The sequence below is a fragment of the Glycine soja genome, chromosome 3, assembly GCF_004193775.1.
Source record: "Glycine soja cultivar W05 chromosome 3, ASM419377v2, whole genome shotgun sequence".
Classification (NCBI taxonomy): Eukaryota; Viridiplantae; Streptophyta; class Magnoliopsida; order Fabales; family Fabaceae; genus Glycine; species Glycine soja.
In genome coordinates this window covers 30,347,002-30,491,180 of record NC_041004.1, presented here as the reverse complement: position 1 = coordinate 30,491,180, position 144,179 = coordinate 30,347,002, and the positions used below count along the sequence as shown (strand labels likewise).

The following is a 144,179-nucleotide window of genomic DNA, read 5'->3' as shown; positions in this document are numbered from 1 at the left end:
AGTCACTCAGTCTATTATGTCAGCCACCAAGGGAATCAAGGAGCTGAAAAGAAATTTATGAAGAAGCATGATAAAGGCAAAGGATCATTAAAGATCAATGATGACTCTTTGCAAATCCAGAAGAAGGTATAAAATGACAATAATTGCCAATTTTGTGGGAAATTTGGACACTTCCAAAAGGATTTCCTAAAGCGTAAGTCTTGGTTCGAGAAGAAATGTGAGCTTAATGCTTATGTATATTTTGAATCAAACTTAACTGAAGCTCCCCATAATACATGGTGGATTGATTATGGATGTGCAACTCATGTTTCTAATACTATGCAGGGATTCCTTACAATCCAAACCATAAGCCCAAATGAGAAGTTCATCTTCATGCGGAATAGAGTGAAAGCTCTAGTGGAAGTAGTCAGGACTTGTCATTTAAAACTCGACACTGGACATCATTTAGATTTACTGGAAACTCCTTATGTACCTAGTTTATCTAGGAATTTAGTTTCATTATCTAAACTTGATGTTATTGGATACTATTTTAATTTTGGTAATGGATGTTTCAATTTATTTAAGCATAATCATCTCATTGGTACTAGTGTTCTTTGTGATGGTTTATATAAATTGAAATTAGATGGTTTGTATGCTGAAACCATTTTAACTTTGCATCATAATGTTGGCACTAAAAGTAGTTTAGTGAATGAACGATTTTCTTTTTGGTGGCATAAATGCTTAGGTCATATTTCTAGAGAAATGATGGAAAGATTAATAAAGAATGAAATTCTTCTTGATCTAGATTTTATGGATCTAAATATTTGTGTTGATTGTATTAAGGGAAAACAAACAAAACATACAAAGAAATGAGCTACAAGAAGCACTTAGCTTATTGAAATTGTGCATACTGATATTTGTGGACCTTTTGATGTTAATTCTTTCGGAAAGGAAATATATTTCATCACCTTTATTAATGATTATTCACGTTACGGTTATGTTTACTTACTGCATGAGAAATCTCAAGCAGTGGATGCCTTAGAAATTTACTTGAATGAAGTAGAAAGACAATTAGACAGAAAAGTTAAAGTAGTTAGGTTTGATAGAGGTGGTGAGTATTGCGAAAGATATGATGAAATTGGACAACACCCGGGTCCATTTTCTATACTCCTTTAGAAATGTGACATTTGTGCGCAATACACAATGCCCGGTACACCACAACAAAATGGTGTATCAGAAAGGCGTAATAGAACTTTAATGGATATGATTAGGAGTATGTTAAGAAATTCAACATTACCTGTATTTTGTAGATGTATGCATTGAAAACTGCTATGTATTTTATGAATAGGGTTCCTAGTAAGGTAGTTTCAAAGACACCTTTTGAACTATGGACGAATAGGACACCTAGTATAAGGCACCTGCATGTTTGGGGTTGCCGAGCAAAAATAAGGATTTATAATCTACAAGAAAGAAAATTAGATGCAAGAACAATTAGTGGATATTTCATTGGTTATCCAAAAAAGTCAAAGGGATATATGTTTTATTGTCCTAATCACGGTATGATAATTGTCGAAACTGAAAATGTAAGGTTTATTGAAAATAGTGAAATTAGTGGGAGTACAGTTCCACGAGATGTGGAAATTAAAAAAGTTAGAGTGCAAGTCCCTTTAGCTTGTGCCTCTAGCAGTAAGGTGATTTCTACTTTAGTTGTTATTCCAAACAATAATGAATAAGATCAACACAATAATGAACTCATGATACATAATAAACCTATTATGGAAGAATCACAAGAAGTAGTATTAAAAAGATCTCAGAGAAAGAAGACCAACTATTTTGAATGATTATGTGGTATACCTACATGAAACAGAAACAGACTTAAGCATTAATGATAATGATCTAGTTTCATTTTCACAAGTTGTAAGTTGTGATAATTCTGAGAAGTGGTTAAATGATATGAAAGAAAAGATAAATTCCATGAAACATAATGGTGTTTAAGACCTTGTAGAATTACCAAAGGGTTGTAAGAGAGTTGGTTGTAAGTGGGTTTTCAAGACTAAACGTGACTCTTATGGCAACCTTAAATGTTACAAGGCTAGACATGTTTCTAAGGGATTTACTCAGAAAGATGGCATTGATTATAAAGAGACATTTTCACCAGTCTCAAGAAAGGATTCTATCAGGATTACCATGACATTAGTAGCTCATTATGACTTGGAGCTACATCAGATGGATGAGAAAACTGTCTTTCTTAATGGAAATTTAGAGGAGAATGTTTATATGGACCAACCAATGGGATTTTCAGTTGAAGGAAAGGAAAACATGGTATGCAAATTAAGGAAATCAATATATAGTCTTAAGCAAGCTTCCCTCCAATAGTATTTGAAGTTTAATGATACCATTGTTTCCTTTGGATTTAAGGAAAATACTGTTGATCAGTGTATATATCTGAAGGTCAATGAGAGTAAGGTTATTTTTCTAATCCTATACGTTGATGATATCTTGATTGCAATTAATGATCTTGGTCTTCTTCATGAAACTAAGAAGTTTCTCTCTAGCAACTTTGAAGTGAAAGATATGGGTGAGGTAAGCTATGTGATAGGGATAGAAATATTCTATAATAGATCATAAGGATTGTTAAGCTTATCTCAGAAAGCATATATCAATAAAGTACTAGAAAGATTCAGGATGGAAAGATGTTCAACATCACTTATTCCAATTTAGAAAGGAGAAAAATTTAGTCTCGCACAATGTCCTGTAAATGATATGGAACGAAAACAAATGGAAGCAATTTTGTATGCATCAATTGTTGTTGCATCTATCATGAAAGCTGAATTTCTAGCATGTTTTGAGGCTACAATTTAGGCTAATTGGCTATGGAACTTCATTTCAGGGCTTGTAATTGTCAATAGTATTGTTAGACCGCTGAAAATGTATCCGCAATAGTATTTTTTCTAAGAATGACAAGTATTCTAAGGGTGTTAAGCATATGGAATTGAAGTACTTTGTCGTGAAGGAAGAAGTTCAGAAACAAAGAGTGTCAATAGAACATATTAGCACAAACTTTATGATAGTTGACCTTAAGACAAAGGCGTTAACGCCCAAGACATTTATAAAACATGTTGAAAGTATGTACATTATTGTTATTGATAATCATTAAGTGTAATTTACCTTATGCATTTTAGTGACACTCTGAGTTCATTTATGATATGTTTTTTTATTACATGTTCGTTATGTTTGCATGCGTATTTGTATTAGAGTAATGTTAACAGGTTTTGTCTTGAATAAAGACATTATGTTGGACCAATTATGTACTCCTAACTAATAGTCATATTAAGGAGAAAACTAATTTGTAGTACATGGAAGGGACTATGTCGATTAAGTGATGTACTACCGCCATACTCGAATTGGTTTTTATTCTTAATCATGAAATTATGATGTACCCAATGTATAAAATGGTTTAGTCATTTTAATGCGTATTATGTTAGTTTAATCTATTTATTTATTTAGTCCATAATTTTTAGTAATGTCACATGAGCCAAGTGAGAGAATGTTAGAATTAATGTCTCATGTGAGAGGCATGTGACTTATATAGGGACTAATAAATAAATAATTAATAATTAGGGACTAAATTGTAATTATGTTAAATAGGAGAAGTTTCTAAAGATAACTGCCACTTGATGGGAGTAGTGGTTATAAAAGGGATTAATACCCACTAATGTGAAATAAGGTCCCCTTGCTGACAAAAAAATGTTCTCTCTAATTTCTAGTCATCAAATCGTAAAGAGACAAAATGAATAGTTAAGAGAGTGAAATCTTATTTTTCTCATCTTCCAAGAAATCAAAGTACACTCACTACTAAAAAAAAGGCTTTCTACATCGCTCAATTAACATCGGTTATTGCAAAAACTGATGCTAACGAAAGCGCGGTGACATTTTTGTAAATAAATGGAGTTACTTAACATCGGTTTTATAAAAACCGATGTTAACATGATGTTAAGATGAATATGTTAACATCGGTTTTGTCAAAACCGATGTTAACTTCATAGTGTTAACATCGGTTTTGACAAAACCGATGTTAAGGAGTTGAACTAAACATCGGTTTTTTGAGAAACCGATGTTACCTTGTTGATGTTAACAGATTCATCTTAACATCGGTTATCCTTAAAAAACCGATGTTGTTATGTTAATAAGTTAAAACGTGTTGAAATTTCATAACTTGCGCGCTCGAAAACCCTGCTGCACTCTCTCTTCTCTTTCTCCTCCCACCTGAAATATGCCGGAAACCGCTCGGTCGACACCCATATTGCCCCACATTGATTTCAATATTGTCGGAAACCGCTCGTTGGAACCCACAGAACCTCCTATCAAAGAAAAGTCGAAGAAAACCCTACACTGCTGTTGGAACTGTGGGTCGAAGAAAACCCTACACTGCTCTTGGAACAGTCGTGGGTGCTCAAAGCTTTCTACGCTGCCAGTTAACAAGGTATGAGCTCTACCTTAGTTTATTGTTCTTCTTAGTAAGTTCTTAATCAGTGCGGTGGCATTGTCCGAAGGTTCTTATCAAATTATTGGGTCATTTTATCCACTTGGCTAACCATATAAAAGTATCAATAAGAATTGTAATGTGGGGTTTCATTTTGTTGTGGCAGTTGATTGTGCTTTATGTGGTTTTCAAGCTTGACGAGAGTTACACGCCAAGCAAAGTTTCCATCCGTGCCGGTGATGGTTTTCATAACTTGAAGGTAAATTTTTATTTTATTGGTTTTGGTTTGATTGGGATGATTATGGTTAATTATTTGGTGTTGACTTTGGGAATATTTTTAGGAGATTAAGACCGTGGAACTCGTGAAGCCAACTGGGTGGGTTTATCTATCCTTGTCTGGAGCTGATCCTAGGTAAGTACAGTGTTCTTTCTGTATCCAGTTTTTGTTGGTTTAAGTTTGTATCCAGTTTTTGTTGTTTGGAGGCCTGGATTTTTGTTTTCAACCAAATTTTGTCTGCATGTTTTGGTAGATTTCTAGCATAGATTGAAAATGAATTAGTATACTTTTCTTCATTTTTTCTATAAAAATTTAGTGATGTTCATATTAATTGAATGATTTGCTTTCATTGGAAAAGATTGTGATATCTTTTTCTTCCAGTTTCTAAAATTAAGTGGTTACAGGTATTATAGAATACCCCTGTCATCCCTAATACTTTATTTGTAATTTGCAACAACACAATGCTTGAAAAAACTTTTTGGTTTTCTATTGGTATGAAACTATTACTAGACTTTAGAGTGGAAGGTGTGATTGCTCTTATTTGTCCCTTCTTTAGGGTCACTTATTCTAGCAAAGTGTGGAATGTCTGCCTACAACCCATTGTTCTTAAAGGCCTGCAATGTCATCATTGTTCTTCTCTATAAGCTTGTTTTCAATGTCTTCAAGATTCTTTCCAAACCTCTTAAAGGCCTCTAATGGCCCGACATCAGAAGTCCAGTAGTGACCACTGTAGCATAATCTATTAGAGAGAGAGAGAGAAGTCAGTCTTGTACAAATGGGAAGACAAACACGTTCTCCAAGTATACCTGGAATAGCATTGTAGGTTCTCCTGAAATTTATGAGTTTGTGAAAATAAGCAGTGTTGCAGTCCCCTTCCTTCAACCAGCTATGGCCCTAGATTTCTGCTTCAATAGAGATTCAAAGGCATTTGAAGCATCCCATAACTTCTGCTGAAGGGAATTCTTAGCCTTAACCTCTTGTTTAGACAAAATTCTATGGGAGGCTAAATTCTCCACCTCATTTAACTTCTGCTGAATGCTATGAATCTTCTTAGCATTAATATTCCCTTCTACTTTGCTCCACTGCTTTATAACAGTTTTTAAATTTCTCAGCTTATTTTTTTAGCACAATACCCCCCCAGCCCCCCTGTTGGTCATTACTCCAAGCCTCCCTCACCATTTTTTGATACCCTTTTTTATGAAGCCACCCGAAAGGGCATAGGGCCCCAATCCACCATGTTAGTTTGCAAGATAGTTGGGCAATGATCTGAAAAATCCCTTTGAAGGACATGTTGACAACTCTCAGGCCAAAGAGATAACAATTGCTCCGAGACCAGGAATCTATCAAGCTTGCTTTTCACACAACCATTGGGCCTAATCCAAGTAGAACTGCTGCCAACACACTTAATTTCTTGAAGCTCCATGTCAGAAATCCATTGACTGAAAGCTGAGATGTCTTATGAATCTGTACTTCTTTGAGATAAGCTGATTTTTTCCTCTGGACTTCTAATGCTGTTAAAGTCCCCAAGAAAACACCATAAGCCATTAGGATTAGAGGCCTTCAGCTGATTCAGATCATCCCATAAGACTCTCTTCCCAGCAAGGTCACAAGGAGCATAGACATTAACAATCATCAGCCTCTGATTATTACTGATACATCTCCCTTCAAGCAATAAAAAGCTTCTTCCTTTCTCCCTCCTATCCACCTCAAAAATGGAGTTATTCCACATACATAACAGACCACCAGCAGCCTGTAAAGAAGGAACACTATCCCAATAAGCAGCCGAGTCCCCCCAAATGGCCTGACAAATACTCTTATTAAAATTCTCTCTTTTGGTATACAGACAAGGTCCACTTTGTGCTTTAAAATGAGCCTTCTAATGGCAGCCCACTTAATCCCCCTCCCCAAACCTCTGGAATTATAAGATAGGATGATCATGATTGATGTTTTTTAATTCCCCTCTCAGTTGCCATCATATCATCTCTATTTTCCATATCCAATATAAGCCCCTTAACCTTATTGGCATCTTCCCCATAAGTCAAGCCCATTTCCTTTAAAAGAGCGCATTGCATCTCTATTGGGTCCTGTTGTATTGAAGGCATGGAATCAGTTTTAGAAACTGAGTTTGAGTCCACAGCTGGTTCCTTAAATTGTTGGGCCTTTCCATTACTTCTCAACACCTCATTTCTTCTCACATAAACCTTTGTGGTAGAATGAGTTGGGCCACTTATCGGCTGGCCCACTTCCTCACTTGCTACCTTTAAGTCATATTGACCAAAGGGAACATTGACCCTATTTTTCTTCTTTATATTCGAATTGTTGTTGTGAGGCAGAATTACCTCAAGAGGCAAATCCTTCTCCTTATCCCCCTCTATGGCTATTTCTGATATGCAACCAATTTTAGATCTGTTGATAAGGTAGTTCTATCAATGCAATTGACATATTTACATAACCAAAACAACTCATAGATTGCCCTTGCGGCTATGAGAAGTGACAACTAATGATGCATCTTTCTAAGTAGAAGAATGGAAAAAGCTTTCCCTTCTCAACCTGGTTTCTCTTGCCCTTAAACTTCTTAAGTCCGGTGTCACTGAAGATTAGTTTATTGCTGAAGATTGATTCATGCTTGCTGAAATCAATTTCTTACACTGAGAATGCTTTAAGAAATGGTTTCCTCAATCCTGTGCCAATTGCCAATAGCTTTGAGCTCCTCATAATTAGATTTGGTGTTGTTCACTGTAGCTCCTTTGATGTAATTAGAATTTAGAACACACAAAGAGCTATAATTAGCTCCTGCCCTCTGAAATAATCTTTAAACTTAGACATGTTTGTTTTGACTAATGCACTTGATAAGAAAAATCAGGAATAGATAAAAATACTACTCAAGTAGATCAGTTGCTGAATTTTGTTGTTATTGACATCCCCATTCTCTATACTCCATTGTTTTAAGCTGGATTTTAGGTTCCTCGATTTGTTTTTAAGCACAATACTCCCCCATCCAAGTTGCTGGTGACTACACCACACTTCTTTAACCAGTCTTTGATACTCTTTATTTTTAACCCAACAGTCCATCACCCTAAATGGCTTAGGGCCCCAATCCACCAGCTTTGTTTTCAAAATAATTGGACAGTGATCAGAATAATCCCTGTGGAGTACTTGTTCTGAAGAATCAGGCCATTTAAGTAGCCACTATTCTGAAACCAAGCATCTATCGAGCCTACTCCTCACATATCAATTTGGCCTACAGCAAGTAAATCTTCTACCAAAGCTTTTAATTTCCTGAATTTCCATGTCTGATATCCAATCATTGAAACCAGAACTATCATATGTGCCCACACTCCTTTGAGATGAGCCTGTTCTTTCATCCTGGCTTCTAATGCTATTGAAATCCCCAAGGACATTAAGATCAATGGAACGATTCACTGGGCATAGTTTGGGCAGTTGATCCAGCAGCCAGGAAAAGGCAAACCATATCTCACAAACAACAAACATGCCCCATAGCCAGACTGCATCAGTATTTTGGTGTTTGATCCTCCACGCCAAGAACAGTGCCAAGACAACCAAACGAATAAAAATGATAAGACTGTACAAAATGACATAAAAGGAAGAAGGAAATTGTCAGATGATGTAGATTATTGATGTGGTGCACATTACTTTTTAAGTGCAGGACTAGTATACATGATATAATTGTAGGATAAACAAACAAGCAAGAACTAAAAAATGTGAAGAGAAAATTAGTTTTAAAAGTCTAACTGCGAAGACTAAAAATACATACACAATATAAAGAAAAAGGATTGGGCTAGTAAATAATTGATAAGCCTCACTTGTATTCTAAGTTGGTGTTGGAATGCTTGAAGAAAGGAATAGGACCAAGTCAATATTGATAAATTGCCATACTCATATGTAAGCTTATTAATCTATCAAATCTTAAATCGCAAACATATTAATATAAACTATTATCTATTTTGGGCATGAACATGGGAATACATGCTAATGCCAAATTGCCATTCAGAATAATGGGGAACAACATTGTTTAAGTTGGTATAATTAGAAAAGAAACAAAACAAAAATGATATTTTAGAAAAGAAAAAAAAAAACAGCATTTAAGACTAAAGCTTTATACCGATATGGGCTCAAAACGGCAGCAGGTATCTTTAGTTTCCGAGTAAGTGGACTCTAGGGTTTGTTCATCAATTCATTTGGCTGAACAAAATCATCCTCTTTTTCATTTCCAAAACTACCTTCCTTTGGCCATATAGCATTGTTGTAGCCATAGGTTCCCTTTGTTTCAAAGAGCCACCTATTATGATTAAAATCTCCAGTTTGGCTCCTCACCAGTGCTAACTTCGTTGACTTCATCATGGACAATCTCCTCTCCATTTTAGACATTCCACTTGGTGGAGGAAGTGGAAGGGGACGCCCATTATCTACAGCCACTTCATCTAGTTTTGTGTTCTTATATGGCTCCTTGCATCCTGGGCATATCCCACCTCCTATTTTTACTGCATTTATATAACAATCTCTGCATATCTTAAAATCACACTCACATGGAAGAATATCAACACCACGTTCATCGCTCATCACCTTAGAATCACAACCAAGAATTGCACATGAAGATCCTTTTGCACCAGCCATCTGTGGATGAATCGTTCCTCTGATCTTAATGTTCTGAGAGAAATTCTTCTTTCTGTAGATGTTCAATTTGACTGAAGCATTTTGTTCTTCAAATGGGAAAATTTTATCCCTCAAATCTTGCATACAAGGATCTGACCTGTTCATTTCCAAAACAATATAGAAGTCAGGCAAAATTCAGGAAAACTCCAGCGATAGGGGGAAAAATAAAGAAATGAAAAATTTCAACCATCACAAAGAAATAAGAACAGGAAAAAAGCAGAACTGATCACATCAATTTTTCCCGGTGGTGCATGCACAGAAGCATATAATAGTATGATAAAGTCATATGAGACCAGTTAACTGCAGTAAAGAGAATTATAGACTAATCTGTCGATCATTTCTGAAAGTAGAGTCATGTTCATTGAGACTACCTTAATTTATCAAGTGGAGAACAACCCAAGTCTCTATTGCATATTGGACAATGCTTTAATTTCTCATCTATTAACTTCTTGTCTATGCATTCACTGCAAAGTGTTGTTAAACTTAAGATTTAGACTTGCAACTTGCATACATATTCAGAAACATAAAGGTGGATGGAAAAGAAAAAACAATGAACAATATTCATTACATGAAAAATAAAAAAACTGAAAGCAAGGGAATAATGGAGACTGAGGCCTAGTTTCTAGCACAATCATACACAAGTCTTAGTCACTGAAATTAACATGACTAAGCATAATCACAAGCTCCCAGAAATGCAAGAGTGAATATAGAAGAAAGTCAGCAAGTAATTTGAGTATAAGAGTCCAAACTAGATAGAGGGAAGGAAATGGATGCAGGACAGAATCAAATATATTATTTATAATGTCATTTAGCCTTTTTGATTTAATTTGCTAAACACTAAATTATGCTGCCATACTATTTTCAGATTCCATTAGGAGCGATTTTAGCCATTGTTGATCCTGTGGTCATTGCTGTTTCAAAATTCAAACTAATCCAGCGGTCATTGCTAGAAAGTCAATTGTGCTAAAGCCTCGAACTCAGGTACTTATATCTTTGATTCAAAAACTAATTTTGAAATTGTTGTTGTATGCATTATTGGTATATTTGTAACTTATGCTATGCCTCTCTACATGACCTTTCTTTCATTGGACTGATATGTTCATGCCTCTCTACATGACCTTTCTTTCATTGGACTGATATCTTTGAAGTATTTACTGTGATTTTAACTCTCAGAACTTGTTAATTGTTAGTGTTGAATGTTTTTGTAATTTTATCTACTGCCCTTCTCTATATATATATATGTTGTGATTGCCACTGCCCTTCTCTCTCTCTTGTATTATCTATATATATGTTTTTTTATTGAACTTTTGGTAGAGAAGATCCCATTACATGCAGCTCCCCACACCCAAGTATCCTTAAACCTATAAAACAGGGAAATCAGTGTTAGGGACTTATCAGCAGAAACTGAACTCTTGTTCTTCTTTACCGATTCAACAACAGCTCAACAGTGGTAGTACCCATGAGCCTGCAGAATCTGCACATAGCTACTGCAGAATCCTTTCCATTTAAGGCAGCAAGCAGAAGTTTCAATGAAAGTCTCCTCTCCCACATAGCTACTACCTTCTCAACACTATTGGAATCACCATCATCTGAATAATTCCCTTTTTTCTTTCTCTCTGTCACACACCCCCATGATGTCAAAAGTTGTTATTTTCTCTTTATTCCTATCATCAGTCCTGACCATGTGTTAATATTTCTTTCTATCTTTCTTCTTTTTTTAACCTTTTGGAAGATTTCGGTTTAACCTTCCTCTTCACGATTCTCTCTTTTCATTCCCTATTTTTCTTCGCGGCACAGTCATTAGAATAAGGAACACAATGGAAGACAGTATCCTATGCAAACACACAGTGCATCGCAGCGTCACCAAGAAGCTCATCACACACACACACACACACACACACACACACACACACACACACACACACACACACACACACACACACACACACACACACACACACACACACACACACACACACACACACATATACACCCACCCACACACACACACACACACAACCACACACATAAAATACTAGTACTACAGAAACGTTAAGGCAGTTTGCCCTTAGCACAAGTTTAATAAACAAGATATCTAAGCAGCAACTTTTCCCTTTCCTCCTTCCCTTCCCTACTTAATCTCCACTGCCTAATTCTCCTAATTAACTCAATAAACGGCTAAGGGCCAAGGAAACTTTTACCATTCTCCCTGGCTAGTTCAGTTTCCATCACCAGCAGCTTTCAGGTAATTAAGTGTCTCACCACCATCACCAGATTGACGACTGAGGCCACAAAGGAAATCGCTGAGAAGATTGTAAGTCATTTTCAACTAACCATTACAATTATATTTCAATATTTTGTGAATGTCATGTACCACTGTGTGTTTTCTGTGCTGGATTCCTTTGAGGAGCAGGCCACACAGGGATCCTTCGTCCCCCATGGACGTCAGGATGTTCTCGCCGCTGCTATTGGACGTCCAGAGCACCCTGGACGTGTCCGTGCTGCTGGAGCCGGTGTCACCATCAAGAAATACTTTGGATCGGCTCCACGGACATCCCGCAACTCTTCCTCCCTACCTCCTGAAGAATTGCAGCAGTTGACCCAACAAATTAGGCACCAGCTAGAGGAGTCCATCATAGAGAGAGTGACGCGGCAGGTCATGGCATCCTTCAGCCAGATGTAGTCTCAGCTTCAGTCGCAGATGCAATCTCAGGGACTTGCAGTGCCTCCTGACCCTTTGGTTGGTCCCTTCGGTCCTCGAGTGAGCACAAAGGGGAGTTGTGTTGATCCCTCAGGAAACGATCCCGAGACGGGTGACTCTGACAGGTGCGGCTTGTACATAGAAGCAGATCCTGCCCGCCTGGTTGCCATGGGGAGAGTTTATGAGGGATCCACTGTTGTTCATAACACTTATTTGTTGTCTGGCCAAGTAAAGGTGAGTGTGGAGGAGGTTACAAATGCAGATGCTCTAGTTCCTGTACCCACTGATGAGGTTTCCTTAGTAGGGCAGACACTTCACACCTTCCTTGCTTGGCCGACACATCTGGTCAAGTCTTTATCACAGTAGGTACTTATTGTCCTTACTATATGTTTCTTCTTTTTAAATTAATTCATTAAGCGTGCCTCAAATTAGGCTATTTAACTTTGTTTCATGAACAGGTAGCTGTGTCTCTGGCAAAACCACCTCCAAAGCCCGATCCGGAGGTTGATGATCCGCTTTATCTAATGACATTGACCATCCCAGGGCTTTTCTTGAGGCCTTATCAGGTTAGATGGGATGCCACCGTGTTCGGGGTCTTTAATCCAGATTTTCGCCTCTACATAAAGCACGAAGACCTCTCCGAAATTGCACACGGTGGTTAATGTCTCAGCATATCAGTGTTACAGTTGTGGATTCTGTAAGTCATTTTATATTACTTTTAATTACCTAAGTTGTTGCTTTCAATTCATAAATATTTAACTTTGACTTAACATAAACAGGCATCTCACTGAAACATGTATGCGAGCGGGGAATTCTGATATTTATGGATTCCTCGAGCCACAGTCCATTCAGAGGTCTGGGCAATCGCAGTTTGAGTCTGAAAGTTACATAAATAGTTGGATGCAGAGTTCACAACGTGATGTCTATCTTGGAGCCTACCTAAATGGGTAAGTCACAAAATAACTGAATTTAATCAATGTTTACTAATGTACTAACCCATTTTAGGTTCCACTGCAGCAGACACTGGCAGATGGTGGTCATCTTGCCCAAGGAACACCTAGTTGTCTGGTTTTGTTCATTGCATAACAGGCCAGACAACTACCTTAAGGGGATTAATAATAGGTTAGTGTTCTTTTCAATACATTTGCATTGAAATACCTCAACGTACAACACCAATTTTTAATCGTTACTCATCTGGAACAGTGCTTTAAAAGGTCTTGATGATGCTCCACAGCCTAAATCAAAGGCTCCTGCTAGGTGGATTGTCGTCAAGGTACGTCATTTACATAAAACTTCCACTTATATATATTTCTTTATGTGTCTGTACACTAGTTGTTTAATTAATATCCAAATTTCATTATGTATTTAGTGTAATAGACAAAAAGGAAGTACTGAGTGCGGCTACTATGTGATGCACTGGATGTCCACCATCATTTTAGGAACTTTTAGGAATAATTGGAAAGTGGTAAGTTTATTTCAAACAAAATCGATTTATTTATAATTTGTATTACATTATTAACTTATTATGATTTATTACATCATGCAGTATTTTAACGATCCTAGACCATTGGAGCCAAAGAGATTAAAGGCATTGCGGATCCAGTGGACAGTTTTATCTCCGAGTTAGAGATCAGGCCTAGGATTTAGGGACATTATCTTTAGCTTTAGTTTACTTTGGTTTAACATTTTTGACATTTTCTATGTAATATGAACATTGAATTCATTTGATGATTGTTCTTTATGATAAATCAATTGTTTGATGTTTATTATCATTAAAACTACTTCAAAGCAGAATAAAATGTTTATTTGCTGTGAATTGGGCTTGAAATTGCATTTGACAGGTACAATTTTGGGTTTACTGTAAAAACAGAAAGTATATATATAAAAAAATACTTGAAAACAACATCGATTATTAACAAAAACCGATGTTAATATGGTAAACAACATTGATTATTTACAAAAACTGATGTCGGCATGAACCTTAACATCGGTCATACACAAAACCGATGTTAACTTTTGTACATTAACATCGGTTATTCGTACATAACCGATGTTAACGTTTATATATTAGCATCGGTTATTTATAAATAACCAATGTTAATGTACATAAGTTAACATCGATTATCTATACATAACTGATGTTAATGTACAAATGTTAACATCGGTTATCTATAAATAATCGATGTTAAAGTGGTACATTAACATCGGTTTTCTATGAATAGCCAATGTTATATACAAAGACGTACAACAAATAAGTATATGCATCATCAACGTTGACATCGGTTTTCTACTGAAACCGATGTTAATGTCATATATTAACATCGGTTTTCGTAGAAAACCAATGTTAATATATTAAATTAACATCGGGTCTTCTAGAGAATCGATGTTAATATATAACATTAACATCGGTTTTACTACAAAACCGATGTCAACTTTCATCATGCATACACTTTTTTTGTTGTAGTTCTTTGTGTTTAACATCAGTTATTTAGAAAACCGATGTTATCATATTTATGTTAACATCGGTTTTTGAAAACCGATGTTAACGATGATACATTCAACATCGTCACTTTCAACATCGATTTTAGAGTCGATGTAGAATGCCCTAAATAACCGATGTTGAAAGTGTAATTAGTGACTGGAGATAAGTCTCACTATGGAGAAAGATATGCATTGTTCATTTATTATTTGTGAGAATCATATGTTTCAAAATCCTATTGATTTCCTATAATTGTTAATCTAGAAAATCCTTAAAATTTTACAAATGGAACTAGATTATTTGGATAAGTTTTCCTTCATCAAATGCTAACAAAGTGAAAGTCATTAATTCATATAAACATTATACTAAAAGATTATATATTAATGTATAATTACTATTAAGAAAATTATTAGCATAATTTTAACAATAAATTTGCTTCATATACAATATACAATACTTGTATTATTTTTTTTTCCCAATCAAATCCTTTTATCATTACTATTGTTATACATAAATATAACAATAATCTTAATGGTGATTGATAGTGTTCTATAATGATTTTGTTTTCATTTGTATATATTATGGATTAAATAATTTGTAATATAAGGTATTGTGGATTACTTAATCCATAAAGCATTTGTATGCATTATAGATATTACATTTGTATTATAGATTACTTAATCTGTGATACATATCACTTCTTGTTGTTTCCAACCTCAACCACTATCTCACCAAGCTCTTCGGACTCAAGTCAAAGGTCAACCACCTCATGCTCTTCCGTCACAGCTACCAGTCTGGCAGCATCATTCTATGTGAAGCCAATAACATTGTCGAGAACAATCTCGGGTGGTGTGTGATGGTCATGGACATGCTCCTTTTGGTGATGGTGTTGCCCATAATTATAAGAAAGATGGAGAGAAGAAGAAAGTGAGTGAGGTGAGAAGGATAAGATGAGGACTTTATAAATTTAGGAGGTGCACCAAGCAAAAAATAGGGTGCCTTAAAGGAAATTTCTCTATGCATCTCATATTTTACTTGGTGCATCCCAAAAATTTTAAAGTCCTTATTTTATCCTTCTCCCCTTACTTACTCTCATCTTCTCTCTATCTCCCTCTTCACCGTATAGTAGCTTCTTATTGCCACCACTAGTCCTTTCCTTTGCGCCTCTACATTGCCCATACAACCTCCTCACCTTCAAATTTAGGAATTGGAGTTATGGTTTCATAATTATGGATTACATATTCGAAATGTATTTGTATTATGAATTATTCAATTAGTAATTATGTATTATGAATAATTAAATATGTAATAATAAAAATGTGTTTGTGATTGAGTACTCTAAAATCATTTGTTTTTTTAATTACTCAAAATTACTTAATTCGAAATATAATTGTATGTATTATGGATTGCTCAATCTATAATACATACAAATATACTTTAAATTGAATAACCCAAAATATAAATGTATTTCCGATTCTTTAATTTAGAATTATGAAACTGTTATTCAGAATCTCTAATTTGAAGGATGATGAGACTATGTCATGTTGGAAGTCCACGTTGCATTCACGTTCCACGTTCTTTTTATATTTTATTATTTTGGAAAATTTAGTTATTTATGAATCTGGTCCATTTTCCATCCACATTCAACCCATATCTTTGCAAATATATTTGCAACCACCTTCAGTAACAAATAACGTACCCATCCTTTATCTCACGTACAGATAACTTCTTATCTCACGTACTGATAACTTCCTATCTCACGTTCTGATAACAAGTTGAGAGCTCTGTGATAGACAGACTCTATAAATAGGATGGGGTGCTCTCAGTTTTGTATCACCAAACCCACTTCTCTATTCAGAAAAATACATCATCTATTCAAAGTGAGTAAGGGTCTGGAAGAACAAAACTGCCTTCCAGGTTCGTGTGTGTGCCACTTCGCGTTCGATTTGCAATGGCTGGAGGTACGCTCGTAATATTTTTAATTTCCGCTGTTTGATCTGAATATACTATTTAAATTGATTTGCATGTTTAGATCAGTATATGTATATTTTTACATTTGGTATCAGAGCCTATTTGTACCTCTGTCTTGATTATTGGGTCGTTCCTATTATGCGGAGTTTATTTTTAGAGTATATGGGGGTTATGTTTTAAGCCTCCTTAATTCAAAATAACATTAAAATTAGGAATGATATAAGTTTTCTAATTTTTCTATGATTTAAAATGTATTTTTGGGTGTCTAAAATACATATAATGATGTGGGCTTTTCTAAATCGAGGTAATAATAACTTTTTTTTTACCCCCGCTGGAGGTTGAAGACGAAGTCTTGCGGGTTTTGTTTACTATCTTGGAATTGTTAATGTACATTTTAAATTAACGATATTAAACAAAGCACGAGTTGGTCCAGTGGTAGATGCGATGTATATTACCTCTCTGTTCTGGGTTCAAATCTCAGTGGAAGTTTTTCCTTCCTTGTTTTCGTTTTTAATTAATTAAAAGGAACGCGAAAATGTTTTGTGCTGTTTTGAACCCTTGCCCTGCAAGCATGAAATGACTCCCTTTGCCACTAGGCTACTGCAATTTAATAGTTTATCAAGTGCAGTTCACGTATATTTATAACTTCTGAAGGATAAATCATTTATGCACAAACTGTTTAAAATTGTGTGTCTCTATGTTATGCTGAACATACAATATTATGTTAAATACTGGTATTAATTGGATTTAATCCTTTAAAGTTTATTACATGTTGAATGAATATACGTGCAATGTTATTTTGAATTGGTATACATGTAATTTTTATGATTCAATATTGAGCACATTTGCATTATTAAGTATGTTTATGCAAAGATTATTTTTTAATGTTAAGTGATTAATATAATTTTATTAAATTAGAGAATAGCCACAACATCTTTAATTGAGTAAAATTATATGCTAAATTTATAATCACATTAGAAATATTAATTGTGATTAATCATATGTAATGTGATGAAATCTACCCACAGGAATTTTGTTATATTTGTATGATTAATTAGGATAAAATATTAAATTATATTTCTTAATTTACCCACAGGAATTAAGGAAAAGAACATGATTTAATAGTTTTATCATAAAGTTGCATGATGAATCTAATTGAGTATGACTTTAGCCCACAGGCAAGTTTTGTGTCACTAGATTCATATATTGAGACATGATTTGCATTGGCAAAACATGGCATTTGTTTAGTCTCAAATTTTCTTAATGAGCATGTGTGTTTGTTTGCAGTTTCACAATCTATGAATATTTCTTGTGACCTTCCCATTTTGAAAGGTGATAATTATAAGGTTTGGCAGGAAAGAGTTCTCCTTCATTTGGGCTGGATGGATATCGACTATGCTATAAGGAAGGATGAGCCACCGGCTATTACTGAAACTAGCGAACCTGATGTTGTTAATCTTTATGAAAAGTGGGAAAGATCTAATCGTCTCTCCGTTATGTTCATAAAAACCAACATATCATCTAGTATCCGGGGTTCAGTTGACTAGCATGATAAGGTCAGAGATCTGTTGAAAGCCATTGATGAACAGTTTACAACCTCTGAGAAGTCGCTTACTAGCACACTCATTATGCAATTCTCTTTAATTAAGCTTACTGGAACGAGGGGTGTGCGTGAACATATCATGCGCTTAAGGGACATAGTGGCACAGTTGAAAACCCTGGAAGTTACCATGTCTGAATCCTTCCTGGTACATTTCATTTTGTGCACCCTACCTCAACAGTATACACCCTTCAAAATCTCATACAACACACATAAGGATAAATGGTCTATTAATGAATTGATGACCATGTGTGTTCAAGAAGAGGAGAGATTGATAATGAAAGAGGGTGAGAAGGTAAATTTGACTACTTCTACTTCTGGAAAGGATAGGAAGAAGTCTGTAGGCACCAATAAAGGAAGGATTCCGACTCAACCAACAATTAAAAAGGAGTCAAAGTGTTTCTTCTGTAAAAAGAAAGGACACATGAAGAAGGACTGCCCCAAATTTAAAAGTTGGTTTGAGAAGAAAGGTACACCATTGACTTTCGTTTGTTATGGATCTAATATGATTAATGTGAATCATAATACATGGTGGATTGACTTTGGTTCTACAATCCATGTTTCTAATACCTTGCAGGGTATGGAAAGCCTAAGGAAGCCAGTGGGAAGTGAGCAGTGCATCTACTCAGGGAGTAGGATGAGCTCGCATGTAGAGGCCATTGGAATGTGCGTCTTAGTTTTAAGTAGTGGCTTTAAATTATATTTGGAGAAAGTTTTTTATGTTCCTAGTTTCTATAAAAACTTAATTTTTGTTTCTAAACTTGCACCTTTGGGATTTTATTTTAATTTTACAGACTTTGGTTTTAATTTACTAAATAAATTTGAAATTATTGGTTGTGGTCAATTGGTTGATGGTCTTTATTCGATTGAATTGAAAAACGACGCTACTTCTATGCATGTTTCTGTTGGGTTAAAACGATGTATTGTGAATGAAGAATCCTCTATGTTGTGGCACCGGAGATTAGAACATATCTCTATTGAGAGAATCATGCGATTAGTAAATGAAGGAGTACTTAGTACTTTGGATTTCGCTGATTTTGAGACTTGTGTAGATTGCATTAAGGGTAAGCAAACTAACAAGTCTAAAAAGGGTGCAAAGAGGAGTTCTAATTTATTAGAAATCATACATACAGACATATGTTGTCCAGACATGGATGCAAATAGTCCGAAATACTTCATAACCTTTATAGATGATTATTCACGATATATGTATCTCTACTTACTTCATTCTAAGAATGAAGCTTTAGGTGCCTTTAAAGTTTTTAAGGCTGAAGTTGAGAAACAATGTGGAAAACAAATTAAGATCGTGAGATTAGATAGAGGTGGGGAGTACTATGGTAGATACACAGAGGATGGACAAGCACCAGGTTCATTTGCGAAATTTCTTCAAGAACATGGGATTGTTGCCCAATACACTATGCCTGGTTCTCCGGATCAGAATGGTGTGGCAGAACGAAGAAATCGAACCTTATTAGACATGGTGAGAAGCATGAGGAGTAATGTAAAGCTTCCTCAATTTTTGTGGATTGATGCTCTTAAGACGGCTGCGTATATATTAAATCGAGTTCCAACCAAGGCTATCTCAAAGACACCTTTTGAGTTATTCAAGGGTTGGAAACCAAGTTTGCGACATATACGCGTTTGGGGATGCCCGTCTGAAGTAAGAATTTATAATCCACAAGAGAAGAAACTAGACCCTAAGACTATTACTGGGTATTTCATTGGATATGCTGAAAGGTCTAAAGGGTATAGGTTCTATTGTCCATCCCACAACACTAGGATTGTGGAATCAAGGAATGCAAAGTTTCTTGAAAATGACTTGATCAGTGGGAGTGATCAATTTCGGAACATTTCTTCTGAAATGGATCACTATGAAGCTGAACCTTCTAGGACAAGTAATAGGTTGGTAGTCATTCCCACCACTCAAGTTAAAATGGGTGTTAGGCAACCAGTGATTGAAGTTCCACAAGCTGTTGAAAGTGATCATGTAGATCGAGTTGTTTGTGAGGAACAACATGATGATATTGAACAAACTGGTGAAGAACCAGTTGAACAAGTTCCTCAGCAAGATGACCAAACAACATTAAGAAGATCTACTAGAGTAAAAAAGACAGCAATTCCTAGTGATTATGTAGTGTACCTACAAGAATTAGACTACAACATTGGAGTCGAAAATGATCCTGAGACATTTTCACAAGCCATGAGTTCTAAGGAATCAAATTTATGGTATAATGCTATGAGGGATGAGATGGATTCTATGGCATCTAACCAAGTTTGGGATCTCGTTGAGTTGCCTGTTGGTGTAAAAGCCATCAGATGTAGATGGGTCTTCAAAACAAAGAAAGACTCAGAAGGCAACATTGAGAGACATAAGGCAAGACTTGTTGCTAAAGGATTCACTCAAAGAGAAGGAATCGATTACAGAGAGACCTTTTCCCCTGTATCTAAGACAGACTCTCTTCGAGTAATTTTGGCATTAGTAGCTCATTTTGATCTTGAGCTGCATCAAATGGATGTGAAAACGGCGTTCCTGAATGGTGATCTAGAAGAAGAGGTTTACATGAAACAACCTGAGGGATTCTTATCTAGTGTTGGTGAGCACTTAGTCTGCAAGCTTAATAAGTCCATCTATGGATTGAAACAAGCCTCCCGCGAGTGGTATTTAAAATTTCATGAGGTCATTTCTTCATTCAGCTTTGAAGAGAATGTCATGGATCACTGTATATACCAGAAGGTCAGTGGGAGTAAGATTTGTTTCCTTGTATTATACGTAGATGATATTCTGCTTGCGACTAATGATAAGGGTATGCTATATGAGGTGAAACAATTTCTCTCAAAGAACTTTGATATGAAGGATATGGGAGAGACATCTTATGTCATAGGCATAAAGATCCATAGAGAAAGATCTCGAGGCATTTTAGGCTTGTCTCAAGAAACCTATATCAACAAAGTTTTAGAGAGATTTAATATGAAAGATTGTTCACCAAGTGTAGCTCCCATTGTGAAGGGTGACAAACTTGCTTTGAGTCAATGCCCCAAAAATGATTTTGAGCGGGAACACATGAAAAATATTCCATATGCTTCAGCAGTTGGAAGCCTTATGTATGCCCAGGTTTGCACTAGACCTGATATTGCATTCGCTGTTGGAGTCTTGGGAAGATATCAAAGTAATCCAGGTATTGACCACTGGAAAGCTGCAAAGAAAGTGATGAGATATCTTCAAGGAACAAAGGATTACATGCTCATGTACAGACAAACTGATTGTTTGGAAGTGATTGGCTACTCCGACTCAGACTTTGCTGGTTGCGTTGATTCACGAAGATCAACATCTGGTTATATTTTTATGTTAGCCAGTGGAGCTGTATCTTGGAGAAGTGCCAAACAAACCTTGACTGCTACTTCCACTATGGAGGCTGAGTTCGTTTCTTGTTTTGAGGCTACCTCGCATGGTGTATGGTTGAAGAGTTTCATATCTGGCCTTAGAGTTGTGGACTCTATTTCTAGGCCGTTAAAGTTGTATTGTGACAACTTTGTTGCGGTGTTTATGGCTAAAAATAACAAAAGTGAAAGTTGAAGTAAGCACATCGACATTAAGTACTTAGCCATAAGAGAACGTGTTAAAGAAAAGAAAGTGATCATTGAACACGTCGACACTGAGTTGATGATTGCTGATCCTTACTAAAGGCATGCCACCAAAGAATTTTAAGGATCATGTAGTACGAATGGGACTTGGTTCCATGATGTAATTTCATTGTACGTACATTTGTTATTTTCAATGAAACTCTTATTCAGTTAAATATTTTCTCATATGGTTTTGTGCACATATTTATTTATTTCGAGAAAAATCATTCAGTTTAGATATAGAATAAACATATGGTTTATTCATTAAGTTGAGAGCTAGTGTTGAGAGACTTGATATATTGTGGTACATGGAAGATACTACTCATCATCAGAGGACCTATCGCCATGACTCATATATTATGTTTCTTGTTATGGTTGATGTTGAGTTAAATGGACCAAGTGGGAGAATGTTGGAAGCCCACATTGCATTCACGTTCCACGTTCTTTTTATATTTTATTATTTTGGAAAATTTAGTTATTTCTGAATCTGGTCCATTTTTCATCCACATTCAACCCATATCTTTGCAAATATATTTGCAACCACCTTCAGTAACAAATCACGTACCCATCCTTTATCTCACGCACTAATAACTTCTTATCTCACGTACTGATAACTTCCTATCTCACGTTCTGATAACAAGTTGAGAGCTCTGTGATGGACAGACTCTATAAATAGGATGAGGTGCTCTCAGTTTTGTATCACCAAACTCACTTCTCTATTCAGAAAAATACATCATCTATTCAGAGTGAGTAAATGTCTGGAAGAACAAAACTGCCTTTCAGATTTGTGTGTGTGCCGTTTCGCGTTCGATTTGCAATGGCCGGAGGTACGCTTGTAATATTTTTAATTTCCGTTGTTTGATCCGAATATGCTATTTAAATTGATTTGCATGTTTAGATTAATATATGTATATTTTTACATGTTAGTGATATAAAGACAAATGAAAAGGGATAGTGACAACGACGAGAAGGTACAATGCAACATGAGAAAAACAAAGAGAAGAGAGAGATGGGATTATATTAAATTTTGGAATTGTACCAAACAAAAATACAAATTTACTGATAATAAAATTGTCGGGCATAAAAACCAAAAGTTTTAGCAAGCTAAAGTGATAACAAAATACAAATTTGCCGACTTAATTGAATCTTTATCATTCTCTGTATGCAAATAGAATTTATTATAAATTGCATTTAGTTTTTTTCGTTTCTTTCTTTTTATTGTCTTCAACCTCATTGCCTTCTATGTTTTAATTGATTTGAAGAAGAAAGAAAATGTAAGGAATGATTTCTCAGTCAAAATTTCTTTTCCAATGTGTTTGGAAGAGGCAGTGATGTAACACATGGCGTGGACTCCACATGAAATTCGAAGAATACCTATGTAAAAACACTAAAAACATGTGGCTCACGATGATTACACCGACAGCATCGTAATCACATACACAAGCACATGACGGCAACTTTTTTTTCTTTTTTTATAACTGACCTGAGATTTTTTATATTTATCACCCTAACAAAATTAATCGATACAATTTAATTAATGGAATAAAATGGATAAATTATTATAAATATTTTAACATTTAATTTCGACTTTCACTGATAAAAAAAATATAAATCATCTTTGACACCGTCTCGGATCCAAAATTATTTTTCAGTGGGAATAAAAAATAGTTTAATATTTTCTCAAACAAAAAATTATATAAATTTTATTAAAAATGATAATAAAAATTAAAAATAATAACATTTAAAAGGATAAAATGAATAAAATTAGTATCAATTTATTCTCTCTTTTATATTTTATAATTATTTACATTTATTTTATTAAAAAATTATCTTATGAAGCAAGGTTTATTTTTTATGGGTAAAAGAAATATTTATTCAATATATTCAAGTAAAATAATTTTCTTTGTGAGAGTAATTGTTTTCATTATCCACCATGTAGATCCGCGGGTGGACACGATTCACGATTGTTCACATTGAAATAATATATTATAAGGAAATAACAAAGGTATACTATATATACTTCGGAATATATAGTATGAAATAAATAATGAAATAAAAATCACGTTAGGAGTTATAAGATGGTCTAAATAATTGAAGAAAGAAGAAGAAAAAAAATCATGAATTTTAATATCTCGGTTAACATTTTTTTTTTTAAAATAACAATCAATATTTGTTAATATAAAAAAACAAAATCATGGTGGGGACAGTAACGGAGGCCCGAGGAAAAGAAGACTCGTGGACGTTATTATTGCTATTGTCATTTGCAGTTTGGGATTACTTTGACGATTTAGTTGATTCTCGTGTCTATAAATTGAAATTGAGACTCAACAACCCAGTTGAGTAACTAAATAGAAGAAAATGCATCATTCTTTTTCTCTTTATTTTTTTTTTTCTTTTCATTTAAGCATACCATTAGTTATTCAAACAGTGTGAAATAACCACCCACTAATTAATGCCCTACCCTTTATTAAATTAAATTAAGCCTAGTGGTGATGGTTGGAATAGTACATAAAGTTATAGATTGTAATCTCAGTATAATTATTGTAAGACAAAATAAGAAGCAAAAAAACATGTTAGCAAGAGCAGATATAGGAAGAAAAGAAGACTCGGGGACAACTTATTTTTATTTTTTGTGGACAACGTTTTTGTTATTATTATTTTCCTATAAATGGGCAAAGTTATTATTGCTATTGTCATTTTCAGTTTGGGACCACTTTTACCGTTTAGATTTTATTCCACAGGAGAATTCAGTTAATTTTTAAATTTTTTTATTAGTTAAAAAATTTATTTAATTAATTATTGGATGAATATATTTTTTTAGTAGTCATTTTTTAAACACTACTTGCAATAATATTTTTTAAAATACTAGTTTTTACTTTCTAGTTTTTTTTTCTTACATTTTTATCTTTAATATATTTAACAAATTTCATAATTATCTTTTTTAAATAAATTATGAATTTATTTTTTGTCATGTTATACTTTTTAATTATTTTAACATTAATTTTACTGAACATTTAATAAGTTAATGTTTTAACTTCTAACTACTTATTATCAACTTTCCTCTAGATAACTTTTTAAGTTTTAATTAATTTTTCTGTTAATTTTATGGTACATGAAGTTGGCTTATCCTTTTGTCTATAAATTGAACTGAATTAAGACTCAACAACCCAGTTGAGTAACTAGGATGACACAAGTGAGGAACAAGCAAGGGCTTCTAAGGGACTATGCCACTGGTTTTCCCAAAGAATCAGACATGAACGTTGTTGAAAGTGTCATAACTTTAAAGCTTCCTAAAGATTCTAACGAGGTTCTGCTAAAAAATCTCTATCTATTTGTCTTGTGATCCATACATGCGACCTATCATGACCAAGGACACTACTGACGCAAAATTAGGAGCCTGCACCCCTGGCTTTGTAAGTCATGAAAATTATTATTATTATTATTATTTTCAAATTTGTAATTTTAGCTCCTAAACTAAATTTTGACTAAGTATTTGAACTTTTCCGTTATCACTTTTATTTTTTTTTGTTAAGTAACAATGATGATGTTAAAATTTGTTAACAACCAAGTAAATTGTTATGTTATTGAAAAGTTTGATAATATAATTATGTGTAATTTTTGTTAAAAAAAATTAAATTTTTAATCCCTTATAAAAAAATAGTTTACCTTGGTTGTCCATCATGGAATTATCAATGTCACTATTAAATCATTACTCATTAATTAACATTCTAACCTGATTAATGATTAACTCTCTTACTTAATAATAAGGACTAAAATGAGAGAAAAAGTTCAAGTACTTTGATGCAGTCAAATTTAGATTAGGAACTAAAATAAAAAAATTTAAAAAGAATTAGGAACCAAAAAATTAATAAACCCTATTATTATTTTACTTAAATATATTTTTTATTCTTAATATATTAGTTTTTTATGTTTTGACATTTATAAAATTATTATTTTAAATAGTTATGAAAAATTTCTTTTACAAGAACAGAAGCCAAAAAAACAATATTAGAAAGACTAAAAAATAAAAAGACAAAAATAAAAAAAATAAAAATGTATAATAGCCATAGTAATTTCTTTTTATTTTGGTTATTCTTATTTTGTTTAGTTCTTGCAACATATCTATTTTTTGTTTTATTTAATGTAAACAAAATTTACATTCTCAACTAATAAAAAATATTAGATATAACTTTGAAAATAATAATTATAAAAGTCAATAAAATAATTATAATAAAATAATTATATAATATATATGACGATTAAGGATCGAATAACATTCACATATTCACATTTTATACACAATTTATTCATGACATTTTATTATATATTTAGCGACTTCTGATATGTTGATTTATATATTATCAAAATATTAAATGATTGGCTTAATGATATTTAATGTATAAAAAATATTAAAAAGAGTAACTTTACTTTCTAGAGTAACTCAATACCCCGATTTCGTTCTCTGCATACTAGGATTCGTTCTTTTGAGGGAAAAGAGAGCGGAAAAAAATATAAATAAACAGTAAAATAATGTTAGATTTACACTTTCATCTTCTACTTTAATTCAAAACTTTTATTTTAATGTGCGTTATCTTCATTTCTTTTCACTATACCTAACAGACCTAAGTGTCTCACATGAAAATGCATCAAGACAAGTGTTTGCCAACTACTATTTTATAGTTTCTGTGCTGTCTTGATTATACGGGTTTATTTGGTTCAAGAAGGTTTTTTATGTGTTTTTTTTCCTTTCTGTTTTCACTAAAAATTTCAAAAATATTTTATTATTTTAACTTTATTCCTAATTATTTCTAAAGAATTGCATAAAGAAATATTTTCACTAATTAAATTCTTTAATATTTTCGTGTTGTTGTACTGTGCGGATGGTGTATTGAAAAATATGATTTTAACATTTCAATTTTTCATAGGCCCAAACAGGTGAAAAATAAATAAACTTTTGTATTTTTTTAAAACAATTCAGTATCAGAAAGACAGAAATGAGAACGCCGAGGTTTAAAGGGTTTTGCTGTTTTGTGAAACTACAATGGTTTGTATAACACAGTTTGATCAAAATTGCAATCAATCAAGGAATTTGCATTATTGAAAATACATTTTTTTCCTTCCAAAAGTACATTTTAACCATAAATAAATGTAGCCACTAAGTGTTGAATAATCGCAGCCATTAACAGGATATGGTGTGTCTAAAGTCCTAGAATCTGGACACCCAGATTACAAGAATGATTTAGAGTGGGGGATTACTAAATGGGAAGAGTACAGCTTAGTCTCCTCAACTCAAATACTTTTTAAAATTGAGCACACTGATGTCTCACTTTCCTACTATACTGAAATTCTTGGTATGTATTCAACAATTTCAACTTATATTGATTCTTAGCTAAGCCTGATCTTGATGTGATAAATGGCTCCTTTCTTTGTCTATATCATTAAGATATAGTGGAATTCTTGGTATGTCTTCATAGTAGAGACTTACTTTTTTGGTGCATGGAAGTATAGATTAGTGAAAGGCACACCCTTTTACAAGCCTAGACCACTAACCTCAGCGAAGGTTTATAGTGGAATTTACATATCGCCTGATTTGAGATTCGAACTAAAGTCACAGCTAGTGTGAGGGGAGAACTCGACCATATGTGTAAATCCCTAAACTTTTTTTTCGAAAATAGGTAAAAATATGAAACTATCCACATAAAAGGTGTAGTTTAAAAACTATTTAGGAAACATGGGTGATATTGATGTTTTACATGAATTATATTACAACGAATGTAAAAAGTCAAAATAAATCTGCTATGTCCTGCCAATAGTTTTCAAACTACACCTTTTATGTAAATAGTTTTTTATTTTTACCTTTTTTCGTAAAAAAGTCCAATCCCTGTTGGCACCGAGGAGACTTATTTTATACCTTATTCATTAAAATATCTGCTTAACCATCTTTGGATTGGAAATCAAAATTAAATGACCTTTGTATTCATTTGGACAGATAGCATACTAGTCCTTTAATATCTTTTACCGTCTTGTCTATGATAAAGTGATAAACTCCTCTAGTTATGACATTTATATTGTACTATATTATATTTGTTGTTTTAGCATACATTCTATTTATTCACAAAAAATCTTAGCAAACTTATGGATGTTAGGCTCATAGTTTTGTCTTTTTGGTGTGGCTTATGATCCATGTTATTTTCTTCTTTGAACACATGTATGGCTTGGATGACTGCTTATGTCGATTTCTTTGAAGTAGGTTCTCCCAAGAAAGGAAAGTGTTTTCATTTCAGCTACCTCTGGAGCAGTTGGTCAATGATAAGCATAAGCATAAGCCACACATCACCAAGGTGTACACCTGCAAACACCCAAGGGGTGCAAATCACCCAACAGTTACAACCCACCCAAAGGGTGCAAGGTCAGAAGATGTGAATCAAGGGGACATGACCCTTGGGAACAGTCACAATCAACCGAAAGGGGACATGACCCTTGAGAACAGTCACAACCAATCGAAAAAATGTGAATCAAGGGGACATGACCCTTAGGAATAGTCACAACCAACCATTATGATCCACCCAAGGGGTGCAAGGTCAGGAGATGCAAATCAAGGGGGCATGACCCTTGGGATCAGTCACAACCATTCAGAATAGTTGTGTCAATTAGATGTAGTATAATAGAAGTAAACCAGAATGGGCAAGGCACTCGGGGAATTAGGAAGAATCTGAATTGTGGAGAGACGAGCTCTCGAAAACCAGTGTAATAAAATATCTCAAATTATCTATAAATTTATGTTTCATCTTTTCAAATCTGTTCCATTTTTATCTGTTCTTATCAAGTTGGTATCAGAGCATTGATCCGGTGCTTGTTTCCAACAATGGTGACAGCTCGATTTAATTTTGAAAATCCAGACACAATGGAGAGAATTTTGGAGATGTTAATGGCGGACCGACAAAATCGAGTTGCAAAACGACAACAACTCAAAACATGATTTGCGGGCCTAGAAGCCATGATGGAAAATTTGTCCAAGCATTCAGATGATGGCACACCCAAAGGTTCCATCAATAGAGAAGAGACATCCAAAAACCATGCCGGTGAAGGAAAAATAGAACGATGGAGAAAATTGGAAATCCCTATATATGATGGGACATATGATGCTTATAGTTGGATAAATAAATTGGAACACTTCTTTCAAATGAGAGATATACTGGAAGAAGAGAAAATTCAAGCAATAATGGTGGCGCTAGATGGAAAGGCACTATCTTGGTTCCAATGGTGGGAGACTTGCAATTCTGATATTGGATGGGGCGATTTCAAAGTTTCCATTCTTGAAAGATTCCAAACTTCAGCCACTCTCAACCCTTTTTCCGCCCTCCTTGCACTTAAACAAGAAGAAATGGTGGAAGAGTACATTGAGCAATTCGAAAAGTTTGCAGGAATGCTGAAAAATGTTGGTGAAGAACATTTAAAGAACATTTTTGTGAACAGATTGAAGGAAGACATTGGGGCAGAAATCAAACTCTATGAACCCCCCACTTTATCAATCATGGTCAAGAAGGCATTACTGATCGAGTAGAAGAATAGAGCAATTTGGAAGGTGGGACCAAATGTTGCTTCAAACTCAATTTCAAAAGTCAATAAATACCTCTTACCGAAATCCATCCTATACGAAGACTGATACTTATGGTATGAGTCAGAAAGGTGGAGGAAAAAGTAATGGCCCTTCTAATTCTTTCACTAGCAGTACATCCGTGAACACACCAGAAAACAGCAACCGACCCAAAGGATTTCAACAATTAATCGAAGCAGAGCTTCAAGAGAAGAGGAAGAAAGGGGGATGTTTCCGCTGTAACGAAAAATGGAGCACCTCTCATGTATGCAGAAATAAACAACTTCGAATAATGTTAGTAACAGATAAAGATGATGCTGAAGACTCCGAAAAGGAACCCAAACCAGAAATTGGAGAAACACCCCAATTATCCATGAATAGTATTGTGGGATTTACTTCTCGACAATCCTTAAAGGTTTGGGGAAATATTGATGATCACAAAGTTAAAGTATTGATAGATTGCGGTGCCACCCATAACTTCATTTCCAAGGAACTGGTGGAAAAATTACAATTAAAGGTGGATGACACTCCGTCATACGTGGTAGAAGTTGGAGATGGACACAAAATTAAATGCAAGGGAGTATGTAGAGAAGTTCGCCTGAAAGTGCAAGAAGTACCGGTACAGCAGCAATTCTTCTTGTTTGGCCTCGAAGGCATAGATATGGTTTTAGGTACGGATTGGTTAGCAAGGTTAGGAGAGATTAGAGCCAACTTTGAAGAACTAACGTTGGTCCTCAAGATTGATGGCAGAAAGGTGATTATAAAGGGAGAACCTGAACTTTTAAAGAAAGACATCTCACTTAAATCTATGTTGAAAGCTTTGCATCAGGGAAAAGGGTTCCTTATCGACTATCACCACATTCAAACAAAGATAGATTAGAAGGATACAATTCCACCAAAATTAAAAAAAAGTGCTACATGATTTCCCCTCTATCTTTGAACCTACAAAAGGACTTCCTCCGCAACGTCGTCAGGACCATGTCATTCACCTTAAAGAAGGAGCCCAAATAGCAACTATCAGACCATACAGGTATCCTCACTATCAGAAAACAGAAATTGAAAAATTGGTTGCTGAAAAGTTAGAAGCAGGAATCTTCGACTGTCCACGAGTCCTTATTCCAGTCCTGTCATATTAGTCAGAAAAAAAAAAGACAACAATTGGCAGTTTTGTGTAGATTACAGAGCTTTGAACAAAATCACCATTCTCGACAAATTTCCCATCCCAGTAATTTAAGAGTTGTTGGACGAGATAGGAGGGGCTAGCATATTTTCAAAGCTGGATTTAAGATCTGGATACCACCAAATCAGAATGAAGGAAGATACATTGCAAAAACCGCTTTCCGCACACATGAAGGCCACTATGAATTTATGGTACTTCCCTTTGGACTTACTAACGCACCATCTTCTTTTCAATCATTAACGAATGAAGTTTTAAGGCCAGTACTTCGAAAATACGTTTTAGTATTCTTTGATGATATCCTAATATATAGCCCTTCCATGGAAGAACATAAGCAACACCTACGAAATGTATTGACATTGTTGCAACAAAGTGAATTAAAGATCAACGACAAGAAATGCTCCTTCGGCCAAGCAAACTTGGAATATCTAGGACATGTTATTTCCGCTGGAGGTGTATCCGTAGATCCTCTGAAGTTGGAAGCAATGACATTATGGCCTACGCCCAAGAATGTCACCAGCTTAAGGGGATTCTTAGGCCTTACTGGCTATTATAGGAGGTTTGTTCATAATTATGGAAAAATAGCAAGGCCATTGACCAACCTGTTGAAGAAAAATGCCTTCCAATGGAGTCTAGAGGCACAAATTGCCTTCGAACAACTTAAGCAAGCCATGACCAGTTCGCCTACATTAGCAGTACCTGACTTTTCAAAGCCTTTTATGGTTGAAACTGATGCTTGTGGAACTGGATTAAGAGTGGTTCTAATGCAAGAAGAAAGGCCCTTAGCCTTTTGGAGCACTACCATATCCAAAAGAAACCAAAGGAAATCGGTGTATGATCGCGAACTAATGGCAATAGTGAAAGCGGTCCAAAAATGGCAACACTACTTACTCGGAAACCATTTTATTATCAAAACTGACCAAAAAAGTTTGAAATTTTTGATAGAACAGAGAATGCTCAGTGAGGAACAATACAAATGGATTTCCAAATTGGCAGGATATGATTTTGAAATACAGTACAAGCCAGGGAAGGAAAATTCTACCACCGATGCCCTTTCCAGGAGAAGTTCCTATTGTGCCATGACAGTCTTACAAATTCCAGATTTCAAGGAATGGACAGAAGAGATCAAACCAGATGGCAAGTTACAAAAAATCATGCAAGACCTGATTATTGATCCCGCGTCTCATATAGGCTATACTTTGAGGGATCAAAAGTTATTTTACAAGGAGAAATTGGTGCTATCCAAATCTTCCTCCCGGATTCCAATCATTTTGAAATAATTTCATTCATCATTGGTAGGAGGACATTCAGGTATCTTCAGAACTTACAAAAGAATAGCAAGTATAGTGTATTGGGAAGGCATGAAAACCGATATCAAGAATTTCGTTGCTGCTTGCAAAGTCTGTCAAAGAAACAAAAGTGACAACTTGTCTCTAGCAGGATTGCTACAGCCATTACCCATTCCTACTCAAGTATGGACAAATATTTCTATGAATTTTATTGGAGGACTGCCCAAATCCAAGGGGAAGGATACAATCCTGGTGGTGGTTGACCGACTCACTAAGTATGCCCACTTCATATCATTAGGACATCCTTTCACCGCTACCGAAGTAGCTGGAGTTTTTCTACAGGAAATTGTAAGATTGCATGGATTTTCGTCTTCCATTGTTTCAGATCGTGACCCTTTATTTTTAAGCAACTTCTGGAATGCCCTTTTTAAAGCAGCTGGTACATAACTTAAGTTCAGTTCAGCATATCATCCCCAAACTGACGGGCAGGCAGAAGTTGTCAACCAATGCTTGGAAGTTTATTTATGGTGCTTAACTGGAACAAAGCCTAATAAATGGGCTTCTTGTCTTCCATGAGCAGAATTTTTGTTTAACACTAATTATAACGCTTCAAGCAAGATATCTCCTTTCAAAGCTTTGTATGGACATGATCCCCCTCACATTCTCAAGGGATCCACCATTCCTTCCTGCCTTGAAGAAGTCAATAAACTAACAATTGCTCGAGATGAATTATTGGCTACTCTAAGAGAAAATTTGTTGAAGTCTCAAGATATCATGCGAGCAAATACCAACAAACGCCGTCGGGACATAGAATATGCAGTCGGTGATTGGGTGTTCTTGAAGATACAACCTTACAGGAAAAGATCCTCGGCTAAAAGGATTAATGAAAAACTCTCCCCTCGGTTTTATGGTCCTTTCCAGGTGTTAAATAAGGTGGTTGTGGTTGCTTATAAGTTGGATCTTCCATCTCACAGTAAAATTCATTCGGTCTTTCATGTCTCTCTCCTCAAGAAAGCCATTGGTGACTCGTTCCAGTCCCAACCTTTACCACCTATGTTATCTGAGGATCAGGAATTACAAGCTTATCCATATTCTATTTTAGATATTCGTGAATTACAACCTGACAACGTGAAAGTTTTAATTCAATGGCAAAATCTCCCTCCTAGTGAAAATAGTTGGGACTCTGTGGCTAAATTACAAGAGGTTTTTCCAACTTATCACCTTGAGGACAAGGTGAGTCTTTTAGGCGGGGCTATTGATAAGCATAAGTATAAGCCACACATCACCAAGGTGTACACCCGCAAACACCCAAGGGGTGCAAACCACCCAATAATTACAACCCACCCAAAAGGTGTAAACCACCCAATAGTTACGATTCACCCAAGGGGTGCAAGGTTAGAAGATGTGAATCAAGGGGACATGACCCTTGGGAACAGTCACAACCAACCATTATGATCCGCCCAAGGGATGCAAGGTCAGGAGATGCGAATCAAGGGGGCATGACCCTTGGGAACAATCACAACCATTCAGAATAGTTGTGTCCATTAGATGTAATAAATAGAAGTAAACCAGAATGGGTAAGGCACTCGGGGAATTAGGAAGAATCTGAATTGTGGAGAGACAGGCTCTCGAAAACCTGTGTAATAAAATATCTCAAATTATCTATAAATTTTTGTTCTATCTTTTCAAATCTGTTTCATTTTTATCTATTCTTATCAGTCAACTTGTGGGGCAGTTTGCTAAATGGACTGGTTGTTATGTTGTTGGAAGTGCTGGAAGTAAAGAGAAGGTATTTCTCAAATTTTTAATGTCATAGGTGCCTGCATAAATGATAAATTAGCATAAAATGTTATGTACCTTTGATATTTCGTCTGGTGTTTAAAGTACTATATATTTTGAATTAGAGTATTTACAATAATAATGGTCAAAGTGTTTTCCCCTAGGAGGGTTTGAATTAGGCTATGTATGTTACAGAAATACTCTTTCAAAATTCCAAGCTTTGGGAATTTGTTCTCTTGATTATGAAGTCCCTTGACAATGCAAACTGAGACATGCTTCATAATTTTGGGATTTTCCAAGATTGTAGGTAGAATTAAAGTACATAATTTTCTTTTGAAAAAAGGAGCATATTATGATTTATGCCATAAATCAAAAGTTACACTCTGATGTTTTATTATAATACAGAAATTTGCATTACTTGGTGGATCTGTGTTCTTGTTTATATGCAAAGTACTACTCTAACTATCGAACTCCAACTCTTCCAATATATTACCAATAAACAATGAGTTTATGATCAGAAATTTAACCGAGACTAACGAAAGTACTTGCACCTTCTCATCAATTTTGGAATAGGAACATGTTTTCTTAGAAAAGGGTATGATTAAAAAGGCCAGAAATCCATCCTGTTTAAGATTTGGAGACCAGCAAAAAATATGTAGGCCATGTTTGATTTCTATTTTCAAAATTTGTTTATAGTTTTTGAAATCATGAATAAATCTCTGTAAAATCAGCACAGCCAATCCCTCAATCGTTCTCTCATTAAATGTATATCTATTGCACCAAGGTGGATCTCTTGAATAAATTTGGATTTGATGAAGCTTTCAACTACAAAGAAGAACTAGACCTCAATGCTACTTTGAAAAGGTTGGTATTTAACAGTTTGTGGCAGGGAAAATTTCATTTGCATTGTTTATCGCCTTTAAAAGTTTAGTCACTACACATAGTAACATGATACACACAAGTGACAGTGAATATCAATTAACAAATCAGGTACTTTCCAAAAGGCATTGACATTTACTTTGAGAATGTTGGGGGCAAGACAATCGATGCTGTGCTCTTGAACATGAGAGTCCATGGCAGAATACCTGTGTGTGGAATGATCTCACATTACAATCCTACTCAATTAGATGGTGTAACAAATTTGGCAAATCTCATATTTAAGCGAGTGAAAATGGAAGATCTCCTTGTAAATGATTTCTATCATTTATATCCAAAATTCTTGGAGTTTGTCCTGACTCATATTAGAGAAGGGAAGGTTGTGTATGTGGAAGACATTGTGAGGGCCTTGAGAATGGACCTGCAGCATTGGTTGGCCTCTTTAGCGACTGCAATGTTGGTAAACAAGTGCTTATTTTTGCTCAGGAATGAATGCAAATGCTTTTGTTTGTTGTTTTTGTGTTGAATAATGAGTATGGCCCTAGCAGTCATCTTACTCATTTCTGGTGTTTGTGTTAGTCTTGTGGGCAAATTTTAGTTGAAAATTGAAATGTAATTCCCTTTGGTAACATTTTATGACAAAGCCTTTTGTGTATGCAATATTAATACTTCTGAATTTCATGTCATGAAGATGATAATAGAAAGTAATTTTTATGAGCAAATAGCAACATTCACCCTTTTCCAGGTTTGGTAAACTGACACTCAAAGAACACTCTACCCTCATCACATAAAATTAACCCTAGTGAAATCTGTTATAATATGGTAACAGAAATACACTACTTTACATGTTGCAAGGGTTCAACTGTTGAAGCCTCGAAGGAAGAAACGAGGCTTAAAATAACTCAAATGATCATAAAACAACACTACATCTATCTTAGACAACATGGTCAATCTATAGAGGAAGTAAACAGAGGCATGATATTGGCACCCCTTGTGAGGCAGAAAATCAAGAGCACAATTATCTTATGGGAGTTTTTGTCATTGTAATATACTATTTTTTTTATTTTGATGCTTGTAAATTTTTTGTTTTTTAAATAGTCCTTCTAATTTTTATTTTTATTTTAGCTTCGGTCCTTGTTGTTTTGTCTTGGTCCTTACGATATATGTATTATCTCATTTCTGACCTTATAATATATAAATCGTTTATTTTTAATCTTTATCAAATATTTTTTAAGAAGCTAATTCGAAATAAATTAAACAAAATATTATAGGAACTAAAATAAAAGAATAATAATATAATATAAGAATTAAAAAAAATAAGAATCAAAACAAAAAATAAATAAATTTCCAAGTAACATTTTCAAAAAAAAATTATAAAGACTAAAATAAAAAAAGTAAATGTATTACCAGAAATAAAACATATTTAATTACTATTATCATTAATAAAGATAATTACTTGGTGTACATATTTCATATTCTTAAATAATCTTTCAATATATATAATTATTTTTATTTCTTTTTAAACCTTTAAAATGTAACTATTAATTTCTACTTTCTTTAGCTATTTTTTTTCTTTTTTCTCTTTTATTTTTAAAAAAGTAACCTTGGTTGAGATGTTTGGTGTTGCGGGTTTCCCGGGTGACTTGTTAGCTGAAAACAAGAATATCGACCATCATCATCAAGTCTTAAGTTCAAAGCTAACTCATGAAACTCACACAGAACACAACACAAGCTAGTTGGAGTGAGATATGTTTGGTATCCTATCATGGATGGGACGATTCTTCATCAAGTTACAAGGTATTATTATTGTTGTTGCTTCTAAAAAAACTGCACCCTTGTGCAGTTAATTATTCATCCTATGCCTTTATCTTTGTTACGTTTTTTTGTTGTTATTTTAGTACAAAATATAACATTTTTTTTCGCTGTTAAGATTTCATGCAGTTTGGTTTAAGCTGCCGATCAGTGCTTATTGATCACTTTCCTCTTTCATGCCTTTATCTTTGTTGACTTTTGCTCTGTTGTTTCATTACCTGATCTTCAGTTCCTGCACCCTTTTCATTCTTCCACTTCCTTCATTTCTTCTCTTCTTCAGATCAAGATTCTCTACAGTTAAAATGTATGTTAATTAACTGCAAAGATCTTTAACCTTAATTTTTTTTTAAAATTAAATAAAGCATCATGTTGATTTTAAAAACTTATGCACCTTTGGATTATAGCTTCATGAGCTACATATCAATTTTAAGCTCTAGAGAATCCAACTTTGGTAAAATACTAATAATAAGAGAGATGTTCAATTCGTATGTTTGATTTCTGCTGGAGATTGAGCTTTGAGTTTGCTTTTAAATTGGGAAGTTGCATAAATCCCTTTACAGGATTTGTTTGTTTATTGAATCGTCTTTTGGATGTTTGTACTCTTGAAGTCTAAACTCGTGCCATTTTGAGATAAATTGTGGTATAATAATTTGTTCCTTCACTTCCATTCCATAAACACTGCATTGCCTGTGATTTCAATGCCAGAATGTAAGAAGCTTATAGTTGGATCCGATTAATCAACCGTTAATTTTCTCAACAAGGACCGAGACTACTTTAATTTATTCTGTAAAATGAGTTGATCACTTTAGAGGAATCAAATCCCTTAGAGTTTAAATACTTCAATTTTAACTTTTCAGACTAACCCTTAAATTATTAATGGATTTTGTTATGCATAATTGGTATTTCAATAAACTCACTTCCTTGATGGTTGAAAACATTCTTCCTGAATATGAGGTTACTGGATTTAATGGTAACTTAGGTTTTATGCCTTCATTAACTGGACATGACATTCTTGCATATGTAAATGTAAGATACAGCATATTAAACATAGCATACAGTTGAGTGGTCAAGTTGTAGTGCTCAATGCCTTTGCTTGTGTTTACACAGGTAAGGAGTGGAGGAAAAGGCAAATAAGAAAGATAACAGATCGAGTTTTTGACCGAGTAAAGAATCCAGCACAAAATAATTTGAGATTTGGAGATCTGTATATTGCTATTTTACTTGTGTACAAGTAAGAAGCCTGTGTTTTACATTTTGGTGACATTGATAATATGTTTCTGAAATGCTGAATAAATTTGATTAGCCCTTCTAAAAGTGATCTGTTTTACATTGTAGTGATATCAACAAGTATATTCCCGGCCCCCATTTTGATCCTCCGTCAAAAGACAGAATAAAACAAGTCATCACGGTAATTTAATGTGTCATAATGGGATCAAACTAAGTATTCTATCTACTTAAAAGTATGAAAATTTTACACTGGAAATAAATCTATGCAATAGTGTTTTCTGTTTTAACCTTGTAATACACTATATACAGTTTTCATCTCTTTAATAATAGGTTACTAATTCGTTTACTTCAATTTAATGGCAATGGAGAGTTTGAATATGAGAAGCAATCCTGGTTGTTCATCTATTAACTTGTTTATGGTAGAGTTTTGGGTTCATTTGATAGATAGTTGTGTCAACATGGAAAATTTGAGACATAGTTTTGGGTTCATTTTGGAAATTTGGATGCAGAAATTCTTCTATTTTGTAGAAATTGCATAATGCATGCTAGTTTGTTAATTTCTGAGATGCAAGCCAAAATTAGACTGAGCATGCCATTGCACAAATAATCAAAGGTGTTCTGTACTTTCCATTAGAGCTTTATTATACCTTCAACAAGCTAGCTGTTGCGATCTATATACGAGGCCTTATCATTCTTTTCAATCGGAATCAACATGGAAATTTTTTATCGTGCAAGTTGAAAGGCTCATTTTCATTTTTCTATAAATCTTCTTTCTCTTTGTGCTTACCTATGTTAAAATTCAACTCTCCTAAGATAAGCTATATGTACAACTTTGTTAAGGCCAACAGAATTTGTCAATTGCTTCAACTATATTGAATTTTTTTTCCTGCATATTATAATTAATGGTATGTTGGAATTTAGTGTGATTCATAACAAATTTGCAGTTCTGTGATGACAACGAGGATGGCCAAATTAACCGTGACGAATTTTTTGGTTTCTTCGAGCAAATGGCACCCGAAACATTCAATGTTGTTCGAAGAAAACTTGTTGCCACTTTGGTTGCAACACCAACAGTTGCTGCAGTAACAAAGAAAGCTACTGAACGAGTCCCAGTTGTTGGGAAACTGGTGCAATGGTTACCCAAAGCAGTTTATGCTTTCCTTATGACAATTGCAGCTGTGTTGTACCAAGAGGATTCTGCACACTAGCCACTTCGCACATGTTTTTTTATGCAGAATGATATAATTCTCTTGATTGTACTCATTGGATGGACACTGTTTCCATGTTACTGTTTCCATGTTGTTTAAAAAATGGCAGTTGATAGAAACAATTGGTTCCGTATGGTATTTTCGAAGAAAGTCCAAATCTTGATTTTTCTGTCAATGAAATTGCAAATTATTTCTTTTCCTTGACTCATGTCTTTATGATTTCTATCATTACTTTGATCTAACTGATAAATATGTCAAATACTCAAATGAAACCTCACAGGAGCTCATCTGGCTGAAGACTGTCTTCTTAATAGTTTTCATACCTTACATTGTATAAATTTTACTTTTCTTGTAGCATGGTAGGAATAACATGCATTAGGAGTTGATTGGTGCATATGTATCGATGGAGTAACATCAGAGGTGCCCAGTTGTGATAGATGGATAAGATTATCATCAGTATGTGATGCCCTTGAAAAATTCTGACTGCAGGGGATATTTGGTATGGCTAATTTAAATGAAGCTAATTTCGTCTTCTAAATTTTCTTTCCTCAATTATTTGGAATTTGCTTTGTAAGAAAGGTAAAGTAGATTTTCATATTCCTGCATTTTATTTTCTTGCTTCACACACTCCCTCAATGTTTCTTGCTCAAGTAAGGAATAAGAAGCTTCGGACTCTATTGTCTATTGACTCATTTTTTTTACCATTACAAATTTACAATTGATAAGTATTTTTGCTTCCAGTTTAGTGCTATTTTGATTTTAGCTGGTGTTCTTGGTTTTACTATTTTAATTTTTGGTGGAAAGTGGGTTGTAGCTTGGCTGTGCTCAATTGGGTTGCATTTTTCTCTTGTGCCTTAAAGAGGAAGGAAATGACTTTATTCGGAGCCAAGATTCTTTTATGCATACTACTCTTGATGTTGCTTTTCATTCCCTTTCAAAATTTAGCACAAATTGTTTGCAAATCTATATATTTAGGTATTGCATGGATATGTTGTTTTTGAGCCTTACAAGAGTCAAAGGAGTTAACTAGAGGGAAAGCTGTCAACAAAAAGAGCATTAGAGACTTCATTGAAGGCTTATTAGATATTCCAAAAGAAGCAAATTGATGGATCTATTAAAGTTACCACCGGATACTTACATTGGAGCATCGGTTGAATTGGCCAGAACCGTGGAAAATGAAGTTAATATTGCAAATGGAATGAAAATCTTGGAAACAAATGGTTGAAATAGTTTTCTCAAGAGTTAATGAGAGACTACTTGCCAAGGTAATTTAATTTGCAATGTATAATCATTATCAATGGCCACTAGTAGTTATTATATGAACTTTTGTTATTTGAGAAAGAGAAATATGACATGGTATTCCCTGGTTGTGAATAACTAGTGATGTGGAATGATATTAACTTCATTTTCTTGTATCTGACACACAAATTGTCTTGTAGAGTTTGAAGTGTCAAACATGAACCGTAATGCTATCCTATTTGATCACAAGTCCATACATATGTTACGTGAATGAAAAAAACATCTCTTAAAGAGAGGTTAATCTGTTAGATGAGAGATTAATCTTAGCTTTTGGTTAAAGGATAAAAGATACCTGATTTATCCAAAAATAATATGAATGACTACAGTGTACTCTAAAAAAAATGATTACACTTATATCTTTTACTTCATACCTGGTTTTGTGGTATCATTATTTTTAGGAGATAAAATACTTTTATAAATTCTGAATATTTTTAAAGATAACATGGGTTTAAATAAATATACGTGCCTCCTTACCAAAAAAAATTAGAAACCTTTCCAAAAAAATAAATATACGTGTCATAATTTAACTTGTTTAGAGAACTAATTATGTTTTTCTAACAAAAAAAAACATCAATTGTTAGACCTGGATTGAAAAGGAAAATTCATTTTAACAAAAGAAAAAACAATTTCTTTTTTATAATCTTTAAGGAAGTGTTTATGCTTTTGAATCTTTAAGAAGTGTTTTCTTTTGTCGTCTTTAATGAAGTGTTAGCATTTAGTAGCATGATTATCAAACTCTCGAATTGCTAATTCTTACGACTTCACGAGTCCACTTGTCTTATGCGAGTTGATTCTTGAGTAAATTTTTTTTTAGTATACTCCGGATAAACTCTATAAACTCTAAATAAATTCGGTAGACTCAGGAGTTTACCATCGAGTCAACGAGTTAGCAACTTAAAAAAAAATTAAAAAATTAGACCAAAATGTAAGTAATTTTTTTTATTGTTTTCTATGTGTTTAACATTCAACGTATTTTCATTTAGTATGTTATTCTCCAATACAAAATTCTCACCTTTAATAATACCAAACTCTTATTCTCTAAGAACATCATCTACCACTACTCTAATCTCTACAAGTTATTTACTAGTGATGTATTATTACTAGACTTGGTTATTTAAATATTTCGAACTTTATGATTTAGTGTTTTATTTTATTATATTGTTGAAATGGTTAATTAGTATGTTATTTATAGATATTTTGTTATTATTTTTATGAGTCTACTAGTTGAGTTTACATGTCAAGTCTATAAAACTCTCATGAGTCTGTGTAAATTCTCGAGTTTGATAACCTTACTTAAGTAGTATAGTGTTTAATATTATTTTGTAAGAATGTAATTTATTTTAAGTGTTTAATTTTTATGTTAGTGCCAAAATTGTTATTAGATTGTATGATATACATAACAAAAAAAAACTTTATAATGATAATATATTTTAATTAAATTTTTATTTTAATATATTAAAATATACTTTATAATGAAATACTTTTTTATGAATCCAAAGTATTTTCAATAAAAAAATAGAAATTAATTTCTCAAAATACTAAAATTTATTTTTAAAAAGCAATCTTTTTCAACAAATATTATATAATATATATATATATATATATATATATATATATATATAAACTTCAAAATCAAGTTCTAATTTCGTATCACATTATATTGATACATTTATTTTTTTTAATCATAATATAATTAAATAATGATAATCTGAATTAAATAATATTATATATATAAACCGTGCAATGCAGGTTGTGTTCCAGTTCCACACTTGCATGATTCCATTGTCTAAAACGAGAATTTAAAAAAAAAAAAAATGGTATCCGTTACTTTCACCAATCAGCATCACTTTTCTTTTGATTGTCACATCATATGTCTATTTTATAAGTGAAGTCTAATTAGCAAAGAACAACTATCGTCCCGTGCAAGTTACAACCATATAACTCAATTAAAAAAAAATCTTTAATTTGATGTCATTATATCAATCTGTGTAAAGTTTAATCTTTAATTTTTCAATATTGATTAAAAATAAAACATCATATTAAATGTTTTTAATTATTTAAAAATATATATAGTCATCAAATAAAGTAGGCCTATTTTTTTCCTCATAAGAACGGTTGATATTTACCTTTTAAGTCACAAATATGGCTGCGAATATAATTTTTTTAGAATTAATATTGGAAAATTGCTAATAAAATATTTGATCTTTTAAAATATCTATTATGTTAAACTAGTACTTTTTCAATTTACCACGTTAACTTAGTTAACTTTGATAATATGAGATTGTAATTTGTAATAATGTGTTTAGAGATGTATAGACAAAATTAACTGTTAGTCTAAGAAAATTGATAAAATGATTAATTTAATTTAACAAAAATATTTTAAGAAATCAAATAAATTTATTAGACTTAAAAGACTATAAAAAAAGCTTAAAAGATTAAAATAAATCTAAAAAATGTATAGTGAAACTAAACTCCATAAAATAAGTTGTATTGTGGGAAAAAAAACATAATTGAAATTAAAGTTTTCACTAAGTTAAATTTTATGACAAAAGTTAATTGTCAGCACATATACATACTTTGTATAATTATGGTAAAAAAAATAAAACTGAAAAGATATTTTTGCCTTAAATTTACATTTTTTAATGGAGCCAAAATTTTAATTGAAAAAAAAAGAAAAGAAAAACAAAATAACATGACATATCCGGCGTGGATACTTTCAAAAGAGTAATGTAAGCCTACGATTCAGATTTCAGAACCCAAAGTTAGATTTTTTTATATATTATGCCTTAAATGATAAATCTATGACCACACTATAGAGAGTAGAGAGAGACAAGGCTCACTCCGAAGCTTGGAAGTTAAAAGACAGAGACAGAGGCAACCTTGTTTCAGTTGGTTGGTATCATACCATGGGACAAGTCTTTGACAAGTTAGAGGGTATTTCCTCATTTCCCTTCTCAATTCTTCATTCATTTCTTCTCTCTTGTTTCTTCCATTTTCTGATTTTCAGTTCCTGCACCCTTTTCATTCTTTCATTTGTTCTCTACTTCATTTTTTTCCTGTTTTGGAATTGCCCTTTTGTGCCGACAACCAAATAAAGGACCAAATAATAATAATAATAAATCAAATACATAAAACTTTAACATATATATATATATATATATATATATATATATATATATATATATATATATATGTAAGCCCATTTATCTCCTGGGTGAGTATTGGCTAAACTGTGATTGAATTTATTACCATGTTGTGCATGAAAATTATGAAATCTGGGGAAGTTGGGTTCTATGCTGTAACAAATATCAAAATATGTTTTTTTGGAATGAAAAAATTGTTTTTTTTTTTTGGGTTGTGGAACTATGAAGTATGAATTAAATTTGAAAGTGATAATTCTTGGAAAGTAGTAATAAAAGAGCTGTTCAACTTGTTTGTTTGATTTCTGCTGGAAATTAATCTGTGTTTGCTTTTAAATTGGGAAGCTGTGTAAAACTGTAAATCCCTTTACAGGGTTTGTTTGTTTATTATTGAATCATCTTTTGGATGTGCTTGATGGTGTGATTTTGAAGTCTATAGTCATGCCATTTTGAGGTAAGTTGTGGCCAGTGACATCATTTGTTCCGTGTATGAAACAAATCCTTTGATTTGAGGGCCAGAATATGTAAAGCTTAGAGTTTAATTGCTTTGATATGTGAAATGGGAGGACAAAGCTCAAGAGAGATCACAGTGGGAGAAGACCAAATAAATATTTGGATTTGGTTATGTGAGTCAACTTGAGATGTAGAATAGAAGAAAAACCAATTAAAGAGAGAACAAGGAGAAAAATGATAGATGGGAATCATGGCCAAAAGGATAAGAAAGAGAAAGTATTAGATCACAAAGTCACAAACAGTTGCTGTAATTATAGTAGCTCCATCCAAGAATTCACTAATTGATTGTTTCAAAGAGGTTTATGACAAAGATAGTTTGAGTTCTACTATAATAAGGTATGCTAACTTATTTATCATATATTAAAATCAAATAGCCTAGATTCAGGCAGGAGAAATTAATTTAATACAATTACTTAAAGAATTTTCTAAATTTAGCTGTAAAGAGTAACCCTACATTATTAATGATTCTGTTCAGCATAACTGGTATTTCAATAACTCACTTCCTTGATTGTTGAAAACATTCTTATTTCATTCCTCCGGAACTTGGGGTAACTAGATTTAATGGTAATGTAGTTTTTATGCCTTCATGAACTGGACATCATGACATTCTTGCATGTTAAACATGGCGTACAGTTGAGTGGTCAAGTTGTAGTGCTCAATGCCCTTGCTTGTGTTTAACAGCTTTGCCCTTTACACAGGTAAGGAGTGGAGGCAAAGGCAAATAAGGAAGATAACAGATCGAGTTTTTGACAAAGTAAAGAATCAAATAGAAACTGATAACTTGAGTTTTGAAGATCTCTATATTGCTGTTTTACTTGTGTACAAGTAAGAAGCCTGCTTCTTTATTGTATTCAACATTTTGGTGGCCTTGCTAATATGTTTTTGAACTACTGAATAAATTGAAATATTTCTTCTAAAACTGATCTGTTTCTACGCTATAGTGATATCAACAAGTATATACCTGGTCCCCATTTTGACCCTCCATCAAAAGACAAAGTCAGAGAAGTCAAACAGGTACTTTATTGTGACACAATGAGATCAAACTAAGTACTCTAATCAACGAGGGAAAATTAAATCACATGCCAGGAGTTGAGAGGCACATTTTCATTTTCTCAAAATCATCTTTCTCTTACAACTTTGTTCAGACCAACACAAATTATCATTTACTTCGGCTACATTGATTTTTTTCTTCTTCTGAATATTATAATTATTGGTCTATTGGAACTAAGTGTGATTCTTACCACAATTTGTAGAGCTGTGATATCAACCTCGATGGTGATATTGACCGTGATGAATTTTATGATTTCATCCTGATAATGACAGCTGATACATTCACTATTGTTAGCCAAAAACTTATTCTCACATTGGTTGTAGCACCAACAGTTGCAGTGGCAACAAAGAAAGCTACTGAAGGTGTTCCAGGTGTTGGGAGACTGGTGCAAAAGATACCGAATTCAGTTTATGCTTCCCTCGTGACAATTGCAGCTGTGTGGTTCCAAAAAAAGGCTCAGAGTTCTCCACTGTAGCCATTGCTCATCATGTGTTTCACACAGAAAGATAGAATTCTCTTGATTGTACACATAGGATTGAAACTGTTTCCATATTAGTTGATAAAAAAACAATTGTTGTGTTTTACATTTTGGACAAAAGACCAACTCTTGATTTTTCTGTCCAGTTATGCTATGCATGTAAATAAACTGTCTTCAATAAAAATTGTATACAATTTATTATATGAAATTATTTCCTTTCCATTATTTTCTGACATTATTATCAATTTACCTAAAGTCATCAAACTAATTTATCCGGAGACACAATTTATTTTTATAATGTCTGTTCCTCAAAAGGATAGATAAGAAAAATTATCTATTTTTTTCTGAATTAAAAGTTATCTATTCTTTGTGCACATAAAAAAAGTTAAAATACATTGTGTTGAGAATAAATTGATTCCTTAATGGCTTAATCAATTATTTATTATCTGTCAAAAAATAGATACTCAAACAGTTTTTTTGTTAAACGTTACAAAAAAATTTAAAAACAAATATAAATCTTTTAATAATCTTAAATATCTTATTCTGTTTTAATACATGTTCCTTTTTTTACGGTATTAAATATATGTTCCTCAAACATTACTTAAATTAATTATGTATATTAGTTTCAATTTTAATTATTTTTATTTTAAATGATTTAGTTCATCATATTTTAAAGCAATAAATAATATTTTAACTTATGCAATACACATGATAATTACTAATTTTTATATAATTATAATTTATAATAAATAAATATTTTAAATTATTATATAATTCGAGCTCATAATTAATAAATACTTTTAAATACATAAATTATATTTTAAATTTAAAATAATAAATAATTTAAATCCTATGGATAAAAAATTTTAAATCGTGATACAAAATTATTTTTAAATTAAAATATATTGACAGCTAGAAAAAATAAATATACAAATGAAGCTAATAAAAAGTAATTTAAATAATTGAAATATATTTTTTTAACTAATTAAAAAAAACTTTATAAAATGCATTTTACAAGAAAAGAGAATATGACATTAAAATCCACTAATTAGAAGAGCAGAGAAGAGCGAAAGTTCACTCTTCAAGATGTAGATATCATATTACAGCTTAGAAAAAATAGAATTAAATATATTTTAAGATCATTAAAATATTTTAAATATTAGTTTTAGTACTTAGAGAACATAGTTTCTATATTTACTAAACGTGACATGGTTTTTTTAATCCTTTATTAGAGACTAAAAACATGTTTCTTTTGGAAATTAAAAATATGTTAAATGTTTATAAGAACTGCAATTAATTTAAAAATCTTTTGAGGGAAAAAATATATTTATCAAGCCTGGTTTGAGCAAAAGCGCATTCACTCACTTTCACTGCGTGATTGATTAGGTTTGCTGGTTTCCATCTAAGTTCGTTGGAATTGTTTAATTGTTCTTTGATTTTCTTCACATAGCAATCTCTTTCACAATGGTGATTGCTACAAGAAATTCCTTCATATCTCTTATCTTAATATCCTCACTTTTTTGCACAACACTCCTTGCCAAGTCTTCTCACCCAATCTCCGTACGCATCCATCAATCTCCCTCTTTTTTTTTTCTGGTTTGTGTTGTGTTTTCAGTTACCCTTTCCGTGTTTCTATTGATTTCCACGTCTGGGTATCAAGCAGGATGCTCAAGTCAGGAAGAACAAGCTTCAGTGCTATGCTGATATTGACAGGTTCTTAAATTATGAATTGAGTTGTAGAATGTGATTGAATTTGATGCTTAATGATGTTAGTATTGGTCCCAAAAGTTTTGTCTATACAAATTAGTATCCAAAGGGATGAACTTTGGCAAGTTGAGAATTGGGGAGAGTGAATTTATAGCAAGTTGAGATTTTGGGTTGAATTTGATAGAAAGTTGAGAATTTGGGTAGAGTGATTTTGATAGCAGGTTGACAATTTGGGTAGACTGAATTTGTATAGAAAAGTGAGGATTTGGGTGGAGTGGATTTGATAGCAAGTTGACAATTTGGGTAGAGTGAATTTGTATAGAAATTTGAGGATTTAGGTAGAGTGGATTTTCTTATCAGGTTGACAATTTGGGTAGAGCGAATTTGTATAGAAAATTGCGGATTTAGGTAGAGTGGATTTGATAGCAAGTTGACAATTTGGATAGAGTGAATATATATAGCAAGTTGAGGATTTGGGTAGAGTGAGTTTGATAGCTAGTTGAGAATTCATGTAGACTGTATAGAGTGAAATGAATTTGATAGAAAGTTCACACTTTTGAGGACTAATTTGTTTAGACGGAAACTTTGGAGGACCATAGCAAGTAACATCTTTTAGGTACTGATTTGTATATTTAAGACATTTTTTTATCAACCAATTTACTGTTATAATTGAAAGATATTTGCCTCCGGTAGCTATATTCATATGTTTAGCTAGGCGTTCTTGGTTTTACAGTTTCTGGGTCTGGTTCTTATTTCTTTTCTTGGAAATTTTTAATTGGGTTGTAGAATGTTAGTGGTATTCGGCAACTGTTGTCAATACAAATTTGTTGTTGTCGACTCTTTTTTTACCATTATAAGTGAACTATTTTTGCTTCTAGTCCAGTGCTATGTGCTATGTTGATGTTGGTTGGTGTTCAGTGTTCTTGTTTTTCTTTTTCTCCTTGGAAATTTAATTGGGTTGTAGAGTCTGTATGATATTTGGAAATTGTTGATTCACATTTATGATTTTTCTTTTTTGGTATCCAGTGGGTTGTGGGGTTGGTCATGCAAATCAACGATGATAGCAAGGGAGAATTGTGCTCTAAGATGCCTTTCACCAGCTTGTTACGAGCTCATCTACGAGAGTGACCCGGTGAGGCAATCTCTGTGTGATACCTTTTTCAACGGATTTCAGATTAATAGTGTTTTATTTTTCTTGCGTTTTGGTCATGCTCAATTGAGTTGCATTTTTTTCTTGTAGCTCGAAGAGGGAGAAAAGGACTTTATTCGAAGCCAAGAGTACAAATACTGCATGCACAAGTATGTATAGTTTCTGCAACTTGATGCTCAGAATTTTTATGACATTAGCAGAGAGTTGATGTTTTGCAATGCACGAACTTCAATTTTACATTGAGTTGTGGTTCTTTTTCCGTTATTGTGACTAATGAAGTAATGATTGAATACCTGATGCTGTAAAGGGACACTCATAATTTTCTATGTATGATTGAAATTAAAAAATGAAGTAGAAAAAGATAAATACCCAAGATAGCAGTTTAGTAGATAACCAATACCTTGACCAATATGAGTATTTTTTTAGCGATATTTGACATCTGGTGTCAGAGATTAAGTTAATCAACGTCAGGCCCAGGGAAGCAAATATGTTGCAACATGAATCAGTGTTTGGTTGGGATTCATGTGTTGATACATTGATTGATGAAAATAGAGAGAGAGAGAGAGAGAGAAATGGATTTCACAAGTTCGTTGTTTCTTAGGAAAGTCACCTATCATTACTTTTGTCTGGTTCTGGAGAATTACTATAAATTAAAGGACCCCGAGTTGTTTGTGTAGTGTGTACAGCCAGAGGGAATTATAGTTGCTAGGAAAGACCAGTTTGATAAAGGACCTTGATGGAGGGTGTTTGAGCATTTACCTGATAGTAGAAGGTTTCTCATTGCTGGCTGCTACTTGTGCATCTTGCATCCAAGGGTTTAATTGTTTATATCCTGGGTGTCATCCAAGGGTTTAATATCCTGAGTTTTGATGTTGTACTAATGACCAAGTCACTAACTGTGTCACTTTTATATGGCACATGAAAAGTCCAAAAGGAAGGAAAGTATCTGCCTGTTGGAGTGTCCCAGGACCCAGAACATAGTACTGACCTTGAGCTATAAAACTACAAACATAAAAAGACTCCTAAAACCATAAGAATCTAAATATTCTAAGACTTGCCTTAAACTGAAGATTTCTAACATCATAGTTTGTTACAAATAAAGGCACTGTTAAAATAGGAGAAACAGAGGGATAATTGAGTGAAACCATGTGTCAGAGTACACATCAGATGCGTGTTTATATAAGATAATTACATTAATTGTACATAATTAGAGGATTTTATGTTTCCTCTAAATCAAAGATAATGTCCCTATAAACTGTAATTATTAATAGAATCAGAATATTAATTCTGATTTTCAACTGACACTTTTCTTACTTTAATATTGGCCTCATAAACCACTGAATGTAAAAGCTATTCCAAACACTGTTGGAGAGAAAACACAGCAAAATGAGGCTTCATGCATTGACTAATATACTTCTTTGATTCCATGTTGAAATTATGGTGCAGAGAGAGATATTATTAGTGTGATGATTTGAGATGCATACTAACACTAATAGGTCAAGTAATGGTTAGTTCAACCACTAGTACAACCCAACCCAATAAAACTATTAACTTAACGAGACTCCTGAATCATTATTAAGTCCAATATTCTAACAGTGATGAACTAAAATGTTTGCTGCTGATGCAAGACAATTTTGTTCTTGGTTCATTTATCTTGATAATCCCCTTGATTTTCTTTTCTGCCTTTCTACTAAGTGGTGGACTGATGGTGGAGTAAACTTTATCAAGACGCGAACCTTCTTTTGTTAGGTTATAATGTTGAAAAGTCCTAGATGCTTACCACATGATTTATCACTAAGTTCCTGGTTGTCTCCCCGCCGAAAATTGGTGCAATTTCCTATTCCTTGTATCATTTTTATGAAATGTTTAGAAAGTTCAAAAAGGTAATATTAACAAAAGTATACTGGACTTAGTCTCTTCTAAAATGTCCTAGTATCCACATATGTTGCGTGTCGTCTCTTCAATTTAAAACTGGGTAATTTGATCCCAAATTGTAATAATAATATTAGATGATTAAAACAAAAGGTTCAAAAAGAATTTTCATTTCATAATGTGTAAGTCTATGAGTAACTAACTCTGGTTAGCTTTATAACGGTAGTTGGTTGACAGTTAGCTTTAGTTAGATTTCAGTTACAACTAGATTTCAGTTGACAGTTAGCTTTATAACGGTCGGAGCTCAGTCCTGTGTCAAGTTAGTCAATCATAATCACACGGCTCTGACTTGCTACAATAGATTCAACCCTCAGTATCAAGCTGCCAATGGTGGTAACAATAGCAATTATGGGAACAACAACAATGGCAATTATGGGAATAACGAAAATCATAATAACTGGTCTCACAATCAGAATCAGAATCAAAATTGGGGTCAGAATCTGAACCAAAACAACTGGAGCAATTCTTCTGCTTCCAATTGGAATTCACAGAAAAATCAGAATCACAACTTCAGAACTCTAATTCTAGGCCTCCTCAAGCTATGGTGGCAAATTTACTAGGAGACTGTGCAGGATCAGGTGACTGTGAGACAGCAATGTCAGAACTGGGAGACTCAATAGAGGGTGAGGAAATCTGACTTTGAGGTGGAGATGAATTTGAAGAGGGAGGAGGATGAGAAAGAGACTCAATGATAGTTAAGACAGTAGAAAAGGATGCAGTAGGAACAGAATTGGAAGAAGGTAGCAAACAGTTTTGTATAAGGAAATTGATGTTCATTAAAAATGGCATCTTTTGAAATAAAAATTCTACCAGAAGAAGACAAGCACTTGTAGCTCTTGTGACTGGGTGAGTAACCCAAAAACACACATTCAGAGGACCTGAACTCAAGTTTATGAGAATGGAAAGGGTGCAAGAAAGGAAAGCAAGAGCAACCAAACACTCTTAAAAACTGATAATCAGGTTCAGTTTGAAAAAGAACAGTATAAGGGATATCAAACTTAAGAGAAGCTGAGGGAAATCAGTTTATAAGATACACAACAATTTGAAAAGCATGATCCCAAAAGGAAAGAGGAAGGGATGCATGGCTGAGAAGAGAGAGACCCAACTCAAGCATGAAACCACCTCCGCTACGGCCACCAGAGCCTCGTGAATCTGAAGAATACTGATTCGTATACAAAATATTAGTGTCGGAGTACAAATTTGAGTTTTCACTCTCAATGGAGTGTGACGTACATACTTGAGTGAGATTTACTGTTGGCATGAAGCAATTACTTGAAGATTCAAGTCTGGTGTATTTGCGAAGCCGTAGCTCCTGTGCAAGAATGTATCCTTTAGCTTCTTCAATGGTGATGTGTGGTAGACGACTTTCAATTAGAGGCAATGGTCGAGTCAAAATCCCTAGGAAGTCCTTCCTGAATCCCATCCATATGCTTGCGATAGGTAGCAGCATCAGCTACCAAAGCAGGCACATCAATAAATGCTTTTATCCGAGAGAGGAAATCGGAAACTGTACGGTTTTCCAGCGTCGTGTGACAGAGCTCTGATCGGAGCTGTCACGCCTATGCTTGCGTCTAGTGATGAAAATACGTGTGTATTTTGTCTCATACCTGATACGAGTGTGTCGATCCAAGAACTCAAGCAAGCATCGAGCTTGAAACGTAGACTAAAGCCAAACAAGGAGAAATTGATCTTGTTTCTGCCACATCAAGAAAAGAGGATTGTCGCGATCTTCGTCGGAAAGGTATCACGGAGGGATTTGAGGACTCGCAACAAAGTGATTGAATCCAAGCGCAGTGATCGCTGGCTCGATTTGCTGTCACCACAGCAAGAAGTTCTTATCATTTAGCTTTTCTGTGATTTGATGGGAAAAATTTGTTGTAGGGAACAACAAAGAAGAAACATCTTGCTTCATTGGAACTGTGTGAATCAGAGTCTCACTAGAGTTGTTTGCCGGCATCGGGTCACTGGTGTTGCACCAGATTCTACGGAAGCCATGAAAAAGGATCAGAAAGCTCTAGATATAAAATGCTACGAGACTAAGCTCAATAATCTAAAACATCGCGAAATATTACTTTTTAATAGACTATCTAGCAATTATATAAAATCTAAACTTATTGAATAAGCAAAGTAATAGTCCAATTTATATAAACTTTGTACATTCTACAAGCCCTTATAGGAGAAGAAATAGGGGGGGAGGTAAAATAAATAAAGCTTCTCCCACAACATAAAATCAAGTTATGCAGTTCAACTTTTGGAGAAGTTAGATGTGAAAGCTTCTAAAAATGTTAAGGTGCATAAGTTAATTTAACTTCTTTTTTTATTTTCTTCTCCTACAAGTATTTGTCAAGAAGTTTATCCTAGGTCGATGCCTAATTAGTAATAGCAAAGTACCAATATATATGTGATATAATTGTTATAATAAATATTAACTTCAACTGTATACCAGAAATTTAAGATTTTTGTTAGGTTGTCACTGAGAACTGGAATGTTTTGTTCGAGTGGAAATAATGGATTTCAATATGCTTACAGTAGATATTATTTCATTCATCCAAAGCTTTAGGCTAGAAAATTTTATGGGTTTTCACAGTGCTGTTTTGGGTAAAATAGATACAGGACAGAAATTTGAAGTTGACATTGGTTCTAGTTGTAGTGTTGATATTGGTTGTTGGGTGACAAACAAGAAAGCTATTAGATTTACATTAAGTATGAACTGTTAGGATTTGAAGATAAAAAAGAGCTTTTGAAAGATGCCAAGGTGCATAAGTTGAATTTATAAGAAAAGTTTGATTTAGTTTACCTTTTTTATTCATTTTATTTTCCTTTTCTTTTTTTGCCTACCGGTCTCGCTATTGTTTTTAAAAAAAAAAAATCAATTTCTATATGTACATGTTGAGAAATTTATTATAACTGGACCTTAATATATTGAGAGAGCAACATGGTTTGTGTAGATGAAGCTTTTATCCTCAGCATTATTTTTTTGTTTACCTTGCAGGTTGTCCATGGGAGAGAGCCTTGAGGGTGTTAAGGGTGCCTTTAGCAACTAATCAACACGAAAATTCTGAATTGGAGGTGGAAGTATGGTGAATTTATATATGCCCTGTTAAATGTAGATTAAAGAAAATGTCCAAGAGAGTCTTGAGAGTATTTTTTTTCTTTCAAGTAATTAATTATAAATGAACCAGATACAAGTATATGCTCTTAGAAATCCAGTACAATCTAGAACAGAACAATGCTTCTCTAAAGGTGAGTGCCTTAGTTTTTTAGCCCTTTAAGACTCTATTATTAGCATTTTGAGCAATTAGTGTAAAGGGTTTGAGTTTAGATAGAGATACTAATATTCCCCCAAATATTTGAGATGGGATATTGGGATGGGCGAGAAGTTGATGCATTTGAAGATCTTTAAATACCAATTTCCTTAAAAAAAAAATAATAATATGGTCTTTAACTCCAAAATTACAAGTAAAAAAATATCCTCTGAATTTAGTCATCATTATCAAATTATCAATTTAGATCATGATATTAATGTGTCAATTACCTCCAATGAAGTGTTATGCAAGGTTATCAAACTCGAGAATTTACGCAGACTCGTGACAGTTCCATAGACTCGACTAGTAGACTCGAAAGAGTCTACTTCATATAAAAATAATAACAAAATATTTATAAATAACATATTAATTAAATATTTCTACAATATAATAAAACAAAACAGTAAATCATAAAGTTTAGAATATTTAAATAATCAAGTCTAGTAATAATAGATCACTAGTAGACAATAACTTGTAGATGTTATAGTAGTGGTAGATCATTCTCATCGAGGGTTTGATGTTATTAGAGAACAAGAGTTTGATATTATTAAAGGTGAGAATTTTGTATTTGAGAATAGCATGCTGAATGAAGATATGTTGAATGTTAAACACATGGAAAACAATAAAAAAAATGACTTACATTTTGGTCTAATTTTTTTAACTTGCTAACTCATTGACTCGGTGATAAATTCGAGAATCTACTGAGTTTACTTAGAGTTTATAGAGTTTACTTAGAGTCTACTAAAAAAAGAGTTTATTCAAGAGTTAATTCGCAGAGGATAAGTGAATTCGTAAACTCATAAGAGTTAGTGAGTTAACTTGAGAGTTTGATAACCATGGTGTTAAGTATCAACCTAGTTCTACGTGGCAACCCACATGCCAAATAACACTTGACTTTTGTTGGGGAAATTTTAAAAAATAAAATAAAATGTTTCTTTAGTTTTGGCTAAGTAACCAAGGTAGTTAGTTTGTCATGTTGCATGTCCTATGCAAATCTAAATTGTTTAGAAGGGGAATTCCCAAATCAATAAATGCTAGTTTTCATTCTATCCATAAATTACCCTAAAATCCATCAATGCTTATCAATTAAAATTTAAAGAAGGGAAAAGGGTCTTTGAATTTTGTGACGTTCTCTACCTCTCACATATATGTACTAATAATAAAAGAAGTAAGAAATCAAAATTAATTAAAAGTTTTTAAAACGCATTTAAATACAAGTCTTTCAAAAGGGTAAAAGGCTCACATTCACTTTTCTAACATCATAATAAAACTTGTCCAAATAAATAATAAATCATCTCGGCTCAAAACAAAGTCGTCCAAGGCTTCATGCAATTAATATAGAACCTATACCCTAATGTCACATCCTATCAGAGCATTGTGTTCCTGTGTCATCTAGCATGAGGTTCTTCATAGTCATCCACCTATTCATCTGCTCTCATGAACACAAGGTTTAAGATAATCACAGGATTCAAACACAAATAGCACATTGGGAGTGAGTTATCATATTTCTAACTAATGAAGAGTAACGATACTACATGTAGGTATAAATATCATAAAAACAAAATAAAACTTACTTAAACATAGCTCACATCATTTCACCACTTTGTCATCCAACATCACATCATCACACAACACATTTCATTCATTTTCACAATATTCACGTACTCAAGGATCAAAACACAATGTCATCAAGTCAATCAATATTGATCAATGCACAAGCGTTATGCAACATATACACTAAGACTTAATCTTATATGCAATGTGGTACCATGTCAGTGAAAAACCTTGTTGGGCGCCTAGGAGTACATGACAAGACAAACCACACACTAGCAAGTCAGGTCACTCTCATTGGGTAAAATCATAGGGAGACTAGTCAGGGTCACAATGTTTTGCGAGAATGCTCCAACCATATGGGATCAACATAGGCTTAAAGGAGCACTCAAACCGGGTGTATTTACCATCAAGGCCTACACTCTGAAGAGTCTGTCAGGACCTCTCCATCCTGATTCAGGTCCAACCCAGAAAACATTTTAGCACACAGACTCTGATGCAAGCTCCATTGGAGCTTGTAGGCCTAGGATCTTCTTCATCAATGGATTCCTTTGCTTCTTGGGAGATGAATGGCAGCAGAATGGAGAAAGGGAGAGAGAGAGGAGACGCCACTTCAAGGAGAAGATGAGTCTAGAAGAAGCTCACCACCATAGGAGGCCATGGATAAGAGCTTGGAGGAAGAAGGAGATGAATGAAGGGAGAGGGAGAGAAGAGCACGAAATTTTGTGCTCCAAATGAGCTTTGAAATCTGAAGTTTAATATTCAAATGATCAAAGTTGAAAAAAATGCACACACATGACCTCTATTTATAGCCTAAGTGTCACACAAAATTGGAGGGAAATTCAAATTTCACTTGAATTTGAAATTGAATTTGTGGAGTAAAAATTTGGAGCCAAAATTTCACTAATTATGATTAGTGAATTTTAGTTATGGTTCAGCCCACTAATCCAAGATCAATTCCAAGATTCTCCACTAAGTGTGCTTAGGTGTCATGAGGCATGAAAAGCATGAAGGACATGCACAAAGTGTGACTATATGATGTGGCAATGGGGTGTAGTAAGCAAATGCTCACCTCCCCCTCTAAAATTTAATTGGATTGGGCTTCTACCAATTCAATTAAATTTATTTCCAACCACACACATCAAATATCCACTTAGTGCATGTGAAATTACAAAACTACCCCTAATACAAAAACTAGTCTAGGTGCCCTAAAATACAAGGGCTGAAAAATCCTATATTTCAAGGGTACCCTACCTACATTATGGAGCCCTAAATACAAGGCCCAAAAATAATGAAACCTTAATCTAATATTTACAAAGATAAACGGGCTCGTACTTAGCCCATGGGCCCGAAATCTACCCTAAGGCTCATAAGAACCCTAGGGCCTTCTCTTGCATCTCTGGCCCAATCTACTTGGAGTTTTTCTATCCAATGCCCTTGCGGGGTAGGATTGCATCATTCCCTCCCCCTTGAAAAGGATTTGACCTCAAATCCCGAGGTTCTTGAAACTCTGGGTTTTTTTCCTCAACACCTGTAAAAAGAACAAAAACATATGTATTAGTGGTGTTTAGTATGTTGAAGTAAGGTAAGGTCTGAAAACTCATTTTCTGGGCATCTTCCCATGAAGGAACATGGTTCCTCACCAACTCAATGAGTGGTGCTACAAGAATAGACAAATATGGGGCAAACCTTGTGTAAAAGTTTGTTAAGTCTTGGAAGCCCCAAATTTTTCTTACACTTGGTGGAGCGGGCCACTCATGAATGACCTTTATTCTCTTAGGGTTCATGGGAACCCCTTTATCACAATTTAAAAAATTAAGAAAAGTAAAGCAATAGAACATACCTTTTTCTGTATTTTCATGTTGATTATTCCTACCAAAAAGTATGACAAACCTAAGGTGTCCCATATGAGTACCTAAGTTTGTATTGAAACTAAAAATAAGAACAAACCTACCTAATGAGTCCCTATGTACACAAATCATGAAGATGTTGGGTGCACGAGTGATTTTACAAATGAGTGTTGCACCACCCAAAGCATTCATCATACCACCTATTTTAGGGATTTGGTGCCTAATAATACCTATTTTGGGCACCAACAAAGCACAAGGATTTAAGCTCTTGCGAACCAAACCCTCATCCAACAACTCCTTTACTTGAGGAATAAACTCAAGCCTAAGAGGTGTGGCAATGCGAACAAGTGTCTTTTTACAAAGGAGAAAATGTGGAGGTTGTTTAAGAGGGGAAATTTCTTTAATATTTGTCTTTATTTCAAAATGTCTTTCCTTCTTAGCTAACCTCTTGGAGGAGACACTTACCTCCTTACACTCCTCCTTAACCATTAAAGGTTGTCCTTCTTCTTGGGGGTAGATCTCTTCACTAGATTCTTCCCCTTTTGCTTCTTCACTTTTATTAGAGGAAGGTGAAGTAGTAGCCTCATCTTGGCTACTATAAATGTCTTGGCCCCTTATAATCATGGTTTTCTTGGTGGGGCATTGAGAAGTAATGTGTCCTCTTCCAAGACATTTAAAGCACTTCATGGAGCTAGTCTTCTCTTGCTTACTAGCCTTAAGGGGTTGCTTTTCTATTGTCTTCCCCTTATCATCTTTGGGCTTAGAAGGTCTCACCCCTAAGATTCCTTGACCTTGGTCTTTCTTTGGATAAGAGTGAGAGCCATAAGATTTTGAAGTAGACTTCCTTTTAAGTTGTTGCTCTACCCTTATTTCCCAATCTAAATTAATCTCTACATTGTCCTTCCCATGGAAGTATGGGAGTTTATTGTTAACCTCTTGAGGCTTTCTTTCATTTTATCTCCTATGGGAGTGAGGCCTAAGATGTGACCTATGCCTTCCTTCATAATAGTCACAAAGTTCTTCACTTAGGCTCTTGCAAGAGTTATGACTACTATAGGAGACATGTTTTTCTCTTTTCATTTCTTTCATTATTTTTCTTCTTTCTTCCTCTCTTATTTTCTTTCTTTCATCTTGACATATTTCTTCCACTCTTTTTTTACCTTTTTCTTTTCTCTCTTGTTTTTCTTTCCACAACTTAAGGGATCTCAACTCATCTAATATCTTATACAAGGGGTCCTTAGGAGTAGAAACCTCACCATTAACACTAGATGAAGAATGAAGACTCATGTTGGTTCCTAAGTTATGGTTCTTTCTTGTTGGGGGTTTGAAAACAAAAGGTAAAATAAACTATGGTTGAAACTAGCCAAAATAAACACTATAAGAGGTGTGAAAGATAAGGTAAAAACTAATTTGTAAAAGGCAAGCTATCTAGGTGGTTTGACAATGGAGGGTAAAAGAAATAAGCTATGAAAGTAAGCAAGAAATTAAAGTGCAAGAAATGCAAACTAGGCGGATCCTAAGAGTGTTTGGATGACCTCATTTAAGGTTCCCAACAAAACACTCACTATCCTAAGGGAAAATTGCCTAAATTATTACACACAAATGGAAGTAGGGTGACCTAGCGGAGGCTCCCAACTTACTTCCAATGAAAGGCCTTTTTGTTACAAAATTTGAAAGTAAAACAAATTGCCAATTACAAAATTACAAAGAAAAAAAAAAGTCCTCAATTGTGGTGGCTATTCTCTCTTTAGTGTTTCACTCAATTTGGAGTGCTTCTTAGTCCAATAGCTCTTAAGGTGGTTGGCCCCTTTCTTCTTGACTCAAATTCTTCAAGATATGGCACCAATCCTCCTTTCCAATTCCCTATATGGCCACTCACAACCAAGGAAACAAAGAGACAAGCAATAACCAAAGACCAAAAAAAAAATGAAATGAAAGCTAAACCAATAGAGTTTTAACAAGACAAATTTCCAAGGATTATTCAACAATTAAAGCAATGAAAAGCACAAAAGAGCAAGCTAGGACTCAAAGAGAAACCTAGAATGGCTCTAGAGTAGAGTAGAAAAACTCTAAAAAAAAAGACTCAAGAAACCTCTAGTTTTGGCACTTGTTTTCACAATAATTTTCAATTGAAATTTCAGAACTAGGATTGGTATAAAATAGGCACCAATTATAGAACAAATTTTGAGCCAAAACAACAAGCACACTTTCCTTTCACTTTTTTTTTTTTTCCTGGACACTGATTTTTCTGCCAACTTGTGAGATTTTTCTTATTTTTTCCTTTAATCCAAATCGCTTGGTTCTTTTTTTATAATTTTGGTCCAGATGTTTAGAAAATTCAGTAAAATTTTCAGCTCAAAAAACGTAGTGACCAATTCCCAGTAATTTATACAAGTTCTTATGTTCAAGCTGCCAGCACCAGCGATTTCAACCTAGAAATCAAGAGTAGTGTTTATGTTGCTTAAGGCTTGGATAGTTTCAATTTGTGTTTGCTTATGCTCAATTATCTTGAATAACACAATTAAAGAGAGCTTAAGACTTATTTTGATTCACAAATCCAGCCACAACTCAGCACCACAACTCAACTTCATCATAGGCATCATGTAGGAAACTTAGAAAACAAAAAAAAAAAGAGTTCAACAACAAGACTACTTCTAGGAATTGATTTAGAACATGTTATGAACTAAATAACATGCATGAATTAGACTCAAAATTCAAAAGATAGGCTAAGAATGACAAGAATACATGAACAAATGTATCTAGAATTCAATCAACAAAATAAAAATTCAACACAAACTTAGATTATAATGTGACAATTACTATGACTAAACATGACTCTAAGACAACATGGATTAAGTGATTTACACTTAGATTTTTGTGTTTTGTTTTCTAATCAACATTTTGGAAGAAAATTTAGATCTAAGGTTCAGCACAAGAATATTATGAATGAAAAATGATAGAACCTAAAATCTGTAGATGCAATTGGCTTTGATGTTTTGATGATGATCATGATGATGTGTTGCAATTGATGCAAATGGGCTTTTCAAGATTAAAATTCAAGACAATACTTCAAGATTACAAGTCACAACATCAAGATGATCACTAGAATATTAGGAAGGGAATTCCTAATTGAATTAGCAAAGGTTTGGCCAAGTGATTTAAAATAAAAAGTGTTTCTCAAAGGTTTTACTCTCTGGTAATCGATTACCAGAGGATGTAATCGATTACCAGTGGCCAAATACGTTTTATAACAGCTATAAAAATTTGAATTCAAAATTTTAAAAGCTGTAATCGATTACACAATTTTGGTAATCGATTACCAGCAGTTAGTAAACGTTTTAATTCAAATTTTAAAAGCTGTAATCGATTACACAATTACTGTAATCGATTACCAGACAAGATTTTCAGAAAAATAATTTCAAGAGTCACAACCTTTCAAAGGCTTTATTCATGACCACCATTGGTCTATATATATGTGACTTAAACACGAAATTGCTTAGAGATTTTCAGAACAACAAAGTGTTTATCCTCTCAAAGAGCAATTTCATTTTATCCTCTTAAGAATTCCTTGGCTAATTCAATTGCAATTCATTGAGGAATTAATTGAGTGCTCAATCTGTAAAATCCATCTCTTTCTAGAGAGATTTGTTCTTCTTCTTCTTCTTATTCTCTAAGGGATTAAGAGACTGTGAGTCTCTTGTTGTAAAGGATCTCTAAACACAAAGGAAGGATTGTCCTTGTGTGTTTAGAACTTGTAAAAGGAATTTACAAGATAGTGGAACTCTCAAGCAGGTTGCTTGGGGACTGGACGTAGGCACAAGGGTGTGGCCGAACCAGTATAAAACTGAGTTTGCATTTTCTCTTCCCTTAATCTCCTTTATTTATTATTGCTTTATATTCATATTCAAGTTGCTTCATTTGAATTAATATTTAAGAAGATTGTCATTAAGGGAATTCATAACTTGAGTAAAAAGTAAAATAGATTTTTAATTAGGGGAAACAGTTTGGAATATCTTAATTCAACCCCCCCTTCTTAAGATATCTGAGGCCACTTGTCTAACAAAATCAACACAAAAACAAGATTCAAGAGTAGATCTACAAAATTTGAACCATAGAAATGCAAGAACAAGTGTAGATCTAAGATTTAATCGGTTTATTTTTTTTTAATCTACTCTAAACAGCACCAAACCACAAGACAATGGAGGATATACATGGAGAATAAGATGAAAAACAAGGAATTAAAGAGAATTCACCGAACAAAAAGATAGAGGAAGCAAAAGAACATCACCTACATGAAGATGCTCTTGATACCACATGATGCAAGCTCCATTGGAGCTTGTAGGCCTAGGATCTTCTTCATCAATGGATTCCTTTGCTTCTTGGGAGATGAATGGCAGCAGAATGGAGAAAGGGAGAGAGAGAGGAGACGCCACTTCAAGGAGAAGATGAGTCTAGAAGAAGCTCACCACCATAGGAGGCCATGGATAAGAGCTTGGAGGAAGAAGGAGATGAATGAAGGGAGAGGGAGAGAAGAGCACGAAATTTTGTGCTCCAAATGAGCTTTGAAATCTGAAGTTTAATATTCAAATGATCAAAGTTGAAAAAAATGCACACACATGACCTCTATTTATAGCCTAAGTGTCACACAAAATTGGAGGGAAATTCAAATTTCACTTGAATTTGAAATTGAATTTGTGGAGTAAAACTTTGGAGCCAAAATTTCACTAATTATGATTAGTGAATTTTAGTTATGGTTCAGCCCACTAATCCAAGATCAATTCCAAGATTCTCCACTAAGTGTGCTTAGGTGTCATGAGGCATGAAAAGCATGAAGGACATGCACAAAGTGTGACTATATGATGTGGCAATGGGGTGTAGTAAGCAAATGCTCACCTCCCCCTCTAAAATTTAATTGGATTGGGCTTCTACCAATTCAATTAAATTTATTTCCAACCACACACATCAAATATCCACTTAGTGCATGTGAAATTACAAAACTACCCCTAATACAAAAACTAGTCTAGGTGCCCTAAAATACAAGGGCTGAAAAATCCTATATTTCAAGGGTACCCTACCTACATTATGGAGCCCTAAATACAAGGCCCAAAAATAATGAAACCTTAATCTAATATTTACAAAGATAAACGGGCTCGTACTTAGCCCATGGGCCCGAAATCTACCCTAAGGCTCATAAGAACCCTAGGGCCTTCTCTTGCATCTCTGGCCCAATCTACTTGGAGTTTTTCTATCCAATGCCCTTGCGGGGTAGGATTGCATCAGACTCTATCTATGAACTGTACAAAACACACGACTCCTCAATTATTCTCAAAATAGTTTTATCTCGTCGCACTTGTGATTAAACTTGTCGAGTCCCCATAGTGGTTCCCATCACAATACTCGTTGTGCATTAACTCGTCGCCCTTAAAGGGTCTTACCATTAACTTGTTGTCCTTAAAGGGTCGTATAGTCGTGTGATTGTACAATTCATAGTTCATAACTCAATGCACACAATATCTCAATGCACATATATATTACAAGTCAATACATACTCAATTTATCACATACACTTGGTCTTAATCACAATGGTATAATCCCAATTTAACATGTTATCACACCTTATGAATTATATACACTTTACCCATGAACTATGCAATACACACAACTCTTCAATTGTTTTCAAAGTCATTTTAACTCGTCACGCTTGTGATTAAACTCGTCGGGTTCCCACAGTAGATCCCATCACAATACTCATCGTCCTTAAAAGGTCTTACAATTGTGTGATTGCACAATTCATAGCTCACAACTCGATACACACATTTCATCTCAATACACATGTATTTCACCATTCATCACAGGTTTAATTTATCACATACTCACAATTTGAATCACCATTTCATAATCTCAACATAACAATTTATACAAAAGGTTTATCAAAATATGGGGAGTAAAACCCCTCAAATAATTTCACACAATTATATCAAAATCAATTAATCAAAATCATGGGTCAAAACACAAAAACATCAAGAGCACTTAAATTTAACAATCAATTCTTATCAGAACATCAATTGGTGCGTAAAACACAACAATATTGTATTTATAATCATAAAGGAAAAATTATAATTCAATATACATTCCAAAATAAATTCAATTTAATCCTCTAAGGATCCCTACACATGTTCATTCTAACCCTAATTGCGATAAACTCATCCCTTACCTCTAAGCGGACTCATGTGTGTATTGTGACAGCAATAGCGTCATCTCTAGCAGTTTCCTGATATTACTCAAGTTTTTCCTCTGACTGCTCTGATAGGGTTCCCAAACATTAGAGAGAAGAAGAAGAGATTGAAGCCTCCATTCCACTATCTACGTGCGATGAGTATTGCTCCATCCACATATATTATTTTGGAAATCTCAACGGTGAAGATATGTGTAAGTGAAACGCGAACCACATATCAAAATTTCACTACAATCCAACGGTTAACGAGTCCGGGATCGTGGTTTTACTGAGAAAGTTTTGAGTTTCTACAAGAAAAGAAAAAGCTATGATGCAAAGGGTATTTCTCTTAACTCAGACATTTTTTTTAATTCCCAACAGTGAGAATGTTCGGAAATGCGTTAGGGAACCTGGTGTTCAAATTTCACAACGATCCAACGGAGAATGAGTCCAAAATCATCATTTTTCTGATACAGGTTTGGTGATATGCAGAAAAATGAGAAGATTTTGGGAGGAGGAGAAGGGAAAACGAAATTGAGAGGAAGAGGAGGCGTAGAGAGTATCGTCAGTCTGAAAATTGCCCTAAGATGCCTCTATTTATAGATAGGGTACTCATAATCTATTATTTACTCTATTTATTTTTATTATTATTTTATGAAAATGAACTTTATTTTATTTCCTATCAAATGAATAAATTAAATATATTTTTTTCTTCAAATCATTATTTCAATACAGTTATTTCTCTTTATTTATTTAGTTATAAAAATCTTACCATTTTCTAAAACTTCATTTTTTTTACTCAAAATCCTTTTTAATTTATTTACGAAAAATGGGATGTTACAAATTTGATGAACAAGGTAGTCTGGTTTGCTGCAAAGAATTCTTAAGCCCCAAATTTTGTTCTTGTCTCGATTTGGTTGTCCATGTTGTGGGTTCGCTTGATATACATTAAGATTCTTTGGTTGTTGTTGCCTTCTTATTTTGATACCATGTATTAATTTATTCTTTTTGTTATGTATGATATGTTATGCTATTATAGTTACATGAAAAGTTAGTTATCTATATCTATATAAAATTTGTCCAGTCGTCGTCACGTGCCAATGACCAAACAGTTTTACCTTTATTTTACATTTTATTCTCTTTTTCTCTTTTTTTTTGCCTTTTGTCACTTAAAAATCCATGCATTTGCATGAGACTCACTCCTAGTTTAATTTATTTCATAAAAAAAAATTGGACATCTGATAATGTTCAATATTGGCCCAAGAGAATGGAATATTTGGTATAAAGAAGTTGGAATCTCTATAGGGATTCTGCAAACTGAATTTCAATGTGAACTTGCAAAGACTCTTAACTTTCTAATTTTGCAAGAGATGACAAAAGTAAGTAAATTTTAGAATGTCCATAACTAAGTGTAATTCATGCTTTGCTTATATCAGCCTTTTGGCATGAGGAGTGCACTCATGTGGAATCTCATGATTTTAAGTGCTCATTGTTTATGGATACTGATTATAATCTCTAATGTTTTGCACTTGGATCAGTCTTTATGTACACTAGGGAACCTTTCTGAGCTAAGGTTGTTGTTGGCATTTGAATCTTGCACTCCGTTATTTGAAACCTGCACCTCCCAAGCAATTAATTAAAGACTAAAATACCCTTAATGATAGCACATTCCTTCCCCAACCCTAACACCCCATTCTCCACCTCCCAAACCAAAGAAGCACAATGGCAGCCTTGCGAAGCCCTCCTTCATCCTCATGCCTCGTTCTCCACCTTTGTGTCACCTCCTTCACCCTCTTTCCTTTGTACTTTGCAAAGCCCTTGCACCCTTCTCACATTAGATTTTACATCTCACAAGTTTTAATTGGTTTCAGCCATCACATACCATTTGTGAAAAGAAAGAACAAAATATGTAAAAATAAATACCAAACAAAAGAAAATGACAAAGGAAAAAATCTAATGTGATGATATCATCAGGCACATGCAAACAAAACCTTTATTTAAACTGAAAAATGGTGAAGTGAAGTAAAAGCGAGAAAATACCCTCATAGCTTAGAGCAAATCACGTAGTATAAAGACAATGACAAATCAAAAACCATTTTAGAAAAGAGATATTTTTGTCCGTTGGAATCTTTTGGGAGGTGCAAGATGTGAAATAAGGGTGCAACATATAAATGTCGTTGGTGTTATGCTATTGGTCCTGATGCAATTTATTGGGCCTCATTGCCTTCGGGCCTATGTGTTAGCTTTGATCTTCTTGGTTCTTTATCTATTAAAAGATTCATTTTAATTTTTTATATTTTTAATATGGTTCAAAATGATCTTTCAATCTATTCAAAATTAATGTCATTAACAATTGAAATCGCACACCATAAATTATTAATGTGAAATGCTAATCTTAATTTTGCATTAAAAATTAAGTTTGACTTTTATAATTTAGAATCATTTAAAATTTAAAAAATACTTAATATATATAAAAAAATTATGTAGGCTCGATTGATTAGGAGATAATAATTTTGAATAAAAAAATGATCACTTATTCAGAATCAACAACAATATTTCAATGAATTCTAGAAACAAAGACATGACCACAATGTACACCCATATGAAGACATTAACAATTGCTTGATTGTGACAGAAACATCAGTAATCCAATTGTTTGATGTAGGCTCATAACATAAAGAATTAATTATACTCAAGCTTTCAAGTGTAATCAATTTATTTGACTTAAGCACACAACACAAAGAATAGGTTGCACTAGAATTAGAAGGTACGATCAAAAGAGTATTCCTTATGAAATATAACTTGATATGAGTCATCCAACTATAGATTATTAGCATCACTAAGAACAAGAAATCACAAACAACCATACTATCTATGCAATTAAGGCAGAACACCATACTACAACTATATATACTTAGAATTATAAGGTTCCTATAACAAGTATATAACATACATTTAAGAAGTAAGAATTAAACAATTAATAAGGATGTATTAAGGAATCACAAGCTTCAATAACTACATTCACAATTACACACAAAATAAAGGGAGTTAAGTAGTCATGCGTTTACACATCAAGAAAGACACACTCATCCAAGATATATATATGGTCCAAAAGGTTCTTGCAACACTAATCCACGCATCAAGGAAGAAATAAGCTAACTAACAACATACACATAGGATGATAAAGGTTCATTAACACATTATCAATCAATATCAAGACTACTTGCATCACCCAATGGCTTGCCATAATGCCCAACCGCACTTCGCAAATTATAGAGATGGCCAGTCTCATAACTTATGACTCAACAGTGGATTTATGGTATAGCAGACATTAAGGATGCAAGGCACATACAAGCATTATTATTAAGTCTCATTTAATCATGTAGGAGAAAATACAAATAATAATTCAAGCATGCTCAACAAAAGTACTCATAAGTAACCACACAGAATGCACACCATAATATGGTAAGCACATAATACACTGGCCGAAAGGTTCGACCTACTCTGATACCACTAAATGTAACACCCTCTACCCCTCACATATATACTAACAAAGGAATAAAAATTCAAATATTAATTAAAAGTATTTTTTTTTACATTTTTAAATACAAGTCTTTCAAAGGGATAAAAGGTTCACATTCACTTTCTTCTACATCATATTCAAACTTGTCCAAATAAATAATAAAGTCATCTCGGTTCAAACAAGATCGTCTAAAACTTCATACAATTAATATAAAACCCTATACCCCAATACCACATCCTATCAGAGCGTTGTGTCTCGACGTCCTTCAGCACAAGGTTCCTTAAAGCAATTCAGCTAGTCATCTGCTCCCCCGAACACAAAGTTCAAGATCATCACATGATTCAAACACAAACAACACACGGGGAGTGAGTTATCACATTCCTAACTAATAGAGAAACAAGACAACTAGATATACATATCATATAAACCAAATAAAACTTACTTACACGTAATTCACGTAATTCCACCACTTTGTCATTCAAAGTTCACTTTTCATCCATCAACCACACTTTTCAATCATCAATCACATTACACAAGAATCACACGCTTTGATCAAGACATAATAACACATCAATTTCATAATAAACAATTAGTAAGCGCATGAGACAGTTATGCTAAGACTCAAGCCTATATGCAATGTGGTACCATGTCAGTGAAAAACTACCCTATGGCGCTTAGGAGTACATAACAAGACACACCACACAATAGGTTTGTCAAGTCACTCTCACTAAGTAAGGTCATAGGGAGACCAGTCAGGATCACGATGTTTTGCGAGAATGCTCCAACCATATGGGATTAGCATAGGCTTAAAGGAGCACTCAAACCCGGTGACCCCCAAGGCCTACACTCGAAGAGTCCGTCAAGGCCTCTCCCTCCTGATTCAGGTCCAACCCCTAAAATCATTTTAGCACACAGACACTGCTCGTGAATTATACAATACCCACGACCTCACACTCGTGTTTTAAACACGTACAACATATTGTGCTACAATTTAACACTGGTTCCTAAATAGGAAACCTACGCTTTCTCTTTAACACTGGTTCCTAACTAGGAAACCTACACTTTCTCTTTAACACTGCGCATTTGCACTTTTCTCAAGATAACACTAGTCGGGTTATTGTACAATTCACAGCTTACAACACAAATAATGTCACATCAATTTCACTTTTCTCAAGATAATTTCACTTTTCTAAGAGGTTCACACTCAACACAAGAACACATCAATTTCACAGCAATTTCTCATTGGGACATCAACTGATTCATCAAACATATATAATTCACTGTAATAATTATAAGGATAAAATGAAAATTGCAAAAACACCCCAAAACTCATTCCAATTGATATCTCTAAGGATCCCTACACATGTTCTCACTAATCCCCAATTGTGAATAACTCATCCCTTACCTCTAAGCGGGCTCACGTGTCTTTAGACAGGATAGCAGCATCTCTAGCGATTCCCTGATATTCCTCCGGTTTTTTCCTCTAACTGCTCCGATAGAATTCTCAAACATCAGAGAGACAAATAAGGGATTGAAGCCTCCACTTGTACTGTCTGGGTGCAATTCATTTTTCTCTCTCCGTGAATATTATCTCACAAATACCAATGGTGAAGGTGTGTGGAATTGAACCGCGAACCACATATCAAAATTTCATGAAAATTCAACGGTTAACGAAATCAGGATCTTAGTTTTACTGAGACCATTTTGGGTTTCTATGGGAAAGAAAAAGGCTACGATGCAAAAGGTATTTCTCTCAGCTCAAAGATCCTATCAAAATTTCCAACGGTGACAATTCTTGGAATTGGGTTGCGAACGGGGTGCTCAAATTTCACGACGATCCAACGGTGAATTAGTCCGAGATCATCATTTTTTCTGAGATAGGTTTGGTGGGCTGCGGGAAAAAGGAAAGATTTTGAGAGGAGAAGGGGAAAAATGAAAATGAGGGAAAGAAGATGCATCGTTAGTCTGAAAACTGACCTAACATAGCTATTTATACCTAGGGTACACACAACTTATTATTACTCTATGTATTTGTTTTTAATATTTTATAAAAAAAAAGAACTCTATTTTATTCCTCGTCAAATGAATAAATCAAATGTCCTTTTTTTTCCTTCAAATCATTATTTCTCATTATTTATTTATTTATAAAAACCTGATCATTTTTCTAAAACTTTATTTATTTAAAAATAAAAATTCTTTTTAAATTAACTTACGAAAAATGGGATGTTACAATGTCGGTGAGCGAGGAAGCTTCTATAGTTGTGCATGTTCAACAACCTCACCTTATACCTCTATTTCCGACTTGTGTGTTCTACTTTTTCTCTAGCAAATCATCAGATATTGTGTCTTCTACTTCTCCTCTAGCAAATCCTCAGAGAGATTTGTGTGGGTGAGTAATTGTCGTTCACCTTTTAACATAAGGAGTCATTTGTCAAGCAATTTTTTGTGTATCGTATCATGCATCACTTTATAGTGCATTTTGTTTTATTTGTGAAGCATTTTTTTGTGTATCGTCTCATGCTCTGTTTTAGGCTTCAAACACAAATTGTCATTATTTTTAATTGTTGAACTTTCAAACATTCAGACGAAACAAAAAAAGGAGAAGAAAAAGAAAAGAAAAAAGGCATACAAAACACAAGTATTTTAATGATTCACAACAACATTCTTTGTGTATTATTGTGTTTCTTTTTAGTATTTAAAAACTTTCTAACTTTTTTGTAAACATGTTACTTTGTATTTGTGGAGCAAAGATTAATGGTGGCTGGTAAGGATTTAATGATCTAATACCGGTATTTTAGATTCGTTTTGCTGATTCTAGAATTTAGTTTGAAATTGCACATAATTGTCATTTGTGTTTGTTTAGCAATATTTGGTAGATTGAATTCCATATCCGAAATAAATGATGACAAAGAAACTTGGAAGATTGTTGTTTGACTAATAAACATGTGGACTATACCAAGATCACCTAGGTTTACCATTGACCAAATTTTAATTGACAACGAGGTCAGGTTAACTTATTATTTTTGTTGTTAGTTGTTTATAACAAGTACTTTTGTAAACTATGACTTCAAATGTTGATTGTCCAGGGCGATAAAATTCTAGCTCAAATGAAAAATGTTGATCTTGAAATTGGAAACATAAATTTTCAAGTTGGTCAAACTTATATTATTCAAAGTTTTGAAGTTGAGATCAATAGTGGTCAATATAAGGCTACACACCATGCTTTTAAAATTATTTTTGTCAAAACAACTAAAATTATGCTCCATGAAATACCCGAGACAGTGTACAATTTCACAATGTTTGATGTTATTGTAAATAGCTCTACCACACCTGATTATTTAATATGTACAGTTTTTTAATATTTGAGAAATGAATTTTTAACATGTTAATGTTGTTATGTTGTTTAATTTTGGTTTTTCCTTGAAGATGCTATTGGTGAAGTTGTTGAAATTGGTCAATGGAATCTGCATGGGAAGCCAAAGAAAATGGTTTTTACAATGAAAGATGAATGGTATTCATTGTGAAATAATTAGTTTTCTTAATGTTGTTGTTATAATTCACCTAATTATTCATTAGTTTATTAATCATTCATTCCTAATATGACACAGTGGAAGTGTCATCAGTTGTACTTTGTGGGAGACACTTGTTATGGAGCTTAAGGACTGTTTGGATAAGCATGTTACTGGGCCGGTGATGTTGTTGCTGAGTATGGCTAAAATTAAAGAAGCTACAGGTTATTCGTTTTTAAGCTTCAGTTTAAATGTATGATTCTATGTAGTCAATGATTAATGTAATGATTCTTTCATTTTAATACAAACACTTATCCTATAGCAATATATAATTCAATGTATAGTTCCCAAATATCTGTGAATAGCGACTTTAAGGAAATTGTGGAACTCAAGGATTGGTTGGCTGCTTCATACTGATGAAATCTTTGATATGGTGTAGTTATCAATACTTAAAGTTTAGTTATCATTACATTTGTTTCCTTATTTTAGAATGGATCCAAGTCAACTAACGATGATTACCTGTACCCAAAGAGGAAGTCAGATTTTTTGTTCTTTAGTGTATTCTGTTGGAGATCACTTTCTGCATAATGCACATGTGAAATATTTATAATGAAGTTAGCCAAGTGAAAAAGGTTTGAATTAATATTGATACATTATTTGGCTTTCAATTTTTTTAGTCATCAATTGTATTCACTTATGATTTAATGTCCTAACTTTGTTGTAGGAGTATATGTGTGTGACTGTGGCTACTATAACAAAGTTGTTGGTAGCCAATGGTTGAATTTATGATGCTTGTCCCAAATGATGTAACAAAAAGGTTGACGGAGAGGCTTTGCATTTTATTTGTGATGGATGTGGTAATGAAAGTGCAAGTACAATACCAGAGTAAACTGTATCGACCTAAGATTCAGAAGTTTGTTTCGACTCTTAATTTAACTACACAAGATCGGCCAAATATTGTTACAAGAATTTTTAAACTCAACCTAAAACAACTAATGTCTGACTTGAAAGATAAAAAACTTTTAGGCGATGTACTTGCATGTAAGTTATGCACTCCTAACACACTTATTAATTAAGTGTTTATTGTATTTATGCTTATGCTTAAATTAACCATATTACAATTGTAGATGTTGAATTCCAAAAGAGAGAATTGTCACATGCTTATATCTTTTTTTTTTTTTTTTTGCATCCTACCAGCAAGTATCCATCTCTTGCAGATATTGATAGAGCATCATATTAGTTGAGATACCAAATGCTATTGAACAACCACAACTATATGAGTGTGTCAAGAATCATATGATGCATGGTCTGTATGGTCATGCGAACAGAAAATTGTTATGCATGAAAGATGAGAAGTGTTTTCTAGATGTTTTCCAAAAAAAATTGCCAGCTGAAATTGTTGTTGACCAAGATGGATATCTTGTTTATAGAAGACATAATGATGAGAAATATATTGAGAAAAACCATGTAGCCCTGGACAATAGATATGTAGTGTCATACAATCCAAACTTGTTAAAATATCAGGCTCACCTCAACATAGAATGGTGTAATCAATCAACATCCATCAAATATTTATTCAAGTACATTAATAAAGGATATGATCGCATAACCATTGTTCTTGTACATGTGCAAAATGATGATGGAACAACAATGCAGTGTCTGGATGAGCTTAAGCACTATGTCGATGGTAGGTATATTTCTCCTTGTGAAGAAGTTTGTTGGATAATATTTTCATTCCAGCTTCACAAAAGATCACCTATTGTTGAAAGATTGTACTTTCATTTACCTAGTGAAAATTCAATAATCTTTGAAGATGATGATGACATTGATGTTTTGCTCTCCAAGCCAACTATTAAGGAGTCCATGTTTACAACTTGGCTACAAGCTAATAGCATTTTCAATGAAGGAAAACATCTAACTTATGTGTCATTCATAACAAAGTTTACATATGTAACCAAGGATAGACGTTGAAAGTCACGGAAGCAAGGCTATACAATTGGAAGGCTTAATTGGGTGTCTCCAAGTACTAGAGAATTGTATTATCTTAGGATGATGTTGGTTGTGGTTAAAGTACCAACCAGTTATGAAGAAATTCATACAGTGAACGGTCAACTATATCATTCATTTAGAGAAGATTGCTTTGCTATGAGCTTCTTGAATGATGATAAAGAATACATTGGGGCTTTAAGATAAGCATAACATTAAGGTTCTGGCCAATTTCTAAGAAGATTGTTTGTAACAATGCTCATATCTAATAACATTGAGAGACTAGGACATGTGTGGCCTGAAACATAGGAGTATCTAATTGATGGTATTCTACATGATTAGAGAAGGATTACAAACATATAAGGTAAAATATACAAAATTTATACTTCTTATATGAGTTTCAGTTTTTGTTTAGAACTGAAAAATTAAATTTAGTATTTTTGTTCATAGATTTAGAGCTAGCAATTGAAGAATTACAAAATTTTGCACTACTTCAGATTGAAGAAATATTACAATCCAACAAAAAATCATTAAAGAATTATCCAAGCATGCCTTTTTCCAAGAGATGTAGTGCGATCACATTTTGGTAATATATATATATATATATGCTGAATAGAATTATGACAAGGTTCAATTCGAACGTGACTTCCAAACATACTTTGCTTCTCTAATAGGTTAGCAATAAATATGTAATATGAGTACAATAGAAACAATTAAGATCCATATAGTAAGTAACATCTTATTTTGTCTATTGCAAATACAAATGAGCAAACAAATATCTTTAATTCAATCATGAATGTTGTGAATAGACAAGCTAATGGAACTTTTTTCCTATATGGCTATGGAGGTACTAGGAAAACTTTTATGTGGAAAACGTTAGCTTCAACCATTGAGACTATAGACCAAATTAATGAGTATGTATTAAACATTATGCCATGTGATGAGAAAGAATATTTAAGCTATGATTCCATTAGCATGACAAATTCTGCACAAAGTCAAGCTTACCAAGCTATTATACCAGAGTTTCTACATTCATTAAAAACATTTGGATTACCTAATTATAAAATTAGGCTAAAAATAGACATACATATTATGTTGATTCGAAATTTGGATCAAGCAAAAGGATTATACCACAATACAAGGCTAATTGTGTCTAGAATGGTTAATCATGTTATTGAAGCACAAATAATCTATGGTAAAAACATAGGTACTTTGGTTTATATTCCATGAATGTCATTATCACCATCACAATATCCTTGGTCTTCCAAGATGATTAGAAGACAATTTCCAATTATAATGTCATGTGCTATGACAATCTCTTGGGTCCGTTGGATTATATCTTCCTAAACCAATTTTCAGTCATGACCAACTTTATGTGGCATTCTCAAGAATTCAAAATAAAAGTGGATTGAAGATTCTGATTCATGATATAGAAGAAAAATCACAAAATATAACTATCAATGTGATTTTCAAGGAAGTATTTGAAAATCTATATTATGTGCTCATCCTTATTATATATATGTGTGTGTGTGTGTGTGTGGTATTCTATTTGGTTAATTTTTAAAATAAATTGTTTTCTTGAAAGTGCTAATATAATTAAACTGATAAATTACTAAAATAGCATTTTCCATCCCAGTTATATATTAAATTAAGTTATTTTTAACATGTGTTGTCTAGATTTTATGACAAAAAAGTAATTATTTTTTTTATATCAACCTAGTATTAGAAGACTTAATCAATTAATTAAGTTATGCTAAAATAAAAATGTAATTAAATATGATGAGCACATACTACAGATTTTGAAATACTTCCTTAAAAATCACATTGGTAGTTACATTTTGTGGTTTTCCTTCTTTATCATGAATCAAAATCTTCAATCCACTTTTACTTTGAACTCTTAAGAATGCCACATAAAGTTGGTCACGACTGAAAATTGGTTTAGGAAGATATAATCCAATGGATTCAAGAGTTTTTCCTTGATATTTATTAATTGTCATAACATATGACACTATAATTGGGAATTGTTTTCTAATCATCTTGAAAGGCCAAGGAGATTGTAATGGTGATAATGGCATTCGTGGAATATAGACCAAAGTACTTATGTTTTTACTAGAAATTATCCTTGCTTCAATAACATGATTAACCATTCTAGACACAATTAGCCTTGTACCGTTACATAGCCCTTTTGCTTGATCCAAATTTTGAATCAACATAATAGGTGTTCCTGTTTTCAACCTAATTTTATGATTAGGTAATCTAGATGTTTTTAATGAATGTAGAAACTTTGGTGTAATAGCCCGGTAAACTTGACTTTCTGCAGAATTTGTCATGTCAATGAAATCATAGCTTAAATATTTTTTCTCATCACCTGACATAATGTTTAATACATACTCATTAATTTGGTCTACAGTCTCAATGGTTGAAGCTAGTATAGCTTTGGACATTAGAAAGTCTTCATTGTTGTAATTGTGCTAGATATTTGGATAGGTATGGGTGACATATTTAATTACATTTATATTTTAGCACAACTTAATTAATTGATCAAGTCTTCTAATACTAGGTTAATATAAAAAATTAATTACTTTTTGTCATAAAATCCAAACAACACATGCTAAAAATAACTTAATTTAATATATAATTGGGATGAAAATGTTATTTTAGTAATTTATCAGTTTAATTATATTAGCATTTTCAAGAAAACAATTTATTTTAAAAATTAACCAAATAGAATACCACACACACACACACATATATATATATAACAAAGATGAGCACATACTATAGATTTTCAAATACTTCCTTGAAAACCACATTGGTAGTTATATTTTATGGTTTTTCTTCTTTATCATGAATCAGAATCTTCGATCCACTTTTACTTTGAACTCTTGAGAATGCCACATAAAGTTGGTGTGATGGAATGAATTAGCGTCAAGCAATGTGTGATAGAGGAAATATGTGATTGGATTAGCCTGTAGCAATGTGTGATGGAGGAAATATGTTATTTGATGGAAGTTTTCCATGGGTTAAATAAGTTATAAAATATTTTGTTTTTCACTAATTGAGTTCAAATGTATGATTTTCATTTTATTTAAAAGTTATAATTTTTTTTATCCTTTTACCCTTAAACTATTTGGAGTTAAAACATTTTTTCTATATGTGTTATAGGCGTGAGTTTCAAATTAAAATTGCATCACAAGGGTTTCTTTCAAAGAGACCCTATGAAGCAATATGTTGGGACTAGCAATTCTGTAAGTGTCATTGATATAGATGTTGACAAGTGATCATTCTTTGATGCAATTGGAATTTTAAAAGAAGACTTTGAATATGGTGATCAACTGATGAGGCTATGGTAAAAAGGTGGTGATAGTAAGCATAAGAAGATGACTATGGATAGTGAAGCATTGGAGCTGTCTAATTATGCCATTGCTAACAGGTTTGAGGTGGAGTTGTTTGTGGAATGTGTTAGTGGTAATGAGGGGGTTGTGGATGACAATTTTTCTGGTGATTCTAAAGACATTAGTGATGAATCATTGAAGGATGTACAATTATATCACTCTGAGGAGGAAAATGCAATTAGATTGGATGATGATTTTGATTTACCTAACAAATAAAGAGGTTGGCTTTAAAAAGGTGTGTAATCCGAGGGAAGAAGGTAATTCAAGTGATGATGCTTGTGCTAGTGTTTTTGTTCATAAATATGATGACATACCTAATAGCCAATGTGTACGTGTTGAATTAATTGAAGTATCTGATGATTACTTTAGCCAAGATGAAAACTTAAACCTACCAAGTGAAGTACGGAGTGATGCATATTTCAGACCGATGGACAAGGCTGCTGATGGTAAGAAGGCTACTGGTGGAGGTAAGAAGGTTGCTAGTAGGGGTAAGAAGGTTGCTGGTAAAGGTAACAAGGCTACTGATGGAGGTAAGAAGCATGCTAGTAGGGGTAAGAGGGTTGAACAAATTTTTTTGAATGTTAATGGTAGTTTTTTGGTGTCACCTAGTTTGCCTAAAAATGATATTAAAGATGGGTATGCTAGTGAATAGTTATGCAATGATGATTTGGATTAAGACGTATTCAAGAAAAACTATGAAAGATTCAATAGCAAGTTGCTTTGTAAAGAATTTAAATGAAAGTTAGGATTGGAGTTTACTTCTCTGAAAGAGTTCAAAGAAGTCATACTGGAATACAATGTTTTAAATAGGAGAGAAATCAAGTTTGATTTCAATGATAAGAGATGAGCAAGACCAAGGTGTAAGCATAACACTGACTATCTAGTATATGTTAGTAAGGTAGGTCATACTGACACATATAGACTTAATACCTTACATCCTAAACACACATGTGAGAGGGTTTTCAATAATACAAGTGCTAAGTATACTTGGGTGGCCAAAGTCTTAGTCAACAAGATGAAGGCAACATATGCTGACATGTCTATAAAGGACATAATTGGTGACATAAGGGCTAACTACTCAATTGAAATTACATTGTCCAGGGCATGGAAGGCCAAACAACTAGCAAAACAAGTTGTTGATGGTGATTTTGTCAAACAGTATTCCCAGCTCTAGTCATATGCAGTTGAACTAAAGGATAGATGCCTAAAACATTCATGCTTAATTCGAGTGAAGAGACCATCCATTGAAGTACTACCAAGATTTGGTAGTTTCTACATGTGCTTAGAAGATCCAAAAACTGCTTTCGAAAAGGCGTGTAGACCCTTGATTGGTGTAAATGGATGTCATCTGAAATTAAATTCTGGAGGACAACTCTTGATTATTGTTGGCAAAGATCCGAATGACCAGTACATGCCTATTGCTTTTGTTGTTGTAGAAATAGAGACCAAGGAAACATGGAAATGGTTTATGAATTTGTTGTTTGAGGATATTGATGATGTTGAAACCAACAAATAGGTGTTCATTAGTGATCAACAGAAGGTAAAAAAACTATACACCTGGATTGTACATTAATATGTTGCTAATACTTTTTGGATTATTTTCTTGAGTTACTTTATGTGCAGGGATTGAAACAAGTTTTTTTGGAATTTCCAACCCAAATAGAAAGCACAAGTTCTGCCTGTGACATCTTTACAACAATTTTAAGAAAAAATTTGGTGGGATAATGTTCAAAGATCTAATGATGGGGGCTGCTAAAGCTACTTATGAACAGTTGTGGAAACACAAAATGCAGTAGATTAAGGACATCAACAAAGTTGCATATCATTGGTAGTATAACCTTGAGAGGAAAGCATGGTGTAAGTATGCATTCTCACATTACCCAAAGTGTGATATTTTGATGAACAACCTCAATGAGTCCTTTAACAGTGCAATACTAGTAGCTAGGGATAAGCCTATCATAACCATGTGTGAGTGGATTGGAATGTACCTCATGAATAGGTTTGCAACCCTTAGAGACAAATTGAAAAATTACAAAGGTGAGATGATGCCTAAGCCCTTGAAAAGGTTGGACTAAGAGGTTGAAAAGTTTGGGAATTAGGTAGTTGCTTGGCAAGGAGATGGAGATTTTGAAGTCACTCATCTGCATTCTGGTGAGAAATTATTATTGATATAAACAAATATAGTTGTTCATGTAACTTCTGGGGATTGGTTGCCATGCCTTGGAGACATGCAGTGGCTGCCATACAATTCAAAAATTTTAAGGTTATGGATTATGTGAATAACTATTATTCAAGGGATACATATGGTGTTTGTTATGACCATAAGGTGGCATCAATTAATGGTATAGATATGTGGCTAGTTATAGAGTTCGATGAAATTCAACCACCAAAATACAAAAAGGGTCCTGGTAGACCAAAGAAATTGAGGAGGGAGCCTGGTGAAGACCCTAGCAGGACTAGGTTAAGGGAAGACCCAACTCTATATAAATGCATCAGATATCGGGCAACAAGTTATAATACGAGGAGGTGTCCATTGCCACCTCCAGTAGTACCTGAAGAAGAAAATGAGGAACCTAGTGGAGCTGCTAAAGGTGTAGCTGAGGTTGCAACTCAATATGCAATTATTGGAGTTCAATATGGACCACTCGATGTAGTTGAGGGTGGCACAGAAGGAGGAGTAGAGGCTAGCACTGAAGGAGTAACTCATGGTGGAAATGAGGGTGCACCTGTTGGAGCTCAGACTCAGCATAAAAAGAATGATATCACATAAATCAAATGTTCAAACACAAACAATAAGGTAAAGTTTTCATACATGCTTAACATACTACATGGCACTTTATATAGATTAATTTTGTAGGGAAAAGTTGTGCAACAGTTTGTAAGAAAAGTTGTTGGTCGTCAACAACATCAGCACGCCAAACCTACAAATAGGCACACAACAATACTAATTGGATCAATGTCACTGTATTAATTTTGTACTCACTGCATTAATTTTCACAAATTTCAATTTTGTAGGGGCATTGTGGGCACAATAGATCAGTCAATGAAAAAGTACAAAAACTTGCTCCTAAACACAAGCCACCAACAACAAGCAAGGCACCAACAAGAAGCAAAAAACTTAAAGGTTGTCAACTAGCAACTGTTGAGAAGAAGGTTGAGTTGGGAATTAGACTTGTTGCCACTCAGGCCAAGCCAGGCGCATCAATTAAAGATACAAATGGACAAAAATAGGATTGTGTGAAATACTTTTGTAGTGGGGTGTGAGAATTTTATTTTGGGGTGTGGGAATCTTATTTGCTTTATTTTTTACTTTATTGAAACTATGTGCATAGTTTGTCACACCTTTTGTGTATTTGTTCTGGACAATGGACATATTAACTACTAATTTAGGCCTTTTGGGACCATGTCGTTAGTATATTGAAATCTCTTTTGCTAAATAGAAACTGCCACAAATGCTGAAGTAAACAATAACACACTCAAGTGTTCAATGAATGAAAACAGTAGGATAAAAAAAAAAGACTGAAGTAGTTTGACTTAAATAATGGAAACTACAAAATAAACAATTTTCATTTTACCATCTCTAATTTTTTTAACATAAAAGTACCTTGGAAATAAAACATTTTCATTTTGATACCTAAAATTTTGTTTGTTTACATCCCAATACCTAGAAAACAAACCATTTTCATTTTACTACCTCAAATTATTTTTGGTGCCTGATATCTGACATTGTTAGGGTTAGTAAGCCAATACAAAAGATCACAAATCAATAAAAGGTTCATAGTTAAAATTAAGTGTCAATACAATATAAATTTAACACATCATATACTCATATCATTAGAAGCATCAAACTACATCAAATACAACATAATTACTTTCCAAGATCTACATCTCAACCTACCAACCTACCAAATTTAAGAATGCAACTACCAAAAACCTACCAATACACAAATGGAAAATCAATTCCTTCTATGACCACCAACATTCATTGCAATTACAATGCTGAGTAAAGAAATGAACACCCAAAGAACTACAACTACAAAACCTAACAACTTCATTCTATTCCTTTCAGCAACAAGATTTTTCTTTTTCCTTCCAATTTTACTCTTCAACTGCACAACTTCAACTGATGATGCATGACATTCTTCCTCTTGTGCAACAATTTTTCCCCTCAAATCTGTTATTTCTTTTGCATTTGTTTTAGCTTCCTGCATGAAGCAAGTTTCAGCTTCAGCTCTTCATTCTCTTGAACATATCGGACCAACTCACTCTTTTGTAGACACGTTATTGCCAGCCTCAGCATCACCAATTCATTGAAAAAATATGCAAGAACTTGATTCCTACAACACAATACCAATTAAACAAGAAACACAACAAAATAAAATCCAAAACAAAACACAGAATTGACATTTGCTTACGTTACAGTATGGGCATCTCCAAAACCTTCTCCCCAAATGGTTCACACCGCGTAACATGAACATAATAGCAGGTACCTCACATTTGCATTTCACCATCGCAGGAGATGAAGACGACGATGATAACCCACCCTTTCCATTCATTCTTTCACCCATCATCCCAAGTGCCTCCTTTAGGGTTTGAAATTCCCAAATTCCTCCCTTAGGGTTCAAAATCTGCAACAACAACCAAAGACATGAAAATGGAAGTCATCCTTTTTTATTTCATTTTTAAGTAAAAAAACAGTAAATAATGACATGGTCGGCTCTGCCTACATGTTTAGTGACAAGACGTGATGATGTAACATTCCATCTGCCGCATCATTACTTAACAGAAAGAGACTAACGACGGGTAATAAAATAATTTTTTTTTAAATACTTGGTTGAAAACAATCTATATTATGAAAAACTTAATTAAGCCTTTTTTTATCCATAAGAATAAAAAATATGTATTACGACAATCAATTATCTCTATAACATGTTTATTGAAATACAATAGCATTTAAAACAAAAAAGCATATTCGGTTATGAATTTCATTAAATCGGTTATCACAATGAGAGAACAGTTTCTATACCATTTCTCACCAATTTTGACACACTTTTCCATATCCACCATTTTTTTTATTTCTCTTCTCACTATTTCATTTCAATCAAACGAACTCCAACTTTTAATATCCTCTTTATTTTCATCTTCTTGTTGTACCAAAAAAATAATCATCCTAAATGAGTAAGAGTTCTTACCTTAAATACTACCTATTTATTCATGAAATTCATCAAAATTGTTTCCCTCATAAAAAGTTAAAAAAAAATACTATTAAATCTTGGTAAAAAACATTTTAATAGTCATTATAATATTTAATTATTATATCATATTATTTGAACTCATTAAAATATCAACCAGTTGCCAATAGCGACACACCTAACATGACACCACCTTAATAATATTTATATTTTTATTACTTTTATAACTACTTTTTTTTAAATCATGTTATTGATACAGATTCTTTATCAATTTTATCAATGACTAATCTTTTTGAAAAATCTGACTGATCATCTTTAGTAAGATTTTTTTCCTTTAATCACATGTTTTTTCATCCAAGAGGCTCAAAGACGATCATACCATCCTAGTCTCAACCATAAATGATGGCATCAAAGAATGTTGCTTTTAGGACTCCACTGACATCTTATGAGAAAACAAAGTCTTTGAGTTCCAAAAGGAGTATGATCACAAGATTAAAACTTAAAGAAATTGATGGAGAGACACCAGGAATAAAGTCTCTAGCTTAATTTGACTCAACATGCAAAAAACTTATATTAGTCAAAACATAGTAAGGATTAATGTCATGAAATTGGTGGGACGATTTGTTTAATTTATTTCATTAACAAACAAGATTTCAGTCTCCTAAATAAATATGTGGAAACCATGCTTAAAAGAATCCAATCTAGTATGAAGTGACTTAATGGTTAACAACTATTATTTAACTTGTAAGAAAAGTTTTTTTTTTTTTTAATTTTTATTTCTCGGTCTAGACAACCAAATAAAAACCAAAGTTTTGAAACCCATTATCCAGTGTGAAGCAAAACAAAACAGAGAAAATGGCGCTGTTGTGTGGCGGCATGCCATGGTCGAAGGTGATAGTTCCTCCCATTTTCCACCACTCTCACACCCCTCGCACCTTCTTCTTCCAACGACGCCGTTTCTCAGTCTCTGCTCTCTCCGAACAACCACCACCCGTTCGCGTTCGTTTCGCTCCTTCTCCCACCGGAAACCTCCACGTCGGCGGTGCCCGAACGGCCCTCTTCAACTACTTGTTCGCAAGGTCCTTTTTTTCGACCTAAAAATTCGATTTTAAAATCTGGGTCTTCGTTAATTTTGAGTTTTATGCTTTGCGTATTGGGGTGTGGTTTCAGGTCCAAAGGTGGGAAATTTGTGCTGAGAATTGAGGACACTGACTTGGAGAGGTCCAGTAGGGAGTCTGAGGAGGCCATGCTCAAAGATCTTTCTTGGCTTGGACTTGATTGGGATGAAGGTTAGTGAGTGAGTGATTGTGAATTCAGCAATGATATATGGATACCTCTATGTTATAGAAACTTTTAAGGAAAATGAAACCTACACATGAAAATGAACATTTAGAAGAGATAAGATAATTGAATTACTGAATGAGATCATAGTATCTCTCTCTCTTTTTTTAATCTCCTGAGTGTGTTGCTAGCACTCCTCTTATATTCTCCTGAATGACATTTGAGAAACTCATTATATCTTTATTGCTCTCTTTTCTATCCCTCTTTTCTCTCTCTCTCTCTCTCTAGGTGTTGCATAACATAACAATGGATGTCCACTAATATTTTTCCTTGTGGAACAATGATATATGGATACCTCTATATTATAATCACCTATTTGACACCCCTTTTTATCTCTTTCTTCTTGTCACATTATATCACCTATTATTTCTACATCAAAAATAATTTGTAGACACCAAAAACCTATTCGACATTTGACACCTAGTGAGATAAAGAAAAAGAAGAAAGCAAAATGTAAGCATAATAGGTAAATGGATGCAATAAAAAGAGGGACAGAGAAAAATGGTAAGTGCTAATGATGTGTTTGAACTGATATGTTGTTCATGTATCATTAATCTATCTACATTTCTCTCCTCTCTTTCCCTTCTAGGTGACAAATTACATTGGGGTGTTCACTAATCTTTTTCCGTGCGCATTTTTCATGGTTTTGCTTTGGTGAAATTTTTGTTTATGGTTAAGTGTGTATTTTTGTGGGTTGTGATGAATTTGTTAGGGCCTGGTGTTGGAGGGGATTATGGTCCTTATAGGCAGTCTGAGAGGAATTCTTTATACAAACAATATGCGGAGAACCTACACCAATCCGGTCATGTTTATCGCTGCTTCTGTTCTAATGAGGTACTTTGGAACTTGCTTCAAGTGAATGTGTTGCTCTAGACTGGACCTTGTTTGTAATGTAGCCTTTGTTGTCTTAGCATTTGGGAAGGTTTTAGTGCCTACTGTTTGTGTGTTTTATGAAAGACGGTTTTTTTAATTAAAAATTGTTTCAAAATATTTATGCTAATTATGTAAGTTTTTCAAAACAAAAAAAGTAAACCCCTCTAAAATGCTTTGTTAGTACTTTTTGTCATACAACCGCTTTTTTTAAGCTTGAAGAAATGGTCCCAAATTATGAGAAGCAATTCTCTAAGAAAGAAAACGGTTAAAATATTGTGTATAAATCTGTATTGAGGAGACAGCTGTATTGTGTGGTTGTAAACAGCTGTCTCCCACTCCTTGTACCCTATATATATATTTAAGAGTGTGTAATAAATTCATGCAGTTGAAAATTCAAATTACTAGTGAAACTTAGTTTAGAAGCTGCTGAAAAAAAAAAACATATATTTTACTGAAATAAGCTAATACAAAGCACCCACTTAATTAAGATATGAAGCGGGAATTTTGCCCTTGTGCTTCAAAATGTGTCATGTAACAACTTTCCCTTAATTGCACATCATCGATAGCATTCAAATTTGAAACAGGAAATCGCTTTGGCTGTATTTTGTTACTCTGTTCGTTTTTGAAAGATTTGATCTGTTGTAAAAGCTTCATTAGCTTCAATTTTTGGTTCAGTTTATTGAAAAATGCTTTTCTCTAAGGTTTCTTATTTTTGGAATGTGTACCACTTAAAAAGAAGTATGACATTATGAGGCTGGGCCACTGGAATTTGGTCATTTTTTACTGAACTAGTTTTGGGACTTTTATATCTTTGGTCATAATTGTGTCAAGGTTACCCGTTAATCTTGATTTTTATTCATCTTGACAGGAACTAGAGAAAATGAAGGAGGTTGCTAAACTAAAGCAACTGCCTCCAGTGTACACAGGTAAATGGGCCAGTGCAACAAATGAGGAAGTAGAAGAGGAGCTAGAAAAAGGAACTCCTTACACATATCGGTTTCGAGTCCCTAAAGGAAGTTTAAAAATTAATGACCAAATACGAGGCGAAGTGAGTTCTTTCCATCCTTTTTCAGTTTTTACTTTCTTTTTTTCATTAATGGTACAAATAAATGACTTCAATTCTTTAAATGTATGTCACCTTCATCTCATATCCAGAAATCAACTGATATCATGGAAGTATTTTATTTCGTCCTATAATTTTCTATCCATGATCCTTTTAGAAACAGAAGGTTAATATAATGCTATGAATTTAGCTTTTTTTTCCTTCTTCTGGATTAAATGTTTTTTGTTCCTGAAAAATTGATCAATTTTGATCTTTGTTCCTATAAAAAATTTCCATTTGATTCTTAATTTTATTGACATAAAAACTTTTAGTCAGTGGCATTATATTTTCTCAGTTAGGTGATGACATGACAAATAGGTCACTTACATGTGCATAACCTGATTTTGCCGTGTCATCACTTTACGGGGAAAATCTAATGGCAAGGACTAAAGTTAGGGATCAAATGGAAAAAAATATTTTTCATTGGGGATAAATAAAAATTGGCTAATTTTCAGACAAAACATATTTAAGCATTTGTTTTTGTTTTTTTCCCTCATTTGAGATGTGCCAATCATTAACAAAATATGGAAAAAGATACATAACATTTCTTTCAAAATAACATTGACTGGCTACTAACTTACCTTGGTAGTATCTTGAAGGTTAGTTGGAACTTGGATACACTTGGAGATTTTGTTATAATGAGGAGTAATGGTCAGCCTGTTTATAACTTTTGTGTAACGGTGGATGATGCAACCATGGCAATTTCCCATGTGATCAGGTAGTATTTATAATTTTTTAGTTAATCAAAATGTTTCAGAAAATACTTTTCACTAATTTATTCTGTGAAATATTTTTAATTCAGGGCAGAGGAGCATTTACCAAACACTCTGAGGCAGGCATTGATATATAAGGTAAAGTAAAAACCATATAGACATACGTATCACCTTTTACAGCATCAATTTTCCCTTCAAATTCAAAGTGAGTATAGCATAGTTTGTTTCTCAATTCAAGCCAATACCAAAATTAAGAATGAATTCAATTAAGATATTGATTGAACTTGGTATTTATCCTGGCCTATTGTCAGAAAATGTCTAGATCAGCATGTATGTTATCATTGATAAAATTCCAGTTGTATTTTTTAGAAGTGATTCATATATTATCTACCTATATGCTTGCTATATTCTTAATTTCTTATTGCTTTGAAAAACTCATTCTGTTATGGCGGTTGATGTTATGAACCGGGGGGGGGGGGGGGCAAAATTATCGATGAATTTTATCTGACGTTAACTTTAATTAATAACTTGCTATGCAGTGAATTCAGGAAGAATAATGATTTTTCTTCTTTGATTTTTGTTTTTTGGGGAACGGGGAGTTGAATGGAGGTAGTGAAGAAAAATTAAATGTTCTATTGGAAGTGTGAAATCTGATCTGAAAGAATGGGAGTGACAGAGATGGAGATGATAAATTGTATGTAGGAATTCAGAAAACTGGAATGTTTGGAAAGTAAACAGTGGTCTAGGTTATGATATACAAGAGAGGTTTTATATGAAAGGCATTTTTTTTTTTTATGCACAGCAAAAATCTGATAGTATTAAAAGATAATCAGTACTAGGAGTACTGAGGAGTAACAGAATATACACAGGCAGTACTCTGCCAGCCCCACCTACAAAGATAAAACCACAAAGAGTGGATACCCATACAACAAAAGAAAAGGCCCTAAGACATTTCCTCCTTTAAGCTAGAAGACCATTGATTAAAATGACTATGGAAATCTTTCTCCATGCTGTTGATCCAAGACCAGGTGTGAAACACAGCTTCATCCATAACTTTTTCAGAGTTGAAATCCTGGTTGTGAAACACCAAGGCATTTCTATGCTTCCAAATAGACATGGATAGAGCTATCCAGAAAACTTCCCATCGCTTGTCTACATTGCTTTTCCCACTCCATAGAGAGAATTGCAGAAAATGGCTTTTGGGTTCAATAGAGAAAGGACCCTCTCTATTAACCCATCTCAAACTCTCCCACCAAAGGTGTCTAGTTTTCCTACAAGAAAACAAGATGTGGCCAGCTGTTTCCTCTTCCTGATCGCAAAGAGGGCAGTTATAAGAGGGCAGCTCCACATGTCTCCTCCTTAGGTTATCCCTAGTAGGAAGTCTGTTCTTGAAAATTCTCCAAGAGAAAGCACTTGCTCTTGGGGGGATTTTCAGTCTCCAAATGATCTTGGAAGTGCTGTCTTCCGCAATAGAATTACCCTCATCTTAAAGGAGATTGTAGGCAGACTTTGTGGAATAGTGACCAGCAGGATCCCCCCCCCCCCCCCCCCCCCCCCATGTGAGATAGTCCTGGCTTGAAGGATGAATCTGAACAGCCTCAATGTCAGCCATGAATGCTGCCACCATGTCAATTTCATGGTCAAAGAAGTGCCTCCTCCATTGTATCTTCCATTCCCATCTACCATCACTTAAGAGGCCCATTGAGTTAATAGGATGATTCTGTTGAGTGCTCACTTGATATAAGGTTGGGTACTTATCTTGGAGACTTAAATCATCCTCCCTCCACTTGTCTTTCCAGAATTTAATTCTGGTCCCATCACCCACCTTCCACTTCAAGTTATTGAAGATGCAATTACTATGTTGATGATGTTGGAAAACATGTCTTAAATCCTTCCACCAAGGAGAAAAATCAGCTCTATTTCTGCCATAGCATAAAGCATTCCAACCTCCATATTTAGACATTAATATTCTTGCCCAAGGCTGATGTTGATTATTTGCCAAATCCCAACCCCATTTACCAAGCAAGGCCTCATTGAACTTGGACAAGTCTTTAATCCCAAGCCCCCCTTTGATCTTGGGAAGGCAGATAGTATCCCATTTTACCCAAGCAATCTTGGCTGCCTCAGAACCTCCTCCCCAAAGAAAGTTTCTCTGAATTGAAACTAGCTTATTGACCACTTTTTTAGGAACTTTAAAGAAGGACAGCAGATAAATGGGCAGAGCTGTTAGAACAGAATTGATGAGAGTTATCCTTCCTCCCATGGAAAGACATTTCTGCTTCCATTTACTTAGTTTGAACTCAAACTTGCTAATGATAGGCTGCCACACGTTCCAGTTTTTAGATGCTGTCCCCACTGGAATTCCAAGGTAGGAGAAGGGGATAACCAGCTGACCACAGTTGAGAAAAAGGGCTGCCTCCCTGCACCACGATTCTGATTTCCCCAAGCACCCGAATTGGCTTTTAGCATAATTAATTTTGAGGCCAGACACCATCTCAAAGATTCTAAGTACAGATTTCAGGACTCTAATATTATCTGTAGATGCAGATCCAAAAAACAGCGTATCGTCTGCATATTGCAGAATATTAACCTCCTCCTTTTGACTCCCCACTTGATAACTTTGGAATAAGTTCTTAGAAATTGCTGTCCTCATCATTTAATGATGCCAAAGAGGGTGAAACATGATATGGTGTTTAGTAGAGACAAATAAATTTATAACCCCAGAATGATGGACAACATGATAAACATATTTCAAATCAGAAAATATAGTAGCAAAAGAAGATTGGAAAAAGTTCTCCTTGGTTGATTTATGAGATTGAGTGGGAGGAGTGTTGACCAAGTTGTATTGATTTTCAACAATAAGTAGCTTTTCCCAAAACCAAAGGATTGAGATGTCATTGTAGGCTTAAACCATTGATCAAGCTTTTATTTAAAATTTTCCTCATTCGTTTGTAATTCTTGTTTTTAATTTCTTTCTAAAGTTATGCAATAATCTACCTTACTAATTATGCTTTGTTCTGCATCTGCACATGAATGTGCTTACAGGCTCTAGGATTTCCAATGCCTTATTTTGCACATGTTTCTTTGATTTTAGCTCCTGATCGGAGTAAATTATCAAAACGACATGGGGCAACATCAGTGGGTCAGGTGAGGTTGATTCATCATTTTGTGTCCATTTTATCAATCTTAAAGTTATGTTATGACTTATGAGGACTTGACTCTTTTCTTTATAATTTTACTATATAAGTTCTCTAAAAACATATTCTCTTGTAATGATAATTAGTTTCAAACTCTAATAACTGCTCAATCACAGTTCCGGGAGATGGGATACCTACCGGAAGCAATGGTGAATTACCTAGCATTATTAGGTTGGGGCGATGGGACTGAAAATGAGTTTTTTACACTTGATCAACTTGGTTAGTGATTTTTGTTTGAACTCTACTTTTCTGGCATGCTATTCTTATAATATGTATTTGTTTTCTAAACAGGAAATTTGCTTGGTAATTTTCTTACTTTAGAATGCTTTTCTTGTGTCGCAGTTGAAAAATTCACTATCGAACGTGTTAACAAAAGTGGTGCTATTTTTGACTCAACAAAGTTAAGGTAATTTGCTGTTGTTTGTCTACTTCATATGAATAATCAGTGTGTTATTTCCCCTAAGTAATCCTATATCCTGCATTATGAAGTGAAATGGGTCAAATTTCATACAATTACTAATTTCAGATGGCCTTTTGTTCTGAATGTGAAATTCTTGTTCTTTTTTGTCAATAATAGGATACATGTTGCATTTTATATGAATACCATGTTTGTATGTATAATCAGTTTATTTAGTCATATTTTCACCAAAAAAAAGTTTATGTAGTCATATTATAATATTGAACTTCTTCAATTGGCTGTTCTCAAGCATTGTTGCCAAAAAATTAAACAATAATTAATGGCCTTGTAATTTCCTTGATGTCTTCAATTTAGGTGGATGAATGGTCAGCATTTAAGAGCACGTCCATCAGAGGAGTTGACCAAACTTATTGCAGAGTACTGGAAGACATCTGGCTTACTCACAGTATCAGATGGGCCCTTTATTGATGTGAGATCTAATTGCATGCTTTTTTGATTGAGTCTCCTTACAAAAAAATCGGCTTAGTTTCATTTTCTGAAGCATAATGATGTATTTATTATGGTATTTCACATTTTGTAACAATGGACTCAAGCGAGTGATGATACATGGCTGACTAACAGGAAGCAGTTCACCTACTTAAGGATGGGATTGACTTGATAAATGATGCAGACAAGGCCCTTGCTAACTTGCTTTCTTATCCTGTGCATTCTACTTTACAGAGGTGATGCTCGCTCGTATTCTTATTCTTCTAAGAGGATATTCTTCATTGTGTCATTGGCCTTATAAAATGAACAGGATTGAGATATAATAGGTTTTGTGAATTTATGTTTGCCGCTCTTTTAAGGGTCACAAACCATCAACTTCTTGTTAGTTATATACTCCCTCTGTCCCTAATTATAAGATCCTTTCAACTAATTCATGTCTTTTAAGAAAAGTAATTATCATATTAAATTTATCAATTATTTGTACTATTATTCCAAAATTATCTTTTTGTTCTCTCTCTATCCACTTACTTATTTCTCATTAATGTTTGGAGAGAGAATAATTAAGGGTATGTAAGGAAAAAAATAATGAATGCATCTAGAAATTAAAAAAGGGTCTTATAATCAGGGACAAGGGAGTAATTGTGTATATTATAGTTGTGGAACATGATGATGTGTTGATTCGTAATGGTGGTGGTTTATGCATTATAATAGTTACAACTTTCTACATGTTGATGGCAGCGATGAAGCAGAATCTGTCTTGCTAGATAATCTTTCTGAATTTGCTGCTAGCCTCTTGGCTGCCTATGATAGTGGTGATCTGGTAGCAGCACTTGAAGAAGGCCATACCGGCTGGCAAAAGTGGGTGAAAGGCTTTGGAAAATCGCTAAAGCGCAAGGTGAGCTGAATTGATAGTCTTAAACATCGCTTGCATTCTATCGATAAAATATATTTGAGTTAAATGTGTAGTCCTGTAAATAGGGCAATGTTCGTTTTTAGTCCCCTTAAATAGGGCAATGTTCGTTTTTAGTCCCTAAAAATAAATCTTTGCTTTTTGATCCCTTGTTGTTTATAGAAATGTGTCGGGTGAGGCAACATCACCAAAAATCGTCAAATGTTGGCCTTTTGTTTATGTTTATGGAAATAACTCAAATAAGGATCACATATGACACATTTCCATAAATGAACGACTAAAGGATGTTTTAATTTTTAGGGGCTAAAAATGAATACTCATTTGCTGGGACTACAAACACATTTAACCCAATATATTTTCGCTTGTCACGAATATGTAACTTAATTTTTTTTTCATCTTCATGTTCAAGGGAAAATCGCTTTTCATGCCGCTCCGACTTCTGTTGACTGGCAAACTCCATGGACCTGACATGGGGGCAAGTGTTGCATTGCTCTATAGAGCTGGGACTAGCAATGTAGTAACTCCTGAATCTGGCTTTGTGACACTGGATGAAAGATTTAAAATGCTTAGGCAAATTGACTGGGAAGCATTGTCCAAGGACCAACCTGTCAAAGAGACTGCTGCTCCTGTCTAACTTAGAATTCACTTTCAAGGTCTATCAAATAATACCATGGTTTTACACATCTGTTTGGAGCCTTCTGTTTTTTGTTTTTTTTTTCTGCAAATTTGACTAGAGAAGTCTGATTTGTAATATTTACCGAGGGATCTTTTATAGTCATATAATGAGTTCCATTTTGTTTAGGCAAGTTTTTATTTCAATGTGACTAGATATATTTCCTATTTTTGTAATTTGGAAACATGGATATTTTGGAGTGATGTTTTTTTTTTTTAATTATTTAAATAAGATATGGAACAGAGAAGCAGTATTTGCTTTTATATATATAAACTTAAGATCAAAATGACCACACGAGCCTAGTTATTAAATATTAATTGTTTATTTTTAGTTAATGGCTATTACTTTATTATTGAGGAGTTCAATGCTTAGTAGGGGTGAGAATAGGTTAGGTTGAACAAAGTTTTTGTTAAATAAGCTTAGCCTGTTTAAAAAACTCAAGGCAGAGTCTGACCTGTTATCTATTATAGGCTTTATTTTTAGGCTTGGTATAGCCTATTTGGAAACCTAGCTTGACATGTTAGTCTGCCTAGGATCTGTTTGGTGGTCAGAATATGATAAAATATAAGCGAACATAATAAGAACATGATATGATAAGCCTTAAACCTATCTAATGTTTGGTGTGTGTCATGATATGAATGATAGGGGGGTGGCAAAGATGATGGCGATGACGGTGGTGGTAGTAGTGGTGGCGACAATGGTGACAATAATGAAAATGGTAATGGTTGCGGTAGCAGTAATGACGGTGAGTGGTGGCAGTGATGGTGGTGGTAATAGTGGTGGTGACAACGATGACGATAATGAAAGTGGTGATGGTTGCAGTGGCGGTAATGGCAATGAGTGGTGGTGGTGGTAGCTATGACATAGATGGTGGTGGGAACAATGATGGGATTGGTGGCAACGACGATGTTGGTGGTTTTATGGCGGCGATGGTGGTTGTGGTGACAATGATGGTAGTGGTGGTAGTTTCGGTGGCAACAATGGGGGTGAGTGGTGACAACGACGGTGGTAGTGATTGTTATGACGACTATGATGGTGGTAGTTGGTATAATTGAGATTGTGGTGGTGGTGACGATAATGAAAAAAAGTAGTAGTGGTGGAAATGACAGTGGTTGCGGCAGCGGCGATGGTGATAGGGTTGATGGCGGTGACAATGATGACTACTATAATGATAATGGTGGTGGCATGGTGTGGTGAAGAGGAGAGAGCCACTATTGTAACATCTCAACTTTCGTAAACTAATTTAAAAAGAATTGTTATTTGTAAATAAATAGAGTTTTTTAAAAAAAATGATGAGGTTTTATAATTAAATAAATAAGGAGAAATAACTTTATTAATTAAAATAATGATTTGAGAGAAAATAAAAAGGATATTTTATTATTCATTTGATGGAGAATAAAATAGAGTTTCTTTTTTATAAAATAATAAAAATAAATAAATAGAGTAAATAATAGGTCGTGAATATCCCTAGCTTTAAATAGAAAAAATGTTAGGTCAGTTTACTCCTCAGCCGCCTCCTTCGCCTCTCAATTTTGTTTTTCCTTCTCAACCTTTCTTTTCTCGTAGACCACCAAACATGTCTTAGAAAAATGACAATATTGAATTCATTCATCGTTGGATCATCGTGAAATTTAAGCACCAGGTTCACAACCAAATTCCGAGCATTCTCACCGTTGGGAATTTCAAAATCATGCCTGAGCTTAGAGGAATAGCCTTCGCATTGTAGCCTTTTATTTTCCCACAGAAACCCAAAACTGTTTCGGTAAAATTACGATTCCAGATTCGTTAACCGTTGGATTGTAGTCAAATTTGGATATGTTGTTTGAAATTCAATTGCACATAATTTCACCGTTGAGATTTGTGTGATAATATTCGTGGAGGGAGAAAAAAGGAATTACATGAAGATATTACAAATGGAGGTTTCAATCCCTTCTCATTCTCTCTAACGTTTGGGAACCCTATCAGAGCAACTAGAGGAATCTCAGGAAATTGTTAGAGATGTCTCTATCGCTGTCGGAAGACACATGAGCCAGCTTAGAAGTAAGGGATGAGTTATTCACAATTGGGGGTTAGTGAGAACATGTGTAGGGATCTTTAGAGGATTAAATTAGGATTTTATTTTGGGATGTTTATTAAATTGCAATTTTTCCTTTATGATTATAAATAATATATTGATGTTTTAATGAGAATTGCTTGATAAATTGTGCTATTGATATTTGTGTATTTTGACCTATGATTTTGATATAACTGTGTAATATTATTTGAGGGATTTTACTCCCCAGGTTGTGATAGTCTTTTGTATAAATTGTTATATTGAGGATATGAAATGATGATTCAAATTGTGAGTATGTGGTGCATTGAACATGTGATGAATGATGGAATACATGTATATTGAGATGTGTATTATGTTGTGAGCTATGAATTATGCAATCACTCAACTGCAAGACCCTTTAAGGGCAACGAGTTTTGCACGACGAGTATTGTGATGGGATCCATTGTGCAAACCCGACGAGTTTAATCACAAGCGCGACGAGTTAAAATGATTTTGAAAATAATTGAGTAATTGTGTGTATTGCATAGTTCATAGGTAAAGTGTGTATGATTCATGAGGTGTGATAATATGTTATTTTGAGATTATAACATTGTGATTGAAATCGACTATATGTGATAAACTGAGTATGTACTTGATTGAGATGTTGTGTGCATTGAGTTGTAAACTGTGGATTGTACAATCACACGACTATAAGACCCTTTAAGGGCGACGAGTTAATGCTAAGTCCCTTTAAGGGAAACGAGTTAATGCTAAGACCTTTTAAGAGCGACGAGTTAATGCTAAGACCCTTAAAGGGCGACAAGTTAAAAATATTTGAGAACAATTGAGGAGTTGTGTGTTTTGTACAGTTCATAAATAGAGTCTGTGTGCTAAAACGTTTTCTAGGTTAGACCTGAATCAGGAGGGAGAGACCTTGACGAATTCTTCGGAGTGTAGGCCTTGGGGATCACCCGATTTGAATGCTCCTTTAAGCCTGTGCCAATCCCACATAGTATTTTCGCAAAACACTTTGAACCTGACTAGTCTCCCTATGATATTACCTAGTAAGAGTGACTTGACTTGCTAGTGTGTGGTTTGTCTTGTCATGTACTCCTAGGCGCCCGACGAGGTTTTTCATTAACATGGTACCACATTGCATATAGGACTGAGTCTTAGTGTATCTGTTGCATAATGCTTGTGTATTGTTCTATATTGATTGATTTGATGATATGGTGTTTTGACTATTGAGTATGCGAATGTTGTGAAAATGAATGAGACATGTGGTGAAATAACGTGAGTTTTGCTCAAGTAAATTGTATTTTGTTATATAATATTTATACCTATATGTTGTCTTATTTTTCTCTATTAGTTAGGAATGTGATAACTCACTCCCTCTGTTGTTTGTATTTGGATCATGTGATGATCTTGAACTTTGTGTTCGGTGGAGCAGATGACTAGGTGAATTACTTTAAGAAACCTTGTGCTGAAGGACGTTGGGACACAATGCTCTGATAGAATGTGACAATAGGGTATAAGTTGTTATATTAATTGTATGAGGTCTTGGACAACCTTGTTTTGAGCCGAAATACTTTATTAATTATTTGAACAAGTTTTATTATGGTGTTAGAAAAGTGAATGTGAGCCTTTTATCCTTTTGAAAGGCTTGTATTTAAATGTATTTTAAAAACTTTTAATTAAATTTGATCTCTTATTTCTTTTATTTATATATATATATATATATATATATATATATATATATATATATATCGGGATAAAGGATGTCACAATTATCCTATCCCATTGCTTTCTAACCTAGCTCCCCTCCTACCTCAGGATATGAAATTCACTACACCAACATGATACGATAAACAAATCATATCATGTTGGCGCACCAAACAATAGATTAAAGTAGGATAAGATACTTATCATATCCTATCTTATTCTATCCTAGCCACCAAATAGGCCCTTAAAGGCTTATTTCATATAATTTTTTTATATAAGTTTAACTTCTCTTTACATTTAATAAGTTCATAAATCATTGAGAAAAATTTTATGTGAACAAACTATAATCAATAAAAAATCAAAATTTTCGTTACTCAATGAATGAGATAAAGGTGAAAATAGGCAAACTAATTTTATAAGAGTCAAGTCTAACACATTAATAGTATGATATAAGTTTATTAGCTTTAAGATAACCTAGTTAAAAAGTCTTTTGTAATAACCTCTCTAATTAAAACATAAATTTATCACTCCATAAGTTTATATGATTGACTCTTATTGTAGGTTAACATTTGAAATATTTTTAAAAGGTAAATAAATGTATATTTTGATACATTATAACAATTTTAATATAATAATAATATTAAACAAATGATTATAATTTATACTTAAATAGGTCAACTTGTTAGGTCGAAAAGACTTTTTAAATGATCCAAAACCTGATCATTATAATTAAATAGACTTCTATAAAAATTTAGGCTTAACCTATTTTTGAAAAAACTTGGCTTGCCTTAGCCTGGTGTAGGCTAGGCAATAGGCCGTTGTCGGGATCTAGGCCTATTCTCACCAGCAATGTTTAGTCTTACAGTTGCTTTGTAATTAAGCCTAAATATATAATGGCAAATAATTCTTTAAATAAATTAAATTAAATAGAACATATGTACTCAGAGATGTAAAATAGAAGTTAAATTTGATATGGATAATTCATGTTATACAAGAAAATTCTATAATTATAGTAAAACACATTATTTTTATTTTATTTTTAAAGGAAAGCAACTTATTTTATTTGATTAAAAATGATAGAAGAAATACAACTTGGAATATGCTCAAACACTTGGTTGCTATTCTAAAAAAAACACTTGGTTGCTATTCTAAAAAATAAAAACACTTGGTTGCTAGCATAAAATCTTGATACTCTTGCTAGGAACAAGATTAGCTTGCCTCCAGATGAAATATTTTAAAGAGTTTCTCTACATCTCAACAAGATCAAATGAACTTTTGAAGATCCCTTTTCACGTTTAAGGAAACTATCAACAATGGATTTGCAATCTAGCTCAATAATTGTATTATGAGCTTGTCCTCCTGCAGCCAAAGTCCCCAAGCTTCAGGAATCCCCCTATGCAGCACAGTTTTTGCTTTGATAAATTGCCCATGCTCTTCACGTATACACATACCTACTCCAAAGCATTGTTGATGATTACAGAGAGCAGCGTCTACATTGCATTTGTTTTTGCCACGATAAAACTTCTTCTTGCTGAATGCGAAGATGAGGAGTAGCAGATACTCTTCTAACAGCAATCCAATCTTATAGTATAGATATTGGGCAGATAGAGAAACAGATATATTGGAGGATGTTCCACTGATTCCCAAACCTTCTCATTTCTCGTATGCCAAACCTGTCTAGCATGTGTGCATCCGAAAAAAATATTTCAATCATTTTCAGAATAGCATCACAAAAAGCATCAAGCATGTGGATCTAGATGGTAAACAACAACCACCAAGCACGTGGATCAACTGACGTGAGATTATTCCAGCTTAATCAGAGATCTCGATTTTAGTCTTGGGTATGTAGCTATGTTAAATATTTAAAAGGAAAATCTTGTCGTTTATAGTGGTCTTATCTGACTCAAACAGGATTGTTCCAATGAAGGATATTGTGATCTAAACCTTAAAAAAAAGATATTAAACAACAACAAAGAATCCTCCAGACAAAGTGTTTTATTTTCAGTGGAACATGTAAATTCCAGAGTTGCATCCAGTTGCCATGAACCTTGAGTCTCCATTATATGATGATAAGCAGTCTTGACAGTATATAAACCGTGTGCAATGAATCTCCAAACAACCTGGTCATGCCATGCGATGAAGTTATTGAAATTTAAGAAATAATCCAACTTCTTTTCATCCTAGTCATGGATATTTTCAGTTATTGCCAAATTTACTAATAAATAACTATCGTACTTTTAGAATTTATTTTATTTTATGTCGATGAAAAGCATTTTTCAGTCAACAATCGCAGACCAATCATATACAAAACAAGGAATTAAAACCTGATTAGCATTCAATTTTGATTACAAAATTGTGTATTCTCTAGGCTCTTTAGCTGTTTCATAACAATGTATGCTTCTGTTGATATAAACGTGAAAGACCTATCTATAGTAATCAAAAGAATGTTTATGATAATAATAATAATAATCAAAGAATGTTTAAAGCACTTGAGCAGAAGCACATAAATAACAATATTTAAAATACAAATGTGATGTTAGTCTTCAAAAAAATAAACAAATAAACAAAAAACGTTGATCAAGTTGTAGAGAAAATGTCATGACTCTAATGCAAGAGTTTTATTAATTGCAAAACATTAACCTTAGTATTTAAGTGAAGAAACATCAAAGCATCACGAAAATGGTTGTAAGAAAGAAAATTATGGTTTCTCTGCAAAAATACCAATCCCTATATCAAACTTCCCTCCTTTTGGCCTATTTCATTCTTCTCCAGCATGCAACTTGTCATATAATGAACATGTTGAAATTATATCCAAGTTAGAGGTTTTCTTGTCATAGGCACAAAACCTAAGATCCAAAAAGAATTAGTTTAATAATAAAAAAACCATGTTCACACCAAAGGCTGAACTTAAATTCACCAGGAACAAACAGAAATAGATAGAATTCATGTTTTGTAGCTATACAAACAAGCTGTGTACATTATCATTCTACCAAAGTGAAGCTTTTGGTTATCTTCAAAGAGTTAATTGATTCATGTTGGTTTGCATACTTTCAGGAAGAACATCCTCTGAGAAGATGAATCTCTTAGTTGCACCAAACATGCTGGCTAGATTCAGAATTACACTCTGATATGAGTAACTTGGGGGCAGGACAGGTGTCGGAAGAGAAGGGACACATGTTGGAAGGAATTTGTTGTCATTGTAAACTGGTGCATATAGGGTCAACACTGCCTGGCAAAATATGAATCTGCACAAAGAGGGAAACAAAAAGGTTGGTTTCATTAATCTAGCAAACAAAAAAAGTAAAAGAGAACAGACTTGGCATAAGAGCATTAGATAGAGTCACAAATTTATAAACACAATCCGCAAGTGTAAAACTATTCAATAGCCTGTCATCTGATGATGTAAAAGTAACTAAACACTTGGAAACTTTAGGTATCAGTTAAATTTTAAGACTTGAGTTAGTTGAGACAATTTGTAAGTCTCAATCCCTGTGCAAACAACAGAATTTGAGTACACTAGCATAGTTAGACTAACTCCAAGTTATCCGAAGCTACAACAAAAATATTGTAGTCGGCTGAGTTTGGATAAGATGATTTGAAAATAGTAATTCAAGTGATTTAAAGTGTTGAGTGTATTTGAGCAGGTAATTCAAGCGATTTATAAGTGTTGAGCGTATTGAGCCCTCACAATAGTAGAAGAAACTAAAATTTCTTCAAATGAAGCATAATCACACATTAAATCAGTGTTAAGTTTGTAACAACAGCCTTAACAATATTTAAAATTGTGATAAATCATCAATAATAATGAGTTAATGAACACTGACAGAAGCACAATAGAAGGATAGAAGTCAAGATGTGTGACAAAGGCATGGTAAAAGTGCAGTTTGGAACAGAGAAGTGACAGAACTAATATAATAATAATAAACATCCAAATTAAAAAGTATTGAATGTAATGAGCCCACACAACAGCAGAAGAAACTCAATTTCTTCAAATAAAGCATAATACACATTCAATTTATGTTCTTAATAGCCCTAACAATCTTCAAAATTGTGATGAATCATCAACAAAAAAGAATTAACGAACACTAATAGATGCTCAACAGAAAGATTAAGATGTGTCACAGCCACGGGTGGCATTGTAGTACTGTTCGGAACAGAGAAGCGAGAGAGCTATGACAGAGTAATAATAAATATCATAACGGAAATGACAAGTTTTACCTCAAAAGAAGCCTCCTTATGAAGGGATCACCTAAAATCTGTCCCCAAACAGGATTAAGTGTGTCTGATGTTGCCAATGCTAGTCCCCAGTTATTTAATGAAGATGAGAGCAGCATTTCAGCTTTGTTGAATGTGTCCTGAAATCAAATTTAAGTTGCTGAGGGATCAGGAATAGCAACAGAAACTTCCACTTTCAGAAAATGAAAATAATTTCTTTTTTTTCTTAAGGAACTTGCTCAAAAAAAGGAATGGGTGTTTATAACAGACCAAATCAATATCAGTGCCTGAAAGTCCTAACAGCATACAGAAAGCTTGCAGTGGAGCTGTAAGAAACATGGTGAATAGGCTCCCATTTGAATTATGTGAGCAATCAGACAAAGCAGGCGAACAGCTTGGAGAAAGGAGCATAGCAACTGACTCTCCCTTTTCTGCTTCTGCTATGACCTGCATATTTTGATCAATTGCTTTTTAAATGTCCCAGAGTAAACTATAATCACAGGATGTGAAGAAGGCAACTATTAGCAATGGATTCTTCCAGACCAACCAACATTTTTCCATTACACAATTCATAAAACTTCCTTGAAATACCCAATTGTATCAAACTTCCTGCCTGTACTGAATCTAGACACAATTACATACATTAAGTAAATCTACATATGCTTGACATTCAAGAAAGCATAGTTGTCAATTCCGGATAGGATAGTGGCACAAATAGCCAATGCCAAAAATGCTTTAGGGTATAGTAGATAACAGGATGATCACTATACCAAAGATTAGGGATGCAAGATAAATAATTATTTTTTCTTGTAAATACAAGTTGTATGTATTCCGTCATGTAATTGATATACTATTGCTAAATGTAAATCACTCAAGTAATTCAGTGATTTTTTTAGTTTTAGGTTTGCAGGCAATGTCATTCCAATAAATAGGTAGATACTTCACAATGACAAAAAAACAGAACCATTGACTTCCCTATGAACCACGCTTAAGGTTTGAGAAGTGCTAAAGCGGTCAAACCAAGTCTGAGGAGAATTTTGAATAGCAATCCAAACTCGTTTGTTGCTTCATATTAGAGTATAGTTTTACTCTGTATTCTGTAATCAGTTTGTGTATAACTTTTGTAATAATGTATGTAGTTAGTTTTCAGTTAGTTATTTGATAGCTATATCTGTAACTAACTCTCAGGTACAGGTGGTTCATCTTTAGGTGCTTCATCTGTACAGCTATAAATAGTTGAACATTCACTGTTTGTAACTGAGAATTCATTTTTCAAGAACACAAAAACTTTCTTCTAAATTTTCTCTAAACTCTAATATTGGTATCAAGACCAGGGTTCAATCACTAACTCTAACCCAATGGATTCTAATCAAATTCTCCTCCTCCGCCACCATTAAATGCACAACCTATAAACACCTTCCCCCTAATTATTGGTAAAGTTAGCGTATATAAAATACTATAGAGACAAGTAATAAATTCAATATTTAAAAGAAAACTCGAGCATTAAATAAATTAAGTATGTAAGGCTTGCCTTAAAAGCTTTGCTATTGTCGTTATCAATGACTAAAAGAAGTGGTCTTCTAGTAAACGGTACAAAGTCAGATGGATATATGCAGTTTGATCCTGAAAAGGGATTGGGTTAAAGTATTCTGCAATTCCAACAAAAAACATGTATAATATGAGCACTTAAATTATCATCATTATGAAAATTTATGAGCAGGAAAACTATTCAGATATTATAGGATATTTTTTCAATCTATACCCATGACCATACATTATGTCCTTCTTCAGTCTGCTTGGACCTATTTCAGAAAAATTAACAGTATGACTTAAGGCTATTTATGGAAGGAATCGATTTTCAAGAATAGATGAAACATTTCACATTGTATGCATATGGTTTATAAATAGACCCACAAATAGCATCTGAATAAAACATTTCAAGAACCAATCATCCTAAAAGCTTAAGAAGTTAGCTAGAGGACCAATGTTGATTTTGAATAACACATCCCCTCGTGTAAGGGCAATTTGAGCTTGAAACATGGACAACTCACAAGCTTGCTTTACTTTATGTTTTAAAATTTATTTTAGCTATGAAGAATATGGGTGACAAGGATTCAACAACTCAGTATCAATAGAAGAAAACTTCAGTCTCAAATGCATCGTGCCAACTGCCCAGCAGCATTCTTGCCTCTCAACTTTCCTCATTGTAGATCATCCCGGCAAACATTCCTTAGGCTTCGCTTCAGGTAAGATCACAGCATGTGGCTCGGCATCCAAACCATCAGAGATTATGAAACAGTTCCAAATGGCCAGAGCATCCAGCAGGATCTCCAGCCATTGACCCATGTTCTGACATGCCATGCTTGACTCACAGATGTCATACTTTCTGGTGCATGAGGGCTCATGCCTTCAACATTTGGCCAGCTTACTCCATGGAATCAGTTGAATCCTTCACTTGGACCATATCCACTTACTTCCCTTCAGCCCTCATCTAGTGATCTAGGTCATTTTAGAGAGCATTTTTATCTAGCATACAAAGGTTAGAATATATAGAAATATCCAAAAATATCTTATCATATCCTAGATTATCTTATAGGATTAGTTTCCTGATTTCCTGCTTATCTCTTAGGATTAGTTACCATATTTACTTATCATGATTTGTTTACCTAATTAGACAGCATTATGATTAATATAAACTATAAAGAAGGGTTAGTGCTATAGGTTTTTATAAAACACAGCAACATATGGTAATGTATCAATTAGTGTTTCATTCTCTTTTATCTCTCTTCCTCTTTCTATACTTAAACCCCATAACTTCAACATGGTATTAGAGTGAAACCATCCTCTGAGACCAGTTCTTGACACTACACTGCCGAACTCCCTAAAATTTTAGAGTTCTACTTTATTGTCATGATTCTTGCTATGAATTAGTTGTCTCTCACCTTGTTTCTTTTTTGGTGTTGGTCATCACTGCCAAATCAACCTTTTCACATAATTTGCGTTTTCACTCCCTTCTGCTGTGTTGTTCCTTCTAATGAATCCAGCTTTCTTCCAGTTGCCTCCTCCATCTTCTCCTCCACTGCGCATTTTACTGGTGTGTTTCAAACAATTTTTCAACTGTGTCCTCTTTCCAGAAGTCCTCGATTGTGTTCTTTATTCCAGCCATGTCCTTCATTGGTTTCTCCGATTGCCTTGACAACTCTGGCATTCTAAAATCCATGCTTTTCTTTGGATTTTGATCTCCTTCATTGTTCATTTCACCAGCATGTTTTAGACAATTTTACAACAGTCATGTCCTTTTTTCTGACAATCCTTAGTCATGCTCTATATTTTGGCCATCTCCTTCTTTGGGTTGTTCTACTGCCATGACCTCAGTCGTACTATTCTGGCCAAAAATATGAGTTTGGCCTGTGGCATTCCTAGAGAATTCAGCAAGCCTGGTCCATGGCTTTACCAGAATTATTAGCTGGCCCCATGATAGTCCCAGAGACTTGTCTCCACAATCTGAAATTATAATATAGTTTGATTTCTTTTATTTAAAGGATTTATTCGTAACCAGCTTAAAGCTTAGTCAGCCTTGGTTTGAAGGGAAGTGTTAGAATATAAGAAAATATCAAAGTATCGTATCATATCTTAGATTATCTGCTAGGATTAGTTTTCCTATTTCCTCATTATCTCTTACTATTAGTTCCCATGTTTCTTTATCTTTTCATGATTTGTTTCCTTAATTAGTTAGGATTATGATTAATATAAATGGGGGTTAGAGCTCTAAGTTTTACATAACAAAATCAACACATTGAAATGTTATCTTTGTTAATATAATAATTATTATTGTTTCATTTTTTTTCATCTTTCTTTCTATACTTAAACCCCATAATTTCAAAAACAAACCATAGTATTGATAACGAGCATTTCATCAATTTTTTTTGCTCAGCGGCATTTCATCATTTATCTTAGAATTTGGGCTTAGGACCTAAACTCAACCCCATAAAACTAGCTTATAAGGTGAGGACTTCTTAAGCCTTATCAGGACTTCTTATGATGTGGGATCTCAACACACCCCCACATGCCCAACGCTCCACTGATCCTGCCATTGGGAGTTATAAATGCACAACCTACTCATTCTATCGCTTTATCTTCTGTCCTACGTTTACCTCATTCTCCCTTCCCTTAAACTTGTTATCTGTTGGAGAATTTACCCATACTAAATTTTGTTATTCACGCTCATGATATCACACTCATTATGTCTTATAGAATCATAGGATAAAGCATACTACTGGCTTGTACATGTTAGATTCATACACTACAATCTGAGGCATTTTCAATTGCATGTGGCAAATTTGTGGGAAAAAGGACACAAATTGTTTCTTGACATTATACATATCATGCGGTACAAGAATGGAAGTACACGAAAATTCTCTTCAAGACGTACCTCTATCTCCACGTGGACCAAAGTGTATGCAGCCAGATTCATTCTGTGCAGAACCACAATATCCTGCATTTGATGTAGAAAATACACATTTTATCTTTACCTAAAGGAATTTAGTTGACATAAGAAGTATCATAACCCTATACATGTACATGCTTACGTTCCTAGTTAATAGAGGATATCTAACCTGAAGCTGACAAATACACAAGGAGAATACCATCAGAAGGAAGCTCCTCACATATTGTGGCAAGAACCTAACCATTAAAAGAAAAAACCAAATTATGCTCAAATAATCTGGAAATCAAAAAACAATAATGTAACAAATAGTCATTCTAATGCTAACTGTGAACCTTTTTTTTTTAGCTGCAAAGAAGCATGAAGGTCCAAATCTATCACATTTTACCCAGACCCAGAACAGATGTTCTGATTCTCTGATCCCCCAATGATAAATCCAGTTAATCTTGGAAAGTTCCTCGAGAAGCCATCATGAAATTGTACCCATGAGATGGCTTCATAAATTATTAAATTTCACACTTGGGAAGCCCAAATCAAAGAAAAGAACTTCTAATCCCAAAGAAAGTGTCATTGGTAAGTTATTGGTCCAATAGCTAAGTAGTTTTATTAAGTAATAAGCTACTAATATCTAGAGGCATTTTTGGACTTTCAGCATTCAGAATGAAGTCAAGTTGGATCATAATTTGACTGTGATCTAAGTTAGCAATCCCTGAAACTGTTTCAATGGAATTTCTCTTTTAATACGCAGAGAGATCCAGAATGTTTGCTATTACCAACCACAACTCTTATACAAGCTTAAACCATAAGGTAGAGGCACATGAAATGGTTTTATGCACCTAAAATACCCCCTCATGTAGCAACTTTTTAATCTTGAAGTGCGAACAATGCAAAGAGTTGGGAATTCTCAAAGGAGATGGAGGCTTTTTATAAGTACAACATAAAAGATGGAGAGTTGTCAAAGCCTCATACCAATGTGGGCCAATGGTCTTGCAACCAAACAGCACCTTGCTTCATTGGGAAGATGTTAGACACATTGGCTTGGGCCCAATTTTAAATGATAGAAGCCCATTTTCTACTGAAGAAAGGACACATAAGTGACTGGTTTACTCAAGAAGGAATAAAGGGAAGGATACTAGGATAGTGCAACAGTGCAAGAGAGAAAAATCAGTTAGGGGTAGGGAGGTGATTCTTCTGGAATCATGAGGCACAAGGAACCTCAAAATTCCATTAGAGGCAGAGCCCAGAAAAGTGGAACATATACAGAGGATGAAAAACAGGAGGTTGTGTGAAATAGGAGACTTTATTGGTCTGAAAGTAATAGAAAGGGAGAATGGCAACCCATTTGGAATTGTTGGAATTAGAATTGAAATTCTTATTACTTTTACATGTGTTGTTGAGTTAGACTTTAACTAGTAGTACAATGCTTGTACTAGTTGTACAACACTTGTACTTGACCTAGAATCTAGATTATTCGTATAATGAGAGGGGGGTAAGATCAGTGTTATACATTACATTACATGTCACAGTAATTTAGAGTCTCATTAATGAAATATTATTTCCTGTCTCTCTTACATTACATTAAATCCCTGAAGTTTTATCATGGTGTCAAAGCACAATTCAATCCAAGCACCAGTAGGTTATGGGCACATTGAAAACTATTGGAAGATAGCACAATTCTCCTAAGAAGAAACATCCTCATTCCGGAGCAACACTGCCCCCTATGTGGATCTCATCAAGAGGAAGCTGGGCATATATTTTTTCACTGTAAATTGACTAATGGACTTTGGTGGGAATCAATGAGGTGGAAGCGAGTGGTTGGACCCCTAGCAACATCTCCAATAGCTCATTACACTCAATTCTGTGATGGCTTTGGTGCTGGGAAGAATCAAAACAGATGGCACAGATGGTGGATTGCTTTAACAAGCTCAATATGGAAGAATAGAAATCTCCTCATATTCCAAGGCAAAAGTTTTGAAACATCAAAAGTCATGGAGGATGCTTTATTCCTTTTGTGGTCATGGCTGAAATCTAGGGACAGAGACTTCTGCACTTCCTTTAACTTTTGGTCGTCTAATCTTGGAGACTTCTTTGGTTAATTTAGGTTTCTTGTATTTGTGGGGGGTTTGTTGTCTTAATTCTGTATTGGTGGGAGGTTTAGATGCTCTGCATCTATGTTTTCACCAGCAGTACTTCTGGTGCTGCTGTGTCTCTTATGTTTAATATATATATATTATCTTTTGCCTTTCAAAAAAAAAAAAAAAAAAAAAAAAAACAAAAACCAACTTATATTTTTCCATACTTACAGCTATAAAATGGGTCAGCGAAGGACGGTATAACACAGCTTTTCGTGGGTTTGCTGGTAAGGTAGGATCAGCAATATCTTGGATATAACTGATACGACTAGTTCCAGTAGCCCCATTTTGACTAAGTTTTGAACCACTAGACTGGTAAAACAAACCACTAGGTTCCCACTCCAGACATTGAAGCATCCTAAAAGTGTCAATGGTGAGCTCTGAATACTTTACCTGTTCAGGAATGACAGTTGGAAACAATATCAAAACACCATAACATTTTACAGAATATCTTATAGCAATAAAAAAACTATCTTATGATTTTATCATTTTCAACAAATTGTTCTTCAATATAAGAGAACCAAAAGAATCCTGGACACCTACCTCATTTGGATGGAAGCTACTTAATACAGCATCTCGTAGTTTCAAATGTCGCTTTGTGATGGCTGCAGCCACATGGGGTAAAGTATCAGGATGAGAGTCCAAAACTAGACTGTATCTCAAGGGCCTGATATTCATAAAAGCAGTTTCAGCTTTTAAAAATCTGAGAATTTCCTGAACCACCAGCTTCCATTCTTTAAAGTCACTTTCCTGTAACCAAATTGTTTGAAGGTCACTTGCAATACATCTGCAAACATAAATCTATCAAAATATATTCTGGATACTGGACACATCATGTTCTTCATGAAACACTCCAATTAGCAGTCTAGTACAGTGTAGATTAGTTATTCTATTCTAAAGATGTTTACTTATCAATAGATGCATTAATTCATCAAAAGCAAAAGACGGAGGAGTAACATTAGATATAAAAACATTAATATAAGCCATCAACTAATAGCTTAAGCTGTTGTAGCCCTTGACCTAGTATCAAATCAAAGCCTTTTTTAAGGCATTTGGAAGAGCTTTTGCAAGCTTGTCATATAAGTACTAGGGAGGTGTTTGATTATGCTTATGAGAGTGGCTTATAACCTTCCAATAATTTTGTTAAGCTTATTTTAGTAAGCTTCATAAGCACTTAATCAAGCTATTTACCTAAACTTGATCTTTGACCAAGAGGTCAGGAGTTTGATCGCTGTCACATCTACTCTCTTAAATATACTTGAATTTCAGCGGTAGGTAAAATGGACATATGCATTGTCCACACTCCACACTTCAAACCCTAAAGTTTAATACGTGACGAGCATATTAGACACTATAACATTCATATAAGTCATAACCTAATAGCTTGCGCTTTTAGGATAGTTTGTCCTTAAAAACCAAATTGGCAAAATCTATTACAGTAAAACCAAGCTATATATCAATTCTGATAGATTTGGGAACACAACCATAATAAATCCTAGTTTAGGCAAGCATATTTACATTACTCAGTGATCCTATGTTAGAGAAACCCTATCTTCAGTTGTGAATTGCACTCATCTTCCTAATTGTTCTACCTCCAAGTCCATGATACAAATACAAATAGATAGAAAGATCTATCTTTCTAAGAACATACTGGTTGCATAATAGACACTAGACAGCCAGTTCCAATGCAGCAAGCCAAGCCAAACTATTCAGAAAGTGCAACATCCTTACAAAGGCTTTTACAGAAAACAGAATGGTTGAATGACCAAATACAATTTTTTTTATACAATACCCATAAATCATAATCAATTATTGGCAATTAAATTATGTTTTAGAATGAACTATACAAGAGAAAATAAGCATGGACAAACCTGGAATGTTCTCTTGCATTCATCAACTAATACTTTAAGCTGATTAACCAATTGCTGCACCATTTCCCTTCGGTTCAACACCAAACACACCATTATGAATCTAGCTAGGAACCTCAATTGTTTGTTTGCAATATTCACATCTTGAAACAACCCCTCCTTAAAATACTCCCGAGTCAATATGGCCTCATAGAATATATATGACTCTGAGAGATAATTTGCATCACTTGTGCGCATGTACTGCCCAAAATACAGTTGCCCAATGCGAGATGCAATCTCACCAATCTCCCATCTCTTAAGCCCAGCTTCAATCAGCTTCTGCCGATTCTCCTGCTGAAACTTCCATAATTGTGTGTAGACCTTGAACACCTTATAAAAGTAAGTATCATGCCTACAACAAAGCCACACACAGTAATTTTACTTTCAGAGATCTACCAAAACAAATAGGTAACCTCTCAATATATTTTTGTGCTGTTAAACAAGCTAAAATTAATAATGAACCATACCATTGTTAACTACCAATAGATTAATCAAAATAATGAAATCCTGATCACCAATGTAGGCCTTAAATCTACAAAACCATCCCAAATCTTCCACAATTTTATATGCCGAACACCTTTGAAAAAAAGTACATACCACACCAATAGTATAGCCTTAGGAGGTCAACCAATAGGTACCCTTTCAATATTGTTTTCAGTACAGGAAATATACTAATTCCCCGTTTGGAAGAGCTTATGTATAAATTATTCAAACTTATCTTATAGCATAAGCATTTGTGTACGTGTTTCGAAGAACTTAAGAAAGTTGCTTATGACATGTCCATAAGCTGTTTCCAGCTAGTAAGCTTTCTAGGATAACTTATGAAAACGGCTTATGGCTTATACAAAAACAGCTTAACCCTATTTTTTCCTTCCATTATATAAAAACAGTTATACATAAATAAGTACTTATTCGGTAGGACCTTAATTAAGTTGTTTATCCAAACGGGGCAATATTTCATAACTCAGGACATAACTACATCAACAACCCAGTTCAGATTTTCATCCCATGGTGCTACAAAAATAATAAACACCACTTTCAATTTACATTAATGAATGAATAATCAAATAACTAACTCCTGACCACATCAAATTAAACCCAATTGCTTGTTTATATCAATTTTTTTTTCTGTTTCCATCGGTGTGAGTGACAAACAAATAAAATCAAAAAATGAAACTGAAAACACAAATTGAAAACTACACGAAGCTATACCAAGGTCAAATTAAATAAAATTAAATTAAGAATTAAGAAGGAGAATGAGAAATTGGGAAAATTGGACCTGCTGCGTTGGTAAAAGGGAAGGTCTCTGATTTTGGAGAATTTTTTGTCGGCTTTGTCGACGAGAGTCCAGAAAACCTCGCTCACTGGGATGTTGCTGCTGTTGTTGTTGCCACTGCCACCACCACTGTTTTGGATTTGAATTTGCATTTGCATTTGCTGCGAACTCATCTTCTTCCCACCTTCCAACGGCGTCGTTTCCACTTTCTTCCGCCCCAACCCCAAATCGATCAAATTCTAATGTCAACAACGCGACACACCACTCAGTCCGCAACAACTGATGATTGTGCTTGTGCCTACCTATGCCTTGTCTTGCCTTTGGCTTTGGCTTTTCTCAACGTTTCTTTTACTTTCCCCCTTTTTTTTTTAATATTTTCTTACTTCATGCAATAAATATATGATATACTTTTTTCCTTTCTTTTCAAAAGTGAGATATTAATAAATTGGTTTATCAAACTTAAAAAAATTTAATTTAATTTTTGAATGTAAATAAAATAGTGAGATCAATTAAATTTGAGAGATAATTTTATTATTAAATTATAATATTTAATGATTAATTTGCCTCTAAATTATATTTTTCAATAACTAATTTCACATTAAATTACATAATTTAAGTAAATAAATTGTCTACAAATTTAATCCATTATACTTTTTATATATTCAGATACTAAATTTAAATTTTTTTATATTTCAGACATTAATTTATTATCCTGTTACACTTTTATGAACTAGAATTAATATTTATTTAAATAATATTGTTTTTTAGTATGTTTGTGAAGTTAATCAATTATTCAGAAATATTTTTTTAAGTACAAAAAAGTATGAGATATTTAATTTTGATCAAGGGTTATAATTTTTTTCAAATCTTAACTAATTTTCTTAATATCATTATTCATTATTATTAAAATTATAATCATTATTCAAAAAAATTAACTCAAGTTATTTGAGAGGATATGTTTTTATAATAATTATGTGTTATAGACATAAACATAATATATATTTATATATTAAAATTTATAATTATAATGTAATTTATCATGAGAATATAATTTATATTTGTTATGTGTATTTTATGTGTAGTATGTGTAATAAAATAAGATAAATAAATGCATCTACAATTAATAAAATTTACTGTTTTTCAAATTTGATCATCTGCTTAAATAGTAGATGAATATCCTACACCCATCTAAGGTGTCTATTCAAATACCAATACCTTGTAAAAAAAAAAATACCAAGATTGATAGATTCATAAAAATTACAACCATTAATTCACACGTTTCCTATTGAGTACAAAAATAATTACATATAAATTCGACATCTTCTTAGGCAAGCTTTTAAAGGGAAAAAATAATCAAAATTTAATAATTGAATTAAATATAGATTAATCAAAATGTATAAACTAATTTATAAAGTTCTTTTATATTAACTTTTCAAAAAGAATTAATTTATTATGTAATTTTAGTTTGTAGAAATTAATTATTTTATTTTTCTTTCAATTTTTCTTGTTTTGTTTATGTTTCTGAAAAAAAAATCTTCAAATACGATCTAAATAGTATGCAAAGTGTAAAGATTTTTTACATGATTATCTAATCATAAATTGTATGTTTAATAGACTTATTAATTTTAATAATAACTGGTTTAAAGTCATACATAATATAATCTGGTTGACACCGTAAAAAAAATTATATTGACAGTACAGAAAAATTAAACTCTTGTAAGTTTTAACTTTGAAAAAACAAATCAAATTTTACAGTTTATAATTAAAATAATATATTTGTCTCCCATCAATTAAAAGCCGAAAAGGCGAGACATGGAAAAAGAGTAGCGACGTATGATTCTAGTAAAATACTGTTCGTCCCCTTTTTCTTTTTCCATCCTTATCCCAGACCAAAGAATTTACAATAGAATAAATATTTAAAAGTGTGTATGGCTGTCCATTGAAATTATTGTTCAATATTAATGACATAATTTCCCCCCTTTTTTCATGTTTTAGAATGTGTGAACTTCTATTTTGTATCATTCTAAAAAAATCCCAAATATACTCTAAATCGATCTACCTATTTTATTTCCATTTTACAACCCTAGTAAACATACTTCATTTCTTTTTCTTAATTTATATTTTTTATTTAGTATTTTTATTCAATTTTTAATTCCTTTTTTATTACATAATTTTCATTTTTATTTTTTTAATTTTTGCCCATAGAAAAAAGAGAATGCATTATAAAAATAAAAAGAGAATGCAAAAGAAAGGAAAGGGTACTTGGAGAGACAATTTTTTTATTTCTTTGTCCATTATTTTATTATTATTATTATTTGTCCAGCCACATCAAGGCAACTGCTTGGGGCATCCAACATTTTTACTGGGACACCAAAAGTTGTTTAAAAATGCCTTATAGGTATTTTCGGATATAAATAGCAACATTCGTTTTTCATTTCTGCATTGCCTTTTTTTTCTGCAAAATCTCACTCTCTTAGTGTAAGTTGCTTCCATTAGCCTCTTTTTTCAAGCGTTTTTTTTGTCTCCAGTGGTATACGTGTGTTGCTCAAGAGTATACGATGAAGTTGGGTCATTGTTCATCGCCGAAGAAGAAAAGGTGCATAAGAAAAATTTAGAAACCTACGAATTGTTGATCCGTTTGACTCATACAGATCATCAATCTGTATGGCCATACGAATTGGCAATCCGTATGGTTCATACAAATCAATACTTAACAAATAAATCACAAAAAAATTATAAAATTATATTAACTATTACAAAATAACATTACACTACAAAACAATTTAAATAATAATTGAACAAATATATACATAGAATGTAAACAAAAAATTCAAAAAAAAATTATAAAAAAAATTTGAAAAAATAATTTGGACAAAAAAATAATTTCAAAAATAAAAAATATTAAAAAAACACCATATGGGTATCCGTATGACCCATACGAATTACTGATCAGTATGGTTCATATGAATTGTCCGAACATACGAATTGGTGTATTTTTTTCTTCAGAAAAACACCATTTTTATCTTCAACATGCTTCAAACAACAACATCCAAAACAATACAATCATTCAATAAAGTAACAACAACGAATCAACAAAAAGAAAAAAGGAAGAATAACTAACCTCGAAGAAGATCATGCAACGAAGAAGAAGAACCGTGACCCACGAACCACCACCAACAACAGCAAGCAGAAAGAAGAAGCAATGTGCGTGAGAAGCAGAAAGAAGAAGCAGAGGAACAAGAAGCAGAGGACGAAGAAGAAGAAGCTGATGTGGCGCAAGTGACTCATATGGACAAGTCACTGTTGCTTTTTATATTAAACAGGTGAAGGGCATTTTAGCCCTTTCACCTATGTTGCTAGGTGTCTAAGCAAAAATGTTGGGTGCCCAAAGCAACACTCCCACATCAAAGGAAGTAGTGAGCTCCTAGTATGCCCTCAACCCAGCAATATATTTTGAAACCTTGACCTACTCCTTATGGGCTTTGAATCTTGCAGCCCCTTATACATATCATGTTCCTTTCATTGTTTTTAGAATGTTTGTTTCAGAATAAGTTTTTCAGAATATAATGGAAGGTGAGAATGACTGATTCAATATTGAGAGTGCAGGAAACAAATGCCCTCCTTATAGTGGAATACCATTTTGAAAAAAAAAATATTCTCTCATGCTAGTGACACAACACACAATACAAATTTAACAATTTGGAATTGTTAGATAGATTAAACAACTGATGTTTTATCTCCGTAAATTGGACTTAAAACATGCAATTGAGATTCTGTTTTTAATTCAACTATTACAAATGCAGTAAATGTGTGAATGCATGAAAAACTAAGTGCATTCAATCCAATTCCAATAATGTAGGTTTTAACATCAGTACTAGACCTACATGCATATGCATGCCACCTCCACAAGGTGTTTGTGCTTGTGCCCAACCAATCTAAGAGTGATTAAGGTTTATATCAATTGGTGTCAACCTTCCACCATATCTAAGCAGTTGCAAATGAGCATTGTGCCATGATGACTTTGATATATTAGTGTTCACCCAGATGTAATCAAAAGGTTAATGCATAACTCTAATTGTAGGTTGCAAAGAAATAGACTGTTGTAGAGTGTTATGGACCTGTTTAGGAACATACATTCAGAACGGTCCGGTTTGGATACCAGTACCACAATACAATCTACCTTTGTCTAAGGACTAAAGCTTCCGAGTGTTGCAAGGTGCACCCATCAAAGTTTTTAAATGGCAAAAATGCCCCTAGCTTCTTTCTTCCTTAAAATGATTTTTTTTTAAGAAAGGCGCAGAACCTCCATTTTTGTTCGTTGTGCTTTCTCTCGTTTTCTCTTTTTCGTGTGGCATTGCGTCTTGTTCGTGAGGGTAGCAGCGTTGAGCGCAGCGGTGAAGGTGAAGGTACCGGCGTCGAGCGTTACGGTGGTCGGTGGCGGCAAACGAGGTACGCAGATGGTGGTATCTGTCGCAGACGTACGAACATACTTCCAGATCAAGTTGATCCGTAAAACACTTACGAATCAACTTGATCCGGAAGGATGTTACGGATCAACTTGATCCGGAAGGATGTTACTGATCAACTAGATCCGGAAGATACAGATCAAGTTGATCCGTAAGTGTATTTTTTTTTTTTGTATTTGTTGTTTTTGCATTTATTTTCCTTTTTTCTTTTAAATTACTAATTTTTTTGTATGGCCATTTTTTGTTTGATTTGGTTAGATGGACGAAGATGAGTGGATGTATGAAATAATGTCTGAACGAGCGGATATGGATTATGAAAATGTAGAATCATGTGGTGCGAATGAACCACATGTTGATTGTTCGAATGCGTTCAAGACTTCTTAGGTTATAATGTTAATGTTTGTCACATATTTAATAAAATGAATACTGGTAGAAAACTTAAATCATGTGGATTTTGTAGGTGTTTGAGTGCTGAGAGGATGTTTTGCGGTGGGCTCGATCCGTGGCTCATGAAAACTGATTTGTGGCGGTGATTTTAAGGTCAGACACAAAGACAGGTAGTAGAGGAAGGACTACGTTTGTGTTAATTGGCTGTGAAAGGAGTGGCGAGTATAAGTGTAGGAAAAAAGAATTTATCAGAAGAGACACTGGGACTAGGAAATGTGGGTGTCCCTTCAAGCTTCGTTGCAAGCTAGTGGTTGGAGGAGAAGGCTGGATGGTGAAGTTGATTTGTGGAGTGCATAATCATGAATTGACCAAGTCATTAGTTGGACATCCATATGCGGGGCGATTGACTAAAGCTGAAAAAACACTTATTGCTGATATGACGAAGTCCATGGTGAAGCCAAGAAACATTCTGCTAACTCTGAAGGAACACAATGCCAATAGCTGTACGACTATTAAACAGATATACAATGCAAGAAGTGCATTCCGTTCTTCCATAAGAGGAAGCAATCTTGAAATGCAACATCTGATGAAGCTTCTTGAACGTGATCAATATATTTATTGGCACAGAATAAAGGATGAAGACGTGGTTCGTGATATCTTTTGGTGTCACCCTGATTCAGTGAAGTTAGTCAATGCATGCAATTTGGTATTTTTGATAGACAACACCTACAAAACAAACCGGCATAGACTCTCATTGCTTGATTTGGTTGGGATGACACCGACTGGGATGACATTCTCTGCCGGTTTTGCATATGTGGAGAGTGAACGCGTTAATAATTTGGTATGGGCTTTACAACGCTTCTGAGACCTTTTTTTAAAGCGTGATGCCCTCCCTGGAGTTATTGTCACTGACAGAGACCAAACATTGATGAATGCAGTGAAAGATGTATTCCCTGAATGCACAAATTTGTTATGTATCTTTCACATAAACAAGAATGTGAAGGCTAAATGTAAATCACTAATTGCGCAAAAAAATGTTTGGAATTATGTCATGGATTGTTGGGGATCTCTGACTGATTGTCCTTCAGAACAGCAGTTTGATGAATGCCTGAAGAAGTTCGAAGTAGCTTGCACACCTTGGTATTGTTTCCTGCATCCTATTACATTCTGGTGTGTCTAATCTGAAATGTAAATACATTTCGGATTGGCCTAATGTATTGGACAACAGTTTTGTTGGAATGGATTAGTATTTTTTTCTAATATTTTTTTTTAATGAAAACAATTAGTTTCTTTGTAAGTATCCCTTATAAAATATCTATTCTTACTTTAAATCTTATCTTTTAAGACATGAAATTTACAAATATAAAAATTACATACCGTTTTTGGCGCAAAAATATATTATCTAAAAAAGACTTTGTCCCCGGATCAACTAATGATATCCAAGTTTAAGGCTCTCAATGAATCTTTAGGGATAAGTTTGACCCCACTAGGGAACTAAACATAATGTATGTAATAATTAAGTCTAGGAAAATAATCATAAAAAACAAAACTCAAACCAACGAAAAAGATTCAGAAGAAAAAGCTAACCAAGCACGCAATTATTGAGTTAATGAAGTTACTTTTTAACAGGTAATTTTTTTTAACTGTATATTAGATTGATACTGTCCTGAGGACAGCCAGTTGAGTAAACATTTTTATACGATCTTAGCCATAAATCATGACATTTTCAAGGATCAAATGAAAATGTAACTCGTAATTATCAAGAAAAAACATAACAAAAATGGATAATATAACTACATATAGAAAAAGCAAATGCTTTTATTCAAGAGAAACAACTGTGCATTACATTTGATACTGCTCTCAGGACTATCAAGAACAAAGAGCATCATCATACAGTTGACGAAGGTGACTGCAAAGGTGATGTCAAGACAGCCAATTTTTCAGCAAAAAAACCAGAAATAAAACTGATAACTTCCCATTGAACACAAGAAACAAATGCTTTTTACTCATGAGAAACAACGAGCACTTGTTTTCCAACATTGCGACCGCTAAAAAGGCCAACCAATGCTGAAGGTCCATTCTCAAGCCCCTCAGCTATGTCTTCCACATACACAACCTTCCCCTCTCTGATATTTGGCAGGAGAAACTCCAAGAACTTGGGATATAGGTGAACGAAATCCATGAAGTTAAAGCCTTGCAAACGAATCCGCTTATATATGATCTGTGCCAAATTTGTTACACCTTCATGTTGAGTAAGATTATACTGTGAGATCATTCCACAGACGGGTATGCGACCACGGACTCTCATGTTCAGGAGTACGGCGTCAAGTGTCTTGCCCCCAACATTCTCAAAGTAAACATCAATGCCTTCTGGAAAGTGCCTGATTTGTATATTCACGTACACTAGTCACTACTGTACTATGTTTTAATACTAGGCACAGTAATTTAAAGTTATGAAGGGCATAAAAAAGTGAGATTCAAATTTCTCTATTACAAAAGTATTAAGTATAGACCTTTTCAAAGCTGCATCAAGGTCAGGCTCTTCCTTGTAGTTAAAACCTCCATCAAATCCAAATTTATTTGTCAGCAGATCCACCTGATAGTAAAAGACATATGTAATCAAGTGAAAGGACTAAATATTTTTTCTCTAATAAAGCTGAATCTATTTCAGGATTTGGTCATCATAATCCTTTACCATATTCTGTTTCTATCAGAAATTTAGGAGAAAAAAAAGTAGTAATGTTAATCTATGCCACAATTCATTTTTGTCAAATCCTTCTTCCATTTTTTTTAGAGGGGGAGGGAGTTGGATTGCACAGTGTGAATACAAGGGGAATAAATAGCACCTTTGACTGAACTTATGCATAGAACCAGAGTAATACATTTCTTCTGACAAAGTAACCATATTCTCCATTAAGTATAAGAAATTTACTGTATTTTAATTCCACCAATAATAATTGAAAATGAAAAAAATGTATGCAATTGTCTCAGTTTTTATTGAGAAATGGTTTACAAAAGAGAATAGTGCTCAAGCTCAAAATTTGGTAGAAATATTTTTATAAGCTAAATACCTAATAAAAAAAGCAGTATTTATTGTAACAAAAAATAAGTATTTGAAACAACAGAACAAATAAGGAATAGGTGATGCTGACTCATGCAAGATTGCAGGTATATAACTTCGACATTTATAACAATACCTTCTCTTTAGATCCAGCACTTCCAACTACATAACAACCATTCAGTTTAGCAAATTGCCCAACAAGTTGACCAACTGCGCCAGAGGCAGCCGAAACAAAAACATTTTCTCCTTTCTGAAGAGATCCTACTTCAAATAGACCTGCATATGCAGTCACTCCTGGCATACCTGTGTTAGACGAAGACAACACATTATCAAATCTAAGCACTTCCGCATGTATAGTCAGCATATTAAAAACTAAAAAGCATAATACAAATTGGTAGGAGTTTATCACAGAACTGTAGATGAACTGAAAAGACATATAAAAGAATTTAGCTACCAGCCTACCACTTCCATGTGAAAAAAACAATTATTTAATGTTTGTTCTCTTCAGAACCATTGCTGGTCAACCAACTAGTCTAGTGCATCAATGGTCAATTCAGGTTAATAACTTAAATTGAACAAAAGAAGCTAACGGAAAAAAAAAGTACAGGAACAACCAACCAGCAAACTAAGTCCTACACAATATGTTTCTTCTATGATGTTTAACCCTTGATTATAATGATACAAAGATAACAGGGAGCTGACTATCACATAACATGCTTAATTTAATCACAAAATACAACAAAAAAAAAACTAAAACTGAGAGGAGATTAGCACCCGTACAAGGCTATGGCAGATATATAAAAGCAGTGAACTACTAAACTTTCAGTTCACCCGTACAAGGCTGTGACAGATATATAAAAGCAGTGAACTACTAAACTTTCAGTTCCAAATGAGAATATAGGTCATTTATTTTTTCTCTCCTCCAAAATGAAGCTGGTTAGCCAAATAATCTGATGAATCTAAAGATCAATTCGAGCCATATATATAATAACCTGTAATAAACAGAACAAGAAATTGGAAAACAGCTATAGTAACAAATGGCCAGACAACCAGACAAGCCCTATCACCGATAAGTTTCTTCCACAATGATGGTTAACCTATTATCCAAATGACACTAAACTAAGAGTATCCATTCATCACACAAAACTTCCTTAAATTGCAACATGCAGTTGATATTGATATCAGTATCAAGTACATCCTTCATTCAAAGGCCATATAAACTGAAATCATTGAATACATACCAAGAATTCCAGTGTAGTAGGTAAGTGGAACATCAGTGTGCTCAATTTTGAAGAGTATTTGAGCTGAGGGTAACAAGCTATACTCTTCCCATTTGGTAAAGCCCCACACTAAATCACCTTCCTTATAATCTGGGTGCCCAGATTCCAGGACTTTAGACACACCATATCCTATTAATGGCTGCAATCACTCAACAATTATCACTAGCTGCATATATAGATGCTTCAAATGCACTTTCAATGTTACACATTCTTTGATTAACTTCAATCTCAATCTCAATTGAAAAAGTAAAATCAAAAACTAAATTAATAAGAGGAAATAGTGCATGTACGGGCAATGTAAAGGATTTTACAGTGTCATCTGATCACAGTTAGTATATGCGATAAGTTTGTTGACTTTCATTGTAATTAATTATTACCTTAAAATTCATAATATCTACCATGAATTCTGATTTATTGATGCTGAACATGGTAATTAAACCCAAATAATAATCACACAAACTACAAATAAAACCCACTTCCTAATAAGCATCAATTCCTTCGAATTCTCAAAGTATTCAGTACTCATATTCATTAAAACCTTTCAATTATACAAAATAGTCTCCGAAATCATCAGCATGCATCCAACTAACCAAGTTCACATTTCAAAGGTTAATTCATGATTTACAAAAACAAAAACCAGGCTCACCTTTCAAAAATTATATATTTCCAAAATCAAAACAACAAAAGCAAAATAATTTTTTAAACAATCAAATTATATAATTTGCAAAAAAAAAAAAAAAAAAAAAAAAAGCATGACTTACAGAGCCAGGAGTGTAAGCACGACTATTGGGAGGGCCTTCGGGCTTGTTCATGAGATTCCTCATATACGGATCACAAGACAAGTACAAATTTTTGAGCAAGACATCATTGGAACCTTGTGGAAGCTTCAATGTTATGGTACTTTCGACAATATTCATGTCGGATTCTTTGGGAAAACCGGTAACATAGTCCTTTAGAAGCACTTGCTTGTTCCTCACTTGCGCCATCTTAGTTACTCAACTGGGTTGTTGAGACTCAATTCAGTTCAGTTTATAGACAAAAGGATCAGAGAGAAATCATGAACTGATGAAAGGAAAATACTGATCCTAAAGTGAAAATGACATCAGCAATAATGATGTTGCTGACAAGGGACTCTTTTTCTTTCCAATACTGCCCTTGCTATCTGGATTTTACTTTTTACGCGATGATCAAATGCCCCAAAACGTGAGTCCAAAGAGGCAAAGAGTAGTTAGGTTTTTTTACTAGTGGTCCACAGTGCACAAGTGTTTTTGGCCACTAGATGAATTTTGCGCATACATTATTACGATGGACCTTCAGTACCATATTATTTTCAGGACCTCCTACTCACCATCTAGCCCTCACCGTCGTTGGAGAATTTTTGCCGTTTTTGAGGAATCCCGTGCCATTGCCCGTGACACCACCACTTAAAATGACAGAGAAAAAAAAAAGCATGCAATACATCATGCAATGTTAATATATATAAATCCCCTTAAGTTTAAGATATTTGTTTATTTCAAGACTTCCACATTAATCTATCATATTAAATTTGTAACTTCCAATCTTTTCATTGTATAATCTACCATATTAAAATTGTAACTCCTTGGATAATTTATTAATACTAAGTATTAACCTTTTCGTTCTCGCCTAATCATTCCTTAGAGGTAATTTTTTTTTATTTTCTCTCTCCTTCTTTCTATATATCCATCTATATAATAGTTCATGATTTTAACTATTTTTTATATCCACCCCTTGCTTTTGATGGCCAAGCTTTTTTTTTATTTTTAGGGTTTAGTTATATTTATTTTTTAAAAAGTATTTCATTTTTTAATTTTTTTTGTTCATCTTATTCATGATTCATGAATTTCTAACATTAATGTTAATATTTTGTTTGTTCCCATAATTTGAGAATTAGAATTACACTCTCTGAAATGTATGACAACAAATTGATAAAATTAAATCAATTTCACATTCCTATTTTTCTATATTACCTATAACTTGTTTCATATCAATTTTTTTTCATTTTCTTTTTACACATTACTTTTTTTTGTTTCATATTGTGATGGTTGATGAGGTTCTTTCATGGTTCATGAATTTCTACAATTAGTTTCAATGTTTTTTTGCTCTCATACTTTGAGAATTAGAATTATATTCTTTGAAAGATATGACATCAAATTGATAAAATTAAATTAATTTCATATTTCTACTTTTTTATATTACCTATAACTTATTTTCTATCTATTGTTTATCAAGGTTTAAAATAAAAGTAACTATAAGGAAATATTAGTTTCCGTAAATTGATCTAACCACTCCTTAAAAATGTATTTGCTTATAAAAAATACTTAAATCATATTAAATTCTCCTATAATAACCTAGCCATGATCTCAAAATTATACAAGTGCATTTTTTAAATCATGTTACAATACTTTTGTTTTATGCATTATTAAATAATTATGTTGTTCTAAATTTAAAACTAATATATATATATATATATATATATATATATATATATATATATTATCTTTCATGTATTCCATTCTCCTTTTTTTTACTCTCTAGGTATCTTATAACATAATGGACGTTCATCAAATATTTTTCAAATAAAAAAAAAACTATTATCTCTTTGAGGGTGTTTAAAATATTTTCTTCCCTACCATATCTCTTCTTTTTTTGTTTATAATATTTAAAAATTCTAATAAACCAAATATAAATTACACACAACCCAATGCATTGCACGGTCCAGGTCTAGTGTTTGAAGATCTAACAAAGGCACCCCATTAAAAAGCTAAAAAAACTAGAAAAATTACTCAATTCAAAATGAACTCAACAAAAAGTTATTGTCCCCAGAAGATTCTAACACTAAGCTTTTGGGCATCTTTGCCATTACCGAATCCTTTTAAGTTAACACCTAAGAAGATCCGGAGGTCCTTGGAGACAAATCTAGTGTTAAATAAAAAAAACATGAAATAAGTTACATATCCTTTTCGTCATTGCTGCCAACACTCCACCCTTCAATTGTTGTTGCACCTCCCCAAAAACATACATCTCCGCCAAAACTCACTTCTCACTTCTCCCATCACTCCATAATTTGACATGATTCACAAAGTTTGGGGGCCACATGGATGCGTTCTTGAGGTGAAATGGTTGACATGTGCAGATGGAGGCAACGGAAGCATCAAGAGACTTTGATGACAAAAGTGAAATCAAAAGGGTTTGGGTTTGCGTGACGGAGAAGAACACAGAAGCATCATCAGGGGGTTGAAAATGCAAAAGAGGGGGTGCTGAAAGAAGAAAAGCTCAAAGGGAAGATCATGAAGCCACCTTACCTCAACGACTATGTTTGAGGATAGCGCCAACGGAAGAATCTTCCCAAATCATTCCAAATCTTCTTACTTGATGTTGTTTTGTTCTCAGGAGACAACATTTAACAAATTCGGTTATTGTAATATTTCTAGGATCATTTTGTTACTAGGAAGCTTATAAATGAACCTGTAAATAACAAGCAAGAATCAATGAAAAAGTTTCAAATTTCCTTACTCAATTATGCTTTTTCCTTCATTTCTGGAGGTGCTGGCCCTCGTAAGCTAGCTTCTATCTTTGAGAACCTAACATTTGGTGCTCTTATTGTCTTCATGTCAGACCCTCACCAGCCTCGATGATACCATGCATTCCATGACCTTAAAAATGGATGAGCTCCTTCACAGAGTTTCTCCGTTAACTCCATCTTCCACTGCACAACCACCACCAGACCACCATCACCCGCCCTCTGCTCCTGCAACAACACACAAAATGAAGTTAGAAGTGCCTCATTTCGATGGCACAGAACCCCTCGATTGGATCTTTAAGATCAGCAATACTTTGAGTACCATGGCACTTCGGACCAGGACCGACTCACCATAGCCTCGTTCTACATAAAGGGAAGGGCTCTTGCTTGGTTTCAATGGATGAACAGCAATGCCCAATTCACCTCCTGGCCAGGATTCCTACAGGCCTTGCAAACCCGTTTTGCTCCGTCACAGTACGAAGACCCCACAAGTGCCTTGTTTAAGCTTACTCAAAGGGGAACAATGGGACAATACCTATCAGAATTTGAGGATTTGGCCAATCGGATTATTGGCCTTCCACCGCCTATCTTCCTAAGATGCTTCATCTCCAGTCTGACCCCGGAGATTCGTCGAGAGGTGCAGGCTCACCAGCCCCTGACTCTAGTCCAAGCTGTCGGACTGGCGAGGCTGCAGGAAGAGAAGCTCTCGGATGTTCGTCAGTTGCCGTGGCCACGCGCTCCGCCACCCCTTTTGTTTCCTCTTCGCATGACACCCAGTCCAACCACTGAGTCTTCTCTTCGCGCAACACCCCTTCCACCATTATTACCGACTCCCCCTCGACCGCCACCACCAGTGATGAAGCGCCTCACCCCAAAGGAGATAACCTCACGCCGTGAGCATGGGTTATGCTTCAATTGTGATGAGAGGTACCACAGAGGTCACCGTTGTGCCTCTAGGGTTTTCCTTCTCATCGCGGAGGCAGAAGACCCTTCAGGATCTAATATAGACCCAAGTGACTCGCCCCCGACCCACCCGACGTGCTCGACCCTTACCCGGCCCAAATCAGCCTGAATTTCTTAGCGGGCCACTTGGCACCAGAAGCAATACGGTTAGTGGGCCTCATCTCTAACCACCACGTGGTGCTCCTTGTCAACGGGGGAAACACCCATAACTTCGTCCAACACCGGCTAATCACCCAGTTGGGGCTTTCCTGCTGGGCCACATCGTCGTTGCGCATGATGGTAGGCAACGACCAAAATTTGGAATGTACAAGCATTTGTGAAAGGGTCTCCATCATCATCCAAGATATTATCTTCACCATGGACCTTTATGTTTTGCCGATATCAGGAGCCAACGTGGTGTTGGGCGTCCAATGGCTTAAAATCTTAGGCCCCGTTCTCACCAATTATAGTACCTTGTGCATACAATTTTTTTATCAAGGGCGATTGGTGGAATTAAAGGGAGAGAATAAAGCTAAATTAGGTCTCCTCACATAGCAACAGTTACGTCGTCTATGTCGCAAGCAGGAGGATGCCTCCTATTTCCACATTGCGGTGCTCACCGAGGACCCTGCTTCCGCACCGGCTCCGGACCTACCCCTGGAAATTCAAGATTTACTTGCTAAGTTCGCCACCTTATTTCAGAATCATCAGGGCCTTCCACCGGCTAGGGACATAGACCACCACATTCATTTGATTCCACACTTCACTCTGGTCAACGTGCGTCCCTACCGTTACCCACACTACTAGAAGCACGAAATCGAGCTCCAGGTAGATTCTATGTTACAGAAGGGCCTCATACAACCCAACACGAGTCCATTCTCGTCGTCAGTTTTGCTCGTGCGAAAATAGGATGGGTCCTGGAAATTCTGCATGGATTTTCGTGCTCTGAATGCGGTCATCGTCCGGGATAGGTTCCTTATTCCGACGATCGATGAGTTGTTGGACAAATTAGGAGGCACGAAGTATTTTTCGAAGCTAGACCTGTTGCAGGGATACTACCAGATTAGAATGCATGTCGCCGATATACCCAAGACAGCTTTTAGGACCCACCATGGTCATTACGAGTTCAAAGTAATGTCATTTGGTCTTTGCAATGCTCTATCATCATTCCAAGCCACCAAGAATATGATCTTCTGGTCGTATCTCCACAACTTCATCATCATCTTCTTCGACGATATCCTCATCTATAGCAGCTCCCTCGAGGCTCACATACATCATCTGGAAACGACATTTTAGGTCCCCCTTGACAATCACTTTGTTTTAAAATTGTCTAAATGCTTCTTTGCGCAATCGCAGGTAGAGTATCTTGGCCATATGGTTTCTCAGAAAGGTGTGGAACCTGTAGCTTCAAAGGTGGAGGCCATTCATCAATGGCCAGTGCCTCAGTCCACTAGAGCAGTACAAAGCTTTCTGGGGCTCGTGGGTTTCTATCGTCGATTTATTAGAGGCTATGCCACCATTGCCGCCTCTCTGATCAAAATCACCATCGTGAAACCATTCAAGTGGACCTCTCAAGCTCAGCTGGCATTCGAACAACTTAAAGCAGCTCTCTCAATGACCCTTATTCTAGCTTTACCCGATTTACAGCTACCTTTCACTATTGAGATGGATGCCTCCAACATGGGAATAGGTGTGGTCCTCTCACAAAAAGGACACCTCATCGCCTTCTTCAGCAAACCCTTCAGCCCAAAGTTCCTCCGTGCTTCCACCTATGTACAAGAGTTGTTTGCTATCACCAAGGTGGTCAAAAAGTGGCACCAGTACCTCCTCGATCATCGTTTCACCATTATCACCGACCACCGAAGCCTCAAGGAATTACTAACTCAAGTAATTCAGACGTTGGAACAACACATGTATCTGGTGTGGTTGATGGGATACGACTATCACATTTAGTATCGTTCTGGCGCCCACAACCAAGCGGCATATACACTGTCAAGAGTACCAGAATAGGACCCTTCCTTGTCCATGATTTTATTAGTGCCCTCCTTATCCTTTTTGGAAGAACTCCGTTGCCAGTTGGAAGATCACCCAAAATATAGACGTCAACATCAGGAGATCATTGAGAATCTGACCAAATATCCTCCCTTCTTGCTTTCGCAGAATCTAGTGCTGACCACGGGTTGTATTTGGTTACCTCGAGGATTGCCCATAACTTCAACACTGCTCACGGAATATCACACCACCCCCACAGGCGGCCATGCCGGAATTACCAAAACCTTAGCTAGAATATCAGAAAACTTTTACTGGACGGGACTCCGGGAAGATGTTAAACAATTTGTGGCAAATTGTGTGGAATGTTAGGTGAGGAAGTATGAGACACAGACGATGGTGGGGTTGTTGTGCCCCCTTTCGGTACCACACCAGCCTTGGGAGGATCTCTCATTAGACTTCATTGTCGGCCTTCCGACGTACCATGGTAACACAACCATCTTAGTTGTGGTGGATCATTTTTCGAAGGGGATTCATCTGGGTATGTTACCCTCTGCTCATACGGCTCACATGGTAGCGTCATTGTTCATTGATATGGTGGTCAAGATTCATGGGGTCCCTTAAAGCTTGGTCTTCGATAGGGACCCCCTCTTTATTAGCCGCTTCTGACAAGAGCTCTTCCGATCCAGTGGAACCCAATTGTGAATGAGTTCTGCATACCATCCTCAGAGAAATGGTCAAACGGAGGTTCTGAACAAAATTGTTGAGCAATATCTATAGGCTTTTGTTCATCAGAGACCCAGCATGTGGGGGAAGCTCCTGCCTTGGGTGGAATGGTCCCACAATACCTCATGGAATGCAGGAATTGGAATCGTCCCATACGAGGTTACTTTTGGCTGGAAACCATTCAATTTTCCAGAGTACATCACTGGGTCTTCTAACATCAAAGTTGTTGAGAGTTTTTTGACTGACAGAGATGAAACTTTCCAAGCAATTCGCAAGAAGATTCTAAAAGTGCAAGATGCCATGAAAAGGCAAGCTGACAGCAAATGTCGTGAAGTGAATTACCAGATAGAAGACTAGGTTCTGCTCAGACTTCATCCTCACCCGCAATCATCTACAAAAGGGCCTTAGGCGATATCGGGCAAGCTTGTAAAGCGATTCTATGGACCCTTCCAGGTCATAGAACAAATTGGCACAGTGGCCTACAAGTTACAGTTGTCGAAAGAAGCTAAGATACATCATGTGTTCCATTGTTCCATGATTAAACCATTTCGAGGATCTCTAGAGCAAAAGGAAGAAATTTCTCTTCCATTAAAATTTCTCAATGACCATCATCTTGTGTATCCCTTGGCCATTTTGGACTATCGCAGACCATCTGCAAAGGCTCCTTGGGAGGTGTTGGTACAATGGCAGGGCCTTTCTCCAAATGAAACCTCTTGGGAGGATTGGACGCAATTACAGAGGGACTATCACTTTGAGGACAAGGTGATCTTACAAGGATCGAAGGATGATAAGAACATAGAAGCATCATCAGAGATCGAAAATGCAAAAGAAGGGGTGCTGAAAGAAGAAAAACCCAAAGGGAAGATCATGAAACCACCTTACCTCAACGACTATGTTTGAGGATAGCACCAACGGAAGAATCTTCCCAAATCATTCCAAACCTTCTTGCTTAATGTTGTTTTGTCCTCATGAGACAACATTTAACAAATTTGCTTATTGTAATATTCCTAGGATCATTCTGTTACTAGGAAGCTTATAAATATACCTGTAAATAACAAGCAAGAATCAATGAAAAAGTTTTGAATTTCCTTACTCAATTCTACTTCTTTCTTTATTTCTGTAGGTGCTGGCCCTCGTAAGCTAGCTTCTATCTTTGAGAACCTAACAAATGGTCGACATGTGTAGGTGGAGGCAGCGGAAGCATCAAGAGAGTTTGATGACAAAGGTGAAATCAAAAGGGTTTGGGTTTGCGTGACGGAGACAAAACAGAAAACACATTGTTTGGGTATTGGCGATTAGGATAAACGACAATAGAATCCACTAACATGCTAGCGGTTTTATGGAGAGAGAAAGTAGGAACATGAGGTGTCACCGACAACAATGTCAAAGAAGATGAGTCATAGACTGATAGGAAGAGGAAGATAATGACTCAACAAGACCACAATGAAAGGCCCAGGATGAAAACTAAACCACCTTAGCACTTGAAAGATTATGTTTAGTGGATTTGGCACCAATTATGTTATAGCTAGTGCAATAGTGCTTGTTGGATTATTGCTTTCGTGATTTCATTAATAGCTAGTAGTGCTTAGTGCCTTTCTGTTATTGCTTTGTTATTCTGTTATTAGTTTTTGTCATTTAGCATTAACACTTTGCTTTATATAGAAGGTGTATTGAAATGAACAAATATGAAAAAATACAAAACAATTTCCTTTCCTCTCGTCTAGAGGATCCTAGCCCTCGAAGCTAGGTTGTTCCCTCTCCTTTGCCCTTGTTGTTCATAACATTTTGGTGCTTTGATTGAGAGCATTAATGGCTAACTCGGCTTGTTCCACGTCCACTATGGACCGCATCGAAGTAGCCATCGTGGAACTCACCGCTGCCCAAGACGCCATTGCCACCAAATTGGACAAACTTCTTCCGCTGTTGGCCCTTTTTGAGACCACTCAACACTCCTCATCTTTTCCCTCTGCGAAGTCACCACCATTAGCTGGAACCATGCCGACTCCACTTCCCATGGTAACCAGCCAACACTCCCTGTTGGATCAAGTGGCCTCGGAATAATTAAAAAGGGGGGGGGGGGGGTTGAATTAATTATTAATGAACCTTTACTAATTAAAAATCTAACCTTCTTAATGTTACTAGATTTAATTAGGCTTTTACTATAATGTTAAGAAAGTAAAGAATAGAAAAAGAAACTTAACCAAAAGTAAAAGCGATAATTAAAGTGCACAGCGGAAATTAAAAAGTGTAGGGAAGAAGAAGACAAACACAAGAGTTTTATATTGGTTCGACAACAACCCGTGCCTACATCCAGTCCCCAAGCGACCTGCGGTCCTTGAGATTTCTTTTCAACCTTGTAAAATCCTTTACAAGCAAAGATCCACAAGGGATGTACCCTCCCTTGTTCTCTTTGAACAACCAAGTGGATGTACCCTCCACTTGAACTAATCCACAAGAGATGTACCCTCTCTTGTTCTCAGTCACAACAACCCAAGTAGATGTATCCTCTACTTGTACCACAAAGGATGTACCCTCCAATGTGTTAATCACAACAACCCAAGTAGATGTTCTTCCCATGCCATGAGATTATCTGTACTTTTTCCTCTTTTTTTATTAATAACTTTGGTGTTTGCTATAGGTGATGAGTAGAATCTCTGGTGCCAACATAGTTGAGATGAGAGAATCTATAAACACTTGGCATCACTCATTTGATTAAAAAAAAAAAAACTTGTTTAGGCCTAAAGCAATTTGAGATCGAAAATAAAGAAGCCTCTCCAAAGAAAGTCTAGCAAACAAATCTTAAGATATTTGCAGAATTTTTGCATTTTCTTTTATTAGGATCTGAAGTTAATATTAGTAAATCTTGTTAATTAGCATATGTTTTATTATATAGGATTTGGAGTCTGTTAGTTGTAATATGCAAAATACACCTTAAAATTCATAATATCCTAAAGAGTATTTTTATACTGAATGGACCTAAAATGAACATTAGACATTCCTTGCACCACATGATCCTCTTGCATCCATGGTGAATCAGGCTTACTTACAAAATCAATTTCCTGAAATAATTAAATAAAAATATTTAATTGAAATATTTTAAAAATACAAATTTATTTCTTAAATTTGGGAAATTCATTTTTTCCAAAGGCTCTCTCTCAACTAACTATAAAAAACATTTCCCAAAACACATGTGGGTATCTCAACTCTCAAAATATATTTTGGAGAAGAAAGACACCCAACGTAGGAGACAACAGGAAGAAAGTTACATATTTATCCATGTGCAGGTACAAATATAAGCAAACACTAAACACTTCTGGAATTTTGTTTATATATATATATATATATATATATATATATATATATATATATATATATATATATATATATATATATATATATATATATTGAAAGAAAATATTAGAAAATAAAATAAATACATAATTAATTATTTCTATTTATATCTATAGATTTGTAATATATTATATAAAAATAAAATATTTATAAATGCGTTTTTGGAGCTCAATTTCATTTTCAATATACCAAAAGTTCCTTATTTACTTGTTTATAGGTTAGCGTCCAATGTTAATGCTCAAACATTTGTTACTTTCTTCGATTTCATTGTGCAAACAAAGGTAAATCTTCCTTTCCTTCTCCGTCTCTTTCGAAACAATTCTTATTTTAAGTTAAAATAAGTTTTTGACTTATAATTATTACATTTTTCTTTTTTTTTTAAATATATCTTTCTTAAGAGACAATTTAACTCAAAACATTAGCATTTCTCTAACTGAAATTTGATATGTAGTTCACTTTATTTTAGACAATTAATCCCTCCTACTAAGCACACTTTTGCATCTATTATTCCAATTGCAACTAAATTGTGGCAGGATGATGAACCAAAAAATTCAAAAATAAATGAAAAAATAAGTCTCCATCAACAATTTTTTTAAAAAAAATATTGGTATAATCTTTATAAAAGAATATTAGTCTTTCAAAGATTTTGAGTTTAAGAGTCAATTATATGTAAGAAAAGTTTCAGTATTATACGATGTTCAATTTTAGGATTAAATGGTGTCAATTTTAAATGGTTACCCATAACTAAACATACAAAATAGTGATTTTATTTTACACCTTTTCAAAAGTTTAGTAAAAAGATGGAAAATTCACTTTTAAATTTTATTTTATTTACTTATAAATACAATTTTTTATTTAAAAAATATATGTGCATTTAATATTTTATTTTAAAACTTTGTATGATAATTATTTTAAAAAAAATATATTTTTATTTTAGAGTTGGGTTAAGTAATTAAAAAAATAAAGCTTGATAAACAGTTATTCCCTATTCTTTTCTCAAATGCATTTAAGAATTCAAAACCAAATAGTTCTTTCATGTTTGGAATGAACATTGCTTTCTTTTACTTTTAATTATATTGATAAAATTAATTTTTAAATTTAGGAATTATCAAATTTTGATCCTTAACTTTTTCCCAAAGCATAGTATTATCCTCAAAATAATCCATGTTGATGTAAAATATTTAAATTTTCCAAAAACAAAGATTTGAGTTTTATCATGCTATCATAGTCAACTTTTTTTCAAGGATTTTTTTTTCATGAGGTGATATATATCTTCAATGGAAAATAATAATGCACAACTCAAGTGAAATTGCTCTTAATGACAAAACTTTTCTTTAAGTATTTAATGTAATTATATATTTAGGGCTTGAAATCAAGACTATTAATTAAGATGAAACAATTTCAGACTAATAATTGATCCACTTCTTCGGTGGTCTTGGGATTAAAAAGTAAATATAAAAGAACACAATTAAAAGGGAAAAATGGAGTTTGTAAATGTAAATGGAAAACATGAGAAAACAAAGGGAAAATGTAATTACAATGATGTTGTGGTCCTATTTATTTGCGGTGGATGTACCCGGCTGAGCAATACATGAAGATCTTAAAAGGGTATACCAAAAATCTATACCGTCCGGAAGCATCTTTTGTGGAAAGGTACATTGTAGAAGAAGCCATTGAATTTTGTTCAAAGTACATTGGAAAAGAAAAACCTGTTGGGCTTTTCGAGTCTCGGGATGAAGAAAGAGTGGGAGGTGAGGTAAGGGTTCAAGAGGACTGTATGTTATCACTCCAAGTGTAGAAGATTTGCAACAAGCTCATTTGTATGTATTGAATAACAGTAATGAAGTTTTGTTATACATACTTCGCCACGAAGGTTAAGTGAAGGAAAGTAATCCAAAAATGTCGAAGAACAGGGTCTTAAAAGAGCATAACAAGACTTTCCTAGATTGGTTTAAAGATACAATCTTTGGTGATGATAATGCTTCTAAAACATTAAGAAAGCTAGCAGATGGGCCTAAAAGAAATGTTATCACTTGGCAAGGATACGATACCAACAAGTATTCCTTTTATACAAAAGCACAAGATGAGAAAAGTACAATGCAAAATAGTGGTGTTACCTTAAGGGTTGAATCTCAACACTTCACTACTGTACATGATGACAATCCACGTGTAGCTTCCATCTTTTACTTTGGTTTCATAGAAGAAATTTGGGAGCTTAACTATGTCAAATTTATTGTTTGTGTTTTCAAATGTAAGTAGTTTGACAGTAATACCGGTGTGCGGACCGATGATGTAGGATTTATGTTGGTGGATCTTAAGAAACTCGCTTACTAGAATGATCCTTTCATCATGGCAGAACAAGCTAAACAAGTATTTTATGTTCAAGACCCTTGTGATGAAAGGTGGTTAGTGGTTCTACACGGGAAAACAATTGGTGTTAATGTTGAAGATGGTGATTCACACATTGATACTTATGTTATTCCTTTGTCCATATAAATGTCGCCTAACGTCATCGGAGAGGAAGTAGCTAACGACGTTCATGCTAATCGTAATGATCATGATGAAGGAGAATTAATTAACATCGTCTAATGTAATTTTTTTATTATGTACTTTATTTTTGACCATTAAATTACATAAGCTATTGAGTTTTGTGATAATGTTGAAAATTAATTAATGTTTTTTTCTTTACAGGCAAATGACTACACCACCTAGGTCTCCTCCTTTTTCTCCTCCTCCTCCTATTGATGCAACATCACATTCCCCTCCTACCTTAAAGCGGACAAGAAAAGCCACAGGCTTGAGATCATTAGCTGCTACTAGACCAGTTGGGGCAGAGAGACCCCTGGTCCATGTGGATCCTACAACTGGGAAAGCCGACGGTCCCCATAGAAAGAAGTTAAGAACATATTTGGGGATTATCGCTCGTGATAAGGTGGATGTGACATATGAGAATTGGAAACAAGTCCCTATTGCACAAAAGAATTTGATATAGGAGGATATTCAAGTATTTTACTTAAATGTTGCATGTGGATGATTAACAATAAAATTGTAATTTAGTAACAATAAATTAATATTTAATTTTCATTTGTTAGGCATAATTTGATATCCTTGAAGCATTTGATCTGAGGACAAAAAAGAAAATACTTCAAACTGTAGGGGAGCGATGGAGACAATTTAAGTCTGATTTGATGTCGAAATGGGAACTTGTAGCTGACAAGGACAGTGTCGATGACATTGTATGCGAAAAGTATGACATTAACAAGGAGAAGTGGACCCAATTTTGTCAGAGTCGCAGAGACCCTTTGTGGGAGGTAACTTTGTGATTTTCATTGTTTTAAACTTTATATTTAGTTATAATTGTCAGTAATCATAACTTTTGTTAATCTTTAAATTTTACAGGATGTGCAAAAGAAGGCACAGGTCATTTAAAAATAAAACACTGCCCCTCACGTGTTGTCTCGTGGGGGTTATGAGTTTCTTGAAAAGAAGTTGGCAGATGAGAGGAAAAAGAAACAACTGGAGGAAGCTGCTCAATCCAGAAGCACTAACACCACGATTGATCCTTCATCTCCCATCAGACGACACGTGAAGTGGAAGATGACCCGCACCAAGAAAACTGAGCAAATGACATCTGAGGCAGCAAAGGAAATTGCTAACAAGATTGCAAGTCACTTTCAGTTGTTAATTGCAATTATTTATGTTTATTGTGTGATTGAGTAAACCAAAAAATGTGTTCCTTATAGGATTCGTTGGAGGATCATGCCTCACAAGGTTCCTTTGTCGCCCATGGACATCAGGATGTATTGACTGTTGCCATTGGGCGACAAGAACACCCTGGTCGTGTGCATGCTGTTGGAGTTGGTGTCACAATCAAACAATACTTTGGACCGGCTCCAAGGACCTCCCGCACTTCTTCGTCCATGGCTCCCGAAGACCTGGAGTAGCTGACGCAATAGATTAGGGACCAGTTAGAGGAGTCGATCACAGAAAAAGTGACTTGACAACTAATGTTGTCCTTCAGCCCGATGAAGTCCCAATTTCAATCGCAGATGCAATCATAAGGACTCACACTGCCTCTTGAGCCAAAGGTTGGTCCTTCAGCTGCTCGTGTCAACATAAAGGAGAGCTATGTTTATCCCTCAAGCAACGACCCATACACGGGTGACTCAGAGAAATACGGGTTATACGTTGAAGAAAACCTTCCCCGCCTGGTTGCCCTAGGAAGACTTTATGAGGGATCCACAACCGTTCACAACATGTCTTTGCGCCATGATCAACTCAAGGTTGGTGTTGAGGAAGTTAGAGATGTAGATGCTCTCATTCCTATACCCACTCAAAAGGTTCAGTTAATGGGCAGACACTTAACACCTTCGTTGCTTAGCCGACACATCTTGTGAAGTGTTTACCAGAACAAGTATTTCACTGTGATTAAATGTTTTTTCCAATTAAAGTGTTCACTGTATATATATTATGTTAATTACCCATGTTGGATAAACAGGGAGTTCTGGGACCAACGAAACCTATAGATAGGCCGGATCATGATGTCGATGATCCTCTATATCTAATGACATTGACCATCCCACAGCTTTTTCTAAAGCCGTTGCAGGTTATGTGGGATGCTATCGTGTTTGGGATGTTTAATGACGACTTCCCCTTGTACATAAAGCATGAAGATCTGTTCGAAATAGCACACGGTGGTCAGTGTCTCAACATCTCTGTTATACAATTGTGGATTCTGTAAGTCACTTTACATGATTTTTATTACCTAACTTATTGTTTTAAATTCATACATAATTTAATTTATTTTAACAACAATAGGCATATGACTTAAATAAGTATGTGACCTAGGAATTTTGATGTTTATGGATTCCTCGAGCCACAGTCCATACAGAGATCTAGGCAATCACAATTTGAATAAGAAAGTTACATTAAAAACTGGATGCAGAATTCAAAGAGGGATATGTATCTAGGAGCCTACTTGAATTGGTAAGTTAAATTGAACAAATGAATTTAAATAATTATAATAGTATAATAACTTATATTGTTCTCTACTGCAGTGCATATTGGCAAATGGTCGTCATTTTGTCTAAGGAAAATGTTGTCATTTGGTTTTGTTCGTTGCATAATAGGCCAAACAACTACCTTAAGGGAATTATTAATAGGTTAGTTATATTTTTCAATACATTTGCATTAGCATTAGTCAGAAACATCAATATATTAATTGTACAATACACATTCATGTTTGTATTGAATAATGATTTGAAAGGACTTGACGATACTCCATAAAGTAAATCCAAGGTTGTTGCTAAGTGGATTGTTGTTAAAGTAAGTCATTTAAACAATGCTTCTAGTTATATTTTGATACTGTGTAGACTAATTTGTACTTAACATTGAATATCTAAACTTCATAATGTATTTAGTGTAATAGACAAAAAGGAAGCACTGAGTGTGGGTATTACATCATGCACTGGATGTCAACTATAATCTTAGGAAGTTTTAAGAATAATTGGGAAACGATAATTGTTTAATTCAAACATATTTCATATTGTTATAATTAGTATTATATATTATTGACTTATGTTTTATTATATCATGCAGTATTTCAATGATACTAGACCATTAGAAAGTTAAAAATGAAACAATTAGTGTTAAAAATTAGTGTTTAGGCAATCTTGGAATTGTAGTTTAGTTACTTTATATTTTTTACAATTCATGTCTTCTTAACATTAAATATTCTTTTAATTCATAGTAAATAATAAATTTTTGATGGAATTTCTGGTAAAAAATTTCAAGGAAGAAAAGGAATAATTTTTTTTTAAAAAAAACTAGAAGGTAGCTAGCATTTTAAAAAATGTTACTTCAATTAGCGTTTCAAAAAAACACTAAAATATATTAAAAATATTATTTATCAAATAGTTAAATAATATTTTCATCAACTAAAATGAACTAGAAGTTAGCTTAAATGTCTTGTTAAACACACTTATTGACTAATGCTTGTCAAACACATTCATTGACTAATGCGGCTAAAAACGCTATCTCAATTTTTGTGTAGTATATGTCTTGTTTGGTCCTGGATCAAAAACCATGGATGTCCTTAGATCCACTAGGTTAGAGACTAATGTTGCTCATAGTGCATGGTTGTCGTTGGCTTGGGAGAATTTTGCACATAAATAGAAATTGAACACAAGTACTCTCACTAAATAGATAATATTAAATTAAGCCCTTATAATTTTAGTATTAAATTAATTTTAAACACTTTTGTAGCTTTTTATTTATAAAATATAAAAAAATTATTTTAAAAAACTTATTATATATCACTATCAACATCATATAATAAAACGGTAAAAATGAAAAAAATCCCTTTCATATGTAAAAACAAAGGGTAAAAATAATAAAAGTTGACCTTCCATAGAAAAGATTGAAAGGAAATATAATAATTCTTTAAGGAAAAAAGTGAATGAATATTAAAAAAAAAACTAGAGTCTAACTAGCATTTTAAAAAATATTATTTCAATTAATGTCTAAAAAAAAGTAAAAGCTACTAAAAAAATATTGTGAACATTGTACAAATTTTTCAGCTAATAAAAACAACTAGAAAGTTGACTCAAATGTGTTGTCGAACATACTAACATAAATTCTTTTACTAAATAGATAGATTTCACTCATATGAATGTTATAGATTATTTCTTACACCTAGTAGGGGCAGTGTATATTATTTTAAGTAATAAAGGATAAAGGATAAATGATTTAGTTAAATACTAATCAAATTTCTAAAAGTAACCTTATTTTTTAATTTCTAAGGTTGAGTTTGGGGTGATTTTTCATTTTCTGTTTTTGAAATATTTAAAAATCAAACATAGTTTTCATTTTTTGAATTTTTATTTTCAACTTTGATTTTGAAAACTATTGTAAAATAGAAAAGGAATTTCTTAATCAGTTTCAAAATTATTGTCAAATTTCTCCCTATGTATCTTTAATATCTAAACCTGTGATCCCAACAAAAAAAAAAAATCAATCTAATGGACTGACGACCGGCAATCGGTGACCGATGATCAACAATCATTACCGGTGATCGACAACCACCATTGTTATCAATGATCATGACCGATGATCGGTGACTGTGACACCGATGAAGTAAGAGAGTAGCATGAGGGAGAATTCCTAGGATTAGAGTAAAACCAACAATAAAAACCTAACAAACCTATTTTTTATTATTTAAAATGGGGTAAAAAATGTTTTGGAAAGAAGCAAAAAATCACCTCAGTCCCATATTTGCCAAACACATTTCTGTTTTGAAATTACATTTTAAAACAGAAAATCAAAAACAAACACCCACCCCAAATGGGGCCTAAATTGATATATATTTTGTATACATATTTAGTATTTATACATAATGATAATTAAAAATACAATTATTACTTTCCTTTTAATTTGATTTTGAATTTTTGTGACCGTTTTAAATTATTAAAATATCCCTTAATTGATCTTCTAATTGAAATTATTTTGGATTTAAATTTAACAAATGAATATTATTTTTGGGTCGTAATTATAAGAAATATAGACTCACTTTAAGATGTATTAATTGCTAGTTTCCTTTGAAGCAAATGCTAACATGTGTCCTAAGGGCAATTGTTAAAGAACTTAAAGTAAAAATAGTTTTATTGGGAGCCAGAAAAATTGCATTGTTCATGATTTTTTTATGTTCTTCTATGATTTACACACGAAACACTTTCTCCTTTTAGCTCATTAACTAATGCCCTAAAGACACTTGTTAGTAAAACTATTTATTTTATACTTTCTTTGATCTCAAATATAAGTAATAAAAGTTTCTTATTTTTTTGTCTCAAATATAAGCAATAAAAATCCTTTATTTTTTGGTTTCAAATATAAACAAATCTGATTTATCAATGCCTTATTTAATGAGATTCTCTCAAAAAAAAAATCCTTTATTTAATACGACCAAATATTTTTTTATGCTTGATATCAAGTTTCAATGAAAGATAGGTAGGAAAAATATTTATTTTTTAATTAAAAATCACACAATTTAATGAAATTAACTAATTTTTTTAAATAAGTGTCAAGTATGTTTTTTTTTATTATAATCAAGATGGAGAGAGTATTCTTCATTTTGTGAGATCAATAAATGAGACACTCACTCATTTCTCGTGTATTCATTGGTCTATTAACAATACACAAGTTACACTCAATGGTAAAGGTGTAGTATCATTAAATGTAACTACTCCTTAAACTAATTAATTTAAAGGGCAGTTTTGAAATAAGATTAAAATTTATCACTTTATTAATTTAAACTATTTAACTCAACCCTTTTTATTGTTCTTGACAAATTAATTATTTATTTCTTATATATAGGTTTTGCTAGCATATACACCTTTATTTTCCCTTATCATTAGTGCATTTGCAAATTATAACTACAAAATATCTTAAAATACACAATGGTGTAACTTGCAAATGCACTCATACTAAAAAGTAAGGGTGTGTAGGCTAGCAAATCTATGTGAGATTTGTTAATGTATAAACTCTTATTTTTTTAAGTATAAATGCATAAGTATGTACACTCATTAAAAAATAAGGATGCACACATTAACAATATCACACACACACACATACATATATATATATATATATATATATATATAAAATTTGTCAGCATATTGATACTAAGAAATAAGTAAGTGTACATTAGAAAACTAGCTTCTACGTATATTATCAACATTAATATGGTAAATATTTTTAAAAACAATTACTTAATGGGATAACACTTCACATAAATGTCTATTAATTTCACTTTGGCCCTTTAACTTTGAAATTTGAGTATTTTTGTACTTTAACTTTCAAATTTAAGTCAATTTAATATTTTATTAAAAAAGAAGTCAAATTGGTCTTGTAGTTTAATTGAAATTTAAAATCATCACAAAGCACATTACTTTCAAGTTGATGGAACACCAAAATTATTCTTTTTAAACTTAACATACTAGACTGAATCTTAAAAAAAAAAGATAAAAGATTGAAAATGTAATTAAGCCTTTGTTTTACTTTTTTTTTTCTATGTCTTACTTGAATGATTATACCTTTCCATTGACATTGCTGCAATATATTTATTAACTTTATCATGAATAATTTCAGTAAAAAAACCCGGTTCATCACTTTTAGTAGAATATCTCATTTCAATCATATTTTTCTTTATCAATAAGGCTTGAACATGTAACATTACTTAATGAATCCAAGTAATGTATGTCCTACTTGAACCAGCAACTTATTAGTGTCTTAGATTGTGTTTGATTCACTTTCTAAATTTATTTTCAAAACTCTTTTTAATTAGTTAATACTTGGATTTTTTGCCAATAGATTTATAATTTTATTTTCTTCATTTATGCATTTGAAAACATGATAAATAAAAATAGGAAATGATTTTGTGGTAATATAATTGTACATAATAGAAAAAACATAATTTAAAAATTAAATAATTGAACATCAAGCGTGTAGATCAATTGGTCTATGATTTTTCCAATTTAACCAATTGTCTTGAATTAAAATCTTGAATATGTGATTGTATTAATACTCCTAAGTAGAATTTGTTAACCCCAACGATCTTATCTAACTTGAGCAAAATTGTATCTCATAAAAGATACTTACAAATCTATAAAAGAAAAATAAATACTAGATTTTAATTATTTGTTTAGATATAAACTTTTGGGAGATAATATTGTGTTCAAAGTAAATTATGCTTGTCATGAAGCTGTAACTATTTTTAATTTCTATATACAAAAAAAAAATTAAATTATGGCTCTCTTGTCAAGGATAATGTTTTTAATATATGAGAAATGTTTTATAGACAAAAGTTGTTTTTTACCATTAAAAACATACTTTTAAGATTTTGTCGTTTATTTTTTCTTTCTATTTCTTAATTACTTTTCTCCCATTATTGTTGATCCAAATTCTATTTAATTACACCAACTCTTAATCTTCCTAAGGATCGATATTAACCCAAGAAAAGAAAAACCTCTTGCATTGTGCCGGTTTCTTCACTCTTGTTAAACATGCAAAGGCTAATAATGACTTGTGTTTTGATTATTGGTTTTGTTTCACCATGTTTATGTTTGAGGTCGATGGTTGGAACCAAAAACACATTTTATAATGTGATGGACTTTGGTGCTCATGGCAATGGGAAATCTGATGATTCTCATGTATGTGCTTCTGCTTTGTTTGCTTTATTCTCCATATTTAATTTAGTCTGTGCTTCATGAAAAGTTTCACAAAGGAATTTTTATGGTTGCTATCTCGATAGTTATTTGATAGTTTTCGACAAATTGATAACTTTCTAATTTGAATTGGTGGTAGGCATTTTCAAGCGCATGGCAACACACATGTGGAACACAAGGGACATCAACTCTAGTTATACCACCAAAAGGAGTATTCTTGGTGTCGAACATAACCCTGAAAGGACCTTGCAAGGCCAGAAGTATTCATATTCTGGTATAGACTGCCCAAGTTTCTAAAGTTACTTAGCTTATGAAAAATAAATTATCTTATAATTTATTAATTTTTCCTTTTTTTTCACAAATTTTATTTTCACTAATTTATTTGAAATTTATTTTGACTCTTTAACTTAATTAAAATACTCTTTTTCTACTTATTTTAACATTCTTACAAACACTAGATGACATATTTATTTTCTTAGTTATTATGAAACTTGATATTATACTTTTTTTATTATTTTGTTGAATGTTAAATATTTATTTTAATAAATTAATAACACGTTTGTTTATTTTTATTTAAAATATTTGGTCACTAAACAAAAATTGATAAACAATAAAAGTTATAAAGAAAAAATAATTTTTACTTTTTAACCTAGGAGACTCAAATAGTGAATTAAAAAATAAAAATTATAAAAAAAATAATTTTAAATAACATGAGTAACAACACCAAATCTCTACTATTCTTTTATAATATAAAATTATTGTACTACTCTTTTATATTTATCATCTATTTTATCTTTTCAGCTCTTAACTTATAGTTTTATAAAATAAAAAATATAACTCTCTCTTTCTCTCAAAATTAAGAGATAATTATTAAATAAGGAGTGAGATCTAATATTTTTTCTTATCATTTTCCCTTAAATTTTAACGAACAAAAGAGTGTGAGTAAGGGTCTTCTAAAGAGTATGTCTAATAATTTTTTCTTCAATAATTCCTTACAAATATGACTTCGTATTTTCTTATTTTCTTTATTTAATTTCCACTCTCTTCTTGCAGCTTCAGGGGAAAATAGTTGCACCTGCCAAGGATGCATGGGCAAAAGGTCTGGATCCTTTGATTTTGATCTCAAACCTAAACGGTCTCACGATTGATGGAAGCGGAGGACAAATCGATGGCTTCGGTTCTACTTGGTGGAAATGCAGAAGTTGTCTTCGACCAAGGGTTTGACTATATATTCTGAGCTTCGTTCTCCTATACAATTGATTTATTTTAAACATTGATATTGATTTTTTTTCCAATAAAATCATTGACTATTATTATTATAATATTTATTTATTTATTAATTGTAAATGAAGATATAAAGTTAGTTTGGTGGTTAAGAGGGGGATAAGGGGAGAAAATTCGCGGAGCAGGTTTGAAGTTTGATCAGTGTTAACAAAAACTAACAAATTAATAATTAGTATTTTTCAATCAATTTTTTTATAAATTTTTAATTTCTGCTACGATAAGCTATTATTGGTTAATATGCACTTCTACTTGCATATTGATGCCTTAGTTATGACAAAATAAAACGTCAATTGCACATATAGACTAGCTTGTATTAACTATAACATAGAACAACTTTGGCATAGTATTAATGAACATACATAACAACTAAATACAGCCAAAGGATTGATGATATATGCAAGATGAATGCATGGAACAGAATATATATATATATATATATATATATATATATATATATATATATATATATATATATATATATATAATTAAGTTTCTAAGGAATTCTCAATATCTTGTGACTAAACTTTTAATATGGATAATGCAGGTCATTAGTTTTGTATCTTGCAATGATCTTACTGTTCGTAAACTGAGCATCTCCAATAGTCCAAGAGCTCACATAACGATTGATGGTTGTAACGGTGCCATATTCTCTAATATCAATATTCATGCTCCTAGGAACAGCCCCAACACTGATGGATTTGATATTGCTTTTTCCAAAAATATCTTGATCGAAGATTGTACTATAGCAACTGGTAAACCAAGTTTTCATGTTAAGCATGTGCATATATATAAGTTTTGAAAATTTTTAATAAATTTTAACTAGTTATAAAAAATATGTTAAGAAAAATATATTAGAGAGTGTTATTAACATTTCTCATATCAAATTTCAATGTAGTGTTATTTTTTCATAAAAAAAATTTAGTGTTTTAAAGTATTTTTTGTATTAGTTTAAAGTAACTAATTGATTTATGACAAAAAATTATATACTGACAATATAAAAAAATTTAAACTGTCATTTAATTACAATTTATTATGCATGATAAAATTATTTATTTTTATGATAATTACTTTAAAAGTTAAATTAAAAATGATTTATGATTGGATGATGATGTAAAATTATTTTATATCGTTAGTGCATGAAGATTAAACATTTTATATGTGTGTGCAATTTTAACTAATATTAATTAATTATCTTTCTAAATAGGCGATGATTGTATTGCCATCAATGGAGGCTCCTCATACATCAATGCTACTGGAATTGCTTGTGGTCCTGGCCATGGAATAAGGTTTACAAATATATTGTGTCTTAGTTATTTTCTGAATTTGTATGTATGTGTGTGCAAGTGATCCTACCGTCAACTTATATATGCCACATAAAAATAACCTGGTTAAATATTTTATGTAATTATCACACTTACACATGACATCATATTGACATCAAACCACAATAAAATCCATGTTTTCTTGATTAATTAATATCTTTTGTTATCCCTAACTTTATCAATCTCATCAATTAATATGAACGAATTTATATTTGATCAGCATTGGCAGCCTGGGTAAACACAACGCTCATGAAACAGTGGAAGAAATTTATGTATACAATTGCAGTTTCACCAAAACAACAAATGGAGCAAGAATCAAGACAGTTCCGGTAATATTATAAGGGAGGCATCGTATTTGCATCCTATAGCAATCATCTATAATTATATAATTTGTACAACTCAAACCATGTAATTATATATAAAAAAAAGCATGAGTAGTAATATATTACAAAATATTTTTAGTCCTGTAACTATGATCATTTAGCGGCATACTTGATAAATTTGAGAATCAAATAATAAGGAAATATTGAAATGTTTGGAACAAACAAAAAAGAAAAAAATCCATTATCTTTTATTACTACATGAAATAAATATTTTATATATTGCCCATTTTTTTACAGGGTGGAACAGGTTATGCAAAAAGAATCACGTTTGAGAAAATCAAATTAATACAGACTCGCAACCCAATAATTTTAGACCAATTCTATCATAGTGTTCACTTAACGGTATTCACTTAACTTTACATTTATATTTATATATTGTGATTTCAACTTTCTTCCCCCATGTTAATTGCTTATTAAATTTGCATTTTGAAATTGACAATTAGACTGGAGTGGTCCAAGTAAGTGAGGTGACATACCGTGGGTTTCAAGGAACATCTGCGAATGACAAAGCTATTAACTTAGATTGTGGCCCATCAGGTTGTTTTAACATTGTATTGGATCAAATTGACATTGTCTCTTCTGATACATCAAAACCGGCTCATTGTTCATGCAATAATGCCCATGGAACAACTACATCTACTGTTCCAAATTGCTCTTGTCTATTGAAATGAATTCGTTATTATCCTCCTACATGTACAAGTAAATTTATGAATCAACAATAAGATCATTTTTTTTGACAATGACAATTAAGAGTTGTTTGATAAATGTTATTGTGAACCCCCAATTTTAGGTTTTCTTTTTATATTTTTAGTTTTATTTAATTCTCTTTTTTTTTATAAATTCGAAAAATGAAAAAATATATATAAGAAACAAGAAAGAAACAAAAAAAAAATGAAAAAAAAAATTAAGATAAAATAAATTGAGCTCCTCAAGTTAAAACCAGCTTAGATGGGGCAATTTTCAACAATCAACATCTGTTTAGCATCAGCATTTGTCTCCGTGATGAAGCAGCATGTTCTTCAGAGCTCGCTCTATTTTCCTTCCTGGTCTTCCTCTTCCAGAAGAAGTTGAGGCGTATGCTCTCTATCAAAGCCTTGCTTGGGTTCTCAATCTTCAGCTCCACAATGTAATTTTCAAAACAGATTGTAAAAGGATATGTTTGGTAGGACTAGAATCACAGGCTAGGTTTTCATACACTCCTATCAAATTGTAAACACTTCTATTCAATTAAAAGAAACTCTTGGATGAGTTTAGTAGGGAGATAAACAAAACTTACTTGTGGCTTACAAACTGGCAAGGACATCAAGATTTCATACTGGTCATCCATAATTATCATTGCATTCCTGCATTTGTCCTACCCATTATCCTTGATGAAATGGAATAAGTTTATTCACTGTAAAAAAAAAAAAAATTAAAACCAACTTATGCACTTTAGCTTCTATAAAAGCTTCTCTCATTTAACATTTCCAAGAGTTAGGATGCATAAATTTATTAAAAATAAAAAATTTAAAGTGCATAAGTTGATTGGAAAAATCCAATGTATTATATATTTTTCTTTCCTTTCCTATAAGTACGTTTAGAGAAGTAAATCTAAATAAGATCAAACTCTGTGATCACACACATGCCTAACCACTAGAACCCAACTGATAATATCCAAGCCTTTTATAATTTCGTGCTCCTCAAACAAGCCTTCCAGAACATCATTGTAATCACACTTTCCTTTTCTTTCTCATGTTTTCCTAGAGTCTGCATTTACAAACTTTTTTTTCTTTTATGTTCTTTTATTTTGTTAATCTTTCGAGTATGGAGCATGTGGATTAACCTAGTCCCAATTTGTTTCATCTTAATCACTATTCACTAGTCTTGATTTTAAATTTAAATATGTAATTATATTAAATATTTAAATGGAGAGTTTTCTTATTTATAATAGTCTTATTCAACTTGAACAAAATTATGTGATCTCATATAAAAAAATACGAGAAAAAGATTATGATAGCAAGATATACCTCAAATCTTATTTTTTAGGAAAATTAAAACATTTTGGATCAACATTTATTAACTTTGAGGATAATGCCATGTTAATCCTATGATTTAGGAAAAAGTTGACTATGACGATTTGATAATCCTAAATTAAAATATCCATATTTTAATATGAAAAAAAAATCAATAATCTTTTCAAATAAAAAAGTTATCATTTTTTAATTCTTTATTCTATTCGAGAGTAGGAAACCACTCTTTCTTAACCCTAAAAGTAATTTTAGTTATTTAATTTCACTGTTTTTTATCCATAGAAATTGAGCTAGAGGATTTACAACACACACATCTTATTCAACCAACTAAGTTAGATTTTCTTGCTCTAAACTAAAATGTCAAATTTGTGTTAAATAAAAATTATATAAAATTCAAAAATAAAATAATAAAATAAATATATATTTTTAAAATAATATATATATATATATATATATATATATATATATATATATATTAGTAAATAGATAAAAGTTGAAAAGTGAATTTTTTGTCTTCTTACTAAACATTTTACACAACAAGATGTAAAGTAAAATTACTATTTTTCACATTTAGTTAGGAGGAACCATTTTAAAATTGACATGATATAATACTAAAAATGGGCATCATATAATACTAACACTTGTCCTTGTAATCACAGGATGAAAATACTAACTCGCCCACTTAAGGGTGGATTGGTGGGTCAGTCCACCATAAATGAAAAAAGAAAAAGAAAAAAAGAGTTTAAGTTCATAAAATTAATCCAAATAAACAATTTCAGTTAAAAAATATAACATATATAAATTGTTTATCTTAACTTTGATTTTAATATATAATTTTTTTTATTAGTATTAGAGGAAATGAATTTATAATATAAAAACAACAACAAATATGTGTTTTAATTTGTGAATAACACTATAAATTTTTAAAAAACATATAAAGTGACAATCCGTTCCGCTTGGCTGTTGGCCCACTCTAGGTTGGTGGGTTAGGATCTTGAGCCAATGTTAGCTGGTGGGTTGAGTGATCACCTAGCCCACCTTGCCATTTTTAATGGGTTAGTGGGCTAGCCCACTGTGCTAAGGCCCATGTTGCCACCCTTAGATATAATAGACTCTTGAACTTAACATTTTTTCTAAATAAATGTTAGTGGGGACTATGTTTTAAAATAAAAAAATCAATTCCTTCCTCACAATTCTAGTTGCAATAATAATAATAATAATGGAGATTGTAG

The 144,179-nt window shown here is 33.6% G+C and overlaps 7 protein-coding genes and 2 pseudogenes across 7 annotated transcripts; 7 read left to right on the top strand and 2 right to left on the bottom strand.

Moving 5' to 3' along the window:
• Nucleotides 1–24,969: 24,969 nt before the first annotated feature.
• Nucleotides 24,970–34,995, top strand: LOC114406419 (annotated as a pseudogene).
• A 1,171-nt stretch (nt 34,996–36,166) lies between these two features.
• Nucleotides 36,167–38,954, top strand: LOC114406417. The gene is made up of 4 exons (XM_028369110.1): nt 36,167–36,300; nt 37,423–37,546; nt 37,651–37,723; nt 38,487–38,954. The coding sequence occupies exons 1-4, from the start codon at nt 36,252–36,254 to the stop codon at nt 38,748–38,750; spliced, it is 510 nt and encodes a 169-aa protein (XP_028224911.1). The 5' UTR covers nt 36,167–36,251; the 3' UTR covers nt 38,751–38,954.
• A 3,874-nt stretch (nt 38,955–42,828) lies between these two features.
• On the top strand, nt 42,829–45,456 carry LOC114406416. Its single transcript, XM_028369109.1, has 4 exons — nt 42,829–42,983; nt 44,401–44,527; nt 44,644–44,716; nt 44,956–45,456. The coding sequence occupies exons 1-4, from the start codon at nt 42,956–42,958 to the stop codon at nt 45,226–45,228; spliced, it is 501 nt and encodes a 166-aa protein (XP_028224910.1). The 5' UTR covers nt 42,829–42,955; the 3' UTR covers nt 45,229–45,456.
• A 1,091-nt stretch (nt 45,457–46,547) lies between these two features.
• Nucleotides 46,548–53,424, top strand: LOC114406415. Its single transcript, XM_028369108.1, has 5 exons — nt 46,548–46,791; nt 46,895–46,944; nt 47,965–48,070; nt 48,179–48,237; nt 53,013–53,424. Exons 1-5 carry the CDS (start codon nt 46,696–46,698, stop codon nt 53,062–53,064), a joined length of 363 nt encoding a protein of 120 aa, XP_028224909.1. The 5' UTR covers nt 46,548–46,695; the 3' UTR covers nt 53,065–53,424.
• A 2,794-nt stretch (nt 53,425–56,218) lies between these two features.
• On the top strand, nt 56,219–113,704 carry LOC114406414 (annotated as a pseudogene).
• On the top strand, nt 81,358–90,525 carry LOC114406413 (glutamate--tRNA ligase, chloroplastic/mitochondrial-like). Its single transcript, XM_028369106.1, has 13 exons — nt 81,358–81,624; nt 81,716–81,834; nt 82,599–82,720; nt 83,628–83,807; nt 84,461–84,579; nt 84,664–84,712; nt 87,620–87,721; nt 87,888–87,990; nt 88,114–88,177; nt 88,544–88,658; nt 88,811–88,911; nt 89,414–89,570; nt 89,995–90,525. The coding sequence occupies exons 1-13, from the start codon at nt 81,401–81,403 to the stop codon at nt 90,217–90,219; spliced, it is 1,680 nt and encodes a 559-aa protein (XP_028224907.1). The 5' UTR covers nt 81,358–81,400; the 3' UTR covers nt 90,220–90,525.
• On the bottom strand, nt 96,699–108,335 carry LOC114406412 (protein SCAI-like). The gene is made up of 10 exons (XM_028369105.1): nt 107,990–108,335; nt 106,675–107,062; nt 105,347–105,553; nt 104,975–105,196; nt 102,844–102,910; nt 102,660–102,722; nt 99,759–99,850; nt 98,498–98,674; nt 98,231–98,367; nt 96,699–97,257 (listed from the first exon to the last, which is right to left on the bottom strand). The coding sequence occupies exons 1-10, from the start codon at nt 108,157–108,159 to the stop codon at nt 97,026–97,028; spliced, it is 1,755 nt and encodes a 584-aa protein (XP_028224906.1). The 5' UTR covers nt 108,160–108,335; the 3' UTR covers nt 96,699–97,025.
• A 929-nt stretch (nt 113,705–114,633) lies between the features above and the next one.
• Nucleotides 114,634–118,368, bottom strand: LOC114406411 (2-alkenal reductase (NADP(+)-dependent)-like). Its single transcript, XM_028369104.1, has 5 exons — nt 117,942–118,368; nt 117,142–117,319; nt 116,037–116,203; nt 115,353–115,435; nt 114,634–115,220 (listed from the first exon to the last, which is right to left on the bottom strand). Exons 1-5 carry the CDS (start codon nt 118,164–118,166, stop codon nt 114,842–114,844), a joined length of 1,032 nt encoding a protein of 343 aa, XP_028224905.1. The 5' UTR covers nt 118,167–118,368; the 3' UTR covers nt 114,634–114,841.
• A 7,819-nt stretch (nt 118,369–126,187) lies between these two features.
• On the top strand, nt 126,188–141,609 carry LOC114405116. Its single transcript, XM_028367778.1, has 15 exons — nt 126,188–126,414; nt 130,421–130,608; nt 130,940–131,040; nt 131,129–131,149; nt 131,473–131,586; nt 131,818–132,069; nt 132,228–132,385; nt 137,796–137,934; nt 138,089–138,209; nt 139,049–139,167; nt 139,778–139,985; nt 140,438–140,519; nt 140,776–140,884; nt 141,176–141,280; nt 141,406–141,609. Exons 1-15 carry the CDS (start codon nt 126,188–126,190, stop codon nt 141,607–141,609), a joined length of 2,148 nt encoding a protein of 715 aa, XP_028223579.1.
• The last annotated feature ends 2,570 nt before the right edge of the window (nt 141,610–144,179 follow it).

Bases quoted from the DNA above. Each gene is read 5' to 3' on its own strand.
- LOC114406415 (XM_028369108.1), top strand. From the start codon at position 46,696: ATGGTGATTGCTACAAGAAATTCCTTCATATCTCTTATCTTAATATCC. The intron at 46,792-46,894 runs GTACGCATCCAT...GGTATCAAGCAG, and splicing joins AGTCTTCTCACCCAATCTCC to GATGCTCAAGTCAGGAAGAA. The intron at 48,238-53,012 runs GTATGTATAGTT...TTTACCTTGCAG, and splicing joins TACAAATACTGCATGCACAA to GTTGTCCATGGGAGAGAGCC.
- LOC114405116 (XM_028367778.1), top strand. From the start codon at position 126,188: ATGGCTAACTCGGCTTGTTCCACGTCCACTATGGACCGCATCGAAGTA. The intron at 139,986-140,437 runs GTAAACCAAGTT...CTTTCTAAATAG, and splicing joins AGATTGTACTATAGCAACTG to GCGATGATTGTATTGCCATC. The intron at 140,520-140,775 runs GTTTACAAATAT...ATATTTGATCAG, and splicing joins GGTCCTGGCCATGGAATAAG to CATTGGCAGCCTGGGTAAAC.
- LOC114406413 (XM_028369106.1), top strand. From the start codon at position 81,401: ATGGCGCTGTTGTGTGGCGGCATGCCATGGTCGAAGGTGATAGTTCCT. The intron at 81,625-81,715 runs GTCCTTTTTTTC...GTGTGGTTTCAG, and splicing joins TTCAACTACTTGTTCGCAAG to GTCCAAAGGTGGGAAATTTG. The intron at 84,713-87,619 runs GTAAAGTAAAAA...ATGTGCTTACAG, and splicing joins GGCAGGCATTGATATATAAG to GCTCTAGGATTTCCAATGCC.
- LOC114406412 (XM_028369105.1), bottom strand. From the start codon at position 108,159: ATGAGTTCGCAGCAAATGCAAATGCAAATTCAAATCCAAAACAGTGGT. The intron at 105,554-106,674 runs GTTTGTCCATGC...ATTTGGTTACAG, and splicing joins AATGCAAGAGAACATTCCAG to GAAAGTGACTTTAAAGAATG. The intron at 105,197-105,346 runs GTAGGTGTCCAG...ATTCCTGAACAG, and splicing joins GTAGCTTCCATCCAAATGAG to GTAAAGTATTCAGAGCTCAC.
- LOC114406417 (XM_028369110.1), top strand. From the start codon at position 36,252: ATGTTTGGTATCCTATCATGGATGGGACGATTCTTCATCAAGTTACAA. The intron at 37,547-37,650 runs GTAAGAAGCCTG...TTTACATTGTAG, and splicing joins GCTATTTTACTTGTGTACAA to TGATATCAACAAGTATATTC. The intron at 37,724-38,486 runs GTAATTTAATGT...ACAAATTTGCAG, and splicing joins GAATAAAACAAGTCATCACG to TTCTGTGATGACAACGAGGA.
- LOC114406416 (XM_028369109.1), top strand. From the start codon at position 42,956: ATGGGACAAGTCTTTGACAAGTTAGAGG. The intron at 42,984-44,400 runs GTATTTCCTCAT...CCCTTTACACAG, and splicing joins AGTCTTTGACAAGTTAGAGG to GTAAGGAGTGGAGGCAAAGG. The intron at 44,717-44,955 runs GTACTTTATTGT...CACAATTTGTAG, and splicing joins AAGTCAGAGAAGTCAAACAG to AGCTGTGATATCAACCTCGA.
- LOC114406411 (XM_028369104.1), bottom strand. From the start codon at position 118,166: ATGGCGCAAGTGAGGAACAAGCAAGTGCTTCTAAAGGACTATGTTACC. The intron at 117,320-117,941 runs GTAAGTCATGCT...GAGTGATTGCAG, and splicing joins GTGCTTACACTCCTGGCTCT to CCATTAATAGGATATGGTGT. The intron at 115,221-115,352 runs GTCTATACTTAA...TATACAAATCAG, and splicing joins CTTGATGCAGCTTTGAAAAG to GCACTTTCCAGAAGGCATTG.